Source organism: Arvicanthis niloticus, chromosome 3 (assembly GCF_011762505.2).
Source record: "Arvicanthis niloticus isolate mArvNil1 chromosome 3, mArvNil1.pat.X, whole genome shotgun sequence".
In the NCBI taxonomy this organism is placed as follows: Eukaryota; Metazoa; Chordata; class Mammalia; order Rodentia; family Muridae; genus Arvicanthis; species Arvicanthis niloticus.
In genome coordinates this window covers 99,668,488-99,812,666 of record NC_047660.1, presented here as the reverse complement: position 1 = coordinate 99,812,666, position 144,179 = coordinate 99,668,488, and the positions used below count along the sequence as shown (strand labels likewise).

The following is a 144,179-nucleotide window of genomic DNA, read 5'->3' as shown; positions in this document are numbered from 1 at the left end:
CAGATTACACTGCCTCCTTTGTCAGGGTTTCAGTCACTGTGCTCAGTGGTCAAAAATGATTGTAAAATGTGAAGTTGAAAGTTCAAGGAATAAGCAAATCACAAGTTCTTTGCTGCTCTTAGCAGTGGTATGAATTATAAACCCTTCCTGTCTGGAACATGACTTAGATTGTACTAGTGTATTCATGATGTATGTCTTATCTGATCTTTGGTTACTTGGAAGCTATCTGAGTTATTAGATCTACTGTCTCTCTCTACTGTGCTTGAGTTTGAGTGACATTTACATAAGAGCCCAACACTGCCTTTGGTAGTCATCTCATTTCTTGTTATTACACAGAATATATCATTTTACATCTTCACAAGGATGCTACACCAGGAGGCATACTGAGAGAAACCATACTCATATAACTTGTTTTAACTAGTCCATTTTATTGCTAGTTACAACTTCTTACTGTGCCTAAACATAAGTTAAATACCATAGATGTGTGTGTGTGTGTGTGTGTGTGTGTGTGTGTCTGTGTGTGTGTTTGTGTGTATACAAAACTGAATATGCTCAACACAGGGCTTTGTCATGTCACTGAAACATCTACTGAGGGTCCTAGAATACATTGTTGTGTGATAAGGGAATGTCAGCACATACTCTTGTTGCCCTTGGTAACATCTGCTTTCCCCTTTCAAATCCTCATTCTCACTTGTAAAGTTTTCTTCCTAAACTAATTGGCTCTGAGTCCTTCAGCCAAACTTAGTTCCTTTGTTGCTACCTTAGAATCTACTCTCTCAAACAATAAGCACTTTGAAGATTAGTCTAGAAGAACTGAGCAGACAGCCTTGGTGGGGGGAGACAAGCTCTCTGAGGCCTAGAAGAACCTTTAGTACTTTTCTCTGACTTTTTTTGTAATGTGAATATAATTTTAACATTTCAGTGATAAACAGCTTTAAGATGACTTGAGCAAGGTGAATTTAAAACTAGGGCTAATCTTATAAAAGAAATTTCAATCAAATGGGAATCTTTAGGCTCGTTCAACAATTGATGACCAGATATAGGAAAACACTATCTGTGTGAAAACCACACTGCACAGCCCTAAATGGCCTAAGGATAGTAGAATCTTCTGGAGGAACCAGGTCAATATGTATCACATACTGACCATTTATCAAACCCAGAAGACTCCTGCCATCAGATATATTTTTAAAACGTGATGCTAAGTGTTACCCCAATTTATTATTTAAAATAGGAAACATTTATGTCATAATATATTTGCAATGATTGTTAGTTGTCTTTGACAAATGGCCACTCAGACAAGCATTAAGCAAAGGCTAACCACTTCTCTTGACACCAAATGAACCCTTCTATCTGACTGATGAGTAAATCGTCCTCTCTCAAAGCAATGAGAACTCTTCATACAGTCATACATCAGGCAAGCTTCGCTCAGCTCTCCCTAGATTGCTGCACTATTTGGCATTTCCTTTCTCTGAAAATCTGAAAATGTGCTAGTTTTAAATTATGATAAGAAATATTTTCTAAACAAAGTAAGAGATTAAATGAGAAGAACAAAATTTGAAGGATGTTCCTGGTCTCTGAGTGATGGATGGTTTTAGCACTTTTCTGCTCCTTGATATGAGAAAACGTGTGACCACCAACAAGTACAACTGCCGCATCGGCGTGGACACAGCAATATTGGCTCACAGTTCTATTTGATTACAAATATAATCTAGAGGTGTTGATTCAACCTTTTGTGTGTCTGTGGGAGAAACACAATCCCTCCTGAGAGAAGCCAGGGTTTTCAGTGACATCAATGTTCAAACCCAAGCATTTTTGATTGGCATTTTGAGCACTTGAGGGACATTGTCTACCTCTCCTGCTTTGGTATCTTTAGACATTTATGACATTTGTAATTTCTATCTGGTGTGGATCTTGGGGGATCAAGTGAGTGATAGTCTCAACATACTCCTGAAATGACCGACAAATAGCACACGTTCCCAACGGCTCCTGCTGTGGGCCACAGCAGCCTATCATGAGACAGTCTACCCTGGCCAATTGTTTAACTCCTCCCCCAAAGAAATGAACCTATTGGCACCCAGCTCCTGCACACTCCTACCTGAAAATGTAACTGTGCTTAGAGACAGGACCCTTGGGGAAGTAAAGAAGTTAAATTGAGGTTTGAGAACAGACCCTAAACTAGTGTGATTGGTGACTTACCAAGAGAAATACACACAAGAAAAAGGCATGAGGCCTCAGGGAAATCAACTCTGTCCACACCCTGATCTTTCCTTTAGCTCTGCACTGCCTTGAGGAAATAAAATCCCATTGTCACCTGGTTCGGATTACTTCACTGTGGCAAGCCCAAAAATTAGTAGACTGTCCTAGATAAAAAGTAAATTTTAAAAAATCTCCAGGAACAGATAAGAGGACCATTCTCAAACACTGAACCCAAGGAAGCTGAAGAAAGCAGTCCCAGAAAGAGGAACAGAAAAGCCCAGCTGTCTTTTGATCAGGATCTGCATCTGAGATGTATTTGCAGGTGCAGTGCAAAAATGGAAGCAGACATTTGCACAGTGCTTTCCCAGAGTTCAGAGACAAATCACAGTTGAGGGATTTGAAAAAGGACTCAAGGGAGGGAAGGAAGAGGCCAGTGTAGAAAATGTCTCATCTATCTGCAGCAGCTGCTGCAGTCTCGGGAACACTGAACTATGAACCTGCAGGGCTAATCCTTCTGAGACCAAGCAACAATCTATGGTGGCAGAATAACGTTTCTCAGGCAGAGAGCAGTGAGCTGGTGTGTAGAGCCAAACATGGGCTGCTGAAAGGGTCTTACTGAGTTCCCAAGGTACCGCTAAAGATAGCGGGGGAGAGGGGGTGCCCCTTTCCGGAGAAGTGATGGGACTGGTATAGAGTAACAAGCCTTAAAATGTGGCAAAGAACAAGACCCATAGAGAAGCGTTTTATAACAAAGCATTCCTGACTCATGAAGAGGAAACAATGCTTTCAGATTCACAGCTGTTGTTGGGGTGGGAAGGTGCATGGCACTGGTGAAAACAGGGGATAGCAACAGGTCATGGGGGACAGAGGATCCTCAGCATCAGCTCCAAGCATGTCCTAGCTGGAAGGAGGGGCTCTATGGACACCTTTGTCTTCTGGTCAGTTCTCTTCCTGGAATGTGCTTCATGAAGATGTGTCTGAAGCTAAGAAGGGCTCCTGCATAGCTCAGGGCATGGCCAGTGGGGCTGACCAGCTGACCTCTTTCCCATGCTGCAACATAGCTTCGTTCATAAGCATTTTTAAAACCCCAGAGACTAGTGTACTACACAGGAGCTCTGTGCTGCCCACTCCCCTTGCTCTTTCTTCCTTCCCTCCATCCTTCCATCATAAGTGTCCACCTAGCATCATATAATAACATTTCTTGTTATAATAACCTCCTGTCTTCTGTGGTCAGTGAGTTTCAGTCTTCCAATCTTCGAAGCAAGCACCTAAAAATCAATTGGCTTTCAATTTTACATCAATGGCTTCTGAGGACATAGACAAAAACAAAACAAAACAAACAAACAACCATTAATGAGAAAGACATAATCACATGATCAAGTAAAAAGTAAAAGACAGGCTTATATTTCAAACTTTAAGCAATGCATTTTACTAAATTAAGAATGTCATGCTAGTAAGCAGCAAATCCCAAATAATTAAAAAACTTTAACACTTATGAATGACAAAGCAAGGTTTTAATAATAGCTCCCTAAAATAATTCTGAGTATATTCATGACCAAAAGAGCAGGAGAAGAGAGAGGCATCAGCACCATGAAAAAGATGAAACAATAACTTTTTAAACCCCTAAATTAACAAGCCTTTAGTTAGCATGATAATATATCAATAGTCTTCCCTTACTTTTGATAATTCATCATGGTTGTAAGATATCCCTATTTAGGCAGTCATGATGTCAGATATGCATCATGTGTGCACTTGAGCCTAGCCCATTTACATAGGGACATGCTATCTCATCTAAACATAAAACCCTTAAAGTTATTGTTTAAAATGGTGAAGGATAAAAGGAGGAATATTAAATATAATCATTGCAACTCTTCTACAAATCTAAAATTAGTTCAAAATAACAAAGAGATTTTTTAATATCTAGATTGGAATGATAATTGAAAGTAATCTTATCAATAGGTTGACAGCACAGGTTGCAAAGAAGGTCTATAAAACCCATCAAAATAAAAAAAAAAAAAGAACGTTAAGCAACTTTAAGAATCAAGATTAATGCACAAAATTATTTCTTCTAAATTAGTAATAAGAGTATTGAAGTACAACATATGTTTTGAGCAGCATCAAGCTGTAAAATAAAGATAAATTTGATAAATGATACAAACCATTGAAATCTACATTTATATCTTATCTGGATGGAACGTTTTCCATAGAGTAAATACACATCCTTTTTCTTTTACTCATTCTTTGACAGAGCACTCAGCCTGTGCCAGGAATTGTGCTGGGTCCTTGAGACACAGTGATTACCTCAGGCCTCAAGGTGCCTCATGTGTTGATTACAGATTTTTAGAAACAAATTTTTAGATTCATCTCAGGCGTTGAGTAACTGGCAATGTCCATAGAAAATAGCATATGGACTGACAATCCCACTTTCCTGAGCATTCTCGTGCTCCTCACCACCTTGCAGTTCAGAGAACCACTGTCTGCCTCCTTTTTGTTGATATTTAAAAATTAACGCAGAGAATAAGCTTCATAGAGGGATTTCTAGTTCATATTTTTGTCAATTCGCCTCTACTTCCTTCCCACATATCTTACCCAACTCCTACCAGCTCCTTTCCTGTCCTTGTTGACCTAGGCTCTTTTATGTCATATAGATTCTATCCCCCACTTTAGGCCTCTTTTGTCCTCCCATCATTCCCTTCGTGTGATTGTTTCTCACCTGTATATTGTTTTAAAATATTTTGTTCATGTTGGGGTTGAGTGAGCTATTTTAATATCTTGTTTTGTGAAACACTTATGCAATCTGGTTTAAGGTTCTTCCAAAAATACTTTGGTTCATCAATGCAAAGAATTAAGATCAAGAAGTAGAAACATTGAACTCTGAGAACGATGTGCTATTGCATCCCTAAATTCGCACATCTGTGGTTACCTGAGAAACATGTGCATATGGCCCATCAATACACTGTCATGGAGGAGGTATGAGCACACTGGTCCCCTCCCAGCCCTGAGGAATCACATGAGGTTAATTATTGCCAGGAGAACATTAGACATTTTCTTCAGTAGTGTAGCCACTGGTGAAGTGCCCCTTCACCACACACACACACATGCACACACACACACACACACATACACACAAACAAACATACACAAACATACATACATACATACACACACACACACACACACACACACATGTGCATTACTTTTTAAATATCAATGAAAAGGAGGCAGACAGTGGTTCTCTGAGCTGCAAGGGGCCTGGTGGTGAGGAACACGAGAATGTCTCGAACCCCCCACGCTTGGGCACCAAACTGTCGCGCTTACTGGAGCCTGATGTTGGACGCCAAACTGTTGCAGCCCGTACTGCCCGTTCCGGTCCGAGGGTCAGGGTCTAGCGAGAGAGAGAGTGGGGATAAAGGGGAAGAGACGCGAAGAATGGAGACAAGACAGAGATTCTGATCAAGTCTCGTTTATTGAAGGGAATTCTGAGCTATTTATAGGCTTTTGCCACGTGCCTTGTAGGCGCATGGATACCACGTGCCTTACAGGTGTTGATATGACGTAAGCCTTACAGGCATCTATAGCGTGGACAGCACGTGCACCGCAATGCCTTGCAGACGTGGATAGCACGTGTGCCTTACAGGCATGTATGGCGTAGATAGCACGTGGACAGCACGTGAACTGCAATACCTTGCAGGCGTGGCCACCACGTGCACCTTGCAGCTGGGGGCAGTAAGCAGCAACACAAAATATGTGGGATATCAGAGTGTGCTTCAGCTGTTGTAGGCTATTGAAAACCAAATCTTTCGTCAGGGTATATGGTTCCAGATGGCTGCAAAGTTGATCTAGCCGCTTTCTGCTAAAGTCGGCTCCCAACACGAGAATGCTTAGGAAAGTGGAATTGTCAGTCCATATGCTATTTTCTATGGACATTGCCAGTTACTGAACACCTGAGATGAATCCAAGAATTTGTTTTTAAAAATCTATAATCGACGCATGAGGCACCTTGAGGGCTGAGGCAATCACTGTGTCTCAAGGACCCAGCACAATTCCTGGCACAGGCTGAGTGCTCTGTCAAAGAATGAGTAAAAGAAAAATGATGTGTATTTACTCTATGGAAAACGTTCTATCCAGATAAGATATAAATGCAGTTAATACAGAGATGTGATGGATCAGTACAGTTAATATAGAGATGGACTGGACATTGGAATAGACAAATAAATCGACGTGTCTGGAACATGCAGATGTTTGCCACAGCTTGAATTATGTACTGTTGCATTTAAAGTCACCCCAAACTGGCAAACTTAAAACAACAGACATTTATTTTGTGTCACAAGTTTTACAGGTAAGGAATGTAAAAATAATGGTTCTTGCTAGATATTATAATCATGATGCCAGCTGTTATCATGGAAAGCCTGAGCTGGGGCTGAAGGACCCATTCCAAAATAACATGCCCACATGGATGTGAGCAATTACGGGTTTTGGCAGGAGGTCTTGGTACTTCTCACATGGACGCCTATAGAGAGCTTCATGCATCTTCATAGAATGACATTCACTTTGTCAAAAGTGAGTATTCCCAGAAAATAAGGTAGAGTTATGGGGACATTCGTGGCTAAGCCTTACAACTGAAATTCCATCACTTCCATGGTCGATTAACTGAAACCTAGAGCAGCCCTATTTTGTGCCAGAAAAAATCTGAGAAAACTACACAGCAGAAGCCAAAGTCATGGGCCCCATCCTGAAGTTTGTCTAGGGTACCATTCTTGAGGTTGTTGATGGCATTTGAAGTTGCATTATATACATATTCTTTGAACACTGTCAAACACCAGCCTATCATTATGATTTTGTACCCTGAGTTCACTCTAAATTACCTATGGATTCTTCTGATAATATAAAGCTAGAGGAGGTAAAATAGCTTTATCAGACGGGTTGTATCTCGTCTATGCCCTTCTTTCCTGGTCTCTAATGACTTGAGCTTGACAGCATATACCTGAAACTCTTTCAAAGACTGACCTTCATGTGCAGAAAGTTGTGTCTAGCAGATGTATGCAATGACTGATACGGAGCCCTGAAATCTTAGTTTACTTGGTTTCGAGGTAAAGAAAAATTATCTGTAACCTACTAAAGTTCCTTTCAGGGTCAGATTGACTCTAGCCAACACCAGACCACTGTATGTTGTGTGGCCTCCTCCTCTTCCCACATCTGCTTTCCAGATCTCCAGTGTCTTCTGTGATCTCCACTCTGCATTATCACTTGCATATGAATCCTATCTGGGTGTTTGGTTCTGGGCTATCTGACCAAAGACAAAGGAACCTTCTATAGTCACAGGAAAGGAAAGAATCATCTTCCTTTGTGTTTCAATTTCAGGCCTCCTGCTCTCTCAATGGAAAAAAAAAAGGCTGCAGCTGATCCAACCCTCTACATGACAATATGGCTTTCACAACTTAATACTCACAGTTCCTTTACAAATATAAAAATGAACCCCGTCAAATTTTCCTAAAACAAACAAATAAGCAAAACTGCCACCACCAACAACAAGACAAGAGTTTCTTATGTCATTTGGGCCTGAATTAGCTCACGTACCTAATATTAAATCAGTCTTTATTGCCAAAGGAATGACTTGATCTGGGTTACTGAGCCACAGGAAAACATGGGTAGCTGACGGACCTTATCTCAGAGTACTTCTGTCTGGGTGGCTTTTTGCACAGGACAGAAGCCTGGCTGTGAGAAGTAGGAGGGGACAGGTGCTAAGCAACAACAATGATGCCTGCTGTGCCTTGCAGCCTTAGTTTAGACACACAATGAAGGACCCAGAACCTCACTGCCAGACAGGCACTTGGATTTTCTTTCTTCAAAGTTCTACATCCTTAAAGTTACTCATGCCCATCATTCTTGCTGTGTTTCTTCATTTCAAAGGTCAAATTTCCCAGAGGGAAGTTCTGATTGTCACACCTTCAGTAGGATGGTCAGTCCTGGACCCCGAAAAACTGTAGGCTCAGCATCTCCTAATGATATCAGGCCTAGCTAGGGCTGCAAAGTTGTTGACGAGACGGCTCTCCTGAAAGACATAATTAGGTATGGCCTCTGTGAGACAACTGGGCCAGGACTCTATCATTAGCCTTCATTTAGAGTGGTAGTTTCAACACCAAAGTCTGGAGCTCAGGTTACCTAGCTTTCTCAATATCATTCAATATAAGAACAATTCTTAGCAAATTGAGAAAGGGGGTTGAAAAACATGTGTCCCTTGATCACAATTTCAATATTTTCCTCTTGTAACTGAACCAACCACCACCACCAGCATAATAATAAACAACATAGCCATCAGATCAACAATGTATGAGTCTCTACCACACAGGGTGTCCTTATGAACTATGGAATTCAGAAACATTCAATGAACTGTTCAGGTGAGCAGCCCAGGCATGGGGGATGAAGCCTCCTGTGGTAGTGCTGATGTTGTCTGACAGTGAATCACCACCCACAACCTTCAGAGTTCATCTACCTTCCGTGTGCCCAGTGGGCACTGAGTATCCCTTTTCCCCTCCCCTCTCCTTTCATGGCCTCTCCCTGTCTCTTCTCCCCTCCTGTCTTCTTATCTCCCCTCTCTTTGCCCTCCCTTCCCTCACTGATTTTCATGGTGACATTCTTAGAGATTTTCTCTTTGATTATTTTTTTTATAACAAAATTCACTAAAAAGATACCAGAAGAGTTTTCTAGAGAGTGTGTAAAGCTGACAGACTATAGCCTTAGAAGCATGCTTAATTGAGTTCCAAGGCTTTAAGAGAAATTGGCAATTGAACAACACTAACAAACACGAGAAGGGCCTTGGCTTTCCTGACAGCAAAATAAAATGAGGTGACACGGTTCTGTCCAAGGCAGAGCTTTCTGTATTTCTCATGCTGTGCTTGCAGTAATGGGCAAGCCTCCTATTCTTTGTTGCGCATGGCCTGTGACAGGGATGTCTGAGAATCAGCAGCCCTTCATTCTCGTCTTTGAGCTATAAAGTCTTTGCAGGCTAAAATGCCTGCCTCCAGCCTTCCTTTATTGTTACAAAAAATAACAGCATTTCAGAGATGCAGAGAAATTGTCCCTGCAAGCTGTGCTTAAAATCTCCAAGGCCCGTGTGATGTCCTCCATGATAGGATAAAGTGACCCTTGTACAGTCCATTTTAACCATTGCTGCACTGAAATCAGCCCTTCAGACTACATCCAATCTTTATGTTTCTTTCTTTTCTCTCTCTCTCTCTCTCCTTCCCTCTCCCTCCCCCCGTGTGGTCTGTCTTTCTTTTCTTCTTCTTTTCTTTCTTTCTGTTCCCAGAGATTGAATTTAATTCTGAATTAAGAGAAACCAAAGCTATTGTATGATTTTTTTCTTTAATAAGTCCCCATTTTCCTAACAATTCTGGTTTTTTTAATGTCTACAGTGGTGTCAAGGCCAATATCTACAAGGTAAGATGGGAGATTGATATGAGAATTGAAACAACATAGGTGTCACATATCTTTACTAGTAGCTTCTCATTTAATCATTCTTATTAGTAGAATGTTAGCTTTTCAATGTTAATGCTCAAAGCAAATTTTCTGTGTCGTGTGCTATCAGAAGTTATTTTTCATAATTAGTTACTATCCTCACAAATGCCTTGAAAACATTAATCTATAAAATTGTCCTCTTTGGATTATAGAGAAATACATGTTCTTACTGGAAACTTTTGGAAATAAAAAGAATTAGAGAGAAAAGCAAAACGTCTACTATCTTACCTACTAGAATCTGTGACTCTCAAATGTCGTGAGTATTATTGTTCTAATTATAATGTATTAAATGTATTAAATGTTCTAATTATAGAACTCTGTATATACATCACAGAGGTGATGCACATTGCAAACACATATGATCCTGTTTATAGGCTTAGCTTTACACTGTGAGCCATTTCCCAGGACATTGATGATAGATTTTAATAACCTAGCTACTATATATGGCACTTAGTGGATACATATGATATTATCAAAAATTATTTTGAGTGGTAATTGTCCCAATTTGCATCGGGGGAAGCTGAAGTTAGAAGAAACCAGTGGTGTGCTGACAGTTTATTCTTTTTTTCTTTTCTTTGAGAAAAGACGGGTTTAAAACCAAGAATTCACAGGCCCACATTGAGGCTGGATGCTCTTTTCTGTGTCCTTGGGCTTCTCTGAAGGTCACAGAGGCCTTCTGTAGCACCCTGGTATCTTGTCCCCTGTCTGAAGGTGCTATAGGTAGAAGTAAGATGCTTAGCTTGAAGCCCTTGAGATAATATGGCATAATACCCAGGCTTATACAGCTGGGTAACAGTTCATGGCAGGACAGTGTACAGCCCTTCAGAGAACTCGGGTGGCTTGGCCTTTGCTATTGATAATGGTTGACTGTTCACTAGGATGCCTGTTGCTTGTCCCTTCCCTTGATTTGTAGTGTATCCCAAATGACAGATGTAGGCAAAACCCTTGACTAAAGGGTCTCCCTTCAGATCCTCAAGCTAAAGCAGTCCAAGGCTCATTTATATGCAGCATTGCTAGGGGTAGCACTCCCTTGGCACCTAATCCTTAAAGGAATAGGAGTCTGTGGTGACCTTCGTATCACTACTGTGATAACTAACCGTAGACTGGTGGCTCAGCAAGCTTGCTTGTAACTATTCTACTTACTAGTTCCCATCTTTCTAGACAACCTATCATATGACAAACCTGATTCTAATTAGGCCCATTTTATTGATGTGGTAAACCTAGTCCGTTACTCTAGTTCCTGAGCAGTTAATACCTGTTTTTCTGCAGTTTCCTATTACATTACATTAAGAACAGATTCTGTGCTCAATGCCCTTGAATTGCTCTATCTTTCCAAGTCTGGCACAATAAGGAGCTATAACTACTTTAATAATTGGATAAATAAATTATAATATATTAAGTGAAAAACAAGTGAGAGTTATAGTGCTGAAAAGAAGTGTTAATATTTTTATAGTGACTTCAGTGGGTCAGTAATACAGTTTAAATACCAAGGGGTTTAAGCTTCTCTACTAAGAAACGATTAATAAAATATGAAAATAAAAGGTCACCATTTTAAAGGGTAACTGTATCTTTCCTTTCTGCATAGTTTCCCCCTGGCAGAATTTCCTATTTGAGCTAATTGGACAATACATGGAAATGCGCACAAAGAACTTCCTTCGAGGTAGACTATCTTTGATGTGTCTAGAGCACCGCCAAGCAACATGGCCATACTCTGAATGGAAGGCTGAAATTTCAGTCTCATTAAAACCAAGCATGAGCTATTTGCACATCCACTGTAAGGAAGAAAAGCAAGGAGGCAGCTTAATGGCAGTGGGAAATGGTCAGGGCAGGGTTATTTCAGAAGAAACCTCAGAGGAGTTCTCATTAGAGAGGGTCAACGTCCATTACAGACTAGGCTTTTATCAGAACTAGAGATGTTGTTCAAAGGATGCTCAAATAAATGGGGTGGGGGTGAGGTGTTCGGTCCCGAGGTGTTCATGCCCACAGTAGATGATTCAGCAACACATTTGCTGCTGCTGACTTTGGGAAACAGTTGGGACACTGAAACCGTTAGCCAAGGGGAAGAGGGGCTAATCCCTGGAATGCAATCACAGAGCGAAAGTGGCTATTAAGATGAAATGTAGTTCATGGACGGCAGGGGCTGTCACAATCACATACTGCAGGAGGGCATCCCTGCTGCACACAGAACTCAGTGGCAACCCCCAGACTCACTCAGCTCTGCTTTTCTTACTTTACCTTCAGAGAAAGTCAGAGAATTCCGTATTCCCCTCACTTCTCTCCGTGGCCCTGGTGTATCTTTCTTACTCAAAAACTGAAGATTGCTTCTTTCGTTCGGGCGCCAGCCCCTTATCTCCAGCTGCCAGCTGGGGCCTGGTATTTAGATGTCCTAGTACAGCTTCAAACTCATTGTGCCTTAAAGCAAGCTCTTGGGTTCTTGCCCAACAACAGTCCATATCTCCATGCATCCTTTACCTAGAAATTTTGTATTTGATTTGACTCCTTTTTAGCTCTTTATTCCCAAAGACTTGTTCACATCACCTTTCTTGCCCAGTGTAGGTTCCCACTGCTGAAGCACTAGGGCCATAATCACAGCCTTCTGCTTCCCTGCCCCCTCCTCCAGCCTTACTGTCCACTCTGCCCATCTTGACCCTGTAGTTTATTTGCTGCTTCAGGGTAACCTAATTATTCTCCCACAACACAGCCCAGTGAGTAGTTGAAGCGAGTGTGAATTGCTGAGACCCTTCTAAGTCGTAGGTGCACACAGAAACTCCAATTTTTCAAACTACAAAGGGCAGTGCAATGAGCTTAACCTGGGCTATAGGAGGATTTTTGGCAGTTAGATAAAAGTTGACATTCCTCAGGAACATGGGAAATTGGTTACTCTTTACCAAAGGAGCCGTTTCCCTTACCTATGGAAGAAGAGAATAAAGTGGTGCCAGACTCTTTCATTGTCACAAGTACTATTATACGTTCCAAAGTCCATGTTAACACTACATTCCTTACCACCTCCTCCCTTACCTAAACTCCTTCCAGCTTACAGGCTTCTCTTCCTACATCCACACATTCTCTTTATAACCCTGCTACTATTCTCAAAATTCTCTCTCTCTCTCTCTCTCTCTCTTGCTATTTTCTCATATCTAAAATAAAAATCTTCACTTAACCATACCATGGAGTAGTCATGTCATCAGTTTATACCACAGAATGTCCACAATTTGATGAGATTCTCTTCTTTTTATTCTAATGTGCAGACTTTTAATTTTGATGAGTGTCTAAAAATTTCTAATGTTTGAACTCACATATTTTTTCAGCATTTGACACAGATACACAGATTGATGGCTTTTGGAGATTCTTTTCACTGTTTGCTAACTGTGCCTTGTACAGTTTTAGACAAAAGTAGACAGTCTAGTTTCTACCTTCTAAATTAGTGCTCTCTTTGGCTGTTGTGTGTTTACTCTGGTATTGAGGGAAATTTAATGTTTTCACCAGGTTTTGGTTTTGGGAGGACCATCATCCCCCTACAACACTCAATCCACTAATGGACACATCACTGTTGCTTAACTAAAGTCCTATTCAGCTGGAAACAAAAAGAAACACTAATTTCAATTCTTGCATAAGAAAAAAATACTGCACATTGTTGAGACCTGGCTTGAAAACAATATCTCAATATTGTGTGTGGGGGGGGGGGGAGGACTTTGAATACCTCAACAGTGGTCTCCCAGTGAAGGTTGACCACTAAAATTGAATATGTAGAAGGGTTTTATTTTAAAACTCTAACTCCTAGTTCCAAACTGCTGCAGGTACAGGTATTGATCTGAGCACCCCAATTGTAGACGGAGCATCCTGGCACAACTTTTACAAGAGTTCAAGGAATTCTAATAAGTCCTTGTGTTAGCTGCATCGTTTTAAATGCAATCTTTTTCATGATCAGTATGTGGAAGACAGAAACCTAAGTCCCTTTCATATATTAGAGGTCTGATTTGCACAGGGACACTAAGTTCTATGGCAAAGAAGGTGTTTCTGAGCTGTTCACACTATGGGCAAAGATTATGTTCTCTATCTCCTATGGTTTATTTTGAGTCTCTGATGAAGAAGAATACAGTGCTAGTATTTGTGTCAGCTCTTTTTTCCCTGTTGGCTCTCATTGCCTCTAGGATTCTGAATGGTCACAATTTCCAATATCCATTGACCTCCCTTCTCAGAGCAAAGAAGTATCTTTAGGCCTAATTAAAAGCATCCTCAATCTTTTTAAGTAGATAAAGTTCAACACTAAATCAACAAGCAGGAAAGTTTTAAGTAGAAATTTATCAACATGAACAACCTCAAGTGACAGCCATTTGGAAGAAATCAACACACTGAGAATGAAGGAAGAAGAAATGCCTACTTTTTCAAAATACTTTTGAGGGGTTGGAACTCTCACTTCTCCTGAAAGGACAGTCACTCCTGTATGTACCCCCTTCCCACCTCCTGCTCAAAAAAGTTTGCATTCTGGCAAGAACATCTGGCTGCAGGATTAGTTCACTCAGCAATAAAGGCTCATGGACTTCTTTGAAGAACCTCATTTTTCTTCCTCCTCTTTATTGTGTGTTTAATATAAGGCATCATAAAAGGAACCCATGACATCCTTCTTAGAAATGGGAGAAGGCTCTTATTTCAGGCCTTCACTGGTTCTACTGGTAAATAATAACATACTCTGCCAGTGTCACTTGGGTATACTCTTTTTTTTCTTCATTTTTTTGAAAACTCTTCTTTCTTTTGAGATTATAATTGCACCATCATTTCTCCTTTCCCAGTTCTCCCTCCATATATATATATATATATATATATATATATATATATATATATATATATATATATATCTCCAAGTATAATTTGCTTACTCTGTATAATGTTACTTGTGTCTATATTTTCAGAGCTGACCATTTGATATTGCATTACCAATTTGTGTGGTCTCCCTGGGAAAAACTATTTTCCCATGTTGGTTTTTCTTAGGCACCAGTAGTTCATTGTATAGGGTTGGTGCCTAGTGGTCTTTCCCTCTTTAAGTTTGCCATCTCCACTCTTGTCCTTGTCTAGATCGTATTTAGACAGTCATGTTGATGTGACTTTGTGGATGTAGCTTCTAATGTTACTAGGAGACAGAATCTCACAGGAAACTTCATGATCCTCTGGTTCTTTTAATCTTTCTGCCCTTCTTCCACAGTATTCCCTGAGCCTAAGTTTGAAGAGGGTTTTGCAGATGTGTCTTCCATTGGGACTAAATTCCACAACTCTCCAGTTTGATTGGTTGTAGGATTTTTGCAATGGTTTCCATATGTTGTAAAGAGTTTTATTGAAGGATGAGGACTGCATTTATCTGTGGATATAAGGACACATATTTAGAAAGTAGTTAGTTGGGCTTCTGCTGGTTTAGTAAATTAGTTGCAGGTTCTCCTCCAGGATCCATGACTTCGTTTACCCTGGGTAGTTGGATAGATTTCTAGATCAGACACAATCTCCCTCATGTTGGACAGGTCTTAGATCTTCCTGAAGAGCCTTTAGTTACAAGCAACATATGTGTGCCTTTCCTGGTACATGCAGGGTTGTCATGCCATGCTGTTCATTGTTGTGGTTAATAGACATCTTAGCTTGGTAGGGATGTTGTTTGTCTCTTTCTATTTGAAGTTCTGGCACTATAAAAGCTAGTCCTCAAGGGGAGAAACTCAGGTCAGTTGAGGCCATGCATATGAAGTGTGTTGCATCTTCAGCAATAAGGACTTACCTATGTGGGCAACCAAGGGCAGTAACAAGTCTGTGGACAACAGTTCAAAGTTTCCCATCCCAGTGTTGATAGTTTTATCATATGGTCTTTGGCTCTTCAAGGGATAATTGTTTGCCTAGTTGAGGAAATTCCATTTGAACCATTTATACACAGATATATTTATGTGTATTACAGTATTTTGGGTAGGTAGCTAATAGCCCTTTCCTATGACTTTTTCAGACATCCTTATTGTTATTTTACCCTTGTCCTTCGTAGATACTTTCTCCACCCTTCCTAAACAGAGCTCCGTTTCCCATTTCCTGGTTCACATCCATTATCATTAAGCCTCACCCAATCAGTGGAACTTTAGAGTCTTGTTGCCTGATCATTTAAGATGTCCCATAGGAAGGAAATGGGGCACGCTCTATCTCAAATTGAAATTTCTAAAATCTGAGACTCACAAGCTATTTCTGGTTCTAGTTAGATAATTTGCTTCTAGTCATTTACGACATGATAGGAACTAGCTCACTAGCTGTTTTCTGCTCATGCCTATAGCTGTTCTTGTCATCTGAAGCAGGGAGCTAAGGTGACTAGAACCATTTCTTGAATATGGCAGTATGATGCAATGCCCATTGACCCTTCAGGAAAGGGCAGGGATTCTACTGCGATTGTTAAAAACTTCTGAGTGCATGGTGTCTTTAGCAATGCACCCCTATCTCTGTGGGGCAACTGAAGATAATAACAGTAGTTTTTAATTTGTGGGGAGTCTCTTGGACAACCTCTACCAATAACTGAAAAGAAGAGTTCCTATGCCTGGTGCTGAGCCATGTGGGGCCAAGAAAATTGTTTTCCCAGAAACACTGAGAAATGATCTAAGACTCCGACATTTGCTTGGCTCATAACTTACTTACCTCACTTAAATACTAACTACAAACAAGACTATTTGATAGTTCCTGGACTCTACAAACCTCCTCCCGGGTTCCTAGGTTTTTCTGGGCAAATTTTGAAAGTGTCATTATCCTTGTTCTTGAGTTTCTTTTAAAGAGTTTTCAACTGTGCAATACCATTAAGTATTGAGAACAAGATATAACATGGCTTTTCTTTCTTTAGTCTAGTTGCCATATTTACAGCCTTAATAAAGACAAAGTTTCAAAGTGTGACTTGTGTGCCCTGGAATTTTGAACCACTGTAAGCAGTTGAAATAGTCAGGGAGTCTGGGAGAATGTGGCCAGCCAAATCCAGAGAAGAAAAGTCATCACCTGTGGCATATCTGCTATACCACACCATCATCTCAGAGTCCTTGTTCATTCAGCTATCTAGCACAACCACTGCATTCTAAAGGGTCCACCAACAACTTCTCTCCTCCCAACACTGAGCACTTTTCTTCAGTCAGACCTCCATCTTTGTCACCAGGGCTATAACAGTTTCTCTCCTTCTGATACTTAGAAACCCAGTCTGCTTCTGTAAATTCTCATCTACAATATAGGCAGAAAGATGTTCCAAAGATGTAAACTCCTTTAAACCTTTTCAAGAATTTTCCTTCATCCTGGTGCCAATCGGCTGAAAGCACTTTTGTATACCCAGATAGAAGTCATAGGTATGCAATGAGAATCTCTTCAAGTGCCTAGACAACTTCTATATCTTTCAGTATATGATAGCAGCTGCAGGTGGCTGCCTCCAGTACTATAATCCTCATGAAGACTTCAGGTATTAGCATGCTTAGTTCTACAAATGGCCAAGCTTTTGTGAGGGCTTAGGTATAGAGATTTTCCAATGCTTAACAGCAGTCAGAATCAGAGCTCTTGTCCTACGGTGTCTGAGACCTTTGGTCCTTCAGGCTTGGTCACTCTCTGGGATTTTCTGGCCACCAGAGCTTGGATGATTTTTTTTCTCTGGATCACTACTGACCCAGCCATTTGCCCTCTCTTGTTATTCTTCTAATCTGCTGTTCTCTTCCTGCCAGAGACACCTGGGAACCCCTTGGCTAATATTTCCAGCTGTTGAGCAGCCAGCTGCCATCCTGCTTTCACAGTTTGGGCTTTTGACTTCATGGCTTTAGTCACCACTGGTGTACCACTGTCATCACTGGTGTTCCACAGCAACCACTGGTGTCCCACTGTCATCATTGCTGTTTCAGAGCTTCCACGGATACTCTACTGCCATCATTGGTACTCCATGGCCACCGCTAGTGCTCCATGACACCATTGTTGGTCCACTGTCATCATTGGTGCGCCACGCCACCACTGGTGCTCCACTGCAATCATTATGCACTGTTACAGTCAAGAAAAGACAATGTATAGTAAGACCTTTACTGACCCTACCATTGTGATACCAAGGGAGGCAACACAGAGAAGGTCTGCCATCCTATTCAACAAAGAAACTAACTCTCTGACTTATACAACTAGTTGCTCATGACAGCAAGCCAGGATACAAAGGAATGTCTGAAAATTTCCCGTGTTTGTCCCAATCGTACTCCTAACTCCTTAGTATTCTTCATAGCAGTCCCTCTACTAGATCACCAGGTATATTCTCCTCATTCGCCTTAGATGGAACTGCTTGCTGGGTTGTCTATTTCTTCAAGACTTAAAGATAGTAAAGTGAAGAGGACCAATGAGCTAACCCTGTCTGGGCAGTCTGACTTTCAGAAGCTGAAATTTCTGTAGTCTTCTGGAGTTCACTCAAAACGTTGTTTATGGTAGCTGCTGCTGACACAGGGTGTCCTCTAGTTGTTTGACCAACAGTCATTTTGCTCATGACAGCAAGCCAGGACATTAATATTCAGTTCAACAGTCAAACTAGAAACTCCAATTGTCCTCTATCCCAGTGCTATTGCTTATTTATAGAGAAGAGACAACAAAAGGAGTGCTTACAACAGAGCTTTGCAAACCTTGCCATTAGCACTGAGTGATTTTAAAAGTGATTAATATCTGTCCAGTGGCCCAGACATAGGTGCCTTTCCATATGTCTCAGTTTCACAATGACAATGGCATTTCCTGCAATGCCCCCAATAGCTGCATGCCTCCAGATCCCTCTCCATTCTTGAAGGTAAAGAGCTAGCTGCAGGTGGGATTTGTAAACACCACATTCCTGAAATCTCCTGTTTTCCACCATTAAGCTAAAGTCAGTTATCTCAGTTAAGAACCTGCAGCAGCCAAAATATCAAGCAAGAATTTATTAAAATGATGTGTTCTTACCTATTCATTATCTTACATTTATTCTAGGTAATAAGAGTTATTTTTCACAATAGGGAGAAATTTTTTATAAAGTATGTTGATTGATTAAACAAATGGTGAGTCCATTCAAAGAAAATGTGGACAGTACAGAAGTCACATATAGTGGCAGCCCATGCAGTGGGACATGCAGTGGCAGCATGTGCAGTGGTAGTGCATGCAGTGGCGGTTCATGCAGTGGTGGTGCATGCAGTGGTGGTGCATGCAGTGGCAGCACATGCAGTGACAGCTCATGCATGGAAGCACATCAGTGGAAGCACATACAGTGGCAGAGCATGCGGTGACAGTAGATGTAGTGGAAACGCATTCAGTGGCTACACATGCAGTGGCAGCACATGAGGTGCAGCACATGCAGTGGCAGCATATGTAGTGAGAGCACATACAGTGAAAGCACACACGGTGGCAGCACATGCAGTGGGAGTGTATACAGTGGCAGCAATGCAGTGGAAGTACACTCAGTGGCTACACATGCAGTGGATGCAAATGCAGTGGAGGTACATGCTGTAATCTCTGCTACTTGAGAGACTGAAGTGGGTGTATTAGAAATGTGTTGCCAACTTTGGTGACTAAGACACTGCCTCAAACTTAATTATGAAAGAGCTGAGGAGGTATCTCCAAGGTAGAGCACTTGTCAAGCATGTTAATGCACTGGATTCTCCTTTGTATCACAATATCAGCTTTGGCAAGAACTATGAAGCTGATTCTGACAAAGTTCTGTTAGGAACCTCCATTCCAAGGCATCAGTTTATACTATATGACACAGGACTTCAGGTCTCAAATTTGCTACACACGCCTTTTTTGTGATGGTTCTGATGAGTACTTCAGTCTCTCTCTGCAACTTGCCTCTTTGCGGGTATGCAGGACATGGGTCTCCCTTGTCTGGCAATCAATTCTGATTCTGTGTATTTCAGTTCAGTTTTCTTCTGCCAGAAAGCTTTCCTGGCATGCCTGCTCCTTACTTCAATTGACTGAGATCACTGGCTGGCTTTTCTGTGTTGATTTATTCTTCATCTGCCACAGCAGTGGTTCTCAACCTTCCTAATGCTGCAACCCTTTACTACAGGTACTCGTGTTATGGTGACCCTAAACCATAAAATTATTTTAGTTGCTACTTCATAATTATATGAGTAGTATGCTACTTCATAATCTTGTTAATGCTGTGAAACATAATGGAAATATTTGTTTCCCAGTGTCTTGGTGGTCTTAGGCAACCTCTGTGAAAATGTTTTTGGACCCTGACCAGGGGTGGTGACCCACACGTTGAAGACTAATATTCTACTGTCACAGATATCTTATAAAAGTACAATTTTAATGCATGAAGATTAGTCCCAAGGTGCCATGAGACTGAAAAAAGAGGGACAGATAAACCTGGGATTTCAAAGAGATCCAGTGAGGTATTTGCAAATTGGGTCATAAAAGGTGCATGCTTATGAGTTAGAGAAAAAGTGATGTCATCCTGGCTGAAATGTATCTAGCTCATCTTTAGCTGACATCATCGTTACACATGTCCTAGGAGCAAGGCTTCACCCACCACTGCAATGACTTTTATCTATTTATAGTTTGCTGAGAAACTACATGGGGGAACTGGCAGGAGTTACTTGGGGCTATCTTGGTGATTATGGCTCAAAGCAGTTCTAGTCACATCAAAGTGATCCCACATGTAGGTCATCTCCTGCCCTATCTCTATAGACCATTCAATCTAGTAGAGTTGAACCCCATGTAAGGGAACAGTTGCAATACAATATAGCAATCACAATGCCAGAGGCAGCAAAAGTTTACTGAGTATCTATTGTGCTCTTTCCTATACATAATTATCTTCATAGTGGCAATAGTATTTGAGAGGATGCTACAACTGCCTCAAGGCCACTGAACTAGCAGGGAGTAGTTAAAGAGAGGCAGTAAAGATGGCTACTTTTATAGCTATATATTGCAATGTTCAAGGCGCACTTAAATAAAAATGCACCTGAATGTCACCATCTTGAATATTTGACAACATGCTAACAGCAAGAGTTCTGGCTGGAGACCTTTCCTAAAGCAGAAGCCACCCACACTCTAGGTTTATCCCTTTCACTGCCAGGCTGGGACTGCAATCTTGGAAGCTCTGGTTGGTAGGATTTCCTGTCCTATGAAGCAACTGTTGTACTTGTAAAGACATTACAGCTTAGGATACAGACCAGTGCCTGGGAGCACTGTGCTGGTTGCCCTAGGCAGTATGCTAGTGGAAGGAAATTGCATTCCCCTCATATAGAAAATGACTTTCATTATCTCTCCTGCAGCTAACTGCAGTGGAATAGCACTGAGTTTCATTTGCATTATCTCATTTCTGAATATATACACACTGGGATGGTTAGCCTTTCCTTATAAAGTAAGGTATGCTTTCTTAGTCCTACTTTATAATTAAGAAAACTAGCGCTCACAGTGTCCAATGTCGCACGACTGCCTAAGGCTTGGAGTGGCAACTTGACTCTGAGTACTTGGCTCCAGAGTCAGTGCTTAGTCTCTGAAGTACCATACCTTCCAGTGCAGAAACCTCGGACTGTGAGAGTCAGAGCATGTGCCTTAGAGTCACCAGGTCCAGTCATAAACTCCTACCCCTCCAGTTCCAGTAATAACTTGGAGAGCTTTTCATCACGCTGAACTTCTCTGATGAGCTGGGATATGACATGAAACAGTGATGTACATGCTACAAGGTGCCATAGTGGAGACAGTTTATATTTCATTTTGCCATAAATAGGATTTACCCCTAAAAACTTCAAGGAGCAATCCCCTAGGTACCTGCCATGTGTTTCCTTCAGTTTCCATTCTCTCGTGAGTTTTGACTTTGGACCTCCCAAAGGGAGTGGCTGGGGAATGGGAGAAGGAAAGAAGATGAAAAATTGAAGCCAGTAGGGACAGACTTTTCCTTAACATTTCCACGTCTGTTTCTTTCTCCTCATACTTATCTAGATCCATTTCAGACCTGATTCTCAAGACTGTGGGCCCTGAAAGACAATCCGTGCTTCTACCAGCTGTTACCACAGCAGAATCTTAAACAGTGCTTGACACATAGATATTTGGCACATGGATGAATAAACTTGGAGACCATGTTGATCTACTAAATCTGTAAAAAGCAGTATATACCATCACATTTCTGTAGAGCAAGGACTGCATTCTGTATATTTTTATAGCTCCCCAAAATGCTAATAAAGATTCTATGTGTGTGACTTGGAAGAATGAATAAATAAACAACACTTTTCTAGAACTCCAGGCGAAAGTCCTCGCCTCTTCCCTGCTTAGACTCTGTGTCTAAAGCTTCACCCCCCACAGGCTCCATTGCTGTGGTTACTCATACTGAAAACTAGGATGACATTCCTGTCTTAGAAATACTCTAGTCTCCCACTGCTATTTTTAAAAGGGTCAAGTTCAATTGTGGGTATGGGTCCCTGTGAGAAACAGCAGGACTTTATTATTTGCATACTGTGGAATGATTCCAACATTTATGGTTCATTTCTTCCCTTTGTCTCTTCATCGAGTTTTCTACTCCCAAGCTAGATAATGTCCTGACATGTTCAGAAAAAAATAGCACTTAATCTGTAGGCAGATGTAGTGTCTAGTTTTTGCTCTCTCTCTCTCTCTCTCTCTCTCTCTCTCTCTCTCTCTCTCCCTCCCTCCCTCCCTCCCTCCCTCCCCCCAACTCAGAATTATACATTATACCCTGACCCTAATTATATCTAGTCAAAGTTGTGCAAAGCACTTGGAAGGGATGCAAGCAGAATTAATTTTATGTAGTCCTCTCTTTCATTTCCTTGGTATCTGTGTTAAGAAAATGAAAAGATAAGGAACAAAACCTATGCTGGACATTCTGAAGTCAGGTATGTCCCAGTAGGGAGGAGACCTTGACCAGGGCAGCTGTGAGATCCCTCTAAAGCAATAGCTTTTGACCCTACTCTGCAACTCTGTCTTGGCGTCTGTCTCTCTTTGTCTGTCTGACTGACTGTATGTGTGTCTGTCTGTGTGTCTGTCTGTCTGTCTGTCTGTCTGTTTGTCTCCATCCCTTCCTACTTTTTTACCCCAACGTTTTTCTCTCCTGTTCCCTCTCCTAATTCTTTCTGGGAAAGCCACCTTTTTACTGTGAACAGGCAAAAGTACTGAGAGGCAGAGCCTCCTGAAGTTCCATAAATGGCTACTGATCTTCTTCAGTGAAGCTTGGTGATGTCTCCATCCCCGAGCAGCATGATCACACAGCTTCTAATATCTGAGAGAGGTCATCAGCATGTCACTTTAACCTAGTAAGAGTTACGGCAATTTGTTACACAACAGCAGTTAACTAACATAGCTTGGTGCTCAGTGCAAGGCAGACGCCAACAGACCAGGGAAACACTCATTTGTCAGCTATGACTGCAGCATACTGGACGCATCCCTTACCTCTATGAGCCCCATGGTTTTCCAAAACTACAAACGTCACCTCTCCGTATCTGTCACAGCACAAGATGATCAAATTTGGACAGATGAACCTACACAGACTCCGCTTGGGGGGCTGCCTTGTATTTCAGTGCTCTGTCATTCAAGAATAGTCTATGGACTACCCAAGATTTTTCTAAGTATTAACAAAATGCCTTCTACCTACATCTAGAGTACAGATAGGAATCTACTGAGCATAGGGCAGACATTACGGACAAAAGTATGGAGATTCCTCAAAATTAAAAAATAAATGTTATGTGAGTTAAAAGTATAACTTCCAGAAGCTCAAGAAACACTATGATTGGGAAACAACTTACGTTTGGGTAAATGTAAAGCAGAGTTTGTTGTCATTAGCATTGTGTTGTTCCATGTGTCTTGAGAACTTTGTCACCTCATATCTGAAGGCATGTGCCATTCGCACACAGCTCTCTCATTTCCAAGCCTTCAGTCCCTTGTAGCAACTACTCTGTGCGCTCTTTCTATGGTTCAGCCTCTCTAGAGTCATTTCATCTGTGAGAAGAGAATACAGTTTTTGTTGTTCTATTCCTAGCGTGTTTCACTTAGGACCCTTTGCTCTCATATGATCCATGCTACAAATTCAAGTATAGCCCTTCTCAACGGGATTGAACAGCTCATGGCATGTGTATGCTTTTGCATACATGATGTGGGTATGTACACATGTCAAAAGCCATGTGGGACATTTCCTTATGTGGGCTGTCTGGGGTACATAGATCTGCCATGAACAGAGCAGTATGGATGTCATACCGACTTTTTCTTTCTGCTGGGTGTATGCTCACCAGTTGAATTACAAAGTAGGTCTATTTTTAGCTTTCAAAAAGTATTAAAATTTCTTTACATAATGACAGCATTGATTTACATTCTTCTAACAGTGTGCACGGCCTCCCTTTGCTCTGCATCCTCTCCAGTGCTTCTTATGCTTTTTCCTTTTAGCCATCCTAACTAAGATTTGGGACAGATCAGCATGGCTGTAATCTGCATTTCCTCGACAATTGAGAATGCTAGACATTTCTTCACAAATGTTGCTTTTTAAAATTTTGAACTATTTTGAGTCTTTTGCTTGCCTTTTGATCAGGCTTTTATTTTTGCTGTTGATTTATGTGTTGCTTGTATGATAAAGGTTTTAGCTGTCATCTGATAAATGACCTTTGAGTCTTTCCTCAAATCTCCAAGGCTGTCCTTGGATGTCTCTGGCTTTTCTTCTTTGTTTTTCTTATTTTTTTCTTTTTTTTAAATTGGTGTGGCAGTGTCTATCTCTATTTGCTTCTGCTGCTTGTGCTTTTGATGACTCTTTTCTGGTCCCACTAGAATTCTCACGTTCTCACTTTGTCACATAAGTATCAGTTACTCCATGTGTTGCCCGCACTGCTTCTCAAAGGTTGATCGTATGTTGCTTTAATGCAGATAATTTGTACATTGCCATCTTCAGGTACCACAGAATATGGTACTTTCGAGACATGCAGGAATTACCTGTTAAATAGAACAGTCTGTTTACAACTGAACTGAACAATAAAAATTGCTTTAAAATAGCTTATTGCAGTAGCAAGCACACATGGGCACCTATGCACACATTAACCCCCCCCCCACACACACACACACACACGAATACCTCAAACCTATAAGAAACTCACCAAAACTACAAGGTAGAAACAACACATAAAATTCTTCAAAAATTTGAAATCTGCATTTAAAATATATCTGTAGATAGACAAACAAATATCCAGTACCATGGATTAATGCCCCAAATGAGGTAAATAACAAGTCCCAGGAAACAGAAAGAAGTAGCCACAGGTGATGGACAGGTAAAGTAGGGAGTTCATGTGGCAGAAACTTTAGGAATGAGTGGAATTCAATTATATAAGAACCCTGTGCTGGATAGTTTTACATCAACTTTACACAAGCTAAAGTCAACTGAGAGGAAGAAATCTCAATTGAGAAAAATGTTTCACTAAGATCAGCTTATAGGCCGACATGTAAGGAATTTCCTTAATTAATGATTGATGAAAAAGGGTCCAGCCCACTGTGGGTACTGCTATCCATTGGCTGGTGGTCCTAATGCCATAAGAAAGCAGGCTGAACAAGCCTTGAAACGCAAGCCACTAAGCAGCATGACCTCTGCATCATCTCCTGCCTCCAGGTTTCTGCCCAGGTAGAGAAACTACCTTGGCTTCCCTCAACAGGCTGTCATTCCAGGATGTAAGCCACATATGCCTTTTCTTCTCTATATTACTTTGATCATGGTGTTTCATCACAGCAATACAAGCCTAAATAAGAAAAACCCAACATAGGAAAACAAATCGACTTCTAAAAGATTCATCATCACAGAGAAAAGCCTGGACTCATTTTCTTGTGTAGGGTCTTTGCTATTCAACTGTCCAGCTTGCACCTTCCAAGCTACACATCCCTGGAGCAAGCACTCCTCAGTGTTTCTATCATAGCATCATCTTTTCTGTTTTAGGCGCAGCAGTGACCCAGACTTACAGGAAGTTTGTGCCTCCATAGTGTGGGCAGGTGGCAATGAAAATCAACAGAGGTGATGAAGGGTAATGAGTAGCTGGCGTGGGCTACTGTGAAGAGAGGATTTGCACGTTTTCTCTGAGGAGGCATTGATGTTCTAAATTGATGGTAAGAAAACATTCATCCCATGGAAGAAAGAACACTGGGAGATGATAAGCAGGGGTGAATTTTGTCCTTCTTGAGGGATGCCAGTCAGCCATTGTGGCAGACGTGAGATGGATGGTGGATGCATCCAATGAATTCAAGGTGGTGCCTCCCCTGAATGCCTGGGATGGGGTTAAGGAAGGACCTTTATGTTCACAACACAAGTTTTATTTCAGCTAATGTTGGAAATTTTTTATTTTAGCTAATGATTAGAAAATGAACTGGAAATATAGGCAAAATTGTGAGAATAAAGGACTCTGGGAAGCTTTTGTATCTATCAGTGGACTGTACTGGGTCATGCATTCTTAATGGCAACCGGGATAATAGATGGAGTTGGGATGAACAAGATACCCTCACCTCAACCTAAACTACACATAATCCATGTTGAAGCTCAATTGCCTTCTGGAGACCCATCAGATACAGGTTCCCCAAAGATTTCCCACAGCACCCACTCAAATCTATCTTAATTCCTACCATCCCTTCCTGCTATACACTTCTAGCCATTGTGATGATTGGTATTAAAGTGGAGTTATCAATGCACACTGTCTCTCGGGGTAAAGGAGATGCAGCTGAGCATCTCTCTTGCTATTATTTTAGATGCAGAAGGCACTGAGTAAGAGTCACTTCCACTGAATTAAAGTAACTGAGATAACGAGTAGAGAGTTCCGGTTGTTCTGCTTGGAGAAGCTCTCCTAGCCTGATGCTGATCACAGTGATATTGATCCCAGCTACTGCTTAATAAACAGGTAGGTTGGATGCTGTGCTGACTACCATATGCACTCCAACCCCACAGTAGAGCTATGACGCAAGCTTTGCTGCTCTTACCGTTTAATCCTTCTTCAGCATCATTCAGAAGCTGGGAGCCACGAAAGCGTAAGTACACTGCATTGCTTATGACATTGCGTAAGGACTGTAAAACCCTGACTTTGTCCCTGTGATATCAACACATTAAGAAATCATCTGAGACTGGGAATAAGGTTTTATCTGCATAGTATAAAGCACTAGAATTCAGGAGGTGGTCCTACCTTCATCAGACCACACAAAATAAGAGATCTCACATACATGCATATTCAAAGACGTGCAACACTACTCTGATGTGAGCCACACCCACCCACAACTAATGCTGCAACTTTCTGACAGACAGCACAGGAACTCACAGGATGCAACCACCCTGAGACATATTTCTATAAACATACCCAAGTCTTCTTCAGGGAAAAGTGCCTGATAGTACACTTCTTTTAGTTTCTTGGCCATTCAACATGTGTTACAATCATGATCCTTTTTAACTCATGTTTCTTTTTTTTTTTTTTTCTGTTTGGTATTAACTTGATCCAACTAGGCTGCTGTGACAAAGCAAAAATATGGTAACTCATAAAGAAGACAATTTATTTTTCATAGTTCTGAAAGATTAAGCTACCTGCAGTTTCAACATTTTGTGAGGACTTCCTTCCTCATTGGCAGCCATTATGTCTTTGCAACATCACAGTGTCTTACCCTTGTGGTCTAATTATCTCCTGATGACTATGACCCCCAGTGTCATCACCTCAGGGGTCATAGTTTCAGCCTGTGACTATTGAACATTCACATTTAGTTCATCACAGCTATTGATGGGGTTTGGGATTGATTTTTCTTTCATAAGTCTTTATTTTGTCAGAATGTTCTGCCCTTTTATAGCAGAGCTCACAGTAGTCGATTGGTTGGTTGGAGAGTGTGGGGCATAGATTTTTTTTTAATCATTAGTGGGTTGGTGGTGTCACAAAAATGGCTGAGAGTTATTGGAATGAATCTGTGGGGGAAAGGAAAGAATTGAGTACAGGGCCTAACACATGGACACAGCACCTACAAAGGCAAAGAACCGCAGAGAGGAACAAGTGAGCCAAGTGAGAAGAAGAATTTAGAAACCACAGAAGAGGGAAGTTTCTAGAAAAGGAGTGTGGTTATAAATAGTAAAGTTCAGGTGTATCTGGCCAAGGAGTAAAAAATAGCTGCAGGCATCTGCTATTTGGTTATTCGTCTTTCTGTTAAAAGTTCAACTAGATGAGAAGACCCTTTAACTAGACAAAAAGAAGATATCAGAATCACCTCACATTAAACTCAAGGATACAGAACTATAGAAGTATTTTATTCAAACTTGAGGTAAACTGAGATTGGAGGCAAGGTGAAGGGAGAAGACTGCCCTGGGAATCCTGAGCTGTCTCCTTCAGATCCAGAACTTCTCAGTGTTTTTTTTTTTTATTATTATTAATCATTTTATTCATTTACATATCACATGGTATCCCACTTCCTGGTTACCCTTTCACAAAGCCCCTATCCCATTCTCCCTCTACCCCCTCACCTTTGCCTCTCTGAAGGTGCTTCTCTACCCACTCACCTACTCCCGCCTCACTGCTGCAGCATCCCCGTTCGCTGGGGCATCAAGCCTCCACAGGACCAAGAGCCTCCCTTCCCACTGATGTCAGGTAAGGCCATCCTGTGCTACATATGTATCTAGAGACATGCATCCCTCCATATATACTCTTTGGTTGTTGGTTTTGGCTCTGGAAGCTCTGGGTGGTCTGGTTGGTTGATATTGTTCTTCCTATGGGGTTCCAATCTCCTTCAACAACTTCAGTCCTTCCTCTATCTCTTCCATCAGGGTCTCTGGGCTCAGTCTTATGCTTGGCTGTGAGTATCTGCATCTATATTGGTCAGGTGCTGGTAGAACCTCTCAGGGGACAGCTATAACAAGCTCCTGTCAGCAAGCACTTCTTAGCGTCAGCAATCCTGTCAGGATTTGGTGTCTGCAGACAGGATAAATCTCTAGAAGGGGCGGTCTCTGGATGGCCTTTCCTTCAGTGTCTCCTCCATTTTTTTTTTTTGTCCCTGTCTTTCCTTTGGACAGGCACATTTCTGGGTTAACATTTTGAGATACCATAGTCTTAAGCATGTCTTGATACCATTCTCTAGAATTCATTCTTGCATTAGAATTCATCAACTGCCTAAATTCTACATCTAGCCAGAAGATTTATTGCTTTGCCATTTTTCCAAATGATTACTTGGCATACCTAATGGTATACCCATTTTTTGTGTAAGCCAAGCTATTTAGACCACAATGCCAAAATAAAACTTCATTTATTTGGCAACAATGTCCTCTAACTTCTGGCAAAGTGCTGGGTTACAAGCACTGTTACAACAGAGATAACTGCTAGTGAAGGAGGTAGACACAGAAATGAAGATCCTAAATTGTACTATTGATAAACTATTAACTGAAAACCAAATCTTGCCTGTTGCCTATTTTTGTGAATGAGATTTTATTGCAGTGTAGCTATGTCAGTGTCTATGGTGACTTCTGAATCATAATGGGAGATTTTTAGCAGAGATCTCATTGTGCAAAATGCCTGACATATTTCCCATCTGTGTGGGCCTGTAGGGAAAAGGTCATCCAACATCTTTTCCAGAGGAAAAAGAATGCAGAGCCTGGCAATAAAGATGCCCACCACAGGTCTAGAATGAAGACAGGATTTCTATGCTTGGTCATGAGCTCCTCATATTAGGATTAAGACCAAGATCACTTATTCAGAAACTTTCAAGAAGATGAGAGAATTCAGAGTAATACGCACCTCTACATAAGAGACAGAAGATTCATTTTATAGCATATATAGTATTTGCTATTTCAGAAAAATCTTCACACAATTAATGGTAGGAATAATACTGAGATTTCGTGTGGTTTTGTAAATTTATTCCATGTTTTCCTGGGTCTTGATTTGAACTGTCCATAATATGAATTGAAAGACAGAGGCAACACCTTCCCCTCTATGATCAGTGTCTCTGAGGTTGTAGTTCAGCACAGGAAGAATTCCGGGTCCAGTTGTGGAAAGAAGACACCAGCCAGGGGCTAATGACTCAGAAGACTGGGATGCTTCTCTGTGTGTCTTTCTCTTTCCAAATTACAGTTGTCTATGTCACACCTCACAAAGCTATTATCTTTTCCTATAGACCATTTTTGTGTGAATGTCAAACCATCGTTTATTGTTACTTTTGGTAAGCAGGCCTTCTCAAAAAGTATTCTCAGCTATGCATTGAGAGCAATGGCATCTGTCCAGTAGGGAACTCACAGAATGATCTTACCACAGTGTCACATAGTTAAGCATTCTGAAAAGTCTTAAATACCTAATATAATTACCTTACAGAATCTATGAAAAACATTGGCATGTTTTCCAGTTAGCAGGAGATATATATGTGTGTGTGTGTGTGTGTGTGTGTGTGTGTGTGTGTGTGTGTGTGTAAGCTTGAATTTAAGTTGTACAATATGGTCTTATGTTATTCTCTCTGAGAGACTGGACACCATGATCTTATGTCTATAACACAGTCCTTTCTAATCAGTAGAAACAAAGATAAGAGATTAAAATCACCAATGTCCCCTCCTAGGAAGTGCCAGCATTAACTAGTCAAAACAGTAGAGCAGCCCTCTGAGAGAATATCTTGCCATTCTACAGAAAAGAAGATCAAAAATTAGGATAACTGAATGTGGTCAAGATATAACTATGGAAGCCCTTTGCAATCACCAGAAAGACCTTTAGCTTTTCATCCAAGACGAGCTGAACTTCCATTAGATATTTTCCAATGTAAGGGCAGAACAGGTACACAGAGCACTGAAATCTACTGAATAGAGCCATGGGATTCTGTTAAATACACTACAATGCAGAGAACAGCTAAAAAAAAATTCAGCCTCAAATGTGAATACGCTGAGGTTGAAAAATATGGTGCAAGATCATATTTCTTCAGAGACATAAATAAAAAGTAAGTGGAAAAATATATAAATGCAAATAAGATTTCTGAGGGATTTGCTGAAATGGCTTCATTTAATTATTATTCAAAGTTGGTAATAAAACGATGTCTTCTCATCTTTAGATCAGATGTTTTACCATCTTGCTTGAACCCTTCCTCTGTTCCCTGAGACTTGTTAAAATACTTCTTTGTAAAGCACTCAGAGCTTTCAAGGAGAAGGTGTTACTCGAGATTGCAAATGCTCTGTACACATTGTCTTGTAGTATAAGAACTTCCTCAAAACAAACTCAGGATGCAGCCATGATGTTCAAGGCACTGTGAATAACGTTGTGCCATGTAGCAAACCTTTGCGAGAGTGATTGCGGTGTTAAAAATGGCTATAACTGCGACCCATGAGTCTCTGAGATTAGTAAGCCAGAGGAAATACCACTGGTGCCATGCCCAAGTCTCCCTCACCTGTGTGTGGGGGGGGGAGGGGGACATCATCACACCTCTGTTGGTAAATATAGACTGCTGCAGCCTCTGGCTATTGTAGAACAGTATATGGAATAAAAGCTTATCGCCAGTGATGTCATGGTCCTTGTATTTAAGTTCCATCTACAAGGTAGATCCAGAGAGGAAGAGGAGGATCAGGGACAGTCAGTCAAGACTCAAGAAAGTGTAGAAAGAGGTGACATCATGTTCTTCCTGGTGATCAAAGGAGTGCGGTAACCATTTGATTGATATGTACTTCTACCTGGTAGGAGAAATTTGTCTCTTTGGCCTGAAGGCAGACGCCCAGGCAAGTAAGGTACTGTCAGACTCCAAGGGTGTATCACAGTTAATGGGAAGAAATTTTCTCTACTTCAGCATTCCTGGTCAGTTTACTCACTTAATATAGTCAGTACAAAACAGTCATTTCATTTGTGTCCCTTTATCAGACCATTAATTGTGTCTTACATGAATAAAAATAATTGGAGATGTCTCCTTTTGTACTCGATTCAGAGAGAACCTGGGAAATATCTTTAGTTATTGGTCATGTTCAGGCCACAAAGATAGATGTGAGTCCTTTTAAAGTATAATTTTGTAATCAGTCTTTAGTGACTTCAGAATGTTATTGGGAGACTAGATTTTAAGTCTATAGTCATCAAGTTAAAGGGGGATTTGGGTTTTCTACGTGGTCTGAAAATACTCCACACTTCCACACTTCAGAGGTAATGGGTTTGAATGTGAACCTAGCCAATCTCATCCCCATGCTGGAGGATGTTCTTCGTAATAACAAAAAGGAGCAAACAAAAGCCCTGTCCCCTCAATACTTCCTTTTTAATAAACATATTATGCCATGAAATCAGGTATTCATACAGGGGAGGAAAAATGAGAATATTCCTCTGGACAATGAGGAGGAGTTTTCTTAAGACACAGTTTAGTTTAGTAAACTGATGATGTTTCTTGGATGATGTCAATATCTAGGTGAGATGGAAATAAAGTGAAGGAGTAAGTCACAGATGCTCACTGAAGAGCTTTCAAGTTAAAATCAACAAGCTCCATGTTCTGGAATTTGAAACATGAGTGATTAGCAGGTCCTGGCCACCCAGGGCAGTGAATGGAACACAGAGAGCACACAGAGTAGAAAGTATTTTCTGCCCCTTGACTCGGGTTCAGAAATAGCTTAGGTTAACCATCTTTACAATATTTCAGCTGCAGAAAAACTGTCCCCTTGTCTCCAGATACTCAGTACCCACAGCATGGCACTGCATAAATGTCCCTCACATGTCCTTTGATCGTTGGCCTCTGATGTTAGTTCCACTGAACAACTAAGACAGGAATTAAGTTGATTGGGACCGAGAAGAAGAACATAGACTGTGTGGGTACTGAGGTAGAAATAGAGAAGCCCAGACTGTAGTTTGGTTGGTGGTACTCTCTCCTGCAGTGCATGAAGCCCCGACTTTGATCTCGAGCATCACTTAAATCAGGAATGGCAGCACAATATACAGATTCTAAAACTCAGGCCTGGAAGCAGGAGAATCAGAAGCCCAAGGTCACCCTCTGCTAGATAGGAAGTTTGAGACAAGCTTAAAATACAAAAGCTCTGGAGAAGTGGCTGGGGAGTGGAGATATTAATGCAATGGTTGATGCTAAGAAGGGATGGGGGATGGGCTGGTGAGAACTAAGTGAGGTTGGCAGCAGCTGGGTTGGGATTACAGATTAAAAGTGGAACTGTAAACACCTGCTGACATTGGAAAGGAATTGTTGAGAGGGGAGATGATAGTGAAAGGTCTCCTGTTTTTACTGTTCTTGATTTTGTTCATAAGAATATGCTAGACTAACACAGGAGCAAGTTTATCTTTGTCTTGTGTGCCTTGACAAAGGGTGCATTGATGAGAAAGAATGTATGTACCTGTCTGTTTTTGCACTTAAAAGTGGCACCATGGAGCTGAGTGTCACTTTGTGTATGGCAGGAATTTGTTTGACACTACCTTCAACCAGGCAGGGAGAGGGAGGGGGGGAGGGGGAGGGAGAGAGGGGGAGGGGGAGGGGGAAGGGGAGGGGGAGGGGGAGAGGGGGAGGGAGAGGGGGAGAGGGGGAGGGGGAGGGAGAGAGGGAGGGGGAGAGGGGGAGGGAGAGGGAGAGGGAGAGGGAGAGAGGGAGAGGGAGAGAGGGAGAGGGAGAGGGAGAGAGGGAGAGAGGGAGAGGGAGAGGGAGAGAGAGAGAGGGAGAGGGAGAGGGAGAGAGGGAGAGGGAGAGAGGGGGAGGGAAACTCTCTTCCTACTTTAACAATGAAAATGGCCTCTAGTCATTATCTGGTGATTCCTGGGGGATAAAACTGCCCCCAGCCAAGAGTTATTGCTCTGAATCAAAGTGTCTACAGTAGATGTGTTGGCTAATTTTACATCAAGGAATTTTACCTTACCCAAGGTAGAGCTGTTTGGGTAGAGGTACCTCAACTGAGAAAATGCCTAGATCAGATTGGCCTGTGGGCTAGCCTGTAGTGCATTTTCCTGATTAATAATGGATGTAGGCGGGACAAGAACACTGAGGACAGTGCTACCTCTGGACAGAGGGTCCTGGGTAGTATGAGAAAGGCTTAATAAGCCATGAAGCACAAGCCAGTAAACATCATTTCTCCTTGTTTTTGGCTTCCATTCCTGCATAGATGTCATACAGTGATGGGCTATTACAAGACAAAATAAACCTTTTCCTCCCTAAATTGGTTTTGGTCATGATATTTTATCACAGAAAAAGAAAACTCTAACAAAAACAGTGGCCTTGGTGCTACCTGTAAGTATGTAAAGTTGGGAAAACCACGGAACCTCTCAGAATTCCATGGGTCCTTGGGTCATGAATATAAGATTGAGTCTTGAGTCTTGATCGTGAATATCAGATTCTGTTAACCCAAGTTCGAAACTATAACTCAATTTTCCAAGGCCATCTTTATGGACAATTCACTTCTACTGAATTTCAAATAGCTAGTAATTTCAAAACACCCCATTAACATAAAGTTAGTTTTTCTTCTACCAATGCAAAACAATAACCCTAAAATTATAAGACTGAATTCTCCCAATCTTGACAACAATTTGAATAGACAATGTGCTACCAGATTCTCTGAGACTCCAAGTGAACTAACTCTTGTGCTTTTCTGTTTTCAAAGGGCAGCTGGGGATGCATGGCTCCCACTGTATATGCATAGGTTGTCTGAGGGCCTTTGTTGTTGTTGTTGTTGGGCAATACGGCTCCATAGGTAGGCTTTCAGTTGACATCAGGAAGTTGTTGGCACTGCTGGGGATGGTGTCACCATACCACATCTGTTCCTCTATACATTAGAGCTGTGACACACAGAGGTCCCTTCGTCACACCAGTGACAGGCAGATCTGGTAGCCAGCTTCTCTAAATGAACTCACATAGTTTCCAAGCAACTTTAAAGCCATTTCTTCTTGATCCTTGCATGGTCTTCTTATTCACCCCTAACATGATGTCAAGGCTCTTCAGAGACATATGTTCTGAGGCTGCCATAATGTATCTTCACACATTCCAGGAATGGAGTCTGGACTGAAGCCTTGTACTCTTGTCTCAAGATGAGTTTTACCACCACAGAGTCTGGACATAAGATATCAAAGATGTGGGCCAATAAATAGTTACAAGCAAACTATTATAGCATATTTAGAAAATAAAGGAAAAGATAGTAAACCAAATGAAATTGCATACATTGGTGTACATGTTACAAGATGACTAATCTCTCTCTCTCTCTCTCTCTCTCTCTCTCTCTCTCTCTCTCTCTCTCCTCTCTTTCTCCCTCCCAACCATGTGTGTGTGGAGGAGGGGTATGTCCCCTCTATTTGAACGACTTATATTAAATGCAGGGATCTGACTTTATTGCATCTTTAGATGCTTTTTATTAAACAAAAATGTTAAAACAATTTTCTATATTTATCCTTGCACTCTAGATTCTGTAGGCCTGGCTCAGGCCAGCACCTTTTAAGGAAGGCAGAGTCAGTTAGAATGAACCTTCCACTTTGGGGTTTTCCTGAATTCTATGAGACTAAGAATTTCCTTCCTGGTCTTATTCAGCAAACAGTGTTTAATGCTAAATCTTGAATTGATTTATGGCATTGATTACTTTCAATTAAGCATTTTATATACAGAGTAGTCCCCAGAGGGCTAGACCTGGTGGCTTTGACAGAAGCGACCTTGAAATAACTTTCATTACTCTACTGTCAAACAAGCAATTGAGCCTTAGGAAGACAGCAGCTCTGTGAAGCCCTGGAAAGAAGACCCCAAGTCCATCAAGCATACTGGGCCAGAGAGAACTCTTCCTGTAAAGGTGGTTTTACAAGAAAATAGAATATATTTGTAGCCCAAAACAGGCAAGACATAGCATACTTTAGAATCCTTTGTGCCTAGTTACTAGAAACTCTAACTTTTTCATTGGCCAAAGTAATGGCAAAAGTTTTCATGTTTGTTGTTTTAGTCAACAAACATTTAAATGTTTAATTTTAAGTAATTTAAGTTTTTATGAAGTTTAATGATAGGTAAATATGGGCATACAGCAGTAGACAGTTGATGGTGCCTCTCCTTCAGACATTCATGCAGTAGTGTGGGCCAACCCCATGGTTAGTTTCTATGGTGATATGCATATACTGTACTATAAGAGACAACATTAAGTATGATTTGTGTTAGAGAGGGTGGTCAGATACTATGGCCACATATAATAATTAATAATATACAGAAAACACACATAATAATTAATAATAATAATAATAAGTTTTTTAAACACTGTTTATCATAGATGAGTTCTTAATGTCCTCATCATCTTGATTCCTCTATAGATATCTTCTATCCACCCCAAGTTTACAGCCAAAGATGTCTAGCCAGCAAACATAAAGGAGATATACCTTGTTCAAACTCTATATTGCGATTTTCCCACAACCTCCCTGACGAGATCTTAGCTCCACCAAGCACTCTCACATTCAATACAATTTTCTTTAAGTGGCTTCACCAATCTTATATTCCATTCTTCCCCAATAAAATCTACAGTCACATTTTTGAATATTTAAGAGAATCAGGAACATTTTTCTACAATCTGTGGATACAATTTGCACGTTTAAAGATTTCTCTCAATATCTCTCCAACTCATGAGTCCAGGATTCCCCAGCCTCATATGCAACAACTACATTTCCAGTCCAGTTCGCCTGATAGATAGTTCATCAATAGTGTCTTTAAATTGGTTTCTACACAGATGAGAGTTTTCCTGGCTTATTGACTTTTCAATATGTATAATTTTTGTTAGTAGGATTTCTACCCACTTTCTCATTGCCTTTATCATTCTGACTGCTTCATCAAGTAAATTATTCACTTTCTCGTCTTCTAAATCTCAATATGAACCCTTTAGTGAAAACTACAAGTGCACACATATTAATATGCTTTAGTACTTCATAAATACCCTTTTCATTTTCTTTTCGAGGCATTTTTTTTGAGCATCTATGTCTTAATTAGGGTTTTACTGCTGTGAACAGACACCATGGCCAAGGCAACTCTTATAAGAACAAAATTTTATTGGGGCTGGCTTACAGGTTCAGAGGTTCAGTCCATTAAAATCAAGGTTGGGAGTATGGCAGTATCCAAGCAGGCATGATACAGGAGGAGCTGAGAGTTCTACATTATCATCTGAAGGCCACTAGCAAAAGACTGGCTTTCAGGCAGCTAGGATGAGAGTCTTAAAACCCATGTCCACAGTGACACACTTCTTTCAACAAGGCCGTACCTCCTAATAGTGCCACTCCCTGGGCCAAGCATATTCAAACCGCCATAATCTGTTTTGGTTATTGGGAGATGGAACTGCACCACATGGTCAATAGTTTCAGATAATTATATTCAAGACTACCATGAAAACTCTATCTAGTCTCATGATTGCTATGTTAGAAGTATATAGATGGAATATTGACTATACAGAAAATCTTAGAGGTATGAAAACAAACTCACGTTCAGGAACCTAACTGAAAAGGGTGTTGGTAGGAAATGCCTAAAGGGCGTGAGGATGTTGCCTGGGTGAGGAGCTTCATCCAGCAAGTATTCCCGAGAGGCACTACTGTGAACATATGAGTTTGACTAGACCGCAGAAGGAAGAAAAGCAAGGAATGAAGCCAGTGGAATAGGCCGGTGCAGTTGTAATTCAACTTGTTGACTTATTAATAAAGTTAAATTTTTATCGTGCGCCATTGAATAATTTTGTACAAAGTGTGCCAGTCAGGTTGCAGGCTTGAAGCTGCTATGCACAGAATGGGTGTGGAAGGCAAAAGAAGAGGCAGGGATTGGGGAGGGGCCTCTTATGGTAATGAGATGATAATGTTCAACTAAGGAAGGATAGTGTTCTCAATCAGAAGCAGTGTGGGAGGGGAGAAGATTGGTATGCTGTGGATCCAAAACGAGTTAATCTGGGTTCTAGTTGAGGGCGTGGATTGAAGGGAAGAGCATAGAGAGAAAGAAAACTGGCTCTTCTAGTATCCTTGTGAGAAGGCCCTTCTTTCTCAAGTGCTTCCTTGGCTCCTAACATTACAGAGTATGGGCCAGCCCTACTCAATAACCTGCATCACAGAACTCCATCTCCTTCTGACCAAGCCAGCCAGCTGCTTCCCTCATTTAACCAGTGCGGAATAAGGACAGTGGCCCACAGAAGCAGCATATTGTCCACATGTGACTTGTGTTTTTTTCCTCTTGAAATATGATCTCAAATTTTATTGTACAGCTGTCAGTAGGCCATGCTGCGTTGCTAGCAACTCCCTGAAAATAGAATGAAGGCAATTACCTCGGGAAAGATTAATGTGGAGTATGATTGGACTTATGTAATACTCAGCCTCCAGGTACTGGGGAAGCCTTGAGGAAGTCTCACCATAGCTGTGTGGGTATCACATGGTGTGGGTACACCTTGCTGGAGAGGGTGTCTGGGTGGGAGTCTCCTCATGCAGCATAACACACAGGCCCACACTGGAAAGGGGGTCTTCCATGGAGTCTTCTAACATAACATACCAGCAGGCCCACACTGAAAAGGTACCTGTATAGGTGTCTTAACACAGCATATCACATGGGCCATACTAGAGGGCGTACCTGTGTGGGTCCTGACACAACACACCATCCAAGCCTATGCTGGAGAGCTTGTCTGTGTAGGAGTTTTCTGACACAGCATACCACTCAGGCCCACACTGAAGTGGGTATCTGTGTGGGTGTTTGACAGAAACTACCATCCAAGCCTATGCTGGAGGAATATCTGTGTGGGAATATCCTGACAGAACATACTATCCAGGCAGGGATGAAGGAGGTAGTCACGTGGGTATCCTCACAGAGTGCACCACTCAGGCTCACACTGGAGAAAGTGTCTGTGTGGAAAAATCCTAAGATACAACACTACTGAGGCCCATGTTGGTCAGGCATCTTGACACAGCACTCCACTCAGGACCATGCTGAATGGGTTGGTTATCTCTGTGAATCTTTTGACAGAAGACACTACCAGGCCCACAGTGGAGGTGATGTCTGTGTGGGAGTTTCCTGGTAGAACATACCAGGCTTGTATCTATGTAGGTATCCTGACAGTACATCACTATGGTTCATGTTTTTGGGTCCCTCACTGTAGCCCTCTGTTTATATGCTTGCTAACTCTCTTGGAGGAAACCGATCGCAGAACAAGGGCTGATGTCCCAGCAATAAGCTATGGAAATAAGACTTCATTAGCCAACAAGACATAGGACACGGACTAGTAAACTATGTTGTTGTCTTTTGTCAGCTTCTGGTCCACAAACCTAAAGAGAGGTTTGTATTTGAAGATCACCAGACCTGTTTGGGGGAATACCTACCCTAAAGGAGCTTTGGAGGCAATGGCACAATTCTTTGTTCTCCAGCAGAGAAAGCTAAAGTCTGGGAAATCCCATGGCTTCCCTAGGGATTCTTCTGTCCTTTAAGTTTAGATAAAAGACTGAAACCCCAGCCTGTAATGTAGGGAGGGCTCTTCCCTCATGTCCTTGGGTTCTTACAATGAAATGTGATTGGCCAGAAAGTACCCTTGTCAGATCCTTCAAACACCCCCAGTGGGTGGAGAAAACATTAGTACAAAAGAAGGAAATCAACCCCATAATTAACTACTGAACTGACTCCAGACCAAGTAGCAGGAATATTGTGCTGGCTTCCCTAAGCATGGCAGAGGGAGGAAGGGCAGCCTGCCTCAGCCAGTCACAGCTCACACACAGGCATAGAGCAAGAGTGGTATGTCTGCAGTGCCTTCCTGAAGATGCAAACATCATTGATAGGATGCAGAAGTAACAAGAATAAATTACTGCTGATGAGGACCTCTTCAGCGTCTTTCTTTGATGTCACTCTGCTTCCTTCATTTCTTTCCTTGAAAATCTTTGGCATTCTAACTGGGTTGGTTCGTTCTACTAAATGGTCAGAATAAAGATAATAATTCATCACTGAAACTCCAAAAAGTTCTTGTAGGCCCAAGTCTCCACGTGAAGAATAACAATGAGACATGATGGATCAGGGAGCCCTAAGAAAGAAATCAGATGTCAGGATACTGAGTTGCTTCTAGCCTATACTCCTAGACCCATATATAGCTTGAGAGGGAGAGAATGTGGCGATAGTACACTCTTCATATGTCCTAATGTTAACTTCGCCATCACATGAATATAACCACCCACCATATCTTTGCTTAAATGAAACTCATACGCACATGTTTCTGTGACTTTTAGTATACCCACAGATCACTACAGGTGACACTCTTGCTGATCTTCAAACACAGCCATCTCTTCAAGAGGAACCTTAGCCTAAAGCCTAGCCCCAAGCAACCACAAATTTACGTGTGGCTTTGAGGATCTCCCTGTTATAGTGATGGAGTCATACATTATGTAGTCTTGGTGAAGTAGTTTCTTTCATAGACAGTAATGCTTTCAAGGTTCATTCGTGGGCTTCATATTTTAAAATACATTTCTGTTTAATAGACATATGTAGTTGGGGGCATAGTATGATAGAACACATCTATATGATATGAGATGTGCAATCAGGGTAACTAGCACACATTGCATCCTAATCATGTATCATTTCTTGGTGTAGAAAACATGATCACTGCTTTGGGTTGCCCCCAGAACTAAAAGGTAAGATCCTATAGATGAAGACATACATACCTTAGTTGCAAGTACAAAGAATCCATGCTGGAATTGAGCTAAAAGCTTCCTCCAGAATTGTTATATGGATAGTGGGGAAATTAACTGATTTCTAACCAGATCCTGAGACCTGCTCTTTGGAAAGAAGTGTATACAAGATCTGACAGATCTAGGGGGAAAAAAGCCCATGACTGGGGAATCAAAAGCCTACTACATTTGTATTGCTGAAAGAACTTGTCATCAAACTGCTTTTTAAATACCAGTGTTTATAACCATAGATTAGTCTTATCATCAGCCTTAGCCATAGAAGCTTCTCTTTGTAGTGAATGCAATTACTATGAAGTCTCGTGACTAGTCAAAGTGATGAGCACAAGTGACTATTGAGTAGTCAGACATAAACAAAATACCCAGATCATTCTTCCTAACTTCAGAGAATGTCATAGAAGAGTGGATGGCAAAACATGTAAGAGCTGAGTGATAGAGAAAAGAGAATGGTGAAACACTGTATTATCAGAATGATATGGCATTCATAGACAATGGTTGTATGAATATTCACTCATAGATTGGAGGGACTTTTTAGGCCCCACTTCATTCAGGATAACTAATAGCAGTTGAAGACTGTTGGAAGTCTGTAGAAAGTCATCTGTAACCACTAGTGAGCTATGCATGCTACAGCAGATAGGATCATGCCTACACAAGTAGCCCTGATTAAAAAAAAAAAAAAAAAAAAAAAGGTCACAAAGCAAAGCAAAACAAAATGACATAAAATAAATACAGACTTGTTTGGGAGGGTTGGTAGGTGTGAGAGGAGAATAAGACAGTGAGGGTTAGTAAATATAACCAGAATGCACTATATACATGCAAGACATTCTTAAAGAATAAACTAATTAAAATAAATGAAATAGTTTTAAATGTTCTAGTCATATAAAATCCCAAATAGGAGATGATTCAAAGGCTTAGAAGCAGAAATAGCTGAATAAATGAATGAATGAATTAAAAACTCAGAGGCTTTAATTCAGAGAAAAGTTATGTTAATGATGGCAGAGGATGCTAAAAAATGAAAGTGCACAGATCCTTCAGAGACTTACAAGTCAAAATGGAGAGGCCACTAAACAATCAGAGTCTAATTAAATTCTAGGAGAAGATCATTTTTATCATGAATAAAATAGAGCCATTTACTTTTTTAAACATCCTCTCTTTCAGACAATTTGAAATAGTAAATTAATTTGAGTCCTCCATCTGTCCAAACAACATTCTCCTGCACAGATATATTTGGTCTTTCTCCCAGTTGGCCAGTATTTGGGTAGTTTCTACCTTTTCACCATTATGGGTCATGTGGACCAAATTTTGACAGAGATAAAATATCTTCCTTGTAGTATATTTGAGCCTTATTAAAAAAAAAATGTGATCTGTGATTGTTGAGGTAAGCTGACTTGTCTGTTCATTCACTAAGACATTCTTAGGAGGGAAGTCCAGCCCACTGAACCTGGGGCACTCTGAACCTTATACCCTATTTACTAGCTAGTTACCAAAGGCAGGAATCAAATTCATCAATATTGGCCTCTTCTATAAAAACACATGGCAATCCGACCCTTTCCATTGGGGATCAAGAGTAAGAGGACCAGAGAGATGCTCAGGTTGTCTCAGAAGTAGATTGTTGGGATAAGGTTGTGGATTTGAGTGGTTTGATAAGTTCTTAGCTGGACAGTAAGACAGAAAGGAAGAAAGCTAGTTACTTTTATGGATGATGAGGGATCACTATCCAGAACAGATTTCTGTCCTTTGGTGAAATACATTAAGGAGACTGTAGTACAATGCAGAGAAAAAAACATTTTGGAGACATTTAAGTTCAAATCATGATCACAGCAAAAAGAACATGGGTGCCCGAGAGCAAAGCATCTGCTATATGAGAACAAGCCCTCTTGGATCCATAGATGCCAGGCCACAACCGAAGGGCTGATAAGAAGCTGAATGAGGCTTTGAGGATGCTTCAGTGCAGTAGTAACTGGTTTATGGAATGAGTTAGCAGAAGTAGTTTTCATTATTTCCAATGGGAGTGAGAGGGAAGAACAAGCAGACATGTTAATTCTCTAAATAAAAACACATTAAACTTGCAAAATGCTCTTCCAGTTGTCACAGTATAGGGACAAGTGACCCAGGTCTCTCCCTTCAGGAAGGCTTCATTCAGTCCAGCACCTGCCCTGCTCCTGGATTTCACATTCAAGGTCCAGATTTTATCTCTAGAAGCTGAAGTTCCATTTCCATTGTTTAATGAGCTGTTGACTTCAGGAGAGAAAAGCCCCCTACCAAAGCAACTGTGCAGATGCCCTGTTGAAACTTTAAACAGACTTTCTTTGGGAGGAATTTCTTAAATCATTCCTCAGTGCTGTGTTAGTGGGAATCCTTTGGTGCTGGGTGACAGAAACCAAAATTTGAACAACTTTGAGAAGAAAGGTGAATTTCTTTAAACAAGAAGATGAATTTAAAAAAAAATATGAAGGAGATTCAGAAAAATGTTTCCAATGGCTGCGAGCAGGGCAGAAGGCCGCCCAGAGAGCACTGCCTCTGACATTATTCCAGTGTGACAGCTTTAAGACTCATCCTGGAGATGGCAAACAAGCATGTATATGTCATGGAGGGTTTGCATGTGGCAGATTCAACTGCCATAGGCTCACCCGAATCTTAAAGTTAACTCTTCAAAATTTTCCAGAAAATCAATGAGACAAATATCTCTATTAGACTGTGTGGGTAGGGAACAAAATGACAGTTTATAGCCAGGGCACTTCATTCTCCCATAGGTATTCATACTGCCTAATAAGGCAGAAACCTAGGTTGCTGATGTCATGGTCACGTTTTTGATAGGAAACTCGCATAAATGGAAGTTTTAAACACTGAAGAAGTGGGCAAACAATAGAGATAGAAGAGACCACACCGTATTCAGTCCACAGAAGGTATCCCTAAGAGAGATGAGCTAGCAATACATTAATGTGTATTGTATAATGTGTTGAGTATATTCAAAAAAAGACATTAATAGAGGATTACTTGCCATTTATATGCCAGGAAAGTAATAATACTGTCTTTATTGCACATGTTAGTGTTCTTGAGTGCTTTTAAAGTACCTTGGAACTTCAAAATATTTCCCAGTTTCAGAGAATTAATTAGCTTCCCTATGGAGTAGCTCAGAAATGATGTTGCTGTTTTGGAGATGGGAAAGGCAAGGGGTTTGAATTATTCATCTTTTAAATAAGTTTGCAGTGAGCATATACTCTCTGCATGGACCTAACCTGCAAGTCATGAGGAGGTGAGCTGACTGGCATAAAGCAAGAGGTATTTATGAGATGACAGGGTGCAAACTAAACTCAGAAGCCCTGAAAACCATGCAAAGGAATTCAGTCTTTACCATTTAAAATTATTATTAAAATCAAATATATAATATTAATATGTTTAACTTACTAGCTCTCCAAATTCTTACAAAATTAGCCCCATACTTAGAAAAAAAGTTGACTCACTTGTCAATATCATTCAAATAATCAGGCTGTTCTCTTGTTTGTATGCTGATACTTTCTGGATTAAAATGTATGGCATTATATAAAGACTGAATATGTCTGTACCATTGGCATTCTGGAACCATTATTTCAGAACTGTTCATCAGGAATTCATTATTAAGGAAAAGTCTGATTTTCATTTGGGCCTCCTTCTGCATATGAACCAAACCACTGGCCATGAGAAATACACAGAACCCCTGGCAAAATTTAAGTATGGGATAACCATCAGGCCCCCAGCTCCTATAGAGCTCAAGGCTAAGTACAGGCCAGGCTTCCTTTGAGTAAGTGTAAGCCCAGTGGAGAGTATGCTCTATAGGGGTCAGCTTGCTGAAATTCCAGTTTTAGCCTGCTTTGCAGTGGCTTGCTTTTACCTGGAATACCTTGAGAAAATGTTTTGTGAGAGCAACATCTTCATATCTTGATTTAAAAAAAAATTCTATAGATAACAGGGCTTCGGGCACCAATCTGAATTTGAGAACTGCAGCCCCACTTAAGAAGAAGGCATGTTTTAAAATTGGGAGAGCAGGACTGAACTGAAGGAATCTCTTCTATGTGCAAATGTTCCTGTGACATACTGACTGTGAAACGATTCCCTCCATTTCTAAAGGAAGTTAAACGGAAAACATCAATAAATCCCATTTACCTGTATATCTTGGTAACATTTCTTTTATGTGCAGACAACTTTTACAAACGATCCACTTCTGAAGCCAAAGGGCCAGGAAGGTGACATGAAGGTCAGAGAGTCTCATGAACCTTTAATGCTAAGTTCCTTCTCTGATTTACTAATTAAATTACAGGCAGGGCTTCCAAGAAGCCACCTTTCTCTGGTTTCGTTTTAATTGGATGTCAGCACAAGCAGAGGAAACAACCAATCAGCGTCTCATATTAAAGAACATATTCTGCTGAGCTGGACTTGATTTCTGGTTGCTACAAAACAAATCTAAGTTTATATCAGAGGTGACAAACCCCATGGCCTGTCATTTATCTTTTTTTATAGCATGGGTGATACCAACAGTCAGCAAGCCATGTTGACAACTTGATGAACCAACCAAACCAGAAAGTCATCGTAAAGGTTATCTGAGCCACAGTCAGACATTTTTCTCTTTAAGTTTAACCAAATTTAGGCATCATGGACATTACTGAGAGGTGAGCGCTCCGCAAATGCTATTTCATTTAAAACACAGCACCAACTAAAGATTCAATGTAGGACCTCGTAGTCAACAGTCGGGAAGGCCTGGATGGGAGCCAGCTCTGTGTGATGTTGATTGTGAGCTCCATTATGTCCTGGGCTTCTGGAACTCTTCAGCTAAACTGACCCCCATCACCCGCGATGACAGTCATCTCTAACAGTTCAGTATGTGATATTTATTGCATATTCCTCATCTTGGACTCTCCTCCAATCTTCCATTGCTTGTATAGCCGTCTAGTGAGCATCTCTGCAGATAAATTTTGTGTACGTTCTCAATTTTTTCCTGACTTGTGAGAAGTAGAATCATTGGCACAGTATCACAGACAAATTTTATACTTCCAATGAGAATGCCAAGTTTTCCTTTGAATAATTAGACCAAATTACCTACCTGCTATTCATGCATATTTATTTCTAGGTCTTAAAATTCTCAGTTTAAAAGCGTTAAAAAGTGACAATAACTCAAATCCATACTAATCAAATCATATTGTGAAATATTAGAAATGCAAGTCATAGAATATAAAGGTCTATAATGTGGAGCCGATCAACACAGCTCTGTGGGTTCAGTAGTTTACATTTTTGTAACGTGGCCAGACCCAACATACCTCCAAAGCTGCATAAAACAGCATCATTGCAAATGGGGGGGGATGTTACAAGTTTTAACATGCTTGATATGGGTCACCAAATGATAGACTTTCTTGTGGAACCCCATGTGGAATGGGTTTGCTTTAGCTGCTAGCTGCAGTGTGCCTGGCTCTAGCCTGCTGCATGAGCTCACCAGCATGGCTTTCTGGCCTGTGAGAGGTCAGCAGGGAAGTAGATGAACCAGGAGCAAAGAGAAAGGAGATAGCTATGTATTGTCAGCAAACAGGCCTGTGAAAAATTACTGTGTAGCCCATTCCTCCATAATCTAGAGGTTCCATCACAAGAGTCCCCTATGCCAGGGATACTGGAATTCACTACTCAAGATGGAGATGATCTTTGAATAGATAAGCATTCCTTGTATCCAATGAACTCAGTAGATACAAGCTCTGTTTAACGCTTGGTGGGGTCTCCCAGGAGAATGAAATGACAAAATCTATCACTATGTCAGTCCTAGAACAGATGGGAGACGAAAGTTGGCAATAACAGAGAAGGAGAAAAAAAGGAATCCGGCCTGGGGTGGAGTCGAGAGTGAATATTTGGAAAGACTGTGGTGTTTGTTGAGGCTGGAAAGGCAAGTTGCTCAATCCTAAATTGGTTTCTGATGCTAATCTTATAAATAATTAAAGTCATGAAATAAGAATATTACCGAAACCAGTAATTCTGTCTCTGTCTCCCTTTAACACACACCACACACACACACACAAACATACACACTTTAAGGCACTATTTCTACTGCACATTCAAAGCCATCCCTGGGGAAGACAGGGAATCCTGGAGAAGCAGGAGAAGCTTGTGACCAAGAATTAGGGAGTACACCCCATTGCCTAAATGCTAAGCATACAGCGTACACTCATCTGAAAATCTGACAATGGAACCTTGGGTTGGGATATGGAGTCCTGACTCCTGTCTCATCCTTCAAAACAGTCTAGCACAGTACTTGGCACCCATTAAAGTCATGTGTTGAGTTAATTTTAAATGTTTGCTTTTTCCCTGTTGACAGCAACAGACCTAGGCTAAACAGTTCCCTCTGGTCTCAGTAGTCGGGGAAACGGGAAACAGCAGAAAGAATGGGGTCATAGCAACACGTCCTGGAACTGGGCAAGAGGATGCAAGAGCAGAGGAGGAGGCTCTGCTTCTTGAGCAAAGGCGGAATGAAGCCCCTCCCCTCCTCATTCAGGACCTCTAGTTACAAGGCGAGAGCAGTGCCAGCTAGGTGATAGCCAGCTCTGCCAGTCACGTTCATTCGCTCTAGCTGGTCGAGTCCCAGAAGCCTCGCCCCTCCTCCATCCCCAGTCCAGGTTTGGAGGCGAGTCCCCTCTAGTGCCTGAGCCGCCTGCTTGTTTGCGAGTGGCTTTCTACCTCCCTCGCATTTTTGTCTCCTCCTCCAGCGAGGCTCCGGCGCCCCGCACAGGGTCTGCAGCGGCCGCCGCATCAGTGAAAGCCAAGTCGTGCCCCACACGGCAGCCCGGGGCCGCACCCTCGCTCGGTGGCTGCGCGCAAAGACGCCAGCCGCGCCACGCACCGCCTGCGTCCTGCGCCCCGGCCACAGCGCATCCACGCCGCCGCGGCGGTCGCTCCGGAGCGGAGCCCGGCCGGCGGGCCGGGTCAGGGTGGGTAGCCCAGTTTGCAGTCGGCTGGAGCTTGCGGCCGCTGCAGCCCTAGCAGCGCGCACACCCCTAGGCATACGCACCAAACGCCTCCTCCCTGCGCCACGAGGATGGAGCAGCCATCCCAACCCAGGACTGGCGCAAGGTAAGGTGCAGCCGCCTGTTGCTTTACGCAGAGCGCGGGATCAGCTCCCAGTCAGGGTGCTTAGGCCATCTCTCTGGGAAGCAGAGAACGGTCACCGCAGTTCTGAGCCGTGTCGGTCCAAACCTCCCGGTCTCTTTGACACAGATCTTTGGAGTGACACTGCCTGGAGAAGGAAAGTCGACCCTTTTCGCTCTTTTACAACCAGATGCCTTGCAGCAGTCTGCAAACTTTTGTGACCCTCCCTGCGTGATTCTCACCTGGTGCGGTGTCTATTCAGTTCTCCGTGCGCCCTTCCCCCAGCTCCCCTAGCCTTAACGCATCTGCCCATTTCTCTCACTGTGTTCTTGCAGTTCGACTTTTTGCTCCCTGCAGCTCCGGATCCAGAGGCAAGGGCTTGGGATCTAGTAGTGCTTCTCTTGCCTGTCGCAGCTGGGTAGGGGCAGAGAGGGCTAACCAGGAGAGGTGGGACTTAATGCCACGCAGGGTCTTCATCAAGAGCGGTGAGGGTCAAACTGCTCGAGCCTGCCACCCCCAAGTCTATAATAAAAATCCTCGGAGTGGCTTTCGGTTATGATTAGGTGCCATGGGAAATGCAAGTGTTGATCTGGGTGGGTGAAGTAAGTGGTTCTGGGAGGAAAAGATCCCTCTTGAGGATGCGGGAGGCAGTGGAGGATGAGATCTGCCCAAGGGTGAGGGGGGCGGAAAGGCTCTGTTAATATAGGCGAAGGGACACCTCAACGTTGCTGCTGAAGAGAATTTGGAAAAGAGATTAAAGTCTGTTGGGGGTGGGGACGCTGGCCTGGGTGTGTAAATACAGGGGGAGGGGCTAGGTACCTGGGAGGTCCGGAGGTGGGAAGCAGCCCTAGGGTATTTCGGAAGGCTTGCTGCTTCTGCCTAGGGTAGAAAGAGCTCCCTCCCCAGGAACAAACAAACCTCTCGGTTATATTCTGAATGCGTTGGCATCTTGGGCGGTAACTGAATGTTCAGATCACGGACCGAGGACACTATCCCTGGCTCCAAGAGAACCACAGCCCCTCTCCTTTCAGGCACTCGCTTGCTTCTACATCCCTTCATCTCCACCACCGGGTCGGTAGAACTACGCCTACCTTCTCTGACAGCACTCGGGAGTCAAGGATGTCTCCACGTTCCAGAATGGGAAGGGGACTCTTGGACTGATCCCTAGGGGTATTTGTGTGGGAAACTAAGGGGAATCCCCAGCTGTCAGCAGATAGACTGGGGTCTCAAGAATCCAGAGAAGAATCCAGGGCGGAGGCTGCTCTGGGAGACACCTTCTCCTGGATGCTTCAAGGTTTGCACCTGGGCGGAGCAAAGAAGGGAGTGGGGGAGCTCTTAGCTGGGTTAGGAAAGATCCTTAGCTTAAAGCTGGAGGATGTGTGGAGAGATGCAGAAGAAGGGGGTGTGCACAGCTCCTCCAGTGAGGGAAGACCTAGCTTCTCAACCTGGTATCTGGAATCAGGTGGGTCTATCCACTTTCCAACCCCTCAGATATATCGTCCTGGTTGTTTCTGATGGTTTGGTGGCTGCAGAGATCCGCCTCTACTCCCCAGCCATCTGGCCTTCAAGACCACTTGTGGGAAGAGGCCTAGTGTGCACATTGTAAAGAAAGGGTGCCCTCTCTTTTGTTCTAAACCCCTTCCCTCTTCCCTGGTGGGGAACACATAACCATGTGTGGGAAAGGAGGCATACAGCCCTCTTCACCCCATCTCCAGGGACACTTTTGATTGAGAGTCATGTCTTTCTCTAGTCCCTACCTAGCCCAGTGGGGAAGCATTTGGAGACTGTGCTGGTATTGGGCTGCGGACAGATCCCAGATTCTCCTTGCATGAACTTCTCATATTCTGGCTTTTAAGAGAACAGTCTTCCCTAGGTTGCCCTGTGATTGCCTCCCCTATTCTGTTTTATCTGGGGGAAAAACAGAATTGGAGTTACTTGGTTTGGCTATTTGGTCAGAGCATTCTAGAAGAGAGGTGGATTATCAGGGCCCTTGTGGGAATTCTGTCATGGTCACTCCCATACCCAGGCATACCTGGGGCAGCTAGCTCGCTGCTTCAGAACAGAGACCTGTGCAGCCTTGGGACCAAGAATGGGGATTCCCTCCACAAGAGCTTCTGATGCATTTCTGGGGCACAAACAGTGGCCACACCTTCCCCAGGCAGACCTTGCTAGTGACAGCACGCAGCCTCTTCTGATATACCTGGATATCTGAGGTAGGACCCCAGACTCTCTGCCAGGTTTCTGAAAGCGTCTCACCTGGATTTCTGCTCTCCTCCTTTTTGAAGAAATAGGGTAGAACTCATGAGGATTTGAGAGAAGGCTTCAAAGCCTCTCTGAGTGGCTTGGGCCAGTGGTTGAACCTTGTAGGGGAGACTGGAGTGATAGCAATGCCTCCTAACCTTGGTCCGGTTGTTTCTGCATGCAGGCCCAGATGTTATTGTGGGTATTGTATGTGCTTGCGTTACTTTTAATTTACACGATAGCCGTGAAAGCTAGTGAAGTGCTCTTATGTGATTGTCTAAGTGGGAACAAAAAAATCATTGAGAAACAGTTTGGTCTTTTTCACCCAGCCAGTACATAGTAGGGCTGGTCTTCCTGGGAGAAAACTGTGTGCCCCAAACTCACAAGCAGATTTTGTAGTAAAAGCTGTCCACAGGGGAGAGGTGAATGAATAAGGCCCCTTCTGCTTTAGTCTAAGCCCAGGGGCACATGCCAGTAGAATCTAGGGTGTGGGGACTGATGTTGTTTCCAGAGTCAGAGTCTCTAGGAGTGTACAGGAAAGAAACCAGCTGCTGTTGTTAAGCATTTCCTTTCAACCTGTTAGCAGATTTTTCTCTTTTCTTTTTTTTTTCTTTTCTTTCTTTTTTTTTTTCTTTTAATTCATGGAAAGACAGAGCTGGCGATCTGATGTGTGATCTGCTTTGTGCTCAAAAGGCACTTGGGGTAGAAAGAGTATGACACAGGAAAATTCTTTCTGGAGGATAGATGAGAACATAGCACTGACTGGGAAGGCAAAGCACTCACTGCCCCTCCTGAAGAGGCCCATTGGAGCTGAGTGCCACCAAGCAATGAGGTGGCAGATAAGCACTGTGAGAACCATTGCCAGTGACGCCTGGGTTCACTGAACTTTGATTATACACACAAATACGAGCTTATTTCTGATGTTATTCAACATCTTAAAAATACTGAAGGAAAATGACTTTCCTTTAAAAAAAAAAAAAAGCCTTGCTTATTTTTCCATAAAAATCCCTTTAATCAGCATTACCTGACTAAGTAGCCAGGGAGGGGCAACTCACCACAAACCTGGCTCTTTGGGGATACAAATGCAGTAGACTATTTTTAAGTCTTCAAAGCAACAAAAATTAACCAGGCAAAACTTTAATGATTCTAAGTAAGATTAAATGGATTATCAGCCATTTCTGAAAGATCTTATCAAACTGAAATAGTTTTGTTTTATCCTGCTCACAATCATTTGCAGAAGTTGAGAGAATGCAGAATATAAAAAGAAAGGCCTTATTTACTCAGCCCAATGCACTGGTGCATTTCTCCCTGGTATCTACTGCACTAGACCTCCGCCTGGCTGACGGAACTCTAAGCTTGGTGATGAGCCTAGGGCTCAAATACTTCCCCACTCACTGAGCTCCTTCTACAAAGAGTACTTCCCAGTCACTAGGGATTCTGCAGTCCTCTAAGAAGTTTTGTGGGGTAGGATTCTGGGTGTTAGCGATAGTTCATCTATTTGCTCTGAGTTTATAGTTCCAGAATGACATCCTCTTGAAGACAAAGTAAGAAAAAAAAATCCAACTGTAGAGTGGCAAAAGCCCACCTCTCAGTCCCAGCAGGATGGCAGTGATCACAAGTGAACTTGGACACCTTGTGGCTCTTATAGCATCCCCAGTTTGGTTTCCCTCACCCTGTGGTCTATAACCCATCTCCTTATTCAATGGGCACCTATGTGGTTTGCTATCAAGTGGGACACAGGATGCTGTCACAATTCTCCAAGCACATTTAAATCCTATAAGCAGTATTTGTTTATGTTCTATACAATGTGGTTATATATTATTTTCATTTTAGGTTGATATTTAAAAATAAGTAATTAAATTCCAGAGCATCCAACTTCTATTTTTAATAGCAAGAGAAGTCAAAACGATTCTAAAGCTGAGTGGTGGTGGCATACTTCAAGGCAGAGGCAGGTGAATCTCTGAGTTCAAGGCCAGCCAGGTCTATAAAGGAAGCTCCGGAACAGCCAGGGCTACAAAGAGAAAACTTGTCTAAAAGAAAAAAAAAGAAAAGAAGAAAGAAAAAGATTAGAGAATTCCATAAGTGAAACAAATAAAACAATATGAAAAGATCAAAATAGAACCAACAAACCTTTTTCCTCATAAATTCTGTCGTAAACCATTGTATTCTATCTTAAGAATATTCACATTTGAGTTCTCTATGTGACTAAAGGTTAGCACCCTATTTTATCTGTATATTGTGACTCTAAACATTGCTTTGAGCATGCTGAATGGATCAGGATTTTAGATTAGGAGATGTCATCAACTTTCGAGTACTCCATCCAATCTTAGCTCTTGATGGATCTCAGTTCACTATATGACAAGGCCATTTCCTGTGACAGTGAAGTCTGGAGTCTTTTCTTGAGCCATGTGACAGGTCTCATTTCCTGTGAGCGAGAAGTCTGGAGTCTTCTCCTGAGTCAGTGGTATTTCCCCAAAGTGTCAGATTAATAGAAACACCCTCACAATTCTTCATGAACAAAAGAATAAGCCCTAGAAATAGAACTAGTGTCATAAGAATGGATTTTCGTCTTAGAGGGATAAGCAGATTAGGAAAGGTTACAACATTTATCATTTCATTCCAAGCTAAACTTTTAAACTATATTTTATATTGACACTTACCCCTTGCAAATATCACTACACCTCTAGACAGTTTTTAAAAAGTGTTTTAGTGTCTTTTATTGGGAAAGAAATAAAAAACAAATATTATTAAAATGTTTCTCAAACTATTTCCAATACTATGGAGCAAACTTGATAGTGCACTGTGTCCAAATAGAGGCTAGCATCCTGTTATTCTTTCTTTTCAGCTTATTCCCTCCCTCCCTCCCTCCCTCCCTCCCTTCTTCCCTCCCTCCCTCCATTTCTCCCTCAGCTCCCTCTTTCCTGCCCTGCCTTTCTTCCTTAGGTTACCGATAGGATAGGTTTTCTCAACGCTGTGTTACTGGGAGAAACTTTCACAAGACATGTCTGTAGGCAAGGGCAAGGCAGCAGAACACTGCACTAGCTGTTTATCTAAAGCCAACATTGTGAGGCTTCTCCCAGGCTCTCACTCAGGTTTCTAACCTCACTTCTGACTTAGAGGACCAGGCCTGACCCCAGGGTTCCCTGCCTACAGTGACCAAACAATGTGCTTGGCTGGGAATTTGAGCAGGAGGATGGTCCTGGTCAGGCCTCAGGGATGTCCTATATCAGGCCATTGGTGAGGATTAACCAGCAGGATGGTTTCCACTCATCTCAGAAATTAAGCTTTCATTGTCTTGTTAGGAGTAGTGTCCAGACATTTATTGGGATGGCCTATCTGTTCTTCCAACTGTGTCTCAGAAATACCTCCCATCAGCAGTCAGGAAAAATGAATATTGTTCCTAAATGGAGTAATGGAGTCTGTCTGTGATCAAAGCTTCTGCTGCACACCCTATGGAGGGTGGTAAGAGGCCAACAGTTGCAGGAAAGCTAGGTGAGAGGCAAGAGCAGGAGAGAAGGCAGGTTGGAGAGAAATGGAAAGAGGGGTACAGGCAACTGAAAATAGGCAAAAGAAGGGAGTCTCAGAACAAGAGGGTGGCATCTAGTATCAACCTCCAAACCCAAGACAAAGGGAAAAAAGGAGACAAAAGGAGTGGGGTGTGTGTGTGTGTGTGTGTGTGTATGTGTGTGTGTCCAGAAATGGTGATGAACATTACAGAAAAGTGAGCTAAGGAGCTCCCAAGTGTCTACATTCTCTCAGAGGGCCATGTCTATTTGTCACATGCCAGAACAACTCATTACTGCCCCTCCCCTGTTTCCAGCCCAGGCTTCTTACTGCCATTTGTGCCATAGTGCCCTTGACAGATCAGATGAAGCTGTGGGGCCCTGGGATAATATGTTTCAATGTATTGTATATGTGTAAGATTACATATGAGATTCCCTTTCAGTCGTCATTCCTCTCCTTTGTGGTTCCTATGGAATATGTGCATTAATATAATGTCAGCGGTTGGACTATATGCTGCCATTTCTAGGTAGCAGCGAGTGTAGTTGGTGCTGAGGCAACCCCACTGTGGTGTGAACACGCCTTACCTGTGTTGGGGACAGGACTCTGGCTCAGCTAATTCCCATGGGCTCTGAGTTGGCATGAGAATGGAATGTTACATTATGGTGGAAAGTTAACAAACAAAAATTGTGACTTCTGTGTGTTAAAATTCATGGACTGGCCACAGGGGTTTTGTTGGTGGATGTCTTGCAAATCTATGTCCACCTAAGAAAATTGGACCAGGGTGACCACTGTGTTTGTGGGGAATCCTTGGAAAATGAAGACTGTGCTTGTTTCTCTAAGCTGTATCATGTATTAGTTGAGGTGAAGTTTAGTGAGTTGTGATAGAGAGGCCTCGGAGCTGATTTAGCTAGCAAACCGTTCTCCTTAGACCAATTTTCACTTCTCTACACCAAGGAATTGCTTTTTCTTTTTTATTCATAGGCATTAAGAATGTTGAAAAATGAAGAAGACCGTTATCCAAAAAGATGTCCCATATCAGGGCCACTGCTTGGCTGTGGGACACTGTACTAAGGACTGAGATTAAAGAGCTTTCTGGGAGCAGCTGCCCCCAAGTCAGCTGTGGTCATGCTGGGATGTGCACTGGCTGCACTTTGGCTCCCAGCATCAGCCCTTTTGGATAGAATCCCCATGGCCTTGGCCAGTATGACTTGAAGTGAGATTATACTGCTTCTTAGCAGTCTTAACTTCCTCTCTGACATGTTTCCCTTGCAGCAAAACTGTCAGTGGCTTTGAAAAGCTCGATTCCAGTCCCTAACCACATTCTATCAGGAAACTTCCAGAATGTAAGCAGGTGGTTAGAGGCCCATGGGAAAAGTCCAGGTTCTGAAGAACTCTCAAGCTAGGGCATGGACAGTAGACTGTAGTCATGGTGTGTTTCCTAAACAGATGGCTCTCATCATCTTGCACTGGGGACAATGACTGAATGTTCTACTCCTGAGATGCATAGTTTTGTTTGTTCTGGCTGGTGAAACAGAACCTGCTTAGTAGAAAAGCAAGTTATCCAAGGAAACCTTTGGCTTAGAGAGCAGTGGCAACATCTCAGAAAACAAGATAGTCTTCATGGGTATGTAGGTTCATTTTTTTTTTTTATCACATGCAAAGGAACAGGAAGGGGAAGGGTATGATGTGTGATAGGTCACCACTCCTTGCAAAGTACCTATGCAGGCAAGAGGTATGGGAGACAAGGGGTTCCTGAAATTGGACTGTGTGAGAACACATCTTGTGCCCAACTCTTTTACTCTCTACAAAACCCATTAGATTAGATCTGGTTGTACATAGGAGGGTTTCCTGTCTAGGATGGCTTCACAGTCCTTCACCGGATGTTCCCTGTTTCTTTACCTGTCATGGTCCTTGGCATGCTGTAAGTACCTCTAGGCCAGGACTTGTCTGTACAGACAGTTGTTCCCATTCTCTCCAGCTCCTTGGTTGTATTTTAATGTCAATGGGGTGAATATTTAGAGTATAAAGGAGACACTTCCTGGGAATCTAGTCATGAGATTTTTCTGAAAACACCATAACCCTGCTCCACTTCAACCATCTCACTCTCAGAGGTTTGCTGTTCTTTACATGCCCTCCTTCCTCCTTGTTGTCACAAGGTGGAACTTTGCTTTACCTACACATATGGCCGTCCATCTAGAGCTAACCAGACCAAGTACCCCTTTTGTCACTTAACAGCCAACTGAGTGACCGGGACATCTTCCTTCTTTGGTATGCCACAGTTTTCTATAAAATAGTTATAAAAATAGGCAATTGAGAAACTTGAGAGAATTATGCATATAATGTGATTTCTACAGTGTATAGCACCTGCTAAATAACACTTAAAACATTGTTATTGACATCAAATAAAGTACGGTATTGATAGCTGATTGTGTACTCAGCACTGAACATTACCTGTGTAAAGAGTTTAATGGGGCTGGAGAGGTGGCTTCTTCAAGGTGATTAAGAGCATTTGTTACACTTGACCTGGGTTCAGTTCTTAGCATTCACATTATAGCTCAAAACTATCCATAACTTTTGTTCTAGGGGATCCTTTACCGTATTCAGGACCCCATGGGTACTGCATGTGTGTAACACACACACACACACACACACACACACAGACACACACACACACCTGTAAGCATGAAATAAAAACAAAGATAAACAGATGAAACAAGCACAAGAAAATGTTCTAGAGCGCTGAACAAAGTTTGTTGACAATTCCAGGGTTATCAAAATTGACTTCCTAGAACCTGAGGCAGCTAGGCTGTTTCCAAAAGATGACCATAGGTGCCCATCCAGCAGTAAAGACAGATGGGGAAACACATTAGCAGAGGCAAGCGGGGAGCAGATGAAAGCCAAAGCCGGTGAGAATTTTGTTCTAGAGCCTGTGGTTCTAGAGAAGGAAGATTTAATCTGCTTGGGGCTCTGAGGCTCCAGGAAGAAAGCCTCCTGTTGTCTGTTGACTGCACCCAGCCAAGGAGAGGCTTCAGCTTTTCCAAGCACAATCAGAAACCAAGGCTGTGTGTGTGGTCCTCAGTGCAGTGGGTGGACTCAGTCAGCTAAAGTGAACACGAAAACCTGCATGGCAGTACATGACTGTAATTTCCAGCATTTGGGAAGCTAGAAGGATCTTGAGTTTAAGGATGGCTTGGGCTAAGCAGTGAGACCTTTTGTTAGTGCAAGCAATACAAATACAAGAGAGAAAACACAGTCAGGCTGTATTTAGACTCCTCCCACAGAGGGGAAGCTAGTTCTAAACCTGTTTAAAGGTGCAACTGAAAATTCCTCCTTTTGTATGTGATTCTGTCAGTATTTGGCAGCACAGGTGAGTCCTGTAAGCTCTGAGCATTGCTTTTCTGCCAAATGCTTACCATATTTCTTGCCCTCTGTTCCTTACTATGAGAAGTCTTTGCAAGTCTTTGTCAAGCCTGTGCAAATCAGACAAGTGTTGGTATAATCCACAGGTCCCTGTGTGCTGTGACAGCCTCAGACCCAGGATGTACTCAAAAGAGCTCATCCATTCCAGGAGTTCCAAATTCCTGCAAATGCCTCCTAAATTTCAACAGTGAATGGGGGAAGAGATTCATAGGTGTGTTTCCTGATTCCTTCTGTGCACAACACTCCACAGAATCTGACTTTGCATGTTGGAAGTCTTTGTGTTAGAGATACAACCAAGAGTCTCTGATTGATTGTGCTGCAGGCATGTGACAGTTGCCTCTGAGCCCCTTTGAGAGTTCAGCCAGCACCTTCCAGGAGGTGAGAGAGAAGCTCCTTTCTGTTCAGGACTCATTTACACCAAGTGTCAGTCAGGGTGATGTCAGCCTGCATTTGGCTTTGTCATTCCTCGATCTTGATCTGTTTCCATCCCAGTCTGGTTTTGATCATGCAAGATTTCAAGATGATTAAACCCTGCAAAAGCCTAGTTATTTCTGGTTGAGGTACTGAGCTCAGTAGCTACTGCCTTTGACATTGTCAGGAGACAGATACCCGTACCCCATCCATCATCGCTTGATTCATGTCACATCACTAGGTTAAAAGAAATCCATGACTGTGGGTTTGTGAGAAATCCAGGTTTATTATACCATCAGCCATGCTGATGTCTGGTTCCTGTTATCCTTATTTGTTTATGTGTTGCCCAAGTCAACTTGGTCACAGGCAGTTTCAAAGAATCAGGTAAGTCTTGAAACAGGGATACCTGACTAACAAGAGCTCCATTGTCAAATGTTTTAACCCCATTGCTTCAGGAGCTGACCTGAGCCTCACCCCTAGACACCCAAAGACTAAGCTATCTGGATCCTAAGGATAGAAGTATCCTTTGTCTTTGTAGATCTTCCTCAGCTGCCCTTATGACCATTGTAAAGTGCTGGTACCCAGGGGAGCTGAGGCATTCCTCTTCTGAGTAGGTACATAAAACACATGACACATTGCCTCCTCAGTATTGGTGATATTGAATGTGTTGGGCATAGAGACAGAATAGCAAATTCTGTATTATACATGTAGAATAATTCAAGTCTCTGGTGTAGTGGTATTTGGAGATTGAACCTTTGAGAAATGGGTAGGATCATAGGAGGTCATGAAGGTGACTCTTGAAATGGGACTGCTTTCCCATCAGAAGAGATGCCAAAAGGTTGCTTCCTCTCTCCCATGTAAGGAAAACCATGTGAAGACACAAGAAAAAGACATTTACTACCATCCAACCAAAGCTTTTGGAATACTCAGTGCTTGTTGCACTTTCTCCAGAAAGATAAGAGAAAAATCCTGTTGTTGAAGCCACCTGGCTCACTATTACCCTAAAAGGAAGTCACTACAGGCCAACTTTGGTACTCACCTGACTGTAGATGAGTAAGAAGCTATATACAGTCTGAACTATAGTAGATCTTCAGTAGCTCTGTACTAATTGAATGTGTGAACCGTAGTGAAGAGAATAAAACATATTCATCCCACTTGGATAGTTTAGAGTCAATTCATTCAGTGTTAAAGAATTTCTGTAATAGTAAGTTGAAATAAAGATAAATTGGATTTTCTTATGGATGTACACACACACACACACACACACACACACACACACACACACACCACACCCCAAGATGTTAATGAGCTCTGCTTTTCTTACTGGCTCACCCCATGGAGCCATAATGATAGTAAAATAAATGCAGCCAGCATGCTTTCCTATTTACCCAGCATGCAGCGAGCAACCGCGTCTAAGCATTAGCAATTTCATCAAGGTCTCCTGGAACTAATTCTTATCAAAAGAGAGCTTTCCAGTGTGTATGTTGGGTTGCCAAATCCTGGTCTTCTTGAGCTTACAGAAATAAAAATATCTGATCCCTCTTTTCACAAAGACATAGAACCCTGGTATCAGCAGGGCCTGTCCAGGTACAGTAGTCGGGCTGCCACAGCAAATGGGATTGTCTGATAAAATGATAGCTGTAGAATTCTCTCTTGCTATACAAAATGACTCAGAAACTATAGGGAATTCATTCCATGGGCTAGCTGCTTGAGAGAAGAGACATGGTTTTCTCAAGGTCTGCTTCCTCTTTAATCAATTTGGGTTCAACTGAGTTCAGAACTGTGGGTGTGTAGTTAAAGGAGTCTGACATGCTTAGGTAACAGCATTCCTGTTGTACAATAGAGAAACATATAGAAAATATTAAATAGTAGGTTAAATATCTCTTTTTTTCTCTCCCTCTCCCCCTCCCCCTCCCCCTCCCCCTCCCCCTCCCCTTCCCCCTGTCCCTCTCCCTGTCCCTCTATCTGTCTTGGAGCTAAAATAGGAAAAAAAATTCTAAAATCCACAGTGCTGGTTTTAGTCAGGGCTGTTTCTTTCTATTGGACAATAGTGTTCTGCTATACAGGTCTCCAACATACGCGTCTATCTCTTGAATCTGTCTCTACAGTGCAAGCTTCACTTTGCTGACTGCCGGGATGGCACTACAGAGCTGATTTCAGTAGCTGAGGAAAGTCATTTTAGTTACATCGGGGAAGGTGAATTCATTTTTCTTGCTGAAGGTAGAAGAGTCACTTGTTTGCTGGGAAAACCTTCCTGATTTATTGAGCTACTAGGAAATTGGTGTTAGCTTCCCACCCTCTAACACCTCCCAGTCCACATCAGCTTCAGAACATCTTCTAATAAGACTTCTTTTTAAACGCCCAGTTCCTTTCTTCTTTTTCTGCTGTACAGATAGTCATGATAAACTTCATTCCAGCAGTTTAAGCAGAGTAGAAAGCGTCAGCATGACTCGGACTAGGGTCAGGTGGAGTAGTAGACTGTATAGAGTGTAAGTGTGTGTGTGTGTGTGTGTGTGTGTGTGTGTGTGTGTGTGTGTGTGTGTGTGTTACACGGAGCACCTATGTAACCCAGACTGATCTCTAACTCATAGTGCTCCCTCCCAGCCTCCCAAGTGGCAAAGCTACTAATACAAAGTGTGAATACTGGACCGTGCCAGGAAACTCGGTAAGACTGAGTGGGTCTGCCGGGCGGTGGTGGCCCACGCCTTTAATCCCAGCACTTGGGAGGCAGAGGCAGGCAGATTTCTGAGTTCGAGGCCAGCCTGGTCTACAGAGTGAGTTCCAGGACAGCCAGGACTACACAGAGAAACCCTGTCTCAAAAAACCAAAAAAAAAAAAGATTGAGTGGGTCCAGAGTCCCTGGCACCCAGGCACCCACCTTAGATAGTAGGCTATTCTCTGCTCCCTACCAGATTCCTGGCCTGGAACACATGCTACACTTCCTACATAGGAAATGTGACCTAAGGACACGTAGTACAGAACTGAGTTCTCCATGCTAATGAAGTATCTAGAGGCCCTGATGGTCTAGCCAATAAGCTTCTCTTCTCAGACATTCCTCACTGCAAAAGGTATTTAATCTCTGGTTCACCCTGAGAAGGTGGTATGCACCCATTGTCTGTGATGAACAACCAATAACCAGTTTGGAACCAAAGAGTATCTCTTTCATCGAGAACTGCCATGGGAAGAAGCATGTAGAAGGCCTTTGACTACCGAGCTTCACCATCTAAGCCTCCTGCAGAAGGCTGCTTTGCACCCCCAGACAACCACTGCCAAGCTAAGGACAATCACCAGTGAGCTAAGCTGGAGTTCCCGTTTCCCAGCCCCAGGCTCATCATCTTCCTCAGCTCTGTTGAAGAAGGGCCCCCAACTCTGTTGTTCCCAACTCTCCATGACCCAGTGGTGCCTGGATGTCGAGGAGTTTGGGAAGCCACTCCCCTTCCCCCCCCCCGGGCCTCCCCCCTTTGTCCTGGGCTCTTCATCACAGGCTTTGGACTCCCAACCCCCATCACCTCCTCCTCTGTTCTCCACTCCTCTGTGTGGTTTCCCAGCAGCGACTGGATTCTGGAGAATCAGGAAACCCCAGCTTTGGCCTCCTATATCTTAGACTGTGTTCTCCCACCCCCTGAGCAATGTCTTCACGCTTCCCTAAAGCTCATCACCCGACAGAGGTGGTGCAGGGTAAACACAGTCAAGTAGTCCACGTTTGTCTGCCCAGCACCCCAGCAATAAGGCTTTTACAAACAACAAACCCACAGCAAAGCATCCTGAGCATTATAGAAGACTATGCTATTGCCCAATGTGTTATCAATAATTAAACAATTACCTTAATTACCACCCCTCAGTAGTTTTATTAGCCATTAGGTAGATGAGTTTGCCTGGGCTTGACTATTTGTCTTTGTACATATCATAATTCAAAGGACAATTAATGAAGAATTAAAAACTCTGATTTGAGTTTTCTAATTTTGTTTTAGTTACTGTATCCATCTGTTCTGTGAATGTAGATCAGATGTACATAGGAAAGACACATGCCTCCTGTGTCTAAATGGCTTCCATTTTGCTTCTCTAGGTAGTCTGGGTTCAGGGATCAGGAAGGATCAACCAAATGGTGTTAAAGATATACTATTTTAAGACTGCAGGAACTATATTGTCCTATGCAAAGGGAAATTGTGACTTTTACTGATGACTTCAAGGGAACCTGTAGTGGTGATGTAATCTGTGGCATGTCTTTAGCATGAAAGAAAATGCCCAATTCCAGTTAGAGGTCAATGGGGAAAATTTCAGCAAATATCTGAGATGATTGCCAACCATCACTGACTCCATGCAGGTAAGACCTGTACACAGATTCTATAGTAGCATCTATGCTTGTTACTTTTTCAAAATTTACACACCATAATTCATCCTAAAAGTGTTAGCTCATTATCGGTCCTGTTGGGAACTTTATTTATTCAGAACAATGTTAGGTTATCTTTAACAACAATAGTGAAATGTTTCAAATATCCTCAGCACTGTTTTCTGCTCTTTTTTTTTTTTTTTTTTTTTTTTTTTTTTTTTTTTTTTTTTTTATGGTATTGGAAAGTGAAACTCATGGTTTTGCACATGCTAGGCCATTATTGTGCTGAGAAGCACCTACCCACCAATAGCTATTCTTCAGCTTCTTTGGAGTAAGGGTGGTGTTTGGAGTATTCCAATACTATTTGTGATGAGGATGTTGAATATGAAAGTGACCAGGATACTAAAGTAGGAAATGAAGCTTTCAGACTCTTTTCCAAATGACTCATACACTGATTCAGGCTTCTCTATGATAGGCAGGGCCAGGTGGACAAAGTCTATCTAGGATTTCTTTCACAGAATGGTATCTGTGAAGTCAGCTGATAGATGCCCCAGAGTGACTCCTGTAGAGAAGGACGCTCGTTGCCCTCTACCGTTATGGTCTACTAATTTTTCAAAATGCTTAGTAATAACATTGAATGCTCATACATTTGTATGTTTTTGTTTTACAAGACAAGGTCTCTCTGTGTAGCCCAAGCTGGCCTTAACCTCATGATCACCCTATCTCAGCCTCCTAAGAGCTAGGTTTACAAATATGTGCCATCGTGCCCAGTCTTCAATACCCACATTCCATAGGGTCTTGAATAGTGTTGAATTGCTTAACAGAAATTCATTATCACTAAACATTTGCATAATTTAAAATTTTCTTAGTTAGGATTTCTTTTGCTCTGATGAACCCTGTAACCCATTAGCCACTTGGAGAAGAAAGGGTTTATTTCAGCTTACATGTCCTGATCACAGTCTGTCAAGAAGGGAAGTCAGGGGAGGAGCTCAAGGCTTAAGCCTAGAAACAGCTACTGAGGAGGTGAGGGAGCAGTGCTGCTTACTGGCTTGTGCCTCATGCCTTGTTCAGCCTGCTTTTGTATATAATTCAGTACAACCTGTTCAGAATTGCGCTACTTACAACGTTCTGGACCCTCCAACATCAACTATTATTTAAGAAAATGCTCAGCAAACTTACATATAGGCATCTGAACACCATCTTCTGAGTTGAGAGTCCCTTTGTCTCAAATTCTCTATCTTGTCTAAAGTTGACAAAAACTACATAGTACAACACACTAAGCCAGCAAGAAAAATATATAATTACTTTTAATAATATATTTATCACAATACATTAAAATAATTTAACAAATAACCAAATTAAACTTTATTTATTCACATGAAGTCTCTAAGAGGTAGTCTGCACTTTTTACTTTACACAAAACTCTAAAGGCTCTAAATTTTCATTAGAAATATTTGGCTTCTTTTCATATCTCATAAAATATATGGGTTATATGTATGGTATATAATCATATTGTACCCTTGATTTTTAAACATTTTCCAATAATGGAAAAATATTTTTTAATTTAATTCAATCACAGTTACATAAAATTAAGCATTCTTTCTTTATTCACACTAGCCACGTTCTAAGTGATTAGTAGTCCAACGTGGCCAACAGACAGCAGAGCTCTGTGACCTATGTGGGAACTGTTGGGGAAGGTCCATAGGCACAGTGTGAGTGCTAGTGTTTCAGAATCAGGGCATAGTTTTCCTGGTTCTTACCCACTCTCTGAATTTACTTTTGAATCTTCTTGTGAGTCAAGTACTTTCATTATCTCTCTTTTATATAACCCCTGAAGAGCCTTTCCTTATGATTATTCATAATTTGCATCCTGGGTACCCAGTTCTCTCTGCTTCATGGCAGAAAACTCAAGAATGAGTTTAGGTAGAGATAGATCAAGGAAGAAAATTCATGATTCTTCTCCTGTTATGAAGAAAAAAAAATCATTTTCCTTCTGTGAGTTGCCCTAAAGAGCTCATACTTCAGACACCTTGGATTCTGAAGATATGTGCTAGAGATAAAACCCAAGTTTTTATGTTCTCTCTGCAGCCTAAATTCTTCCTTAAAGCTATCTAGATCTTCATTTAGAAACTGCCTTTAAGCACCACCCTCTTGCAGTTCTTATGGCAGTGCCTCTCAAGAAGTGTTCTGAAGATCTTGTTCATGATTTGCCCCAATCCAGCTAGATATGAATGCTGCAAGTGCCTCGTTTTGAGCAAATTCCCTCAGTAATTCTTATACCTAACCACCTCAAAGTCGATTGCTTTATGTACATTCTCAACTTGGAAAGATGAGTTTTGTGTGTTGGCATTGTTCTGGGGAAGGGCTTCATCATTTTACACAGGCTAGCCTCCATTAAAAAATCCTCCTGCCTCAACTTTCTAAAAGATGACAGAGCTGGAATTACATATGTGTACCATCATGTCTGGCCTGGATTTACCAGCCTTAGTTTCATTTTCATCTTCTCTCTCCATTCCTTGAATGTGCTTCTTTCTGAAGGACCCACAGTATGGTGTTTACTATACTTCTCTGTTCAGGTCATCTAACTGTGGTACTGGGGTACCAACATATGGCTTATGGGATGTTTTCATGCACACAAAACAGAGAAGCCTGTGGAAAGGTAAGTCTATAAGATCACTGTAGATGGAGAGCCACTTGGGCATGCTGTGTGCCTTGGGAATATGAAGAAGATGTGAGTCATATCCAGTTGGGTTAGAAGTTGGGGGAAAAAAAGCACAAATGGCTGAAAGGGCCCTGGGTTTGTTCAGAAAAAGATGCATTTGGTGTTCTGCCAAACATAGATCTGAGAAAGAACACTAGAGACTTGAGACAAATTAAGGTCTGAGCAGAGAAGCAGAGCCTTGTGAATGATAGGGAACAATGTAATAATTGCTGAGTCAGATACTTCACGTCCGTGGGAGATACACAGAGTGCAAAGGCCTAGCAGGGGATAGCTTAGGGCTCAAGGGCAAGATCAGGGATCGTGAATGAACAGCAAGAGGCTCATGGACAGCGTAGCCTGTGATGGGTGATGGGCCCAAAATTATTCTAGACTAGTTGGGATCAGAGAGTACGTCAGAGGATTCAGAGGGAGAAGCCAAGGATGTTGGGAACCTGAGAATGAGAACTAAATCCTGCTTTTTTGGCAGCCCAGGTGACAAGAAGAAACCCGAGATCTTTGCCTCAGAGTTGTGTACACTGACTCAGACACTGAGGCTGCAGACCTAGGAGGATCTGGGAGAACCAGAGGAACACTTCTGTGCTCACTGAACAAAAAGCTATGAAAGGAGTGGCAGTATGTGTCCCACGGAGAGTGCCTTCCTAGTGAAACACTTCCAAGACTCAGGCAGACTTATCTTACCCATGGTCCATGCGCTAAAGTCAACTGAAGAGTCACCATTCCACGTGTCTTGGTCAATGCAGAGTCAGCTTCCATGGGCGGATCAACACATAACCACTCATCACATACTCAGATGAACACACTCTCACTGATCCATATATCAAGGCCAACACCATATAGAGCCACCCATCCTTGCAACTGTCTCAGTACAATGCAGGGCCCTGCTGTTCTCCTAGAGCCATGGACTCGATGTAGCAAAAAAGAGCATGAGAATCTTGGGGAGAGAAATAAGGTGGTGACCTAGGTGTTGTTCCCAGTAATGCACTGTACTCAGGGCCTTGACAAATACCACTGCTATGAATGGTTTGGAATAGAGGAATAACTTGATTAATTAAGTATTCTGTTTAAAATTATTCTGTTACTTGTATAAGTAGGGATTCCCTCAGTTTTTTTATATTAGAAACTGAAAAATTAGACTTTTATAAAGTAGAGGTCCCCAAGAGTCTTGGTTTATGTGGATAGCCATGGTAAACATAATAATAATTAATACTCAGAAATGTTTGTTAATTTGCTAAAAATAACAATAAAAATTATTATTAAATTCACTTCAAAAGAACTAATATTTTTCAAAAAAAAATACTGTGTCAAGGAGCTGGACATGGCTATGTACATTTTACTCCTGCCTGATGTAACAAAGAATGGCTGGAGACTCATATGCTTCTGCATTCACCATGTTTTTAAAGATTTATTTATGTTATGTGTCTGTATATGGCTATGTGCACAAATGTGCATGTGCCTGCAGAAGTCAGGGTCATAGTTGGAGCTGGACTTATAGGCAGATATAAGCCACCTGACATGGGTGCCAGGAATTTAACTATGGTCCTCTGCAAGAGGTTCTGAACCCCTCAGCCATCTCTCCAGCCCCACGTGTTCACCATGCTGTCACATCAATGTGAGAAAGCTTTCAGGACTCTCTACTGAATAATTGTAAGAAAACAGGCATGGAAAAAATGAAGGCATATACCATGGCATACTAGCAGGGAAGGAGAAAGAGATGGATAGAAGTTAGCAACTCACAGGACCCACAGTGGGTCTTGTGGTAAATCTCCAACCCCAATAAGCCCGTGCAAGGAAACACAACTCAATTAAATCAATACAAGCTGTGCACCTAAGATTGGGCAGATCTACCACTACACTATTATATTCCCCATCTATAAAATCTGTTGTAACTTGTTGTTTCTCTAGGTTTCATTTGTTCCATCTTACTTCCACCTTCTCTTCTGTTTTCCTCTCTTTCCTTCCTCTCTTCATCCCCTCCTTCTTTCTCTCCCTCTCTCTCTAAAACTTTCAGCTCCACCTTTCCCTTTCACTGCCCAATCACCGGCTCTAGCCTTTATTTTAAAAATCTAAAATGGGGAGAAGGTTTACATGAGGTCACCCGAGTATGTGATTCAGTCCTCACCAGAGGACTAAATTAATACAAATACTAATACAAATATCAATACAAATATTATACAAATATTAATTAATTAATTAATTAATAAAACTATTAATACAAATAGCACCAGGGCAATCCACAACAAATGGGAAACAGGGAAATGTCTCTGAGATGTCCTGTCCAGTAAGCAGCAGGGTGTCTGCCAGCTATGGGTATAGAAATGGGGACACTGCCATCATTCCCAAGCCAAGCAGATGTCCTGCTGATGAGGATGAGGTTGAGCTGAGGTAGGAAGGGAACAATGTCTGGTCTCTAAGCAGTGAGCACTTTTTATCTTGATCTCCCGCTTGCTAGAGTCACAGTGACCAGTTTCTGGGAGCAGTCAAGTCACCTAGCAGCTGTTAAATCTTGGTCAACGTACCCATGATAACTAGAGAGTGGATAAAACAACAGGAAATCTGGGACAGGTCTGAAAAGTGATCACTGGTAGACACAGGGATACCATTTCTATCACAGTTTGCCTTAGAAGCATTTCCTTGAGACTTTTCAATCTTAGCTTGATTAGAAAATGAATAAGACCACCATCATATCAGGGCAATGTAGACAACAGTTGTGTTTCTTAGAAGTTCTGGTCTTTTTGTTGAGATGCAGTACTCTTAGGCCTGAAAATCTAGCACCTTTTTTGTCCATACATCTTATTTTACTTTTTACATGTATTTTGGAGGGGGAGAACAAGGGGAGGGATATGTATGTAGCATGGTGGCATGTGGACCACAGAGGGAAACCTATAAGAATTGATGTTTTCTTTCCACCATGTGGGTTCTAGGAATGACCTCAAATCCTCAGGCCTACCAGCAGGGACCTCTCATTCACCGAGTCATCTCACCAGCTCCAGTGTTCATACTTCAAGGATGGCCATTTTGCCCGCTAAGTAAGCATAGACTCTGATTCATACCTGTTCATACACATCACCTAAGGAATGTGATGTGTATCACATCTTCCTTTCCGTGTGTGTCCCTAGCATACAACTGTGCTGTTTGAAGGGCTTTCATAGGAGTACACTTTTGTGCATATTTATAAGTACTTTCATAATCATAAAAATACAGAAAGTATTGCAAAATCCGTCATGTTAACCTTATTTTCTTGGCTAATAATATAAGAGAATGGAGTTTTGGAAACAGAGCTCATCACCAATAGTACATGTGGAAAGTGACACAGTAAAGACCCAGTGCTTGTGTGAAGTAATTGACGTGGGGAAAGCACTAAGTTAACTGTGTTGATGAGGCTTTTGTTCTGCGGAGTTCAGAAGAGACCACTTTACCGGGTGACATCTGACACCTGACAAGCCTGTGTAATCTTCATTGGTTTGATAACTTATTCTAAAATGTCCTTTTGGGAGCCTGACTTACTTCACACTTACTTCTGATTGATTGTTTTGGGTACTTAGAATGTTAGACTTTCACCTGGATATAATTAGAGGAAACAAGAAGGCAAATTAAAATGAAAAGAACTTATGTAAAACAACAGGCCCTGGATTTTACAAAGATGACAGCATCACAAAGTACATGAAAAAAAAAAAAAAAAAAAAACAGGGCTGGACTAATTCAAATGAAAGGAGACTGAAAAGACACAAGCACAGAATCAGCATGTGATCCTTCATGGTGCTCATATGAAGATAAAGGGCCAAGAGGCCCACTTTACAAGTCTTAAGGAGATTTGAGAATTGAGTTGCTTACCAGAAAACAGGAAAGTTATAAATGTTAGTCTTCATTATTGTAATAATATCATTATAGATCATATTTACAGCTTCAGTGCTTCATGCTGGAAGTACAAAGCACATCTATGTACCCAACTAAAATTCCAATAGTGTGGTCAAGGTATATGTAGCCACACTGTTTCTCAAACATATTGTGCCCATCTATAGGTACATGGGTAAATAATGCACACATGTAGATCCACAGACACATGTATATAGGCATAGATACAGTCATAGACATACACACACATAATGACATATGTGCATTTATAATCCACACAAAATGCATACAGACATGCATGCTTAAGTATATATCCAGATACATACATACAAACATACATATATAAATATATACATGCACCACACTTAGAAGACAGAATGTGATAGGATATGAAGACCTAATTTAGAGCTTTTTCCATCATTGCAATCTTTCTTCAGACTTAAGACATTTAAAAAGAAAGTGAAAACTATCAGATCATTCTGAGTTTGGAATGTCTTAGACATAAATCCAAAAGTCTAAAAACAGTATAGAGCAAGGAGCAGGTGTCGAGATGCATAAAGTAAAATGAGCCACCAGAAGAACATGTCTCTACCATTCCAAGACCTGCCAAGGCTTTAGCTAACTACTCCACAGACAAGATCTCACTACAAAGCGGACTCTGGTCTCTGTAGCTGAGGAGAGTTTTGACTGTTTCAGTTTCAGTGGGTAATGACATTGCTTGTTACCACTAATCAAAGGATGACAACACCACAACTCAGACTTTGCTGTTGTCTGTGCAGGTTTGTGAATTTGCTATTCCTTCTGTGAGTCTTTAGAATGGTCACCGTGCACAAGTCTTGTTCTCAGTGCTGGGGTGAGGCAGTTCATATTCAACCTGTAGTAGTCTGCATTTTTGAGTTTGAGCGAGAAAAGGTAGCTGGACACATCAGTAAGTAGATGGGAGACTTCAAACACGTCTAAGAATTTTAAAGAAAACAAAACAGTGAAGATCAGACCAAGCCTGTCTTCTGAGGAAACCCCCAGCCTTTGAGGAAGCCAGTCTTTGAGAGCCTCTTATTTTCATGCCATTTTTCTAACTGAGGTCACCTTAATGCTAAAACCCCACCTCATCTATACCTCCCTGTTCTGCTGGATCTACCCAGATCTGTGTTTCGGGCCTGTGTCATGTGATCACGGGTTCTCTTTTCCTCTGACAGATGCATGAGCTGTCCTTGCTCTTTAGCACTTGCAGCACAGACCTGCATGTCTCCAAAGATGCTGATCCCAGACCCACCAGGAATCCCATCTCATACTGATGAGAAGAAGAAAGAGTTAGAGCCCCCTGGAACAAGCTCCAGGAAGCCATGTCAGTCCTCAGCACTGCCACCCTGGCATGCCTCTGAATTGCTAGCTGCTTTTGCTAATTCGATGTGACAGGTTTCTAAAGCAATTTCAGTTTGTGTCCAAGCAGGCTGGGGGAAAACAGACACTCCATTCTCCTTGTGATGCTCATCAGATCCATTTGGACTCCTTTCCTGGAGACATTAGATATGTTTTATCTTTTCTTCAGTCACTTTTCCAGTTTCTTCCAGTAATTATATTCTATCTGCAGTGCTCGTGTTTCCCCCCAGAGTGTGGTGGAGCCTGTGATCGGACTCTAGCCAAGAGGCCACCAAGGACAAAGAACAGAAACAATACCTCTTTGTAGTGAAGAGAATTCCAGCTTTTAAATCCAGGCATAATGCTTGTTCCTTGTGTGGGGTTTGGGGAGGAGTCACAGCGTCTCTCTCGTCCCATGTCCCTTGCTTCTAGCTGGGTGAATTGTGCTGGCTCCAGATGACAAGGCTTGGAAGAAGCAGCATGCAGTATCATAGGATAGGCTTGACTGTCAGGCCAAGAGCCTGGCTGAAGGCCTGACCCACAGCAGCCCTTGTACACATGAGTTGACACCCTCCTCCTCCATCATGATTCCTTGTCCTCGACTGTCCCTTCCCACCAGCCTCCCCTCCCCTGCAGCAGTCTGTGCAGAGAGCTTGTACCATCTCTCCTCCGCTGTACAGCTCCTGAACCCATGCCTCCTCCTTGCTCACTATGCCCCTGTCTCTGATGGACCACCCCACCTTGCTGTTCAATTCTCTGAGATTTTAGCTCAGAAGTCACTACAACAACAGCACCACCCCACAGCTCTTAAGTCGTTAGCACTTTTCCCTGGTGGATTTTCCTCATAGCCCCTATGATAATCTGTGTTTGTCTTTTTTTTCCTCAACCCTGAGTCCCATCAGAGTAAAGGCCTTGTGCCGCCCACACCCCACTATACTAAACACATATACTAAACACATATACTAAATGCTCAGTAAAAATCTTACTTAGACTCTGTTAGAAATAGGACAGCCCACATGCACACTGTTGGAATCAAATAGCACAAGGTTTATGTGAGCACTTTGAAAATGTTAAACACCATAAACATTGCACTTTATTATCCTCTGTCCCATTGCCCTAAAGAACCCTCTTCCTTTGCTCCAGCCTCAAGTATTCCTTCTGTATTCTTGTAGTATTGTGTGTCACTGTAGAGATGTGATGTTTCTGACATTCTGAGTGATCCTGGTGTGGGAAATTTCAAGCAGGAGAAGCTTAGAACCTACTACTTAGCCAGTAGCTCAGGGACACTAGTTCCAGTCCCGTAGAATACACAGCATTTAAACAGTGTCCAAAGCTATGTAGAGACTTTGTTCAGAGTTAAGCCATGACATACAGGATAAGTGCACCGAGACTGGCTTCAGGAAAATGACATCATATTGCAGAACTGAGAAGCTCAGAGGCTTGCACAGTGGCATCTTGGTGGCTTTGGTTTATTGTACTTCTGCAAGACAATGGTGCTGTAATGAATGGCACTTGATGGTGAACACATCTAGCTTTTGGAGGGCCTATGTAATTTTCTTCATCTGCTTACCTTTGTGGAAAGTTTTCAACTTTTCCTATTTATAACCTTTTCATCCTTCAATCAATATGGAGAGTGTGTTGGCTCTGAAAGAGGCTTGATTTAAATTGTGGAGGAAGAGATAGGGGGTTTCAGAAATCTCAATTCATTATTCATGATGTTTAGAAAGAGGTGGATTTTTAGATGTGTGAAACTACCCTGGTGGAAACTGAATTAGGCAGAGAGCGCTGATGTCAGGTGTTGGGAAGCCTTTGTTCCCTGACACCTTGTAGATAAGGTACTGATGTTGCCAGCCCACCCCCTCTGCCTCCATTTTCAGAAGGACTGAAAAGCGGTTCTCTCATTTCAGAAGTGAACATACCCAGCTTAAGAAAATGGAATCAAGCTTTGAATCTGGAGAAAGTACTTTGAACTCTAAAACTGTGTTCTCTACGTTTTCTGAAACTAAGACTCTGCTTTTCTGCTCTTCTTGAGAGAACCAGCATCCTACCAACATAGACAGGATATAGGGTATCTTTGTGACTACCCCAGGGAGGCACCCTCCTGAGCATGCTCTCATCCACTGTGAAAGTGCGTAGAGCCCAAATACTCTTAGTCATAATATTCTTACCAAAGCATTTTTTTTTTTTTAGTTTTAATTTGTCTTTAAATGTGCAACACCAAGTTTGTCCTGCAAACTATGCCTTTGGATAGAGCAACCCAGGACAGAGATAATGAATAACCTGGATGTCTCAGATTACAAGAGCATGCATTGCTCCATTAAAGCACCTTCCGGATAAAATGGAGATGTTTTGTGGGAAAGCAGTACGTTTCTTGAGAAGAACACTATTGGAGTCACAGATAGAGGACAGCCATAAAATATCCTTTTCCCAGAGGATGGATTAACACACAGTTCTCAGGAATGTTTCTGATGGAAGCCACTTATATAATCATGAAAAATAATCAGAAGGAGAGGCCAGGATTCAGGTTGTCCCAGGCACTGCTTTTGTTCTGTATCATCTGATGCAATGCTGGGCTGTTGCAGATGGAAAAATCATCTCCCAGAATCTTAGACTGGCCTGAGCAATTCTTTCCCTTGTGTGTAGATTCGGGAAGGTTCTGTTGCTCTCATGGAGAAACCAACATTTGCTTTCTGATGTTCACAGCAATGCCTTCCCCTTCCAGATTTCTTCTGTGTGCTGTTTCCTGGGGAGGCTTTAACTCAGAATCTTTTAACAAGCTACATGAATGAACTGAAGAGAACACTCCTAGATGCCAACCGAGTGCCTATTTTTACCGGACTCTTCTTATTATATTTCTCAAAATAAAAATAGATGCATGCTCTGGAGTTACAGTTTTGTGACAGGAGACCTTGATGGACATGCCTTTTTGTCACATGGGAAAACAAGCTTCCACTGATAGGCTTCTCATCATTCATGTCAGCATTCAAAACTGTTTCTTCATGGCCCCCCCACTTGCCTCACCCCTCCCATTACCATCAGACCCATTTTCTGAAGATGCCACTTTAATTCAATTGCCTCTTTGTTTAGAGTTAGGTAGCTCAACTATCTGTGATGCCCCAAGCCTGAACGTGGTATGACTTCTGTGTTCATGGTGGCCATGATCAGCATGATGGCTTTATTTTATGATGCTTTCCTTGTGCTTCCCTCATCCTCTGGTGTGGTCTCTGCTCAGAACATTCTCCTGTCTTGGCCCTCAAGTATCCCATACTATTCCATCATTTTGTGGCCTGGGTTAGCAGCTAGTATAAGAGTTTCTGTTAATGGTGTCTGGTGACAGTAATCCCCTGCCTTTTAATTCACTTCAGCGATATTTTCTGCCTTATTAAGTAGTTCATATATTGGTGTTTTCTATTTCAATGTTGGTTTAAAAGTAACCACACGTCTAAGATGATGTGTCACACTCCATGCATCTCCCTCATCATCCAGCTAATCACTGGGCTCTGAGCTCTGAGGGTCACGTAACATACTATAGCTGCTCTGATCTTCAACATCTGCAACAGTGTGTGGCTTGAAGTCAGTGCTCAGTCAGTATGATATGAGCGAAGCAACTGAGGGGGGCAGAGAAAGGCCACTAGGTCCTGAAGAGACCTGGGGTTAAACTGGAGTGGGGAGCATGCAGTGAGCTTCCTATGGGCTACAATATCACCCCTGTGGGCCACAAGGCAAAGATCCTAAAGGGGGGGGGGGGGCGTCCATTTATCTATATCATTTATCTATTGATAGACCAGGAATTTTATTCAACCACGAGAAAGAATGAAACCGTGATCATTATGTTAAGTGAAATAGGCCATAGTTAGACAAATACCATAGTTTCTCTCATATAGTGTGTGTGTGTGTGTGTGTGTGTGTGTGTGTGTATTCATGTTAGCTGTGTGTATGTAGGCCATGGACATAATAAAAGGAACCGTCTTGACTAGGTTTTTGTTGCTGGGATTAAAGCATAACCAGGAAAGTGTTTGTTTTAGCTTACATGCTATTGTCCATCATTAGAGGAAATCAGGAAAACAAAGTTTAAAGTAGGGGAGGGCCTAGAAGTGCGTAGGAACACTGCTCGTTGCGTTACTCTCACTAGCTCGTTCAGCCTGCTTTTTATTTTAATTTTTAAATCTAACTTCAGATCACCTGCCCATGGGGAGGTGTGACCTGTAGTGGGATTGGCCCTCCCACATTAATCATTTGACAAGAAATTGCCAGGCCATACCTGTTACAGGCCAGTCTGACGCAGACAAGTTCCTAATTAGGGTTCCCTCTTCTCAGGTGACAAGTTGACAAAAATTAGCCATCATAGGCATCTTAAGAGATGATGCAAAAACCTTAACAGTGGGGAGGAGAAAAACATGGGTACTGGAACACAGGGGATGTAAAAGCAGAGAGGGGAACAGCAAGAGAGGAGCTGCAGGGAAGGAGAGAGGTGTGGGGGAGGGGAGACAAAACGCTAATATTTAACTACAGTTAGAACGTTTGGTTTGTACTCTGTTAATGCCATGCTACCATGCTAGAAGGTACTTCGGTCCTATTACCAACAAGTACCAGAGGATGAGGATTGAACCCAGATCTGGCTTCAGAGCCCAGTTTCACTATCACAGGCTTTTAGTATACGGCCTCCTGCCATGCTGTACTGGATGGAGGAGGTAAGTGAGGTAAGCAGAGCCAGGGTTGCTGGGAAAGTGTGCCATCAATCCTGCAGTACCTCCTGGACTATGAGAAGAAAACAGCCAGCTGAGGTACCAGAGGCCCAGAGAAAGCTGCATGTGTATCCTTGGAACCCCAGTATATGGCCAGAGGCTCTGTCCCAGCTGAGGCTGGCAGGAGAGCCCCACCCTTTGTGACAGTCTCTCCTTTTCTCACAGTCTCTGCTTTGGCACCTGTTTCTGGCATCATATGCTTCTGAGAAACGTTAGGTATCACCTCATAGCTGTGAAGTTGGGTGGGAGACAGAAGCCAAGGAATGGCACCCTGGAGCTGGGAAGGAAAAATGCAGGCTGAGGAGAGGTGGGAGAGCTTAAGTAGGTGGAGGAGAGGTGGGAGGGCAGCAGCAGCTGCCTTGTCTGGGAGGTAATGCTTACAGCGGGAACACAAGGGAACCCCTCAGTCTGCACAGCCAGCTCTACCTACAGGACAAGATAGCCATCTTTCTGTGTTCAGGTGTTAAGTGAAACCTGGCAAAGGTTTCCAGTGTTAGGATCCTGTCTTGCTCTTACACCCCCAAACCTACTTTACATTTAAAAACAAACAAACAAGAAAACACAGATGTTTCAAGGATTACAGTTATTTTTTAAAATACATGGCAGCACTGAAAAGAATAAGCAAAGTGCCCTGTTAAAGATATGTTCACTTTTTTTTTTTTTTTCATTTGAGGATCTTCTCTGTGCTATTCCTGAACACATCCCTGCACATTTTCACCATGGCAGAAGCCCAGAGCTCTCTTGATGTGCTAGAATCACTTTCCAGAAGGGATTTTCAAATACGGTACGCATCACTACCTGGGACAAGGCTAAGGGGTAGGAATGGTGGCACCCTGGGCAACCCTACACATAGCAGAGATGGCCCCCACACCCAAGATGGAGTGTGTGCACTGAAAAGACAATGAATGAGCAGCCATGGGAAATGCTCGAGATCAGAGGATAACAACACCCCAAAGATGACAAAATACCATATAGACAGAGCTGTGCAACCAGCAAAGTCGGAAAAGGGAGAAAAGGAAGATTCAAGTGATAATTAGTGCAAAGACATGGCTTCACTCTCCCTGACCATCAGCCTAGATGCCTGTCGTAGCCAGGGCTTAATTCTGAATAGTTTTTCCCTCAATCTAGAATTCCTGTCATTTTCTCCCAGACTGATGTATAAAGGCCAGGAAAGAAAGACTGGATACACACATGAGTTCAGGTGGTACAGAAACTGGCCTGTCATTAATAACGGTTTAGAAGCAGCTGACATGTCAATTCTCACAGACCTGAGCCTCAGGGAGGCAGATAGAGGACCATAACACAAACATTTGTAAAGTACCACAAAGGAAGAAGGCACAGCACAAAAGGCCAACAGTGTCCTCAACACCACAGTAAGATAACCTGAAGTTCTTAGACCCCTTGGCTGTGATGTCTGTTTCATGGCCTGAAGATTTCTCTGATACCAGCTCAAAGCCAGGTTCTAGGTAATTAACCAAAAACTATCTATTGCAAAGAGCTAACTGTACCCATCCTGTGCTGAGGTATGTAAAGCTACAAAGAGATGCCACATTGAAGTCACCACATTTAGTTTCTAAAGAGATGACTCATATTATATGGGCAGCGGAGAGAATGCTTATGCATATAGTGTCCATACCTGGTGGCACCAGATGGCTCTATTTTTTTCCATGACTAATTAACAACCTAAAATAGTCTGCATGATACATTTCCTAGATGTGGAGAGCAGTCCAGAGCCTGGCAGAATTTCTGGGATGTTCTTCTGTTCCTAGGCTGTTTCTAATAACCTGAACAATAATAGAATGGAACAATGATTTAAAATCACTCCAAGATTGCGCGTCCTTGAACAATACCGGGATGGATTTATGAAGTATCCTGAAGTGGATACCCCTGTATTTCCCAGCTGCTGTGTCATCTGAAGCAAGTCAAACAAGCAGAGGCTGACCACAATAGCAAGGGCTGAGGGAGGAGTCTGGTGTGGATAGCAAAGGCACTCACACTTTGTTCAAAGATTTAACAAATCTATGTTCCAAGCTACAAGCCATACAAATTAAGTCAGAATTTCCAAGCAGGGAATATGGCATTGGTGGTTTAAAATTTTTCAAGGTCGTTCAAATGCTTGGTTACAAATAAGGTGTGGTAGAGCAGACCTTGATGAGAGATGCCAGTATGTCACAGATGCACTGTGTAGAAAAGAGGACTAGCAAAGAGCAGCAGGGAGCAAGCTGGACTCTGTAGGCAGAAAAAAACAGTCGATGCAAAAGAGATGAGAAGAGAGGTGCAAAGCTCTTTGTAACTAGCCTGGGGGGCTGAGGAAGAGCAGACTGAATATCAGAAGGCAGCAGGATGCCTCCTACGGTCCTGGAATACCCAGACACTCAGCTCTCAAGGGCCCTTTCCTAGGGCATCTGCACAAGAAAGGAACAGTTGTTTGCTTGATGCTGATAGTAAACAATCCCAGGAAGAAAGCAGAAAAGTGTAAGTACCTTAACTTGAGCCCTTACATTGCCATCTCCTGGGACTCTGTGTAGCCTTCCTTGGTACATTTCTTTAAGTGGACATTTTCTAACTTGAGTCATGTTGCTATCTCCAAAGGTTTGTCTAGTGTTCCCGGGATATTTCTTTAAACGGGCTAGCTGATTTTTACATAAATGTATCTATGTAAAGCTCCCTGTCTGCATGTCCATCTTTCTGTCTACTAAGTATCTCCTTAGTAATTTTGAAAACAATACCAGGGTGAAACAAGCCAGGGTGGTTTTTTCTTGCATAATTGCTATTCATCCTGAGTCTGAGGTGCTGTCCTTGTGTGGAAAATGGAAGTCAGTAAATGATGTTGCTACAACACACCACCCATCAGGATAGGCCCCCAGGGTGAAGAACAGGGGACAGCAATGGCAGCTCACAGGCAGGTATGGTGAGGGCCCTGTCAGTTCCCTGAGTGGGGACGATGGGCATTTTGTTGGAGTTGCCCTGAGAATGTGAGCAGAGTTGGCCTCCTGTCAACTTGAATGCTAACATAAATGCCGGAGGTGTGATTGCAGAACCTGACAAAAATCACAACAGCCCATCTCTAAAATGCTTTCAGATGGAGCCACCTCTTTTTATTCTGGTTACAGAAAAGGGCAGCCCCTCTTGGTTTGATAAAGTGTATTTGCTTTGAATGTAAATGAACCTAACTTGTACCTTGCAGATGAAGAGCCCATGACTTAGAGAGGCTGGGGGAGTGGCCAACGTTTGTGTAACTAATTCACAATGGAGCTGAACCTCAGACTGAGCTTTGTTTGACTGTAAAGGCCTCATCTCCTTTTATACCTCCTCCACAGTACTGTGCCTGGCTGCTCATTTCCCCGGATGATTTTAGCTCAATGATTTATGAGTGCCTTAAAGAATCACTGCAGGGATGGAATTGATAGTGTCTGTAAAGCAAAGCTAGAGGCATATTGCTCCTGCTGCTGCTGCTGCTGCTGCTCCTGTCCCAAAGAGGTGACATGAGGACTGGGCATGCATTGTAGCTAAGAGTTTAATGACAAGTTGGTCCAAACATGGAGTGGCTCAATACAGTATAAGCGTTGGTGAAATGATTATCTGAGCATGTTTGAGGCAGGTGATGGAGTGGGGATTATTGCAGATGACTTTACTCTGCTTGGGAAGGGAGGGTTTATTTTGGCTTATAGTTCCAAGAGATATAGTGATGGCAGAGAAAGAACAATGTAGGAGCAGGAGGTAGTCACGTCGCAACTACAGTTAAGAAATAGAGGGATGGGTGTTTGTGCTAAACACACTTCCCCCTTTCTATCTAATCTGGGACTCTAGACATGGGATGATACTGTCTACAATCAGTTAACCTAATCTACCTATTTCTTCTTAGATAAGCCCAGAAACACGTTGCTCTGGTGATTCTAAATCCCCTCAAGGCACCAAATTGAGATTACCTATCACTGTATTTTAGGAAATCAGCTGACTGCAAGTTAGCTGTCATCAGTACATGGCCTCTGAGATTGCTATTGCTTCCATCCTAGACATCCCACTGATGGAGATACCCAGAGGACCAGGCCAGGGGACTCCCAGGAACCAAGTCTCAGAAGAAGCATTGACAACTACTCCTTGAATTATCATTTCATTGGCCAGAATTCAGTCACGTCAACCACTATTTATAGGGCAGGACAAAAGAAAAGAAATGAAGGAAAGAAAACAAAATAGATTCTTGAAAGCATCCCTACCAGAGAAGTAAAAGAAAAGCACCGTGTGTAGAAACCTGAAGATGAAATATCAGACTCTAATTACAAGAGGCACTTTGCCAGTTTGTCCATCTGAAATCACAATCAAGAGAGCCTGTTGCTTTCTATTCCAGAGTAATATAAGATCAAAATTGAAGTGAAACGGTGCTTTGCATGGTAAAGCAACCAAGCGCTTAGTATGCCAAACACGTACTCTGAGACCAGGAGAAGGAACCTAAGCTTAGGTTCTAACTTATACCATTGTGTAGCTGTGTAAATCAGCTCACTCATCCAAGCACTGAGAGCTGAACGGCTTTTAGTTTAAGAACAAAGGTGTTGGTGGTACCTTCGTCATGGGGTCTGGTGTGTAAGAAACCACGGCCTGTGAGAAACAATGACAACTAAGAGATGTCAAAGAGGTATCCATGTCACTGCTCCATCTGTAGGTCAATTAAGTTCACTGTGTATACATGGTCTCTGGCTGCCAGCAGGGTGTGGTGGCTTCAGAGCAGTAAAGCTTCACTCCCCTGGCATGGAGGGGCATTTCTGGCCCCTTCAGTGTATCTCTCCTTCAGGTGAGGCTTAGCCTCAGCTGTCTCATTCCACCTCCATATTTGCTAAGTCACTTCTCTGAGTTGATGGTATTAGTCATTTAAACAGACTTGTTCCTGCTTCACGCCTTGCGGAGCTCCAGAATTAGAGCAATTCATTAAACTATCTCCCTTTGTTCTTTTTCCTTTGGCTAGAATCACTTGGTGCTTTTCAGTTTCTAGCCAGGCAGGGCCCACATGGCCTTTGAGGTTGCCTTCTGATCTGCTAATTAGAGAATGGTTGCCTGGCCTTCCTTTCTGTATGTTGCTGGGCTGGTACAGCTGTGAATTGACAGGCATATAGTGGAGCAGAATGACACCCATATTCTAGTTGTTTCCGGTGCATGTGCCTTCTCAAGCTTTAGTAAGTAGATAATAAGAGAGATTAGAGAAAATCAGGAGGAGACTTGCTACATTGATTATACACTCTCCTATGTTGCACCTGGGGCCAATCAGATCAAGATAATCTTGATTATCTCCTGATTAACCAACTGACCAAGTGTCATCATTTGCAAGATTAACTCAATAAAGCACAATTCACAATCAAAGCAGCTGCATAGAGGTAATTGTGTGGGTTTCAAGCTTTCATGTGCACAGAACTCACCTGAGATTTTAAAAGGGAGGCATTGGCAACTCCACCCAGGTTCCTGGGGCTGCTGGTAGTCCAGCCTCTCATATCCTGTGTTTCAGGGAGCTCCTGAGGCAGGTCCCAATCTTACAAATCACTTATCTTTATACAAAACACTTTCAGATAATATATGTCTGTGAAAAATAACCAGGCTGCACTCACAAGAATAATCAAAAGTTGCAATCAGGAAAGAACATTTTGTTTTTCCAGTCTACAGTATTTTCACTAAGTGCTTCCTATAGGTCATTGGGAGGAAACGTACCTTAAGTAGTCTCATATCCAAGACTGTATCTGCCCTGACCTTGGAAAGGTGGAATAGGAAGGAGCAGAAAGAAGCTTTCCCTCCTGTGGTGGTAGAGACATAACTCTAGCAAATGGCTGAGCACAGAATGGTCAGCTGTGGAATGAGCATGCATGCCAACCCACAGACTTAGGAACTGAACTAGGGATGGGTGCTTGCCTCCTTTATGAGAGTTTTGTGGTGTTTGAGAGACTTTCTCTTTGGCAGTGATAGGAAGCAAACCTAGGGCCCTCCCCCTGCTAGGCAAATGCTCCACCATGGAGTCACAACCCAGTGACTTACTTAGTTATTATATTTATTTTAAGACAGAGTCTCACAAAGTTGCTCAGTCTAGCTTTGAACTCATTTTGTAGCCCAGGCTGGTTTTGAATGTATGATCTCCCTGTTCCAGCTTCTCAAGCAGTTAGGATTATGTGCCTAGGCCACATTGCACAAACATTTCTGCTAATACGACATGTACTATCTTGCTGTTTGCCAACATTCCCACCAATGATCGTTCCTTTAGGTGCTCACAGAAATCATACAATGCAGATCCATTTGTGGTCTCCTCTGCAGATGAAAAAATGTAATTGCACAGAGGCTAAATACATTCTCCAGATCACCTGTTTTCGGGGATCAAGTCAGCAGGCTATCTCCCTCTGTCATCTGATGCATCTTCCCTGCTCTGACATAGAGAACTCTCATATTCACCCACATACAATTTTTAAGGGATCCTTCCAGGAGCCTTTGCCTTTACTAAATCCTTCAGTCTTCGTTTACCAACTGAGAAATGAGTTTGCAGTGCTTTGAAAACCTTTCAAGATTGTTGAGGAGTTGAAATAACACAGTCCATGAGAAATTCTATAAATAACATACAGAGAAAGTCTGGGACCAAGACAGAAGTCCATGCCTAATACACCGGATTAGTGCTGAGACAATTTGAATAGCAATGTCTAAGTATCTAATGAATGCTGTGTTAGTCTCTATTTCCAAGTTTTTGTGACATTTTCAGGGAGAATTATTTTAACCTGGAATCTTATTTAAATGATCAAACCAAACAAAACCTGTTTGAATTTGTTTTGTTTAGATCTGAAGATAGGATGTTTCACAGAGGCTTAACTCCAATAAAAGATTCATCATCTGGTTTTCTCCATTCATGTATCATGAAGGAGTACTTCCTCTACTTTGCTCTGGGAAGTATTTTCTCATCTGTGTTGAAATGAATCTCCACATTGCCTGTATTTAGATCATAGGTGTTTCGTGATGAAAGTCATTTCACCCTAGCATTTCACACTCAAATTTAGACCCCGATGCTGCTGTTTGTCTCATCCCCACAAGTGTTCTTTCTGCAAAGGCTCTCACATTTGTAAGCGTGTTGGGCTTGTAGATTCACACACTCCCTCCACCCCCTCTGAATTTTAGCAGAAGATGAGATACAGATTTCCTCACCATTGAATACTCTGTCTAGTGGAAGAACTTAGGAGCCTGTGGCTGGGTGTGGTGGCACCCAACTGTGATCCCAGCACGTGAAAGGTAGGAGCAATCAAGAACTAAAGGTCATTCTCAGCTAAATAATGAGTGTGAGGATTTCAAATCACTCTCAGCTACTTGAGACACTGTATAACCCCAACCCCACCCCAACCCCTAATCCCATCAAGATCTCCCTTCTCCAAGCAGCTTTCAATGGCCAAGATTTCCTCAATAAGAGATGAGATGGGACATAGGACCACCTTCTCTCTCTTTGCTGGTAGATTCCACATGCTTAGCACATCTCCCACACCATATACATACACATTTGGGCATCTCTAACTGGACTTGAGTTATAAAAATAAACAATGGCATAAGGTTGGGGGGAGGGGAACTATTGGGAGAAAGTTAGTAGGACTGCAGGGGGAAATAGGGGATAAATATAATCATGTTTCACTGGATACATATATGATCTCAAGAATAAAGAAAAACAATACAGTAAAAATGCAAAACTAAGCTGAAGAATTGAAGTCATAGAGCCTAACAACAAGAGAATGATCTCTTTTTCTCTGTCAGAAAGTCACTTTTAAACTAAGCCTTTGCTCTGTTTCATTTGATTTAAATAGATCACAATTTGTTTCCTTTGAACCACAGACCACCATAATTCTTAAGTAAATGTTACTGTAAGGTATTACTAGATCTCTTAAGTAAATTATCTTATTTAAAACAGAGCACAATTGGAATGGATTTTTGCATGCAACTCAGTAACATTTAAAAACAATGATTTAGGGAGGGGGGTGCCAGTTGATGGCACCATCATTTTCTGTACTTGACTTCCATAACAGCGTTGCTCACTTAGCCTTTTGAAGTGGCCTCTGTCAGACAGAGTGGTGAAAATGTACACTGTGTCTTCCAAAGCATGGACGACTCCTCTGGAATTGTTATAGAAAAAAAGTTAAATAAAGAAGGAGGGTCTGTGAGTTTTGGATTTCGAGGTGCTTTTGTGTAGAACATAGAGACAGCAATAGGAGGCATGGACTTCAGGGGGGGAGCACCCTGGTCAAGGATTCCTGTGTCTGACCTCAGCAGTGTGGAAATCGGTGGACTCCTTTCCTTTCTCAATCCTCTACATACAAACTGTATCATTTAGGGAGCTTTTGCTGGAGAATCAAAGAATGGCACATAGAACATATCCTTGAAACAACAGAAACTGTCAATGTAAGAATTAACTTTCAGGAAAAAAAGTTTTACCTTTGATTTACCATTAATCCACACAGCGCTAAAAACACTCCATCAATTGTCTTTAGAAAATGAAACAATTTGAAAACATTCGAAACAGATTATTAGTGTCTTTCAAACCAGTGAATAGAAATAACCTAAGAGGTGTGTGTCATTGACTAAAATCTCCACACACACACACACACACACACACACACACACACGTAACAAGGGTCTTGCTCACAGGAAGTATTCGTGGTGTGGACCTAAGTGGTTCTTCTCTTAAGGCCATTTTTGCACCGAGCTTGTAAATATCACCCCTGTAATCATAACACTTAGGAAGGCAGAGCCTGGGCTATAAAATGAAGTTCTGTCTCAGAATAATAAGCGTGTGCCGGTTTTTATTATCAGCGGGGATCTGCGGGCAGTCTAAGTACCCAGGCCCTCCCCAAAACTCACTTTAGTTTTCAGCTCCATCCTGTTATTACAGCACGATTATTTATAGTAAATTGGAAAAATGCTAATTGGTAAGATGTGGGCGTACCATCCAACCTCCCATGCTCCACATCTGTGAGTTCCATGCCTTTGGCTCTTCTATCATTGGTCTTGATCACCATGCAAAGGTAATTTATGTCCTCCTTTTCACATTTGAAGCATCCCCGTAATGGTCGCATGATCTCACTTCCAGTGAATCATGGCAGGCAGCCTAACCAGCCTCAGCTCAAAGCATTTCTGTCCTTCAGTTCTTCACTATGCAGGTGATGCAGCCATAACTGTCTGTGCACAGAGTGTCAGGCACTTATGGTGACAGGCCCATGCTTCAAGAGACAGCAAACCTATAATATTGCTTGAGCCACCATACCGTTAATACCACTGTCCTTGATTTCTGATGCATATTTCATGATCTTATTTGATTATGTCAGCTCAAGTTCAATGACCAGCCTGGACTCTATTACAAGCTTTTAAAGTCTGGAATTTCAGGAAACCCATAATGGCTCAAATGGACTGTACTTACTCAGAAAACCTGAAAGATGGCTGTATTCTCAGAATCCTTTAGAAACTTCAGGAAAATCTGAGGATAGAGGATCCTAATTTTTTTTTTCCAGGAATGTGGTTGACCTTAACATATATCCTTAGTGTTCACTTATCTGTTCCAAAATTCAGTCTTATCAGCCTCACCATTAAAGAAATATGAATTTTAGACCTTTTAGTGAAAGTTGCCTTCATCTTTCTCTAATTGGGTCATTTTTATTTCTAGCTATTAATGTTAGCCTGCTCTGTCACTTTTTCCTGTACACCTTTATAGACAATTACCTTCATTTACTGTCCTTAGATGTGGCCATGGCCCATTTGTGCCCCAAATTCAGAAATTTGAACACTTTAATACAAAGTCCTTGTTTGCTAACTTCATCTGGTCTGTTATCCATGGAAGTAAAATGGTTGCTGGAGTTTATAATGAGCATCTGTTTCTACTACTCTCTCCCATCGTGTTCCCCCACTCACCCAGTAGGTGCTTCTCACTCCTGATATACTTGGTAGTTTCCAGTTCAAACTCTGAAATCTCTACCAAAGAGATCTTACCCTACCTAGTTCACACGGTTTGTCCATGCTCCTTTTCTGTCTACCACAGTGATAGACAGACAATAGATGATAGATGGATACATAGTTGATGGATAACTTATGTATGGAAATAACAGAAATACACATGGACACATTATACATACATATACATACACATACATATACATATGCTTATTTATACATTGTCTTAGGGTTTTACTACTGTGAAAAGACACCATGGCCAAGACAACTCTTATAAAGATAACATTTAATTGGGGCTGGCTTATAGGTTCAGAGGTTCAGTCCATTATCATCAAGATGGGAAGCATGACAGCATCCAGACAGGCAGGGTGTAGGAGGAGCTGAGGGTTCTACATCTTGTTCCAAAGGCAAACAGGAGAAGACTGGCTTCCATCTAGGACAAAGGTATTAAAGCCCACACCCACAGTGACATACCCACTCCAAAAAGGCCACAAGGCCACAAGGCCACAAGGCCATACCTCCTAAGAGTGCCATTCCCTCAGCTAAGCATATATACTTATATATATACATATACATACACATACATACATGCACACGCAGACATATACGTACTTAGAGACAGAGATAGAGAAGGATGGAGGGAGAGGAAGAGAAAGAGGGATAATGGATGGATAGATAAGTGGAAGTTAACAGGTAGATACTAGATGAATACAACTAAAGGGACATGGCTAGATGACAGAGAGAGATAGAAAAATAGATGATAAATAGACTGAGGATGGCACATGTTGGGTACATGTGCATATGTCTATTTTCACACTACTTGCTCCTTTCTTTCTACTGTTTGAATGAATGTCTTGTTCTCTTGGGAGGAAAGTGGATGTTTTGGTTCTGGTAGTCTCCTGATTCCAGTCATAGCCTCCTCATCTCACTGACCCAGCTGCTTCTTTGGCAGACAAAGAAACCTTTCTTCTCACTGACCCAGCTGCCTCTTTGGCCGACAAAGTAACCTTTCTTCAGAGTAATGAGCAAACAAAAGGAAGGCCCGGTGCTTAGCTCCATTGCTCTTCTGAAAGCTTAGCAATTGCTGAATCTTCACTGGTTGTCACTTCTCTCATCTAGAGTTCTAAACCTAGGAAGTTAAACGGGGCAGGAGGATGGCAGCAAGGAAGAGTGCGCATCTTCTGTGTTGGCTCAATTCTTTGGCTGAAGAGATTAAATGCTTGGCAGAAGGGCTGCTGGGTAGCTGTGCTAGTTGGACCTTGCTGTCTTGTCTCAGTGTATCAAGCTCAGACGATCAGAGTGTACTGGGTTGCACTTGCAGCCATCTGAGGAGGAAAGGCATCAGATAAAACCTGGGATCGCTCATTTCCCACCAGCTTCTGGCTTTGGTTGAGTTCTGCTTTTAAGAAATGCGAACATTTCAGAATATTATTTCTGAGCCAGAGGTAATGTTTGTCATGTTTGCTGCGACTGAACAGTGAAGTTGGTACTATTTGCCTTGCCAATTGTGTTTTCACCAACCTCTCCCAACATAAATACATTTTAATTTTAATGTTTGTCCTTTTGGTAAACATTTGCATCTCTAGGTCTCTTATAACTTAGAATTTTATCACTTGGCTTAAGCAGTAGTGAAAAAAATTCAGGAAGGTTTAAGTTAAAATAATTATACATGAGCTGTGATTAACTGAAAGGACTTGTGTATTAATCGCGCCTAGGGATTTTGTTGATTGAGTATTCCACATTAGTGCTAATTGGAGCTCTGTGCGACTTGCAGCATGGATGAGGTTTTCCATGGACATTTTAATTTTAGGATATCACTGTTTAGTTTTCTAAAGTGGGACAGCGATTCTCAGCGTGCCCATTTTAGTCCTTGCCCTAAAATGGCAAAATGGAAATGTTAGTGACTGAGCACCGTTCAGTCTAGAGCCTGGATTCGCCTTCCCTCCTGCCTCTCTGGTATTCAGGCCAATATTCCGTCAATACTTTAGCACCGTGCTTCATTCTGTGACTTGAGTGAATAGCTAAGGTTCTTGGGAGGAAAGTGGACACTTTTATGCTGAAGATTCTCTTGGTTCTTGCTGGTTTCACTACTCCTTGAGGTTCCTGCTCCTCTCAGTCAGATAGTATGGTGTCCAGTTGGGACCATCACCGTACCTACTACCTGACTTCTCTGTTGATAGCCTCTACTCTAGTTATCAAACTAAGAGACTTCCTTCATTATTTTTCTCTCTTCCTGTCACTCCTGCCTTCTTCTGCATGATGTTGTGGATGGTCTAAGGACTTCACACATCAGAGCCTGTTGAATAAGCTGTACTCCTAGCCCCTGATTGGTGACGGAGGTGAGGCAATGGCATTGGTTTAGCTTGAAGAACAGAGGTTTGTATCTATAAGATTCAGGCTGGACTCAATCTCTGGGTCCTTCTACCTCTGTCGTGTCTCAAGTACTAAGATTACAAGCATGCACCATAGCATCCAGCACAGAGGGGTTTCCTAAGAGCAAAGTCAGTCAGATAGGCTATGTTGAAAACATGTCGGTGTATATCCACTGCACAAGGTAGGAAGCATCTTTATTAGAAGTACAGAGCTTTTCATATACTGTGGATTTTCAGCTTCTTCGTCTGCCTTCTTCCACTGGAACCTGATATCATATCAAAGCCAAACCCATCCTGGGTCTCCTCTGTTCCCCACTCCCATACCATATGTTCTAGTTTATGTTTCTTGTTGCTAATGATAAAAAAATGACCCAAAAGCTACTTGGGTAAGGAAATTGTTTATTTAGCTACAGGTTATAGTTCAGCATCAAAAGAAGCCAAGGCTCTAAGTTTGCGTCTAAATTTTCTGTTGCTAACAAACACTAAACAACATATTCCATTGACATCAAATTCCTCCTGGGTTTTCTCTGTTTCTTACTCCCATATTTTAGGGTGTTTGTTTGTTTGTTTGTTTTGGGGTTTTTTGTTTTCTTGTTTTTGACTTTATTGGTTATTTTATTTTATAATTTTTATTGGTTATTTTATTTATTTACATTTGAGATGTTAACCCCTTTCCCCATTCCCCCTCGAAAACCCCTGATTCCATCCCCCCCTCCTCCTTTGCTTTTGTACCATTTTAATTACATGCAAGTATTAAGGTCAGTTCTAGGTTGTGGAACTAGCAATACAATAGATGCAAATAGTCAAGGAAAAAGCAAGACAATAAACACAAATAGTGAAAAGAGCAAGCAAGGCATTATACCCAATTACATGAACACTCCCATGATCACTGTTTCTAAGGGCTTATCAGGATGACCAAAATATCTAAGCCTATTTCCCTACCCTAGCCCAAAGTCATTTTTTTTCTTTTGTATTGGATATTTTATTTATTTACATTTCAGATGTCATCCCTTTTCCCCATTTTCCCCTTGCTAGAACCCCCTATCCCACCCCTTCCTCCTTTTTGCTTTTATAACATTTTAATTACATGCATAAAGACTACATAAAGACTACTTCTTTGTTCTAGTCTAAGATTTAGATTCCTGCCTGAAATCACTTCTTTGTTCTAGCCTAACCATAGTTTAAGTTTTTTTTTTTTTTTTTGGTCTTTCGAGACAGGGTTTCTCTGTGTAGTCCTGGCTGTCCTGGAACTCACTTTGTAGACCAGGCTGGCCTCGAACTCAGAAATCCACCTGCCTCTGCCTCCCAAGTGCTGGGATTAAAGGCATGCGCCACCACCACCCGGCATAGTTTAAGTTTTTGCTGGCATATTTTGTTTGCGTTTTATATACTGACTAACCTCCATCCATACTTAGCACTTAGCTTGACCTATACCTCTTCCTAGAAATTAGGGCACATGCTTTCATACCACTATTGAGAATTTCAAGCCAGTTCACATGCCTTCCCATCACTGTGTCCAATCCTAGCTGTGATTTTGCCCAGGGCACAGGGGGTCCTCTTGACCATCCTGTTCTCAGCCTCTCCTACAGTGCTGGGTGTCTAGCAGCCATTAATAGTAGAATGGCAGATTACCAGCAAATTTACAATGAAGGAAATATTTTTAGCATAGTCTTCAAGAAGAACACCCTGAGCTGAAGATATGTATGAGATGTCATGTCTGGGAAGTGGTCCTGTGAGCTGGAAATGACATAAGGACTGAGGCAAAGATAAGGAAACCCAGTAGAGGGGTGGCACTAAGGCTCACAGAAGGCAATTTTGACTCATCTTTTCAGAGAATGTTGGCTCTATTTTAGAGGCCACCTTTGGCAGCCTGCTGTGGGAGCCAGCTGGGGTATTAATATTCTCAGATCCATCAGCACTGGTACAAGGATGCCTTACCCCTCAGTGTGTACCACCAGTCAAGTGTCTTTCACATGTGCATGTCTTCAGGTCTCAAAGTCCAGTGGATATTGGACATAAAAGCCACAAATAACATCAGACTATTGGACACTCTTCTAGATCCATTCTGTGACAAACACCATGACCAGAAGCAAGTTTAGAGAAGACTGTATTTACTTTAGTTTATAGGTTATGAGTACAACTCTGAGGGAAATCAGGACAAGAACTCAAAGGCAGAAGGAAAGAGTTTATTTGACTACAGGTTACATGGAGGAGCATGGAGAAGCACTTCATGTAAGAGTGTTACATGGAAGAACACCTCTTGTTGGCTTTCTCACAGCCCTGTTTATAGCTAGATCTTTTATATGGCTCAAAACCACCTGTCTAGGGAGTGCGGCCCCACACAAGGGTAAGCCCTTTTACCTCAAATAGCAATCAAGACAACCCCAAAGAAACACAATCCCAGGCTAGTGTAATTAGAAATTCTTCAATTACGACTACATTTTTAGAGTCCCATGTTATGTCCAGTTGATAGTTAAAGTTAATTAAGACAGCCCTCCCATCCCCAGAGAGTCAAAGAGATCCAGAACAGAGTTTGCGAGATTATATTGCTAACAAATTTGCTACTGATGTTAATGTTGCTATCTGTGGCTTATTCCCTTTGAAGGTGTGATTTAAGGAGAAAGGCCATGTGAGGACCACTCTGTGATAAATAAATACCTGGATGTGGGTAGCTAGGGGTGAAATCACACCAGAATGGCCTGTATCTAGATATAATCACGGTGGTAGGAAGAGTATAACAGCATTTGTCAGTCCTGTTTTCTATTACATGGCTAGATCCCAGTTTGAAGGACTAGCTTATCTCCAGCTACAAACAGTTTCTAAATCAAACTTCACTTTGTAGAGATTGAAATCACATACACCAAAGCATTCCTTCTTATCATTCTTGCTCTCTTCCAACCTTCCTCTCTCAGTTCTGCTAAGAATATTTCCCGGTGGCTCTGTTGCTTTGTCTTGTGGGTATGTTTTTCTTGCCAACTGACACCTCCTGTGTTCTCTTCTATTGTAATCTACTAAAACAAACTTCAAAATGTTACTGTCTCAGAAAGGAGTTGAATTTAGTATTGACAAGTATAGAGAGGAGGGTTGAAGCATAAAAATATACAGTGAAAAATTAGCAGACACTAAAATTCACTGAAGAAGTGGAATAAAAAAATTAGTTTGTTGATTTACAAAGTGCTGTTTGCAAAGAAAAGAGATAAACCACCTGACAGTTTTGGGGATATAGTCAGTCCTGAAGCATTTTAGAATAAATAAATATGATTTAAATATACATAAAAGAGGCATTTCTCTTTTATTTTTTAAAAGACAGTTTTTTTTTTCCTGTGCTGCCAGCTGTATGAAAGTGGCCCTCGTGCCCCTAGGGGCATCCTACAGTCACCAAAGTAACTCATGTACTAGAAAATCTGTCTGACTCAGTGCCTGGACATAAACATGGGTAAGCAAAAGCTTAGTGCAGTGATTAAGTCTGACATCACACTGGAGCATTTTCAAATGTCATAAATCATTCAAAACTCATGAAAAAGCTTTTTACTTACTCCTTGCTTCTTAATTCAACGTTAACACACAGAGAGCTCCTCAGAAGCGAATATGTGTAATGCTTGGGAAGGAGAACCATGGAGAATCTAAGGGCTCTGTCCTGAGCCACCAGTGGCTTGGAGGAACAGAAGCACCACGTGGACCCTGCATTTGTTAAATTTAGAAGAAAACAGCTAAACTACTCCTAGGAAGAAAACAGAGCAACTGAAGAATAGCTGAACACCAACCAATAGACAGTTGGTGGTGGAGGGAAAGGGGGCTTAGAAACATCTATTCCAATTTATGCCCATTCATTATAGAGGAATGGATTCCTTCTTACTGAGATATAAGTACACATACATAAAAGGGCTTCTCTAGAAGAATAAAAAGTTGGAGGGATGTAGAAAGTTCTGTTTGAAAAAAAGGCTATTGCCATTCACCTGATCCCCACTATTGGATCAAAGCTCCCTTCCTCACATATCTAACAATCCTCCCCACAATCTGACAGTACATATTACACCCTCCCCTTTTATTACAATTCACTTAGCTGTACAATGATGTTGGGAAGATGGAGCCAAGAGCTTTTTGGTTTCCCTGTCCATCCCCCGTGGCTCATGGCACACTGTAGTCAGGTTGCTTGCCACAGTTTAGACTTCAGTGCTAGCTGATTACCATCAGCTGAACACCACATACTATTCAGTGGGCCAGGTCCCCACCCATGTGGCTTTCTTTTCTGGGATTCTGCCACATTCGTGCTTACACGTCCCCAACCCTGTCTCCACATCTTCTGATCTGTCAACATCACTGGTATCATGATGTGAACAGGTTTCGGGAATGCTAGCCAGATATTCTGTAGAGCAGACATTGCTGTTTTAAAAGTAATATAACAACTTTAGTATTTTCACCAAAAATTGGAGTTGGGCTGAAAAGAGAGACAGTGCATATTCGCCATTTCTGCTAACACGGTTAAACATAAGAAGTCACTGTTACATAGTAAAAGTCTAGTCTCTCTGAATTCTGGAAAATTATGTCTCGATGACTTTTTTCACTGTTGGTGAAGATTCATTGTTGAGAAAACCACTCCTATTTACAATGGTTTGCCCAAGCCTATGGCCTTTCATCCCTGATGAAAGATGAGATGTAATACAGGTGGAACCTTCAAAATGGATTACTGAGGATCACTAATATTTGGGAGACATGGACTAGATTGCTATGTGAGGTTTAGTAAGGGTTCTAATGAAGTATCCTGCTAAAATCTCTGGCAGTTTCCTAAGGTCTACATGTCCCTTAAGATTGGCTGGCTGCAGCTAGAAAGTTGGAAAAAAATCTTCCCTGCAAAGTCCAAGCAGGCACTGTTGAGGCTTTACAGAGTGGACATAAGAGTTACAGAAATGGTTGAAGGACCTGGGCCTTTCAATCCCTCCATTCTACCATGCCTAAAGTATGGCCCTCATCATCCTTATGACCTAGAGAAGCTGCTGAAACTCTAGTCATCACCTCTGTATTCCATGAACTAGATAGAACAAGAGAAAAAAAAATGCCGTTTATTTTATGAAAAAAAAAAAAAATTCCTGCAAGTGCAACCTATTTTTTTCTTCTCTTTCATAGGCCATACCTCTGTTTTAGGGCACTTCTGAGTTGAAAGGGAGCTGCATAGCATGATGGACAATGTTGATGCTGATGTTCCTGGCAGCAGTCGAGTATCAGACAGATGGAGACAGTGTGCACTCTGGCAGTGTTGTTCAACAACTCCTTAAGCATACAGGCAGAGATTAGTGGATTATAGAAAACGTTCAGGGCTCCATCAATTTTGACTTATTTGAAACTATCTTTCAGTTTTGCATAAGCTATGCTCTACACATAACAATGAGCACATGTTTATATCACAGTTAAGTATTTTGAATAACAGTTTTTTGTTAATCTATGTTATGAGTTCATGTAGTATTAAGCTGTTTTTTTTTTTTCTTGAAATAAATGAGCTATATGAGAACTTGAGAACCTTCTTCTATAGGGTGTGTTCTGAGGAATGGACTTTTCCAATAGGTCATAATGATAAGGTCTATAATGGCCAAGGTAGAGCAAAGAAAGCTACTAAAGGAGTAGGTGGGAGCCATAAAACTAGGGATGCTGGCAGGCAGGTATAGAAAGCTCTGAGATCTGGAAGTCACTAGGTGGCTCAACACGGAAGACATCAAAGAACGTCTGCATTGGAAATACTGGTACCCTGGCTAGTGTGAAGGGACATGTATAAAACAAAGAAACATCTTACATTGGACCTTCTTCAAGGTTGACTAGAACTTAGTGGTTTGGAGTGGTTAAAATAGTGCAGGCCAAGAGCCTAATGCCAATTCTTCTTGGAGTATATTTAGCCCACTAAGCTCTTCCTTGCTCACTTCTAGGTCTGGCTAACTTCCTTATGACTATTCTGTGGACCTTTGGGGGTGCATTATCAGACCACTAACTTAATCAGTACTGAAGAATATAATCAGCATCTGAGGCCTACAGCAAAGGTTTCTCTGCTTTGCTCTAACTTACGTACCTGATGTTCCCAACAATGTATTTGAAAAGTGTCTCAATGTATGTTTTTTTTATGTTCTGTTACTATTAAAACTTTATTGAATGCTTACTACATTAGAAAACGGGGTTTGGACTAACACTAACAATTTTTTTTTCCCAGACGATGATCACTCATATTTAGCACTGGAGTAAATAATCCCTTCCTCCCTTGATGGTGAAGGATGTGTTCTGAATCAACATCTAAAACTTATCTTTTATGTGGTTTCATTTATATGAATGCACACTTAGTCTCCATCAGTCCACAGGAAAAGGTCTACAGGAAGTCATGGAAACATTTAACAAGAGCTTAGAAGTTTAAGTTTACAGAAAACTAGGATTTTCTAATCCAGGGGCGTTGAGGTTCTCCATTAATCCTTTTGTGATTTGTTTTCTTTTTAAAATGGATAAATTATAATCATAGAAAATTTGGGTAACACAAAAAACAAATAACCAACCCAAAATGTTATAGCCAGTGGCAAACAGTTGCTGTCTTGATGTGTGATTTTTTTTTTTTTATTCTTTGCCAGCACACAAGTACTGAAAACATATTCAGTATGACATTCTTAAGTTCCTTCTGAAACTCTATTTGTTGTAGGTTGTCTACTGTGAGAAGAACGGTTTTTGTCCCTTCCAGCAGTTGAACTATCCTAAAGAGTTGTGGTCCCACAGAGGTCCCCAAATCTACATGCACACTAGACTTTATCTACTTAGTGACTGTACCAGTGTGTCCCACACATAGTCAACATCAGGTAGACATACAGATCTGTTTGTGTTGTTATTAGTAAGTGTAAATTCATTAAAAAAGAAAGTCATGAATGTTGTGTAGCTTACACCACTGGTTGTTTTTCTTTCAACTGATGAACATTGAATGAATTCAACCACTCATGTTATGATAGACATGAAGATCCACTGGGAAACTAAAGATTCTTCATGTTTGCAAAAAAAAAAAAAAAAAAAAAAAAAAAATTAAAAAAAGCTGACGGGAGACTGGTTGACTGATGGAGGATTGGCTTTTCCATGTGTCTTCATCTTCGTTACTGTTCTGTTGCTGGGAAGGGACACTATGACCAAGGCAGCTTATAAAAGAAAGCATTGAATTTGCTTACGGTACCAGAGGGTTAGTTCATGATTATCATGGCGGAAAGCATGGCAGCAGACAGGCAACTGTGGCACTGGGGCAGCAGCTGAAAACTTACATCCTGGTCCACAGGCAGGAGGCAGATAAAAAAAAAAGTGAGACTGGGATGGCTTGGGCTTTTGAAACCTTCAAGTCTGCCCCCAATAGCACACCACCTTCAATAAGGCCATACTACCTGATCTTTTCTATAGAGTTTAACCAGCTGGGGACCAAGTGGTCAAACATATGAGGTCATGGGAACCATTCTCACTCAAACCATCACCCCATGTCCTCCTTGTGATGTACCAGCTTCTTAGAGGAGACCTGGTTTCCTTGGGCTTTCCTCTCTAACTCCTTTACTGAGGGGGAGTAAAGGATCCCATCCTGTCATGGGATGCGCTTTCTTTCACAGTTGGGTTAACAAACCTGAACTGGAATCATTATACCAGGACATAAAGATTCTTTGGCTTTATGATCGTTTCTATGATAAGATGATGAGTATGTATTTTTATCCCCAGCATGGCACTGAGAACCACATAGCTGAATCCTAGTATTCCTAATCTCTTTATTCTTCTTCTTTGAGATTTATTCTCTTGATTAAAAATCTGTTGTGTTAAAGGACCGGCCAGCAACTGAGAAAATAAGAGACTTCCAGTCTACCATTAAAAATCAAACTATTTCACACTTCATTGCTTCTTCCCATAGTTGAATCTTTCTCAATGGTCATATAGTAAAAGATGACTTCTTTTCCATAATTGGGTGTGTGAGGGAAGCCTGTTCCACAGTGATCATTTCAGGTTATTTTGATTTGATTTAGTTTAGCTGGGTTAAGTTCTAATCTATTGGGAAGAACTATCATATTGCTTCCCAATCTCAATCTCACTTCCTTGAGCTTGATAAAATATTCCTCCTCTATCCATTTTACTAACAATTTTAAGCTTTGTTTTTATTTTAAGCATATAGATATTTTGTCCATGTATATGTGCATGCAAACTGCAGAATCAGGCATTGGATCATCTGGAAGGAGAAATGAAATCAGAGGGTTGTCAGGCTCTTCGTGGGTGCTGGGGATGCAACCCAGGTTCTCCAAAAGGGCACCTGCTTTATTTTCATGTTATTTGAATTACTGTCCCTTGTGTTTTCTTTATCAGATTGAGTTTAGAGCCAAAATCTTTGTTGTTTCTCTCCTCTGATCCATTCATTTTTTATCCTGTTTGCTCTGCTAGTGAATTTGGACTTTGATCCCAGAAAATGCTTGGGGTCACTTAGGAAAAGCTGTATGTGTCCCGTTGGGTGCCTATATGTGAAGAAACTGCCTAGATGTGAAGAAAAATCATTTCATCTCTTTGCCTTTCAATCACAAGGTTGCCCACAAGGGACAGGCAGCTGGGCTCTCATCAGTGCACAAGGAGTAGGCAGGGCCCTGAACAATGTACTTGATCGTTCACACCTGTGGCTTCCATGCACGCAGTGTGTGCTAGGAGGATGGGCCCTGCAGTGCAAAGTACAGTGTGTTGTGGCTTCAAGGACATAACTTTTTCTTCATCATTCTGCTTACATACTACCAAATTCCCTGATTTCTATGTTTTAATCCAATAGAGCAAATGATATTCCCAGATTATTGATAAGACCATGCAACATAACATTTGTTATAAAAATATTAGGAATTGTTACCATGTTTAGGGTTTAATTGACCATCTAAATGCAAAAGCCATTTTTCCCTTACAATTTAGTGGGGAATTAAGTCAGAGATGCATCTGGGTTTTGTTGAATGACCTCTTGTGTGTCACTGTCATCAAGGTAGAGAGACAATCTTAGGACTCTCCAGTGAGAGGCAGCATGCATCTGCAGGCTGGGAGAGAGAGGGGGTGGGCAGCATGCATCTGCAGGCTGGGAGAGGGAGAGGCAGCATGTGTCTGCATGCTAGGACAGGAGAGGCAGCATGCATCTTCAGGCTGGGACAGGGAGAGGCAGCTTGCTTCTGCAGGCTGGGACAGGGAGACATATCATGCATCTGCAGGGTCGGACAGGGAGAGGCAGCAAGGCTCATGGCATGCTCTGAGTAAGAGCAGCACACAGTGAGAGCTCAGTAACCATCAATGGTTTTATTGTTACATGCAAAGAGCTTCCAGTGAGCATCTTGGCACCTAGTTATTTGAGTCACTGTGTGCTCCCACATAGATATGCCATTTGTATAATGCTGTGTTCAACACTGGGAGAGATGGACATAGCTCATTTCCTTATATGTCCTACAAAATTATTTTTTTTTACAGATGGAGTGGGCAGGTCTAGACTCATTTCTCAGATTAAGATGTTGAAGCTCACAGGTGACACATACTCAGGGGTATTCAGTAGATCTTACATGAGGCTTCACTCTGTACACTCTCAGATCAGTCCTAAAGTTCATCCTTTTACATCTGAAACCCGACATTGACCTCCTTCTTCAGCAGCAAGCTACCAGAAAGACTAACAGTAAAAATGCTACATGTTTTAACGTGCCATCTATTTAGTCTGAAGAACTTAAAAATCCAGATAATTTATCAGGGACTCATTGACAAGCTCATTTTTAATCCCCTCATAAATAGTGATCTGTGTGTCCTACTTCCTCCAGATTCCTGCTTCAATTAGATGAGGCACACTGTTGTCCACCATTGATCTAAACAAATACATGTTTGTTGCAGTGAAGCAAGCCAGCTCTTCTTTATCTGGGTTTAAACTCACAGGAGGAATCATCTTTAAATATCAAACACACACACACACACACATATATATTGCATAAAATACATGTTATATTATGAATGACTATTGACTATGTATTTACTTATACATATATATGTGTGTGCTAAGACACATATATCCTAAGGCAATGTTAAGAGAATCCTTTAAGATTAGCCTTTAAAGGGCTAGAGAGATGGCTCAGTGATTAAGAGCACTGACTGCTCTTCCAGAGGTCCTGAGTTCAATTCCCAGCAACCACATGGTGGCTCACAACCATCTGTAATGGGTTCTGATGCCCTCTTCTCGTGTGTCTGAAGACAGCAACAGTGTACTCACATATATAGAATAAATAAATCTAAACATATATCTCAAAAAAAGATTAGCATTAAAAGCAAGGAATAGTGAAATATACCTGTAGTCCTGGCAGTGACCAGGCTAAGCCTCCTCATTAATTTAGAATCATTAAATTTGAAGCCAGTCTGGACAAAAACAAATAAAAGAACAACAAATATTAAAACTGAGTAAATTTTTTGCAGATAAAATAATTCTGAAGAGAATATTTATTTGTGTAGCATGCATGAGTAGCATGCATGTGGATGCACACCTGTGGTGGCCGGAGATTAGCATTGAATGTCTCCCTCAAGTGTTCTCCACCTTATTGTTTAGACAGAACCTGTATCTCATCATTTTGGCTAGCTATCAATCCCTGAGACACACATGTGTCTCTATGGCCAGCTTTTTATATGAATGCTGGAGAACTGAACTCAGGCTCCCATATTTACACATTATGTTGTCTACCCAGATCAAGAAGAGCTTTTTCAAAAGGTAAATAGTCAGAGGTAAAGGTCAAATAGGAGGAGTAGGGAGGGAGATCAGTCTTTTAATGATATAAGATGTAGGTCCCTGTGGACTGCAGGGAGTGCTGGCATCTTCTGTAGTGGGGTGACAAGCTGTTTGTGACAGGTTGGCCTAAATTTTTCCCAATTTAATCTCAGAGGCTATATCAGTTCTTTACTGCTTTAAAATAGCTGAGATATGAGCACTTCTAGTAATTTTAAAATAATTAATTGTAAATTATCGAAAGCAGCAGACCCCTCAGTTTGCTGACAGCAGTGTGTGAACCATCCAATTTGAAAAGGAACATTTCTCTATCTATTTCTCTATACTTTCTAGCAGATTGTATTCAAACCTTGTTCCCAGCCAGTACACTGGCAGTACCATTTTTTGTTATAAAATACAAAAATATCAAATTTATTATAGGCCATTTTAGTCATGTCTCCAAATTTATTGCTAAAACCAGAGTAACTGTCCAAATAATTGCTTAAGATTTGGGGAAATAATATGTTTGATTGTTTCTCCTGTCTTGAAAAGAATTTCTAGTAAAATGTATGTAATTTTTTGGAACATTCATACACAACTGTATAACACACCCTTTGGGGCAGGGGGCACATTTTGGGGTACAACAGACCTTTCAGCATTCTGCCAGAGCTGCTGTACGTGATGGCCCAAGGATGCCAGGTAGTGAGCTAGGCTTTCTTACTATTTAGAAGTTCATCCTCACCCCTTGTTAGTCCCTGCTCACAGCATCTGGGACTCAAAACCCGGCTTTGGCAAATATCAGCACTGCTCTGTGAGGCTACTCTCAGGGATTACCATCACATGATCCAAATAGAGCTCTGTTGTCTAGGCAAGTAATCATGGTTGGCACAAATGTCAAATAAAAAAAATCAAAGTTTTCAGGCTTTTTTATTACTATTTTCCTACAAATTGCATTCTTTTTCTTAGTCGAAAATGGAGTTTTTCCATACAATATATTCTGATTACAGTTGCTCCTCCCCCAGTTCATCCCAGATCCTTTCTGGTTACCCATCTATCCAAATCCACACCCTGTCATTTTCTCTCTCATTAGAATACACATGGGTACCGATAACTAATAATAATATTAATATAAATATAATAAAACAAACTCAGAAAAAACAAACAGGGAAAAGGAGCCAAAACGGTGTAAAAACCACATATTTGCACAAACAGAAAACCTATAAAAACAAAATATATAATCATAGTATATAAGCAAAAGACCTGTAAGAAAAAGAATTGCCCAGACAAAACACTGAGACAAAAAAACAAAAACAAAAAAAACAAAACAAAACAAAAAAAGCCCTTCAAAAATACCATTAATTTTTTGTTGGCCTTCTGCTACTACCTATGTGACCTAAATTTAAATGTTGTTCATATACCTAGTGAAACTCAATTGGAAATACTAATTTGTCCTTTGTGGATGGTTATCAACTGAAGGGGGTCAGAGATGGTAGGGGATGGAGACTTTGCTTCTCAGTGCTGGAACCCTGAGTAGGTTAGACCTGTGCAGGCCCTGTGCATTCTGACACAACGCCAAACTTGCTGTGTCTAGAAACACTGCTTACGTGGCATCCTCCATCCCTGCTGGGCCTTACAGTCTTTCTGCCTCCTCTTCTGCAGAGTTCCCTGAGCCTTGGAGGGAGGGATTTGACGGAATACCCCATCTCTGACTGAGTATTCTGGTGTCTTTCAATTTCTGCACATTGTCCAGCACAGGATCACTGGGAGTCATGTTACTGCTACATTCCTTTATAACATGTATTTAGGTCTCTTAGGTTTCTTGCTTACCTTGGCTCAGGTTCTTGGCCACCAGGACAGGGTTAGACTTGGGTTTCATCTCATTGACTGGGCCTTAATTCTAATCCAATAGCGGTTGGTTGCTCTCACAATTTCTGTGTCACTATTACACCAGTATATCTTGCAAGCAGGTCACCATTTTAAATTGAAGAGTTGGTATCTGGGTTGGTGTTTACCTTTCTCCTCTGATAGTATGCAGAGAACCTTCCAGTGCCATGAACTTCATTTAGTCAGTGGAAGTAAAGGTTCTCTGTGTTCAGTGAGTCATGTAGGTGTTGTTCCCAGCAATAGAGCCTTACCATCAGTAACCTAGGCAACAGCCTGGCTTGTTTGGGTGTTTCCGTGGCCAACAATTCAAACAACTTTCTGAAAAGTAGCAAGGTGCAATTGCTGGACACCTTCTCCATTTCACTCTTCTGATTTTCTTGTTCATGAAATTGAATCCTAGGTTGTGGACCACACTGGGAATGTATGTAATGTATGTAGGCTGCCTGAGGCCTACTTCTGTCCCTTATCCTAGTGCATATTACAAATAATGAATTGATAATCAAGTAAAGAACAGATTAATAAACAGGTTGTACAGTAATGATAAAGGTTTTGCATTGAGCCAGCTTGTAATTTGATGGGAGTTCCGAAAGCCATAGGCATTCTCTGCCTTCCAGGGGAAGAATTCGGGTTAGTCAGGGAATTAGAGATGGAGCCTCAGAAATGGGTTCAGATATCATCACCACCTATAGTTAATCAGTAGAGACCATCCCTCTGCAGTCTGTGGGAAGTCGCAGCATCTCCAATCTGACAGATGAATTATAATATTTGATAAATATTTTTGTCATATTGATGTGGGACAAAAGCAAAACATGGATATAAAAATATGAAAATGAAATGAATGCACTGAAGTAAAAATAAGGTTTTGACTAAAGTAGCTATGCCCAAATAAAGAAAACTATGGGAATTATGCAAATGACTAAGGGCTGGCTCTGATCACATTTTCTTATAAAAATGACTGAAGGATGCCCTTTAAATCTTCTACATGATGCATTTCAGAGCAACCTTTCTGAAAGAATCGAAGCATTATATCTGTTATCACAGGTGTTGTTACTATTAAAATACAGATTCTACGTGGAAGCAGGGCCTGCAGTCTTCCTTCCTCTTCACACTTAGTGCAGTAAATATCTATCATGAATAATGTAGACAATTGTATGGATTTAGAAATACCTATAAGAAATCACAGCCTAAAAATCCCACAAGGTCCTCAACTTCCTAGAGCTTCTCAAGAATGACTCTCAAGAATGGGTCTATTCTTGTTCCTTCTCTGTCTTCCCTAATTCATAAACTGTTCCTCCAGTGTCTCCCTTCTCAGTCAACAGTTTCCCTGACAGTGTGCTGCCCTAGTTCCCTCTTCCTGGATGTTTTCCAAATGGAAGGTGCTTAAATATGTTGAAAAACAGAGAGATGTTTCACTGTGTTCTCCCTATGTTGGGTCCTAAAACTGAACCATCAAAATTTTCACGGAGGCACACAACCAGAAAGGACAATAAATCTCCAGACAGTACCTAGTTTGGACCTTTATCTGTGCAGCATAGTATCATTTCCCACCCCCCCTCCCCCGGTTATTCTGACTTCATTTTTACTGCATAAGTCTAGATGTCTGTACTAAAAACTCAGAGTTGACGGCTAATAGTCTTTCTCCTAAAGCAATAAAATCAAAACATTGAGACATGGCAGGACATAGTCTATGGTTCTTAATTTATAAAAAAAAGTATATATTTTTTTTAAAATTGAACTTGTTTATTTGTGTGTATATACATGAATGTGCTGCAGCCTAAGTGTGGAGGTCACAGGACAACAGCCCACTTTTGCATGAGTCCTAGGGTTCAAACTCTGATTGTCAGCCTTGAGCTGCAAATAGTGTGTGTGTGTGTGTGTGTGTGTGTGTGTGTGTGTGTGTGTGTGTTTTGGGGATTGAATCTTAGGCAGATGCTCTAACCTGGACCACACTGCTAGCCTATGTCTGTGGCTCTAAAACTGGGTCTGCATGTCAATGTCTGGAATCCCTTTAAGAGACACCTCTAGCTGGTGAGCTGGGTCAGGCTTGTGACATCAGCCCTGGTCCCAGCAGTGACTTTCAGTGCCACAATTCCCTGCCTAGAGCTCTCCTTCCCTTCAACCAGACACACAGTCTGCCAGCTACCCACGGTCTCCCTGGAGCTCCAGAAAGAGGGCGGGAAATCCGCTGGTGGCATGGAAACAATTAATTCTCAACTTCTTCAGTTTGCTCAGAATATTCCAAGCTGTGTGAAGAAGCCCCAGCAAGTGTTATTTCCATTTTTGCTAAATGGTGTGAAACTGGAGGTTTGACAATGTTATTGATAAAAAGGGAGATTAACTGGTATAACTGCTTTCTTTACATTGTTGAACACACATGCAATTGAACATATGTATGTACACATACTTGGATGTCAGGCTTTTATAAGTTATGTAATTGCATACAAAATCATAGTAATGGAGTATTACTCTAGCTTTTTTGTTTTTTCAAATGTAAGGTGGTGATAGAAGATGCTTTGATGCTTCTTCTTCATGGAAAACCAGCTGTTATTTTAAATTACTTTCTATTCTTTATGATGAAACATGTCCCTGATTTCATGAAATAATAGTGGCCTTTGGCAATGTATAATGTGGCTCTGTTCTTGCTTTATTCTGTTTTAAACATTTTGAGCTCAGGACAAAGAGTCCAACAGTGTGCTTTTGAAGATACGAGTCCAAAATTTTACTGATCATACTTACTGGAGGGCAGTGGACCCTGGAAGTGGTTAGACTTCAAAGCCACTATATAATGCAAATAATGCAGAAGTTTGGTGAGGTTTCCCTGCTAAGGAGAAATGGCAGTAGATCAAGGGTCATACGTTTGCCTCTGGGTCAGAGAGCAAGATTTTCTGAGTTAGTGCCATCAGGAGAATCACAGAGATCACTCATCAGTGCTCTCCAGTGCCCCGTGGAGATGACAGCCATACTGCTTTCCTCAGGGGAATGCTGAGCTGTCAGGGAAAATAATGTACATTAAGTATTTGAAAACCACAACACTACAGAGCAATACACAAGAGCATGCGGGGGTCATGCTTGCCTTTAGTAAGGGTGGGGTGGAAAATAGGTGATATGGAAAATATTTCACCCCTAGGGCTGCTATGAGCTATACACACAGCACTACTGACCTCGAGGGGAGCCCACTCGGTAGCCACTGTTCTGGTCAAGCAGTTGCCTGTCGTCGAATTAGCATGGCTATCAGGGTGCAGGTCCTCCCACCTCTATCCTACCCCAGGCTAGAGGATGACTGTGAAAAAGAGGGCACAGCAGACTAGCAGTGGTCAAGCAATTGGGGGAATGCCAGGAGCAGCCTCATTCCAATGCTACACAAAGAGATAGGAGATAATGCCCAAATTCCAGAGGACTGTTTCATAGGCCATCTTCTCATTCATGGCAGAAACTGAACTGCTGATAGAATTGGTGGCCAAACAAAGATTTTTATGAGTGATCATAGATTCATAGAAAAATCCAAGCCTCCTTCCTGGAAAAATTTGCAACCATCTGGCAGAGAGAGCATTCTTGATCCCGAGGAATCAGAATCTGCTTCCCGAGGACCATGTCCATTCAAGATTAACACCAGAGAGCAGGGGCTTCCCAGAGTCACAGAAGAAGGCACTTCTAGAGGATAGGAAGCACACTACCATGGGCCATGAAATTATAGAAGCATATGACCAGACATCAAATAGCCTTTGAAGGTTGTGCAGTTCCCAATTTATATTCTGTCGGAGGTAAGGACAAAAGCCTGAGAGATCAAAGAGGAAATAAAGGCTTTCTGGAAGGAAGAGTTAGGGTTTCTTCCTAGCAGAAAAATAAAATATTGAGGAGAAAGTGAAAATTTATATGGAGAAGTCAGATCATCAATACTGAGTGGACTCTTTTCCTACCCAGGGTGCTATCCTACAATAAGCATGGCAGCAATAAAATGATTCACCAGTCACAGCAGAGGCTATTTTGCTTTGGGTACCCATGGTTGATATTACTGGAGCCTTTCCTTTACTTACTCAGTCTTCCAGACATTGGAAAAAGATGGCGCAGAGTCCTTGGACAGGGGAACTCTGTCAAAAACCACTCTTTATGTGCAGGTAAGGCAGTGATGGAGAACTCGTGGCATTGCCTAAGATCCAGAACAGGCTTCTCAGTAAGAAAAGGAAAGGAAGTGAGTTACTTAGCACCTCCCATAGGGCCCTTGAAGTGGACTCTCCACACCTCTCTTTGCTGTCATCTTCCCACTGTGGACGACCACGTACTTCTTATGCTTTCCTGAAAATGGAGATGACTTACAGCATTGGTACCCTCTGTGGCTTTTTCCCAGAGCACTGTTCCATCCATCCTTCTGAGACCTTCATACCATTCAACTCTCTACCCCTGTGTATGACCTTCGACACTGCTAGGAAAGTTCCTATCTGAAGCACCTGTTACTCTTTGACACATTACTCTCTCACATCAAGGCATGTGTGTACAGAGCTTCCTGAGGGCAGATACGCGGTCCTTGAGACTACCAGCTCTATTGAGAACAGTGCCTAGGAAATAATAGATCATGAGAAAATATTTGCTGAAGGAGCAGTTGAGTGACTGAGAAGGGGAAAGTTCATAACTAAGTTGGATTCCAGGACCATGGTGCCTGCTGGTCACTCACTTCGTTTCCCCTTCAGCCACCAAAAGAAGTCTACCATGAGTCTGGTGGGCGGGAGCCTGTGAGTCTGCATTTCTAAGACCCTCAAAGGTTCCAGGTGCCTGCACTGCTGCTTAGCAGGTTAGGGAGCACAGGAGTTAGTAAGCATGCCAGGATAGAGGAATAAGTCCCAGCCTTCTGCTTCTTCCCCTCCTAAGTCTCTGCTGCATCTTGTGGCCTCATCAATGAAAGAACAATAAGGAAAGTGCCTGATGAGTTTCAGGATGAGTCAGAACTCACCCAGGGTTACTTCTCATTTCCTCTTAAGCTTAATTTGAAGCTAAGTTGTTAAGGTAACAGTGGAGGGAGCTGTAAGATATCAGTCAACTTCTAGGTATCTGGGAAAGCTGAGATTTGCATATTTTGAATAAACTTATTTTTAAAAAATAAGTCTTATCCCAGGCTTTGTTTTACATCTCAAAAGGTAAAAAGGTCTGTCCTGGACACTTCCCCCAATGTATACCACACAATTCCAACTTCTTTGTGACTGTTTTTAAAGATAGTGCCAAAGAAAGGGCTGGCGAGGTAGCTAAGTACTTACAGACACTTGTCATCAAGCTTAGTGACTTGAGTCTGAGCCTAGGGACCCACATAAAGGAAAAAATGGCTTCCCAAAACTATTCTCTGACCTCCAAATGTGTGCCATGGCAGGTGTGCACAGGTGGACACACACACACACACACACACACACACAAGAGCTAAAAGAACTTAGGAGCTTTCTATTCACGTAACTTCATAATGGAATTTAATATCAACCCATCCAGATGAGACCATGTGAATGGATACCTAGAGGACAGGAAGATATACCATGTGACTAAAATAAGCCTGAGACTGTGACAGGGCATGTCACCATCACTTTAGCCACAGGCATCCATCTCTGCAGTGTTGAGAAATTAGATAGAATGTTCACCTGAGCAAACATCAGAGACTGCATTCATCCATCCAACTCCATTCGTTGATATTTGGAACCCACTATGTGCCAGACGCTAAGAAGCATGGGTGCAGAATAGCTAAGAAGCATGGGTCCAGAGAGGCTACTCTGCACAGCAGTGACTAGACTCTAGTAACCTTCTTCTCAGGAGGGCCACTGTCTTGGATGATCTGTTTATAAATTGCCACCCTGTTAGTTCACACAATTGGGAAACTTCTTAAGTATTTCAAAGCTCTGGAGATAGAGAAATCCCCGTGTTAGGTGGTGGTAAGTAATTGCTTTCTATACCCTTACTAATGTCTTTGTCAGAAAAAGAAAGTACCTTTTCTGTATTTCATTTATAAAGAGCAGCACACTGAAAGAGACATGAGAGACCATGCAGTCTTGCTTTCATTTTATAATTTGCAAAATATTAGAGGCATTAGGTCATCTGCCCAGAATCACAGCAACCAGCAGACTGTTCGGGAGTGATCTGGGAGATCACTCTCTCTGCCCATGACCCCTTGTTGTCACTAGTATTTAGAAGTTAGTTGTCAAATAATAGGCCACATTTCCCTTGTGTAATGTGTAGTCACTGCTGTGCAGATTGACCTCTATGGTGTTTATTCTGCATCCATCCTTCTTAGCACCTGGCACATAATGGGCTCCAAATATCAATGACTAGAGTTGGCTGAATGAGTGGAGCCACTTATGTTTGCTCAGATGAACATTCTACCTCATGGAGATTTTCTCTACTCTGCAGAGATGTATGCCTGTGGCTAAGTGACAGTGACATGCCCTGTCACCATCTCAGGTGCCTCAGTTCTACATTAGTCACATAGTGCCTGTCCTCTAGGTCTCCATTCACATAGTCTTGTCTTTACCCAACCTCATACTCAATTGGACAACATCATTTTGGGGGCCATTATCTAAAATCCCTTTTTTTAAAAGCAGTAAGATTGTCTGCCAGCGTATCTCCTATGCCAGTCACCTGAAAGAGAAGCAAATCACAGCCCTAAGGATTTAGGACCCACATAGTAGGTTAGCATGCTCCTGACAGAACCCAGAATGCAAACCAGTACTTTATCTTTCCACTCTGAGTTACAACCATACAGTGGGCAGCTTTATGCTATTGTGTCTGGCTGTATTCAGGAAACAAGAGCTGCCCTGAGGATGTGTTGATCCTGGCTCTTTTTTGTTCTCTGAGAGGATGGTCTTCTTTGCAAGAGTATCAAAATTTCCAGGTAACATGGGCCTCTTTTCTGGCTTACCTGGCCTGGATCCACTGTCCTGAGTACTCAACCTATGGCAAACAGAAAGTATGATGATTGTGGACCTCAAGGAAGGGACAACTACTACCCAGAATTCCATGTAAAATGGCTGAGCAACAGAGAGAAAATAACTTGCTGGAAATTGCACTGGTGTTAACCAGAACTTGCAGGCCCACAAAGTCAATTTTTTTTTTTTATAGAAGAAATGTCAAATATGATTGATAATTAAACCTATTTTATTGGTTTTTTTAAAACCAAGAGAGGGAAACACAAACCTCTACTATTAACTGAAATTAATCTTCAGAAAATTTCACAAGGATAAGCATCTCCTGGTTCCTGCCCTAGCCAGCATTTTACTACTTCTGTGAACCAAAGATAATTACTTTTGCTTATTTTCTCAAAGCCCCTGGCATTAATTTCCTCATTGAAAATATTCATTGAGGAAGAAAACATTAAGTACAAAATTCAAGTCTCTCTGTGTGCTTGGGAGTCCTGCCAAGTTCTGCGTTTGAGCCGCATGTGTCTATGTACCCAGGAAGGAACCTTTACTTTAGCTTCACAAGTCCACTGGAAGAAGTCTGCTGGGTCTCCCTTGTCTCCAGTCTGTGCCAAGTCAGGAACTGGGAATTCCTTGATGGATCCTTGAAATGTGACTTTACAGCTTGCTCATTTTCCCACCATGAAAAGGTAGTTGTAAGATTCTTGTGTGATCCAGTAAGTCTCTCTGGTGCACTTGCCAAGCATGTAGTTCTCCTCTGGAACATACAGCTAATACACAGCTGGCCTCCACAGCTTCCTCCACAATGCAGAAGCCATGAGTAATGTGGAGGAACTGATTGGCTTGTTGAATTCTTAGGAAAAAACTATAACTAGCTCTTCCCTCTGGATTGTCAATGTTTTATTTTTTTAATAAAAATTAAATCATGGTATTGCCTACCTCATAATGGGGAATCTGTTTTGACACATCCTCAAACACAGATTTATGAGTATTTTAAAGAACCACCCTTGCCTACATGTGGCTTTCTTCCCAATTTTGTTGTTAGCCACTGGATTTTGTCTTTAAAGCTAAAAATTAAAGGTGATATTGGACAGAAAAGAAGAAACACGACCGTTTGTTTTCTCTAATATGTATTTGGTCACTTATATACTAAAAAAAAATGGATGTGCTGGCCTGTTTTGTATCAAATTGACACACTCTGCATCATCAGAAAGGAGGGAACCTCAACTGAGAAAATGTCTCAATAAGATCCAGCTGTAGGGCATTTTCTTGGTTAGTAATTGATGGCGGAGAACCCAGTCCTTGGTTGGTGTCCTGAGTTTTAGGGGAAAGCAAGCTGAACAAGCTACAGGAAGCAAACTCTGTGGCCTGTGTATCATCTCCTGCCTCTAGTTTTCTGCCCTGTTTGAGTTTCTATCTTGACTTACTTCAATGATGGACTAAGATATGGAAGTTTAAGCCACATAAACCCTTTCCTCCACAACTTGCTTACAGTCATGGTGTCTTGTCATAGCAACAGAAACCCTAACCAGGACAATGGTTCCTGAGGGAGTGAGAAAGGCAAGAAGGGAGGGAGGTGAGCCCATTCTTTTCCAATTGAGGTGTACTTAATTGTTTTTAATTTATCTTTTGTGGTTATGAAAGTCTTTTTAACTAGCTATGATGTCAGTTTTGTTGGAACACACTGTATCTCATTAACAAACTAATGTGAGTATAGATTTTGTAAGGGAAATGTTATATTGACTGTGTAGTTGTAACAGGACAATTGATTGGAAAACTAAGACTAAATTGCATTTCTTTTAATGGCATCATAGCAGCGACATGTGAAACCACTCCTTCTCCCAGCTTCCTGGGCATACCTGTTGTGTCTCCTTTGCAAGAGGTAACAGTGCATACTGATTAGGAATCCTAGCTCTTGAACTGGAAGATCAAGACAAAGCTTTGCAACTGATGTCAGAAGGCTTTTCTCAGCCTTAATTTCCTCAGCTACTGAAAGGGCTGAGGGTAATGGTTTAGATTTTTGTGGTGACTCTGAAGGTACAACAGGTAGATGTGTCAGCACAGAACACAAAGTCCCGAATAATGCTCTGTCAACATCAGCCATAATAGTTACAATAGTTCTTCTTAATGCTGTGTTAGCTTTAGTGCCAATGATTGTCTGGTAGGAGAAGCACCAGATGGTTGATGGACTTGGTATAAATAAAAGTGTTTATGAAATGAATGAAGGTTCTTGAATGTTTAAATAAAGTCAGTTGTTTAATAAGTCAGTTATGGAGTAGGTTTGCTACATTAGTGGTTAACTAGATCCATTCTACACTATAGCCAAGAAAAATCTGACACAGCATTATCCCAGTCCTTTGTCTTGCCCAAGTTGATTCTTTTGTGTTCCTTTTGCTTTCTGACACCTTGCTTAGCCCCCCTGCGTATAGCCAGCACCTCATTACCACTACTCTGTCTTGGCAAATGCTCAGGTTCACTGAAATCCCCATCCCATCCCATCCCATCCCATCCCATCCCATCCCATGCACATATGCACATCACAGTGTCTCCTGTGAAAAGGTCTCTGGTACTTCCTACCACTTCTCCTGGTTACAAAAAAAAAAATATTTCCATTTTCTTTTTTCTTCATGAGAAGAACTATTTCTTTTCATCCAGAAAGTCCTGTGATAGACTAAGGCACCATTTTCTAGCCAAATGCTATTGGAAAGACAGTTGCCACTTGGACAAACAGGAAGCAATATTTGAAGATGGCTGTCCTTCACCATGACACGGCACTGCCAATGTAAGTGCCCTTGTCTTCAGAGCCTCATTTGGTGATGCTGTACCTCAGATGAGGGTCCCTTCCTTGCCTCTCATTGATCATCACACACTGCAGCACTGTGGTATCAGAGCACTGGCTTTCTTCTACCTTTGTTAGCTTTGTGTTTCCTGTTTCACTTTTTCAGTATATTTACACAAAACATTGCAAGTACTGGGACACTGGTGCCATATCTGTCTACACAAGAAAGTGTGGCATAGAAGACTGACAGGCAGAAGCAATCCCAGCTTCATTTATTTATGTCTGTAGCCCTGGCAGCATAATTTGAAGATTTGTTTTGTCTTTTTCTTTTTTTTTCTAAGACAGTTCTCATTATGCAGCTCAAACTGTCCTGGAAATCATGAATCCGCAGGTACCACTTCATCAGACTTCGAGAACTTTTGTTTTCTAGACATAATTAGGGCAAGCTGTGACTTCCAGGATACTATTTTGGATGGGGAGACGGGAGAAGTCATAGCAGAAAGGCAAAGGTAGGAAAGTATTTAGCGTTTGCTTTGTTTTGTTTTGTGTTGAGCTGTGTGTCTGCCTTAGGGAAGTGGCCTGCACCCTATCTTCAAAAATCAAGTGAAGGGAAGCACATGTGTGATGGATATGGCTCACTTCAGGATGGCATTTCAACAGCATGGCTTCTGATCTGTTGAGCACTCTGTCATGAGGGCTTTCCAGATACTGACAAACCTTACATCCTGCAACTGCACTATGATGATCTAGACCCATCAGTCAGGCCTAAGCCCCTTCATGGTCATTAAAACTGTGTGTAGGGTCTTAGAGAATGCATATACAGTATAGCCACCAAGATTTCTGAACACATGAGATTTTCAGTGTTTCAGTCCAACATGGAGTAGGAGGGTTATGGATGAGTAAACTTACAGTGTTTAAGGATGGCTGGCATCCCTGTAAAGAAGTGAATCTAATCCAAGACTCCAATCCTGAAATCCTTCCTACTAAAATCACGGCCACCCCACCATCCTGTCCATCCCACTGGCCATCTGTCTCTTCAGGTCCAAGATAACAGCCTAATCTGATTTCCACTGCACACTGTTCTTTTGCCTGCTGGGCCAAAGCTGTGCTGTGACATGCCAGCAGATTCTTTCAGGAATAAGCCTCTGTTCTCACTTCAGTGCATTTTGTCTGGTGAATCTTGGTGTGAGGCAGAGTCTGACCCTCAGTCCACAGATCATTCCTCTCAATATTTTCTTGGTTCCTTCCAGCTGACTGCTCTGCCATGGATCCATCTCATTTCTGTTGGTGAATCAGCCAATTTAGATGATTTGCTCAAGTTATTCACTCACGACCATGGCTGGCTGAACAATTTCTTGGAAGCGTCCCCTGTCTTGAAAACAAAGTTGAGAACATTTTAGGTCTGTCTGCAAAGACTTTTTAGTTACTAAGAGTGGCCAAGCAGATTATATGGAGCAGCTGTACCAAGCTGGTTCTCAGGAAATCAAGTCAGTTTTAACCTATGGGGCATCAAAGGACCACACATCATTGGGAATCTGGAAGGTGGGAGGATAGTGTCACACCCCTGACTGCTAATGTGATGCATGTCACCAAGTCTCTTCTGTCTCTTGTTGGCACTGTCTGGTTTACTGTTTCCATATCTGGAAGTCTGGGTGAAAAGTCCCTCTCTTGGCAGTCCGTTTTATGTACCTGTAACAGCATTACCAAATGGCTTATTATGAACAGAGATTTCCTTCAAGAATCCCTGAAGGTTGAGAAGTCCAAGACTCTAGTGTCTGCTGAGGGCTGTTAGTGCTCTACCATTAGATGGCAGGAGACTTCCTTGCTCCAGAGCCCCTCATCTTCAGCTGCTACAATGGCATTGCACTTTTAATAATGATTTTTCAGATGACAGACAGTGAAGCCACAGCTTTCACTCTAGAAACATCCAGGTTCAGAATGAGCTCATTTCTCACGCTGTTTTCCAGACAGCTCCCCTGGGGGCGGTTTTGCTCCTCTGTCCCCACACACTTGAGGATCTTTTAAAATCTCTAATTCACCTCTCTTGGCCTTGACTCTTCTTGTTTCCTGCAGTGGGTGCTCCACCCACATTGCTTTCTAAAGTGATGTCCACCTCAGTAGCTTGTGACATGAACAGAGCCTGGCATGGCTCTGAGTCTCTGTCCCTTTATTTGCAGAAGAAGGTTACGGGCTTGTAACAGTGAAAGTAGATTTTACAGTGCAGTGGCAATAATGAGCTCCAAATTGCAGTTTCTTTGGAGAGAACTTCATTTGTCATTTGTGTAATTTCCCAGCATGGAGACCTGCACTTCTCAGTGACACCCTGACTTAGAAAGACTGGGGAAAGTATGTGTGAATGTGAAGGAGGGTTTAAAGCTCACATAGTTATGGTCAGAGCTCATTAGCCCAGGGGGTTACATGATTATACCAAGAAGAGTGGAGAGGGACGATTATCCAGTGTTCTAGGAGAATTGTACTGAATGGTGCTTTGCTCTCTTTAAAGGAGTATGGTGATGGTAGGACACCATCCATGTGGGCGATGCTCTCAGGATCCTTCTTTTCAAGAGCTGGAACACAGAGTGCATCAAGTCAAATGTACCTCTGTTGTATTTCAATGCACCTTACTCCATATACTATTTTAAGCCATCCCTCTCTCTTCTTAGGCATATCAATTGATGGAAATTTTCTACAAACTAATTCAGAAAGGTATTGTGTTCACAAATTTTTTTTTTTCTTTTGAATCTGGATCCAAACAGGATGCCATTCAAGTGATACAGTGGCATAGAATGCTCAGACATAGTATGTTCAATGGGGCAAGTCAGCTTCTCAGTTACAATGGCTTTCTCTGGTGGCAAGCACTTACTAAATGTGTATTACCAATAACTGCCCGAGAGAATATCATGTTCTTAGGCTTAGCCAAAATGAACAGTTACCTGCTCACTGACAGAATGGGGTCTCCCTAGATCATACCCATGCCCTTACCTCTCCTTTCCCCATTACTCTGGCCTACTATAGGTTCCATTTTACATGAACGATGTATCTGTTGCTTCTTAGTGGCCTAGCTTCTTAGCATAATTTGGCTTTGCTTCTTTTATTACTAGAAGCTCAAAATGCTTCCTCAGGTCCCTTCTCCATCACTCCTAGCCTTCTTCTGTCCTGATTTCATCCCCTTCCAACCTTGCATGTCTCTTTTTGATGTGTAGCAGAGTCTCTTTTTTGGCAAATACCAATTTTATATAATAAATATAATATAAATCTTGAACTAAGAAGAACTCATGAGCTGAATTCATTGAAGTATGGTGCACAAATAAACAATTGCTTGTTTAGAGTATAGACCATCTGAATTATTTTCATGCAGGAAGTTTACTGGGGAGTACCCTGAAAACTGACACTTGAGGTGGATAGGACTGAAGAGAGGGAGACAGTGACTTTGATGCAGCCACATGACCCAGCCCAATTCATAACATCTCAAGATTTAGAATAGTCCATCAGGGCTGAAATGGCCAGGCCTTGTTCCTTTTGATTGTCATTCTTTGGTTGTGGCTATTTCTGGAGTCTCAATGAAGCCAACAGGACAGAACTATCTGTTTTCAGCCCTTCCAGTGTTGTCAAGCTCTGATTGCAGGGGTACCCAACTATGCAAGTGATACCCTACATTGGCCACCAGGAAAGAGCAAGCAAGAAAATACTGACCAATCTATCTTTGCTTCACACACCAAGCCTGAAGAAAAGAAAATGGTTTTGTCTTCCCCAGGTTGTGTTCCCCAGCACCCCACATGTATCAGTGACAGTACAGTGGTTTAAAATCTTACTGCATCTTCTCTTGCTTTCCAACATTGTAATGATTTAACACGGTCTTGCTTGCTTCTACCTTCCAGGTCCTTGGTCTGGTCGTTATGGACACTTCACTATCTTCTTGCTGCTGTGATAACCAAGGCGCTGTGTGCATTTTCTTCTCCTCTAGTATTGATGAGATTGTGTGCATCCAAACATGGGTTCTTTTAATAAGATTCCAGTGGCTGTTCTTTGTGGCATGCTGCGCATAGCATAATACCCCCTTCCTTCTTTGAAAAAGCTTTGGGGGAGAGAGAGAGAAAGCTCCCTCTTTCTTCTTCCATCCTACAGATCATTTCCATACAGCCCACTCAAGATTGCCTGGCAGCACAGGAGACGGATGGGAATAACACAGAGACTAGAAACCACAGCAGCACTGACTGCAGCCTCCTCCCTGTGTGTACTGGGAGCTGAGCAGCTTACCAGTGGCTGAATTGACTCATCTCATCACTCTTCATTTCCTCAGCCTTCCCTTTGGTATTTGTGATAATGTCTGGGGAAAATGGCTAGGGACCACCAAAGAGATAGATGGGAAAGGGTGAGGTAATCCACAGTTGAAATAGTCAAAAAACTGGTCCTGACACTACTTCCCCATGCAGCCTTATCTCATCCATCCCTGGTTACTGAGCAGAGCAGTCACACAAGCAGACAGCTTCTCTGCAGCCGCCACAAAGATCCTTAGCAACTTCTTTCTTGCTTTGTTTCTGTAAAGATATCTCATTGAAGCTTTCTCTGTAGCCATTTCAAAAAAGACTCACTTGGGTGTTGCTGTTATCCCTGTAAGGATGACATGGATGTTCTAAGACTGGGAGACAAGATAGTGCGGTGTGGATGGATATAATCAGTGTATGTTGTATGTATGGATGAAGCTTCCTCATGCATATTTAACATGTGATAATGAACATTTAAATCATTGAATATTAATAATAGTGAGATGAATGTCCTAGTTAGCTTCAGCTGCATATTTGACATAGCTTAGAGTCAGGTGAGAGAGTCTCAGTTGGGGGAAGTTCTAGGTCAGAATTTGTTTTGATGATCAGTATAGAGGACTCAGCCCAATGTAGGCAGTGCCATTCTTAGCAGGTGTTCCTGGGCCTTATAAGGAAGCTAGCTGAGCATGGTCTTGAGAATAAGTCAGAGTGAGCCAGAATATAGCATTCATCCATGGTCCTTCCTTTCTGGTTCCTGCCTTGAGTTCCTGGTTGGACATCTCTTAATGATGAATTGTGACTTGGCAGTGTAAGCCAAATAAGCCTTTCCCTCCTCTAAAGTGCTTTTGGTCATGATGTTTGTCACAACAATAGAATGAATCTAAGACAATGAATGTTCAAAAATATGCCCATATCTTCCAACCATCATAACATTTCCCCTTTCCTGGCCAGCCAAGAAAGATCCACTGGAGATGGGAGCAGGCACACATTTTAAATAGAAGACCACAAAAAAATAATACTGCTCCTTGTGCTGGGGAAAAGCTCATCCTTGGAATGAATGACGTGCCAGCACCAGCAGAAGGCAATGGCTGTCCCCAGCTCACCCCCATAATCACTGCCTGGAGTATGCTTTCCAGCTCCTGTGTGCTTCTGGCAGTGGAGCTGCAAGCGTGGTTTCTAGCTGCCACTCGTGCTAGTATGTTGTGAACTGATTCTTCTGCTTGGCAAGTACCAGCTCTCCATGTGACCAGAGCCCTAGTTTTCCTGTCACAGGCAAGTGCCAAATACTTTAGTTTGCAGGGAGATGCTGACCCCAGGGGACCTAGCAGCTGGGCACAGGAACCCTGTAGTTGTAGTTGCTCCACATGCCCAGGGTCCATGATGCAACATAAAGATGCAGATACAATTTCTCTGCAAATACAATGAAAGAGAAAACAATCCCTTTATAGGTCCATCTCTCCTTGCCATTCACTCCCTGTGAGCATTTTGCCTTCACATTTCAAGTGTGTATTCCTGAAACTTGTAGGCAAGGCCCTAGAAAAGGGTTGAGGACAGTGTATATGGACACCAGAGACAGTCCTGACAGACATGTTGAACAGTAGTCACACTGATATCACCTGGCTTCCTGCTGAGCACTGGAATCTTGAGTGGCTTCTAATGTGGCCAGATGTCCACTTTAACAGACTCCATTTTCCAGCGACTTGGGTCTTCTGTTTCTATTTGGAATCTAAGTTTATGAGGAACTTCTCTCAATTGGTGTTTCTCTGTTCCTCCCTTCCTTACTTGTTTCTGAGCACACAGCTCAGAGGAGGCAAAAGTCAGCCTTGGGTAACATCGAAAACCAGCTCTTCCCATGAGCGTTTGAGGTTCAGGAGATGTTCTGCCCCATTTTCAGCAACTTGATCCTTCATTGAGCAGCTTGACTTGAGCATGTGCTGTGCCATCAGCCCGTGGCAGTCCTGGGGATACCCACAGCTGTGATCTTCAGATGCTCTGCTATCTGGACCATGCATGGATGTCTTGTTCTACTCTCTCCAAACCTCCCATCTATGACTATAGAAATTGTACTCAAAACACTGAAAGAAAAAGAGGTGCTCAGTGGGCTGGGCTCCTCAGCCCTGTGTTTGTAATGAGGGAATCAGGGAGACCATGCGAAGGCACATTTTTCTGGTTCTCACAAGCTGTGACTCAGGGTAAAATTAAGATATCTGTCCAAACCCATGTGCGGGCTGACTGTATATAAAAATTGGCCTTGTAAAGTAACTGTTGGCATTCTGCATCTTTATGTTGACTGAACATTTATGAGCCAATTACTAGGTGAGGTGATGGAGAGGCAAAGGAATCTGTTCTGGAGGAGCAGAGAAGCCAGCAGCTAGGAAACTACATTCCAGAACAAGATGGTGTAAATGCCCATCTTGCCAGATACCACCCTTCATGAACTAGACCCTGCCTCCTCCATTTCCTTGTAGACTAGGCTCTCTGTTTTTGTTTTAAACATGTTTGCATGGGGGATGGCTCTCAATTAGTAACTCTCTCTTTTCCTTCTTCCATCATTCCACAAGCAATGAAATTCAGAACAGGGTGTCAAAAGGACTGTTCTGTTAGGTCTGCAAAGAAGACAGAGGACAGCTTACTGCTTATTGAAGACAATTAAAGGAACTCGGAAAGTTTTATTTGGTGTGTTGTTGACAAAGCTCAGTCCCATGGTGGCTGTTAATTTTTCCGGGTACTTCCCAGAGGAGAATCCTGCCAAGCCAGGGCCGTGTGTTTCCTAGTACAGTTTTCAGGCTCTACACAGGACACAAAAGACAGTAATCTCAGATAACATTGCCTTGTTGGATTTGGTGGATTTCTTTCTAGTGAATGACTGCTTTGGGTGGGAAAATAGTATATGATTAACTGAGAAAAATAAAGGTGTTGCATGGAGAGAAAGAGTATTCTAAACTAAATCCAAGCCACTGACCTAAACACTGACTGCTTTGTGGGTCCACTGCAATCATAAGTAAGCAGATGCAGCCGTCTGGGACCCACCCTTCAGAACCAAAAGCCCACTGACAGCACCCGGGCTGTAAGAATGCCTTGTCTGAGGCTATTAGTCAAATGGTTTACACTCTGGAGTCTCTTTGAAGACGTCAGCTTCTTTGGAATTATGTATTATAAGATGGAAACCTATGAGATTAGCTTTGACCTCCTATGATCCTGCATGCAATCATGGAGAAGGTGGCGTTTTAAAATGCACTTGCTTAACAAAATGAAAATGAGCATGGAATCAAAGAGTCCTTACTGGGATACTGGTGACAGTTTGGTGCCAGGTGCTTCTGCTGGCAGATCTGAGGTTGTCAGTTCAATGTGATGAGAAGTGGCTCTAGGAAGGACAACTGTCCAGCTAACAGGGATGCTTTGGGTATGATATGGTCCTGGACTCGTCTGGTTTTCCTTTTTACTCACCACTCATGTAACTCGCCTCCATGCCAGGCCCTCACCCACTTCCCTGATTCTCTCCAGATTTGTGAGTCCCTGGTTAGGAACAGCAGGTGGTGTATAGACAAGCTGAGAAGTGGGAGTTCCCTACACATCCCCAATTGGGGTCAGGAACAAGTTTCCGTCTCAGTATATCATTTTGGGTGATTCAGGAAGAATCTGAGAAAGGCCACAGTTCTAGATAAGGCTCATGGAAAGGAAATGACAGAAGTTCAATAGGGAGAGCACTGCATATATTTTCAGTGTAGTGGAGACAGAGCTCTGGTTAGTGCCAGATGGGACTTCATGGTAACAGAGTGTACTGAATTAATAAATCGTTATTTATGGCACTTGTGTACCATAGTATCACCAAGACATGATGTTTAAGTTCCCACTGAATCTCTATAACCTTTGCTTCCTTTGACATTTGTCTGTTTTCTGGATGATTCTGGGAGAGAGAAACATAGGCTCTGTTTTCTAAGATCACACTGGAAACAAAACCAGCTCAACAAAGGCACATAATTCAGATTCATTGTCTACACACTAGAGTGAGGCTCGTTTCAGGTGTCTTACCTAAATAATCTTGCTTTATCCTTATAAAAGGTCAAAGCAGTAAGGGCTTCTGGGGCTCTGTGTTGACACACAGGGGATCCAAGGTAAGTACAGTGAAAGATCTGGAGTTTAGACTCAGTCTGACTTCCAAATCCCTGCTCTCAGCTCCAGGCCCACACAAGGTGTATGTTTCCATATCCCCCATTGTTCTAGACATCAGGGAAACATGAGCAAACAGTATTTCAATTTGTTATTCAAGTCTGACCTTCAGATTGCATGAATATCTTTCATCTATGTGTCAGGTTTTCTGGATGGCTCAGAGGTTACCATAACAACCCAGAATATCATTGACTGTGATGGTCAGCAAATAGCATTAAGTAATTTGTTTTCTAATGACAGTGAAACTGCTGATGTCCTTCAGCATGGAGCAATGACAGAACTTGTGAATATGAGCCCTCTGTCACATTTTGTTACAGAGCTTAGTTGTTGATGTTAATTAAACAAGTACCAGTCAGGTATGGGCTAAGGACCAAAGATACCAAGCTATTTAATTGGTAAAAATCATGTCTCTATTTTCTACACAATAAAGTATCTGCAAGGTACTCGTCATTGTTCACAGGAGTGGTAGCTTGGTTCTCCAAGTCTCATTGGTTTACTCAGAGTGGTCAGCTAAAGATTAAATGATTGCCTTTGACAAACCAGTGTGTATTTCCACGTCTAGCCAGGTAGATTCAAGACTCTACCTCTGGATAAGAAGAGACCTAAGGCCACGTAAAAAGCATGGGTATTACAGTAGGAGGAATATGAATTAGAAATGAGTGTTTCTCAACTCATTTCACAGATTGAAATGCTGAGGTGAACTGTTAAATAGGACACCCTAAAAATCACAAAACTATTAACTAGCACAGTAGTCTAAATCACTAATAATTGCTGTTATTGGACAACACAGTTAGACATGAACCCATTCTAACTCCACTGCTCTCTTTTTGACTTTATCATACTTTGTTGGCTGATTAGTTGGTGGAATAATATATGATGCTGAGTGCTAAGTAAGCATCCTGAGCTATGTGCACAGCTCTATTTTTATCTTGTAATTTGAGAGTCTCTAACTTTCTCAGGCTGGCTTTGTACTTGTTTATAGCCTGGGATAACCTTAAATTTGTGACCTTCCTGCCTCAGCATCCAGGAGTAACTAAGATTACAGGCCTGCATTCATATGTCTATCAGGCCCAGATAAAGCACCATGGCCATTGCTTTGTTCTGTTTGAATAGGGTTTGTAGCCCAGGGTCACGTCAAAATCAGAATGTAGGCAAGGAGAGCCTTGAACTCCTCTTCTACCCAAACATTAGGGTTTTAAGTGCACAATGAAAGTGATGTACAAAGATGAGACAGTAGTGAAGCATAAAATTCAAATGACTCTGAAAGTTACTTGTCCTGTCTTCCTGTTGCTATTGCTGTGGTTTCCTTTTGTGCTGTTTTATGTTTGTTTTCCTTCTGTAGCCGTTCCCTGTACAAGACCTCCAGTCTTTATCAGGGTGGTTCTTTCATCTCAATTGGACCCAGGTCATGAGTTTGTCCAACATGAGTCTCATGTCAAAAGGAGATACAAACCTTTCCCTTTATGTATAAGAAAATAATTGAAATTCTCCAAGAAAAGTATTTGATATTTTTTGGTCATAACTACTGCAATTTAAGACAGAAAATCATCTTTACTGACCAACAGCTTCTGAAAATATATTTTCCTTGAATTTAGTTCAATATCCTGGGAACTATGACAGCACTAATGTTATTGATATTTTGGTTTCTCCTTGATATATTGGATTGATACTAAAACATCAGAAGTATGGAAGTATATGACTTTCTAAACCCCGGGACACTGTTCCTTGTGAAGTTGAGATTTAAATCCCATGTATAGACCTTGGTTTGTCTCAACCTGATGCTTTCCCTCCCAAGTCAATGACTATTATCAATTTAATATAAACTAGATATGGGACAGGGTTAAGAAGGATAACATGTTTTTAGAAAGGAACAATCAGTCATGAACACAGAGCTAAATCTGAATCCAGTGTAAGGTAGGGCTTTGTAAAGATGACCTTCAAGCAATCTGCAAGCTGGTGAGACTTGGAGTGCTGAATTTATGGAGGTTATATTTGAAAAGTTTCCAGCACTCTCAGTGCTGTAAATGTATAAGCACATGCTGAGGGTAATAACAGAGAAGCAGAGAGAAGCCAAGGTGGATGGTTCCCACTTAATCTCAGAAACGTATGGCATGCTTTATAATAATTATGGATATTAGTCAAGATAGGAAAATATCTTTACCCTGTGCCCTGAACCCACAGCAGGAAAAGTTTTCGGCTGAAAACCAGAAGAGTCTTGGACTCTTTATGTATTTTTCCAGTGAATTCACGGACAAGAGGAACTCTGAAATCCTTTGAGGGGCATTGTGACCATTAGATCATATAGAAAGGCAACAAAATGTTTAGAAGAGTCATTTATTTTTGCCTAGTATCTCAAGAGTTCACTTAGAAATGTGTTTTAGTTGGGGTCTCTGTTGCTGTCCTGAAACTGTGATTAATAGCAAGTTGGGAAGGAAAGGGTTTATTTGGCTTACAAGTCTTCATCTTACTCCATCAATGAAGGAAACTCAAACAAGGCAGGAACCTGAAGACAGGAGCTGAAGCAGAGGCCATGGAGGGGACACTGCTTATTGGCTTGCTTATCATGGCTCGATCTTTCTTTCATATAGATCTACTTTCATATAGAACCCAGGACTATGAGCCCTGCAATGGCATCACTCAAAATGGGCTGGGCCCTCCCCATCAGTTAACTAATTGATATGAAATCAACTAATTAAAAAAATACCCTACAGATGGATCTTATGAAGGCATTTTTCTTCATCTGAGGCTCTGCTCACTCCTCTCTGATGACTGTACCTTGTATCAAGTAGATATAGGACCAGCCAGCACAAGATGCATTCTGTATAGGTTTTAAGCAGGAAAAAAGCTGTAATACAGCTAACTGGAATGGGTACAAGTGGGTCTCATGCCACTATGATGTCAGGGTGGACTATGGGACCTTGCAAGAGAAGTTGAGGCCATGGAGTCTCAGTTTTACCAGACTTTGTCAGAAGATCCTTGGAGAGCTAATTTAGCATTAAAATTCAGCATTTTTTTTAAAAAAAAACAGACTCTCACTACTAGAAGTGGGAAGGAAAGAGAAGTGCAAAGGAAGTGATTTTGAGAACTCTCCTAGGGCCATCTAGAATCCAGATCTGTCCTGGAGATATCTAAAGCTAGAGTTCGGTCCTGGGACAACATCTTGGGCCCAGGTGCTGTCCTGAAAACATCTGGAGTCTAAATTCTTATCTGGGAACACCTTCATTCCAGGTTTTATCCGGAGGCCATCAAAGATCCTTGGGGATATCTGAGATCCAGATTCTGTCAGGGGAAATTAGGTTCCCAATTTTTTTTTCTTCCTGACTTCTGTGGTCCAGGTTTTGATCTGGGGGATTCAGGGGGTCCGAGTTCTGTGCTGAGAGTGTCTGTGATCCAAGGTCCTGGGTCATATTTGTTGTTTGACTTCTGTTCTCAGAGCCTTCTCTCCTCTTAGATTGCCACCATTTTTACAACACACAGAAGTTTGTGTTGCGAGAAACTGCATCTAGGCTGGTGTTCCCATTTTAGTGGAGTTAGATGAGAAGGAAACAGGAACTTGATTATCAGTAGTAAAGTGTGCGACAGTGTTGTGCTTCACTAAGGCTAAAAGCTGGACTTAGGATTCTGCTTCTGACCCTGAGCAGGCGTACCACAAACAGGTTGAAGCCACTGAAGCCTTCGTTTGTTCTGCTCACCAATGTCTCAGCTGCTCCTTGAATGTTGTGAGGATATTTGTGCATCCTTGAGAAAATACAGTTCCTCCTTCTTTCCCAGCATCCCCTTAATCTTTTTTTCTTTGACTGTTCCCAGTCTCTGGATGAGAACGCCATTCAGCCCCGTAGCTTCATGATTAGATTAAGGAAAGATTATCATTTTAAGTAACAAACTTAATTTAAACCAAAGTAACACATTTATTCCAGAAGATTAATCATAACATTGAATCGTATATTCAATTTTCCCCTACATTCTTTTGTTTCAGGCTAAAAGAGAAAGCGGTAGTTGTTTTCTCCTCTCTGTCCTGTCCACTCTACTCCCAAGAAGTCAGGTGGGGTATCAGCTTCCCTTGGAAGTACAAATAGATGGGAAGATTCATGGTCACTTGACCTGATGATTTTGTCTAAGACTCTTCCATGACACAGTCCCCGTCTATGATTCCATTATTCTAGGGCTGTATCAATTCCACGTCTAAATCTAAGAGACTCCTTGGTTAGCATTCAGCATTCTCCCTTATTTTCTTGTTAGTGGTAATTTCACGTTGGAAACTATATACGATCTATGCTGGTTCGGAGGATATCTTTGCCTTCAGTGACCATATTTGATCCATAGGAGCCAGTTTACACCCTGAAGAGCAGCTTACTCAACCTCCAAATACCATGAAGATGGCCTTCAAACAACACAATGTCCAGCTTTGATTCTAGATGACTCTCTTCCACCCCACTCCAAAGGTCATGCCATAAACCCCCCTTTGAGGAGATGATGAGAAAGTGTCTTTGGACTTTACCTATGTTAGAAGATGTTAGACTACAATAGCATATTCCAGTCAGGCACCATATGGTAACTTAACTCCTTATTTGGAGATTCTACTTCTATTTTACCAGAACCCTGGTCAGAACTGCACTTTTACCACACTATTAAATCGGTGCATCTCTAAACAATTGCCAGGTATGTGATAAAGGTGAAACATTAGCTGAGTGTGATGAAATGAGAACAGATCCAAATTCCTTTCAATCATTTTTATACAAATGTGGCTAATATACTGAGTATCCACTGGGATCATGATGTAGTCTAGTAACTGCGATAGGTAAGCAGCCATAACGGATAGCAGAATGTGATAACGAGTGGCTGTTGGGATACTGCAGGAGAGCCTTCGGTCTCAGGGAGGATTGGTGCCTTTTGTGGAAGGAACTCTCCCAGCTGTCATTATTGATGGGCTCTTGGCTAGTCCTCAGGCCACATCTTCATTACTGGTTTTGAAATCAGGGAGGCAGCGCCACCCTGTAGAGATCTTCAGCTGCGAGAGTTTCTGGTAGCTTCTTTCTCTGTAGGCATGTACTATTAGTTGACTATGCAGTGGTCTATGATTGCAAAACTCAGGTTTTTGTCTGGGTAATGAGTGTAGCAGCTGGTGATGGGAAAAGGAGGCTGTTAGGAGCAGAAAGGAATCATTATGGCTTCTTATTAATGGGATAGCCTGGATTGAGCCACTTTAACCTGGCATGGGGATAGTAAGAGCAAGGAAAATCTGAGTAGAGGCCTCTCAGGATGATGACATTTGCTCTGTTTCAGAAAAAGGTGGTCATGTGGCCGAGGGGAAAAACACAGTGGAAATGCAATTCAAGGCAATGATAAAGGTCTGGGTACAGGTGACATCACAGAAAGAACTAGTGATTTGTGATAGATCTGGGCGGTCGCTGGGTGAAGCTGAAGGCTGAAAATAACTATTTTACATTCAGATTCTTCAGGCGATGCTCTCATCGAAACTTCCTGTGGTGTGTGTGGTTGTGAATGGGATGAAAATAAAATATATAGGAGGACTCATTAATGAAAATGCTCTGTAAATATATCCCAGTAATGCAAAAAAAAAAAAAAAAAGAAAGAAAAAGAAAAAAGAAAGAAAGAAAGAAAGAAAGAAAGAAAGAAAGAGAAAAAAGAAAAACCAAATAAATAAAAAAAGGGCCCTGAAGCAATTCATTCATCAACTAAGTAAGCAATGGACAGTTTTTCCTCTGGCACCCTCTCGGCCCCACTGTTTGCTTCAAGTTACTATTTCTTTTGGAAACTGCCTGTGCCTGTGTAAGCACTGTAAATGTATGCTTCATTTGCATATTCACCCCTTTTACAAACATTGCACATATGTGTGATTCCACTGTAAGGATCTTCTTTACTAAGTTACTTTTGAGGGTGATCCTTTGCTATCATTATGTCAACTTAACTTGTCTCTAAATTTGGGGTATGCATAGAAAAAGTGTATGTACTGCTCTGTCCACTCGAGGGGCTGAGAGAACATATTGCTCTTTTCAGGAATGTTGACATTAAATGTTCTTCCTACTTTTAAAAAGATGTTTCAACTTAAATTTATTTTCCTGGTATTGATATATATCCTATGGTTTAAATGGCTATATATATGTGTGTATATACATACATATATATATGTATGTATGTTTTATATGCACATATATTCATATATATCTGAATGTCATGTGTGTATATATACATATATTATATATACTATATATGCATATATATGTATATATAGTATACATATATATTATACATATATATATGCTCTTTCTGATGCATAAAAAATTATCAATGTCTATAATTATGAGATATTTCCCTCAGTGTTTTGATCTAGATTCTGAGTTTAGAGTTTTCTTGCCATTTTTTTGCCTTTTAAACAAATCCTCCTGAGTAGTAGCTGATACATTCAGAATGCAGTTAGTACATCTGTCTTTTCTGCAATGATCCATTCTGTGGCCCACAGGGTTACTAATAACTGGCTTAGGACCTCTAAATACTCCTGACTATCCCTTAATCACAAAAAGAAAGAAACAGAGAACAAGACATGGACTGTCATTTAGCTGCTGAGTGAACTGTCTCTGTCTGCTAGGTAGAATTAGTTTCTATCATTCTGGAAAGAGTGTTTGATGGCCACCACTGAACCCCAGCTTTCATTTTGTAGCTCAGAGGTGTATGTGGCTAGAAAATGTGAGCAATGCATGAGTCTTGGGGATAAAGTGATCCTCTTTTAGGTGCAGGTCACACCTACACACTACATTTGGAAATATCATGGCTTCATGTGTGACATGGGAGGGGAGAAGTGAATAGAGATAATAGAGTCCAGTGAATTGGGGGCTGCAGAGGAGGAGTTTTGAGTTAGGAAAGGTGCTTTTGGACTTGTCCTGTACTGTTAGTGAGTTCAGCTCTATAGTCTGGGGACAGCTGGTGACTGATATTGCTGGCTCTGCTGTCCCTCTGTGACAGCAGCCCTTCCCTTATGAACTTTCATTTCAATGGCAGTCTGGTACCCTTGTCTCCAGCACTGCAGCTTATTTTCCTGTTGGCTTTGTATGTAAAGCTGATTCAAAACAGACTGGAGGTGTGGTCCTGTTCCTATGCTCCTGTTAACATTGTTCTTTGGGGGTGATAACCAATTAGAGGATATCTTCCTCTTTCTTGGAGCATTGTCTGTTCACCAGTTTTTGTCCATTTGTACAGTACATTAGGGCCAGGCCATGCTGCCAATCACTCTGACGTAGTTAAAATCAGCATCCCAGCCCTTCCAGCCCCCTTGTGAGAATGATCTGACCTTGATTGCATATTTGTGCTGTGCTAGGAATCTCCGGAACAGTATGCTAGTCTATTTGTTCTGGTGACGTAGCAGACGTTGACTTAAAATCCAAGATCACCGTCTCAAAAGAATTTGTATTTAGTGGAGGCTCATTTCCTGGTGCAACGGTGGCACTCGGTGTGCGTCCTAGTGTAATGCAGAGACAAGCATTTCTCTAGTCGTGCTTACACAGGTGCTAATGCTGCGCACAAGGGACCACTTTTCTACAGACATATTGATGTTACCCTTGTGCTCGCATTAGATTCCAACACATGAGTCATCAGAGTCCATAAGTTTTCAGGCTCTTCACATCCTGAATCTCCTGTCGCTATATCCCAGACAGGGGTAATAAAGCAAGTCACAGTAGCTGAGCCATTCAGCCAATCTCAAAAGGCTTTCTTCTTCAGCTTTTAAATATCACAGTTAGAAAATGAGACACATATTTGGAGCCATCATCTCTGAAAGAACGAGGTGCTCTGGGTTAGTTTTCCTAGCAGATGTTCCATCCGTGGATAGTTCATTAGGAGACAAAAGATCCCATCTCGAGATGGACTGCAGTCTTCTGCGGCATCCTCAGTGTGTTTCAGAATCATTTCTTATGTGTGACCATCAATATTGGAATAGTGATTCTAGAGAAACCATTACAAAGTCTAGAGGAGTCTACTGAGAAAAGATCCATTCTTCCATCTCCTTAGGGATCTATAGACTCAGCATTTCCAAGGTTTGCCACATTAGCATGTGGAACAAGTAGACATTTAATGAGCTGTTTTTTTAAGTTAAAAATCGCCTTGCTTCACTCACTGGCAGTATTTATACCTTCCCACATGCCAGCCACTATGTAGACGGTGGGCATAAACCCAGGAAGGGTGATAGTAACTGTAGCTGACAAGTCCTATGCTCTTACTGCCGATCGATTAACTCATATAATTCTCAAATCAACTTCATAATTAAGTGCCTTTGTAATAGTGAATCAAATATGACAAAGGAGTGATATTGAAAGAGATCGAATAAGGCTGACAAAGACTAAAGCTGGACCACACTGTGCTTGTACACAATTTACTGTTATTCCCACACAAGACAGACACAGGTCCATATCCTCAGGAAACTTATACACTGAACTAGGGAATACATCTACTCAGAAAGCAACCAACTTAAAAAAAAAAAAACTCAAAGTATAAAGGCCCTGCCGAGTTTGCCACCTTTCCATTAATCTGTATTTGAGACACTGGGTTGATGGAAGTCACTTGGTTGATGTGGACTTTCTCTCATTTCACCAAACAAACTCCTTTAACTTTTTCCCTCCTGTCATCCTTAGTCTGTAAGTCTGCCACCTTCTGTTTTGTCTGCATGCCCCTCCCTTCCTGTTCTTTTAGTCTCTTTCCCATACTAGAGACTAACAGACATCACAGTGTAGTATCAAAGGTGTACATGGGAGGGAGAGAAGGATTCCTGGCCACAAATGAAACCGGGTATTGAAAGAGGGATTGGTGCATCTGAGTAGCCTTCCTTTATGTTTTCTGGTGTTTGATGGATTCAAGGAGAGCAGGAATTGCTTACTGCCCAGTGTGTCTGGGCTCCTTCCTCCTTGCTTTCTGGCACTGCAGGCCTGCAGGAACCCAAAAGCACATCCACACCATTCTGCTGTTGCTAATCGAATTTTCCCATGATTAACAACTCAGTTCATTATGCTTCCAGATCACATTAATCATCTTTTCTGGGAGTTTGGTAACATTTGGAGTCATTTCCCTACAAATTTATCCATCTGGGATCTTTATAAAAGATATGTTCACACGAAGTCATTTGCTGCTCTCTGCTGAGAGTGGAGGTACCTATTGTTCCCTGAATCCTGAAAGGAAACTTCTGAAGTCAGGTGTGGCTTCTTCACCATTCAGGGGCCCCTCAGTTGAGTTCCACGAGGTTTCTAACAAGGAGCAAGACCCAGAGCATAGAGGTTCTGGTTGCAACATAATAGTGGTGAGAAGTTCAAAGGCTGTGCTCTGCGGAGCTTGCCTGTACTCCTAGAGCAGATGGGAGTGGAGGAAGCTGTGGGGGCAGTGGAGATGGATGAGTCAGAGCCAAGGTCCTGGCAGGATTCCTAGCTTTACTCCTACAAGCTATTTGACCTTAAACAAGTCACATAATCTCACTAAGATCCATTCACACCTCTGTAAACTACTATCATGTGGTAGTTCTATATGCTGACTTTTATTCTCTCCTCTGCTCTCTGCTGTTGAGGAAACTATATAATAATATTAGTACCACTTAATTTTGCAAGTCCCACACCTCTTTTCAAAACTAACAGTGTATGTGTGTGTGTATGTGTGTGTGTACATATAAAATATATAATGCATACGTATAAGAAAGAAAATCATCCATTGGGTAATTTCCATGGCTGTTACTAACAATAAAATGTTTATATGTGTGTTTATGCACACACAGTATATAATACTATATATAAACATATATGGCACATATGTGCAAACGCATATGTGTGTGAGTATACATATATGACCGTGTGTGTACGTGTATGTGCATTTGCAAAAGAATAAATAGCCTATTGTGGATGTCCTAGAAACCAGTATTTCTTAATTATTTTCTTTTATATAAAAAGCCTTACAGCCATGTGCCCTGTTTGAATCAGGCTGAAGGTGTGTTGTTTAGGAAACAGACAGAGAATCCTTTGGGATACACTGTAAACGTCCTTCCAGGCACAGTGTAGTCTTGGAAGCTTGGGAAGTAAGCAATTCCTGTGGAGGCTTTTGTTGCTTTGCCTCCAGCAATATTGTGCAGTGAAGCTCAGAGACACTGTCCACTTAAGTCAGATGTTTCTTTAGAGACAATATTCTACACTGAGTATCTTCTGATAGCCCATGACAGTCATTTCTGTCTGTGGTCATTAGCCTTGAAATACGGGTATCAGTTCTCATTCCTGCCCACGAGCAGGACTAAATTGCATAATGTCTCTGGTACTGTAGGAAGCATAAAAGTCACAATTAAATTTTATTGCCTCAAAGGGTAGAGGAGTAGAAGAGATGGTAGAAGTTTGTTCCAATTCTGCCCAGGCTAAAACCAAGGTGGGGGATGTGGAAAGGTTGATCTCTATGAGTCCTCTCCCCAGCCTTGGGGATTTCAGGAGGAGATTCCCATTACACAGGAAATCCCTAATGGCCTTGATGGAAATTACCTGCCTACCTCACCTTCCTGCTCCTACATTAGGCAGACACCTGAGGGCACTTTTTAATTGCCATGTACCTCCCCTCACGGAAGAGCTAATTGCTTCTGCTTCCCTTTCCTTTAGGTTCTCAAGCAAGAACAGGAATAATGAAGAAGGCTGTGTGCTAGCTGCCTCCTTTTGAACCACCCAGGAAGGAAATCCAGCCTGGGTGCGGTCAGAGGCAGAACCCTTGCAACACTTGGAGTGAATGAGGAATGGACTCGTGATTATGCAGAGGTTCCAGGATGAATCTGGTCGACCTGTGGCTGTCCCGCTCCCTCTCCATGTGTCTCCTCCTCCAAAGCTTTGTCCTGATGATACTGTGTTTTCATTCTGCCAGTATGTGTCCCAAGGGCTGCCTTTGCTCTTCCTCTGGAGGGTTAAATGTCACCTGTAGCAATGCAAATCTCAAGGAAATACCCAAAGATCTCCCTCCTGAAACGGTTTTGCTGTATCTGGACTCCAATCAGATCACATCCATTCCCAATGAGATTTTTAAGGACCTCCATCAACTGAGAGTTCTCAACTTGTCCAAAAACGGCATCGAGTTTATTGATGAGCATGCATTTAAAGGAGTAGCAGAAACCCTGCAGACCCTGGACTTGTCTGACAACAGGATTCAAAGTGTGCACAAAAATGCCTTCAATAATCTGAAGGCCCGGGCTAGGATTGCCAACAACCCGTGGCATTGTGACTGTACTCTCCAGCAAGTTCTGAGGAGCATGGCATCCAATCATGAGACAGCACACAATGTAATTTGCAAGACTTCAGTGTTGGATGAGCACGCTGGGAGGCCGTTCCTCAATGCTGCCGATGATGCTGACCTTTGTAACCTCCCTAAAAAGACTACTGACTATGCCATGCTCGTCACCATGTTTGGCTGGTTCACCATGGTGATCTCTTATGTGGTGTACTATGTGAGGCAGAATCAGGAGGATGCCCGGAGACACCTCGAATACTTGAAATCCCTGCCAAGCAGACAAAAGAAGGCGGATGAACCTGATGACATTAGCACTGTGGTATAGCAACCACACTGGCTGGCACTGGGAAGGGAGCTTCTGGTTGTAGTAAAATAAGTGGTTCAGTTCTCCCTTCATCGTACACATTTAAAACTTTGTATTTTAGTTTCTTTGGAATCATGCCACTGTTGAACTTTTCACAAATAATACAACACTAATAATTTTAGTTTAGATGATCCCCTCATTAATTGTGACCCCTGGTTCCTGAGTAACAAACTCTCTGAACATTAGTTAGACCCATCTCACTATTTAATAATGAAATTTATTTTTTTAATTTAAAACTGAATAAAAGCTTAACTTTGAACCATGGAAAACAGTGTGCCTTTTTTGGTTAAGACACAATGTAGTTAGTTCACTAGTTTTAAAGTGGAAGAGACAGTCCTGCAACTCTAAAAGACTATTGCATTGAAAGGTGTGTCATTAGACCCTGTGGCAGCCTAGGGAACCAGAGCTGAATTATTGACCAGTTAAGCATCTGCCAGACTTTAGCTAGCCAAGATGCTCATACAGATGTGTTTCGCAAAGACTTGGTGTGTTAGGATGCCTGCTGACAAGCATCTGCTTTTCAAAATGGGTAGGTCTAGCAATAAAAGACAAAATGTGTTTCTACTCTGCTGGACGCAATGAGAAAGTAAAAAATGGATGAATGTGATTGCCTTTTGATGAGAAGGTGTGTGTGGTGAATACAGAAATAGCTACACTAGTGAAGGTGGCAAGCAGTTCTGTGGATGCAACGTGTGGGGATGGTGATAACACTAATGTCCCTCACCTCTCACCACCAGAGGAGAAAGTGACCCCTGGCCTGTGCATATAAAACAGAGGTTCAGCTACCAGCCAGGTGGAGAGCTTAGAGCTTGAATTTGAACCAGGTCTTTTCTGAATAGAGGTCTTTCATTGATCGTTCTTCCAAGTCGCTTTACAAATGCACAGTTTACATGATTAAAATGCCCAACGTGAAGTTGAATGAGTTTTGTTACTGTATATTCCTGCGCATCTGCCACACAAAGGAGATATTGTGATGCAACTATGGTCAGAAATACCTGAAGCACATTTAGCTTCTGGAGTGGTGAGTGATGGCTTGCTTGCTTGCTTGCTTGATTGATTGATTGATTGTTTTAGGATGAATGTGTCAAGTAAGCATGAAGGATCAAAGCCAGGGGTGCATAGAGACAAAGGTGGGGAACCATTCTCAGTGAAAGAATCTAGCTAGGTAGAGAGTGAGATACAACTCCCAACCCTATGGTGACTTTAGACTGAAGAATGTCATAATCTGTTATCCCATACTACTTCTGGAACACTCACTCTGCACTAATAGTTCTCTAAGTTATCTTAATTAATGCTTCTGAGACTCTGAGATACGTTTATGTAATAGACCCAGAACCCTGGCACTTTTAGGAAACATTTGAAAATTATTTACTTCTACACTTAATGTATATGCTGACACTCAGGTCCTGCCATTCTGCTTCAGGCTCTACTATACAAGGTGGCACATTGGTTTACAAAATTCCTATGTGACAGTTCCATTGAAAACCAGAGGGAAATTTCTCTTTATAAGGTCCCGCTAGGAAAGAGGTTAGAGTAACCCAGTGAGGCACGGGGCCCTGTCTAACCTACACAATACTGTCTTCAGGATGTCAAAACTCACAGTTCCACACCCAGTAACCCCTGGAGGGCTGACTATAGCCATAGTATGTTGAAAGGCCTGCTGAAGACATCAACAAGACACTCTTCAGTGCTCACACCCTCTTTAGCCATCCCAAGAAGTATTAGTCTAGAAAAAACACAAAAATAACTCTCAGATGTGAGACCTGGGTTATTGGCCTAGAACTACTGTATCCAGGGAAACTGAAGTCAGATGGCCTGCATTGCCTTTGGTTTGAAGGGAGGAACCAGCCAGAGGAGTTAGAGCCGTACTGAGGAGACAGCGCCGCCTGGAGGACAATACTATAATACACTGTAAGTACTAATGGGAAAGAGGCAATAAAGGTTTAGTTCTACAGTCTTTCGAAAATTAAACAAAGTATGATGTGTTTGTCTACATGTATAAGTCACATTCATTTTGGAAAATCTTCCAGAGGTGAATTAAATAATCTATTCCAGGTCATTCCTTCCAAAATCATCTTCATGTTCTTAGTAAAGCTTTTTTTTCTCACGGCCAATTCATTAGTCCAATAAATGTTCTCATAAAGGGAATGTCTCTGAGGACTTGGTGAGAAGAGTCACATACTATCCTTGATCCAATGCAAAACAGTTAAATACACACGCACTTAGTCTGCAATTCCTCATGTAGAATTGAGAGATGTGCCTCAGGTTAGCAGGAACTCCCCTCCCTGAGTTTGCTATGTAGATTGTCAGGTTACAGTGTCTTCAGTACTCCAAAAAGGCAAGCATTAATTTAGGTGTTCATGAATTGAATAGAGGATTATTAGGTAATAAAAAATCAAATAAAAACAACTAAAGTAATAGATTAGCATGTTTATTTGTGACAGAACAGAAGGGAAATGACCTCATTGCCATACAAATGTCCACCCACTAGGCTGTTTACAGAGGTAATGGGTAGAAGACTTACGACCCCAGAGGCTGCAGTCTTGACCTTAGATCTATGTCTCATTCCCTACCTCTCTGCAAGAGTTCCTGTTTACAGTGAATCACAGGAAGACTTTCAAAATTCACTTCCATATTATTGTCCTAGGCACCGAGCATCTGAAGTTCTAATACATTATACAGTAATATTTAAAGTACTTTTTTTCAGACTGTGATTTCTCTCAACCTCCACCTTTTAAATAAAAAAAAAAAATGCCCCTGGAATTTTAATCTAATCTTTGACAATGTGCTTATCTCTGAAGCAAAGCAAATCATAAAACATGCCAACTCAACTAGAACACATTTAAAAGTGATAAAAAAAAAAACTTACATAATGGAAGATAGACCTTCCAGTACCACTTGGACAAATTGTAATCACTGCTGTACAGTCCACAGGGTGAGCACAGTTCTTTTTTATGTCTGTCTCTGGGTCCTCACAGTAATTCTTGCTCTGATATCACCAAGCATTCAGCAGTCTGGGGTGTTGTGCATTTTTCTTATTGATGTGTCCTTTAGACAGTCAGTCTTTCAGCTCACTGGCAGAGAACGGAATGGAAGATTCTGCCAATCACTGCCCAGTTTCTGAAGGCAGATCTTTCCTACAGTGTTGGGGTTGAGAGTCCTAGGAAGAGTGTCATTTGCCCACTTCACAGGTGCAGAAATTGAAAACCTTGAAACTTTGGGGATTCACATGTGTCTCTAAGTTTCCTGTAGATCACTAACTGCCTTCCTGGTAAGTTCTATTCTTAGCCATCAAAAACAAGTCATGAGCATAACATAACAATACACATAGAGAAAATATAACTGGGTACTAGCAAATTTCTTTGAAGATTCCTATTTCATGGCTATCCAAAGACTACCCACAATTCTAAAAATGCAATTGTTCTTTCAAGATCAGGTGCCAGGATCTGCTTGCTCTTATGAGTAGGCCCTGAATAACATGGTTAAAAGTGTGCATGACCTGGTCTCCCAAATGGAAAAGTAATGCTAGTACTGTGTCCCAGAAAGAGAAAAGGGAGTCTCATTTATTTCCTTGAACAAAACCACAAGAAATCAAGCTCAGTCAATCTGGCAAGACTTTAGTGATGCCGTCTCCATTTCCAGGGCACTTGTTCACATAGTTTCATGAAGTAGAGTCTCTGATTCATTCAGTTGACTAGTTCTGTCCCAGCAAATGGAAATAAGAATTATGCTGGTTAGTTTTGGTTAGTTTGGGTTTTAATTTTGTTTGTTTGTTTGGATTTTTTTTTTTTGATTTTGCCAACCTGACATAAACTAGGGTCATCTGAGAGTAAGTCTTGTGAAAGTGCTGCCTGCAGGAAGATTCTAGGGAGAAACTGAGAAATGCCATTAGCTTGACCTGTAAACAATCTTTGGAGAAACCTTTTGATGAATGATTGATGCTACTGTGGGCAGTGCCATCCCTGGGAAGGTGGTCCTGGGTTGTATAAGAAGTTGAGCTGGTCAAGCTCTAAGGACTAAGCCAATAAGTAGCACTTTTTCATGGCTTCTGCTACAGCTCCTACTTCTAGGTTGCTGCTTGAATTCCTGCCCTGACTTATTTTTGTGACAGAATATGGCTTGGGATTGGTCAGTCTTTAAACTCTTTCTTCCTCAAGATCTTTCTGTTCATGTTGTTTTGATGAACAGCAATAAAAATAAACAATAAAAAGCAAACTAATACAGGAGCAAGCTCAACTCCCACATGTCTGTAAATCTATGTGATGAAATAGAACCCAGGAAAGAAAGATCCATGCGCTGCAGCTCACATTGGCCCACAGCTACATGATGATCTGGAATGCACTCAAAGACCTAGCCAAGGTCTACCATGTTTTTCTTTTAGCTCAAGAAAATGATTTTTTGAGTCTTTCAAGTCTACAAAATAGACAGAGAGTTCCAATGTAATGTTTTGATAATATATTGATGGAACTTCTTCAGCATCAAAGAAACCAGCAATTGTTGCAAATAACTTAAATCTCTCTTGCCCACCCTTCTCTCTCTCTCTCTCTCTCTCTCTCTCTCTCTCTCTCTCTCTCTCTCTGCGTGTGTATGTGTGTGTCTATGTCTCTCTGTCTCTCTCCTCCTCCCTCCCCTTTCATTCTCTTTCCTCCCTTTCTCCCTCTGTATTTCTCTTCCTCCTCCTCCTTTTTCCCTCTCCTCCTTCCTTCCTCTCTTCCTTTCTACCTTCATATTTATATTACACTACTGAGTTTCAAAAGCCAGGAAAAGGATCTGTGAGGCCCCAGAGAACAATCAGTTCAAACAGCAATTCTGCTGTGGGATGCTCTAACTTTGAGATTGGGATTTCTAAGAAAAGTCATAATTGTTTTTTCTACAGCTGTCCCCAAGTTCAGTGCTAGCAGTGAGTTAATCAAGTTTATGATGTATGTCCCTTTCAAGTCTGGTAGTGTTCTGCAACTGACTAGTAAACAGAAAAAAAAGTCAATGTATCCATTTTGTTCTTATACATATGCAGACACTGAATGAAAGCCAGTCTCCAGATCTTACCCAAGAAGCTGCCTTGAGCAGCACACTGTAGCTTTCCCTGGGGTTGAAGCCAAACTCTTATTCTCTCTTAAGCATATTTCTTAAGCATCTACAAAACAGAGGACAACCAGAAACCTGGCTGCTGACTAAGCTATTACTAAGCTGTCTTTTGAACTAATGCCATTGATTGTCAGAAATACAGTAGTGCCTAGGGGTCAGATGGGTTCACTCACAGATTCCTTGTAATCATCTGCATTCTCTCTCTGGAAAAACATAGCAAAGATCCCGGTCTTCTGTCACAGCCTTTCATTCCACAGACAGCCTTGCCTGTTAACAGACGGTCTGAGGAATCAGCTACTATCACTAAACAGAATGTAAAATAGAAAGAAAGATGATCTCAGGAAAGTGCTGCCTGTAGGAAAGTTCTAGAGAGACAAATCAGATTGATATTTCCACCACTTTGCTATCAACAAGACTTCAAGCTTAAATATGGACAGAGGAATACATGGATATATACATAAAGACAACTGACTCAATGTATTCTCTATAAGATATTCCTTGTGCCTACTGCAAAGTTTTGTTTCTTTTGTTCTTAGTTCTTACATTTACTACCAAGTATATTGTATATATGTTGGGGGAAGGGCAGTATCTTCAAACACCAGGGCACACAAGATAATGATCTGCTTGAGTCAAGAAGGAAATCCACTTCAACACAATTCAATGGCTAGTGATGGTTCAAACTTCAAAAGTCTGACACTGAGCAGAGAATTTTAGGCATATTTAAGTCTAAATTTGATCAAAGTGTCCCCATAATAATTAACTCAGTTCTGTGTGCACAGTAAAATGTTATGTATAACTACATTGAAACTCTTTGTAACCTCTTCCCTAGAGATGGCTTCTATAGATTGACTGTATGTGGCATCTTAAGGGTCTAAGAGAAGAGCTAATGTGGTCTTGGTCAGATAGATAGTACAAAGGTTACCAGGTTATTGACCACCTCTGCTTCCAGCCTGCAGAATAGAAAACAGGTTATGCATCTCTTTTTTTGAAGAGACAACCCTACATGTTTAATATTTTTGGTTTCAATAGTGTTTGTCTATGAGAACAAGGACCTCTATCTCCCCCAACAGTATATAGTACTCCGTGGCCCATTTTAGAGATGAGTAAAATAAGAGTCAGAAAACATCCCAGGGAGATCAGGAGGGAGCATGCAATGTTGGAATCTGGCCAGCTGTGTGCAAATAGCTTTGCTCTATCAATGTCATAGCACCTACTTAAGGCATTTCTAGTTTTATTAATTCTCACATTGTAACCTATACTAAACAATAGTGACAGTTTTAAAAAGATATTTTTAACTCTAAGCTATGAAAGTGATAACCCTGCATTCCCAGGTTATTTCTAAGATATCACGAGAGCCAGAATCAATATATTGCTTGGCCACAGCCAGACCAGTCTCCACTGAGGACATTTCCTTGTGTGGTAAGCAAATGCCAGCGGCACCCTCCGGATGCTTGGGTGTTTTCTCTGGCAACTGCAGCACATATTGCTTCTCACAGAGTGGGATGCCGGGGCACACTTACTCTCTAATAACACTTCCCCCTGATAATAACTGAGCTGACTGTGTCTAATTTACTGTGTGTACATTACTGGTCTAAGTAAACAAACCACTCAAACTTGTTGCATAACTTCAAAAGTATATTGTATATTTATTCTCCGCCTTTAAATTTTTCCCCGGATTTAAGGACTGTCCCAAACTCCTTTCAGCATTTTACATTGTGTGAATTCTGATTTCCTGTCAGTTAGTTACCACATTTATTTTCATGTCACAAACATGTTTGAGAGCCAATCCTGAAACCATTGCAGAGTCATCTGAATTCAGGGTCAAACGTAACTCCCAACCACCTAAGGCACTGTGCCTCCTCTGTCTCCCATGCCTTCTTGCTGTCTGCCTACCTTCGTAGGAGACAAGTGACAGACACAGAGACTGAGAGCTATACAAGGAACTCCAGGTAAAACGGAGAAAGTTTCTCTGACAGTATAGCACAAGCTGTGTTCTCATGCATATGAGGTACAAGTGGATGACTGAAGAGGCCCCAGGCAAGAAGAACAGAGATCTGTCCTTGTGGGTGACTGTCAGGAGGAGCTCAGATTTCTCTTTATTCCGCAGTGGCAGAGGGTGTGGCTTTGTTTGTAACATGCAACTGCATGTAAGTTACTTTATTGTTTTGTTTTTGTATAGCTGCTGCTGTATATTGTGGGGTGAATTGTGACTCTCAAGAGTTATTGATGGCAGCCTGGACAGTAGCAGGTCATGTGACTGTATTGAGAAACAGGGTCTTGGAGTCATCGATTAAGGGAAATGGGGCCTTTGACCTGACCATTGCCTTCACAGGTAACCAGGAATCCAGAGGGAAGAAGTGGCAATCTACAAGGAGAATCAGAGACCTTGCAGGCTGGAGCTGTCACCACCTTGCTCTCAGACCCTCTGTCCCCAGAACCTTGAGAAGGGAATGACTATTACTTCACACACACTGTGTTATCATGTAAGGCTGACCCAGCAATCTGTGTAGCTGATCACTAGTCATGGAGCGTTTGGAAGGTTTCATTGCAACAATCTAGAAACATAGTAGAAAATGTAATTGACCTCTCCATGCCTTCAACACCACATCTGGCTGTCTGTGTCATCCTCAGCTTTCAGGAGCATCTTTGGTTTTTGAAATAAATCTACCTACCCCTGACTTCTGAACCGGATTTATGCTTGAGAAGTGAGCATAGTATATCCATGCAGATATATTGACAGATAAAGAGATAAAATGATAAATGATCAGACTTGCTAGCTAGCTAAAGGGGAGAATGGTGTGATCACTAGAAGAACACTCTAATCATCTGCATGCCCTGTATTTATTCACACCGTATTATTACTATATTCTCTGTTCCAGATTCATTGAGAATTTTCCTCAAGGCTCAAAGATCCTAATAACCAACCAGAATATTACTCCTAATAGTAGAGCATTTGAAATAAAGAAAGGGCATTTTCAGTTCTGTTTCAGCCATTCCCAGCTTAGACTAGCTCTGTTTGTAGGTGCAAGATCTTCCTTTTGAGAAGTGGTTCTAAAAGTTCTCACCAGGCCTGCACATGAGGATCTTTTCTCCTTCCCCTCAAAGAGCAAGAAAAGCCTCATCATTAGGACTAGCTTCTGTGTGGCCAGAGATGCACTTAGGATCTGCTAGGGAAGTCTCAGCAGCCATCCACATCAAACAACAGAAGTCATAGACACCAGGATCTCTCAGAGAGGGACCCAGTCATCATGCCACATGGTCTATACTATGGCAGCACACTAGATGTAGTGATGAATTTGCCTCTGAATGAATAAAGCAAAATGATAATAAGATTGGTGTTTAAAAATCTGAGGATAGAGTTGGAGACATGGCTGAGTGGTTTCCAGGATTTTTAGCTTTTGCAGAGGATCTGAGTTCAATTCACAGCGCTCTGGTGGCTCTCATCTACCTGTAACTCCAGCTCCAGAGAGATGTAACAGCTCTGGCCTTTGCAGGCAGTTACCTTCACATATGTTTACCACCTGCACAGACACACATACATGCACATAACTGAAGATAAACAGTAATGATCTTTTTTTAAGTTGAAAGTATAACAAGTGTGCGCTGCACGAGAGAATCATGAGTTCAAGATCAGCCTGGACTATAATATGGTAAGTTGGAGGCCAGCTTCCTTGAACGGTGTAACAAACCCCCTCTCAATAAAACAATATTAACAAAAGACTAGGGCCATAGAATCTTCTAGAATAAGAAAAAATGGTAATATGGAATGTAATAAGAAAATAGAAGTCTTCCTAACTGTTTCCTAACTGGAAATAACTGTTTTTACTACTTCATAATGTATACATTTATAAAATGTCACATAAGAGAATACATTACGAATGTGTTCAGATAGATTAAACTTACTTATATTTTCCACTTTTCAAAAAATTTAAAAAATGTTTTGACTGCCACATAAAAACTATATGTATTTATGGGTCCCAGAGTAGTGTTTGTATGAGTACACAGTGTGAGTTCAAATAAGAATAAATGTGCCTGTCTCCTCGAACTCTGAACATCTCTTTATGTTGAAACCTTCCAAATCCTATCTTCCCACTTTTGAAACACTCCATTGCCACTTGCATGGCCACTTGGTCGCTCGCTGAGCAGCAGTACTTGAGGTGGCCTTCTTAAATGAAAGCTAGGTGGGGTTTTGTTGTTGTTGTTTTATGGTTGAGTAGCATTCCAGTGTGACAAATTGTCCTTACCTCTCCTTCAGTTGATAACACTAAGTTTATTTTGTTTCTTGCTCATTGTGAATAATGTGGCTACAGAGTCCATACCAGACTTATTGATCATATAACCGTTTTTCTAAAAAGATACATGGATGAATACTCACTGTGAAAAATGGATTTAATAATGACATTTTTACTTAAGTATCTCATGCATATGACCATGTTCATGATCCATCACCCTCCTCCCCCTTCCCCTTCCCGTTCTGCTAGTTCCTTTTCATTACCAAACAACTTCCTTTCTATTTTCTTGTGTTCTGTATGCACATGCCTATGTGTAACCTACATATCACACTTGAGAGAAAGCTTCCTGGGTCTCACTTCTGTTACTAACAACTAACATGGTCCTGTTTGGCTTCCTTATCTTGAATTCTTAGAAACAACATCTTTCCATAATATTTGAGGGTTTTTGTTTTGTTTTGTTTTTTTCAGAGTTCCAACCTGGGATGAGTGTACGCCCAGCTTCTGTTTTCTAAAACCTCCCTTACAACACACCTAAAAGTGAGGCCCTGGCCTAGAGAGCCAGGTACTTGCTGTTCTAATCTTAAGTGAGAAGAGCCACCAGTGGCCTACGCTGGGGATAAACTACAGAAGTGTCTGAGTGCTGCCCAAAGGCACTGTGAGTCAGCAGTCTATTCCTCCTTCTCGCTGTCATTTTAGATGTTATTGCTTTGATGTGCTCTGCCCCTTAAGTTTAACACTTATGAAGCTGATGGTGAAAGCACATGGAAGTAATGAGCCTTCATAAACCCAGCGTAATTATGCTGCTGAGCTCACCCTGACATAATCAAGATTAGATCTGCGTCAAACTGAACCATAGACTAAATGGTCTGAAACCTCTAGTGAACACCTGAAACTGATGGAGCTAGTTTTAGCAGAAGACTTCATTTAATGATAGGTTTAATTGTAACTGCTTGTCCATTCGCCGAAAACTGACTGAGCTCATGTTTAGTAGTTGGCTAAACTTCCTGATCAATCCTTAACTAATAGATGCCACAGTCTAGAATCTGTATCTTTCTATTTTTTTCCCACATGCCCACACACTCAAGGGGACAACACCGGGTAACCGCAAGTTAATCCAGGCTCTTTGTTCAGGAAGAGGGGTTGGAATGCTCGATCTCATGTCATTCAGGGAAAGACAGAAGCAACAGATATCCTTTCCAAAGCTACTTGGGTATTACAAAAATGCTGTAGTCTAAAGGATTAATGTCTGGTTTTCAAAATAAGGTGGAATGCATTGGTCTTATGATTCAATATGATAAAATGCTCTTCAGGACTTCACTGTGTTACATAAATTAACACATAATACAAAACAATAAAAATGATCATCTCTATGTGTCTGCCACCAGGCTATCCCTCAATACATCAACATTTTGACATTCATACTATACTAATCCATCACCTGAAGGTTGAATAAAGCAAAATACAGGGAAGAGATTCAACTCACTTAAGATTCCAGCTTCTTCAAGTGGTAGAGCACAGGCCTAGGTTCATCTGGATGGAGATGCCACATCAACCAGCTCCATGCCCTGGTTGCCTGGAGAACACAGGTAACATGTGACACAATAAAACTATTAGCACTTGGATCAATTCACTAAAACTTGAAATAGTCATATGTACCTTTATTGATCTCTATACCTTATATGCCTACTGTCTCGTCAAGGTTCTCCATGTTCATAAGACAGAACAGGAACCATAACTGCAGTCACCTGTTGCATGGTGCAACCTGCTTCTTCTTGGATCAATGTCACAAAACCTCAGGACTGTCCTGACTGCAGCCACTTCTATCACAAGGAAAAGCAGCCAGTGGGTATTTAATGAGTTAATAGATGTCAGTGTGCAACAGATTTAGTTGTGTATATTTAACCAAGCTGCCATAAATAAATACAAACACTTGTTCATCAGAATAATAGACTGAATATTTAGATAACTGCAGGCATTTCTGACTTTCACCCTATTTTGGTTCACTGCCAGTACTGAGTGTCTGCCAACCACTTCAGGTAGGTAGTTTAGCTAGGTATAGTGGCACACACTTTTAATCCCAGCACTTGGGAGGCAAAGGCAGCCTGATCTCTGTGAGTTTGAGGTTAGTGTGTTCTACCTGGAGAGTTCCAGGATAGCCAAAGCTACATAGAGAAATCTTGTCTCTAAAACAAAACAAAACAAAACAAAACAAAATGTTGATAGTTATAGTCAAGGAAAAATAGTTACTTGAGACATTAAATGAAAACGTAACCCATTATGAACTGGACCCCCATATTTTTATTAGAAATATATATGCAATTACAATACAAAAATAATGGATGGTATCATTATATTTCATATTTGTACATAATGCACTTTCTTTTTAATGACTGAATTGCTGCTAGAACAGTTTTAGGGCTTTTTATTTATAGGATTTTGAATTTGCAACCTTTTCAAAATTAAATTATGGAATAATTTGAGGTTTATAATTGGCTAACATAGTCCTCTGTGGGGGTCTCTGCAGATATCAAGGCAGACAGGGATCTGCAGAAGTGAAAATAAAAACTTGATTCAGATTCACCTTATCAACCTGTATCAAACTTTGAGGAGTCTGATGTTAGGTGGTTTGCTGCCAGTATATTTGAACAGAATATAATTGGGAAAAAGGTTTCCGGGTATAATACAATTATGGGTACACAGGAAGCATAGTTACATTGAAATGCAGCTCAGAACATGCCATTTCTTCCAAGAACATGGATTCTATAGATAAGCTACCTGTACTACCTTAGAGGTTTAAGGAAGAATCTTGCCTGGTCTCATAATACAGAGAGCATAGAGGCTATTTGGGTTACCATTCACCTCTGGTCCTGATTGTGGGTACTTGGGGGAACCCCTGGCTATACAGGTAATGTAAGTGGTTGTAGGAGCTTGATATGGCCTTGCCCAACAGGTAATGCAGATTACCAGGCTATTACTAACTTCCAGAAACAAACCAACCAACCAATAAACAGGTTTTTATGTCCTTCCTTTTGGAAGGACAATTGTAGGTGCTTACTATTCCTAGTTTCATTGGAGATCCATCAGCACAAAGACCTTTATGCTCCCAAGAGTCCCCATTCCTTTTCTTTGCCCAAGTAGGTTCTTTTTACTGTATGTAACTCCAAACCAAGTGTTACCTTCCAGTAAGTAATTGTATCTCATTAATCTGCTCTAATCTTGGAGAATTTATTCATATTTCTGTTGTTGTTGTTATGACCTTGAGCCATGATGAGGAGTGGGCAGATGTTTTGTAGAATGTACTTCAATTTGGATTTTTCTAAGAATTTTTCCATGATTAATTTAGAACTGTACAATTTCTGGTAAGGGACACATAGAGGCAGGAGACTTTCGTCAAACTCAGGACACAGGGGATACTCCTCTATGATAACTCACTCGACATGACTTATGATGATGATATTAACTCACATTTATCCATAGAGAGTTGGGCCAATTTGTCCCCTGTGAAGTTATAAGTTCCTTTCCATTCTCTGTTCATTGGAAACAAATCACCAGCTTCAGTCCACACCTAAGAGGAGGGAAGCTGAGGAAGAGGGTATCTGCACCTTGTCTGGAATTCAGCAAAGACTCACGTATCCTCCCTGCTATGTTTATCCAAGCATTTATGTATGCTGTTATGGGCTCCTGGACGTACTTCATTTGACCTGCACTATTTAACAGTCACTGTTACTTTGTTCCTTTAATTGCTTGGTTAGACCATAATGTACTCATAATGATAGTTCTACCTACTCTTCCTTCCTCCCTAATTCATTTTCTGTGCTTTGCTTTTATGTCAACAAGATTTTTGAGTTGCAAACAAAATGATGGCTTTCATTATAATGTTTTCATATACATATATCATTGTATTGCCCTCAATTTGTCCTCTTTTGTTCACACTCGCACATCCTCCTGCCCCCTTATTTATATTCTGTATATAGGACAAAGTTTGCAAAACTTGTCTTTATTTTCCCCACATTACTCACCCTTATTCCAACCTTTCCACTACTCCAGAGTACCTATGGACACGTGCACACGTGCACACACACACTCACACATAATTTTAAGTGCAATTCTTATCCTTGTAAGCCTGTTTATTTTGCATATGTGTGTGTGTGTGTGTGTGTGTGTGTGTGTGTGTATGATTTACCTATTCATTTATTGAGGCCTCTAAGATTTTCTTGAGAGACTAGGAGTTAGGAAGACTCCCTGGTAGGCAGACAGGGAGATGGGCCATGACTAAGTAATGAGAGTGTTGTAATTCTAAAAAGATACACTTCTTTCTTGCTCTCCTGACCTGAGACAAAAAGCCTTGCAGCTTAAAACAAGGCCTTGTCTGCTTTGGTCTTCCACTAGTAGGGCCCTGCTGATGGACTGGCTCAGCAATTTCAAGACCTGCTCAGGACGACACACAGCAGTTTCATCTCACTCAACCACCCTAGCTTTCTTCAACTGATCAGCCCTAAGTTAGGGGAAGCAGGCTCTTCAGAGGCTCTAACCCCCAGCACCTGAGAAGAGGATGGATTGTCCAGTTGAGTCCCCCCCCCCCCCCGTCTCTGCTTCACAGAGGGTCTTTGCTCTGTGTGTCTGCTGCATGTGTGTGTTTTCTCATCCCCAATAAACACCTTCCTTCAGCTGCTGATTGTGTTTGTGGTACAAGAGACTTCTCTGCTGCTTGTTGAGTTTTGTAATTTTTTTTCTGTATTTTAACTCTTTAGCTGGCAAAGGAAACGGATCCAATCAAGATGCCCTCGACTGAGCCAGTTTCTTATCTTGGCTATTATAAATAATACAGCATAAGATATGGACATGCAACCATCTCTATAGTGAGCTGGCTTGAAATTCTTTAATTCAGGAAAGGTATAGTGAGATAGTATCGAAGTTTCGTTTTTGGAGATAGTATCGAAGTTTCGTTTTTGTGAGAATGCCCCTTGCTAATTTCAGAATGAGATAAAATAATTTACATTTCTGCATTCCTATGTATAAGGGCTCTATTACCTCACATCGTCAGCAGAATTTGTTGTTCTTCTCTTCTTATTTGGTGACAGCCATTCTGAATGAGGTGAGATGGAATCTCACCATGATTTTAATTTAGATTTCCTTAATGGTTAACGATGGTGAACAGGTGTTTCATGTATTTACTGCTTTTTTTTTCCCTTCCTTTAAAAAACTCTTTGCCTAGTTTGATGTCTTGGTTTGGCTGTTTAAATCTATAAGTTTTTTTAATTTACTGTAAATAGTAATCTATCAGATGACTAGCTAGGAAAGATCTTCCATTCTGCAAGCTATCTCTTCACTCTGCTAATATTTTCTGTATGTAAGCTGCATAAAGTCATGGGATATCACTTGTCAATCAATGCTAGAAATCTCTATTCTACTGAAATTTTTTGAAGTGACCTTCTTTCACTTATATTTCAAAGTGTCCTGCCTACGTTTTTCTAGCAGTTTCAAAATTCCTGTCTAGCATTGTGATATTTGATCTCTTTTAAATTATTTTTTTAGGAAACATAAGAGATATGGATCTACTTCTGTCCTTTCACATGTAGAAATCCCCTATTCCTAGCAGCATCTGTCAGAGAAGCTCCTGTTGCGGGTAATATTTAAAATTCAGTGCCCGGTCCAGGCTATTCCCAGACAGTCGCCATTTTCCCGTGGCTCCGGCTCTGGACCACAGCTTTGGCTATCTAGAAACACTGGCTCTGGCACCCACGAGATGCCAGCATGGAGTATGGCTCTGCCAGTCCCTAACGCTGTCTCCACAAAGCTCGACTGAACCCCATGCAATACCTGCCATGCCCGCGGCACACGGTAGAATGAAGACTCTTAGAGCTTAAGGTTATCGAATTGGTTCATATATTTGGAAATGTTCAATTAACAAGATGCCCACACAATTAGAATTGTAAACCCAATTACCTAACCTTGATATTAATAACTACCTCTGCTAGAGACACTTGGACATCTGCCGCCATCTTCTCTCCTCCTCCTCTCTCTCCTCTCCTCCTTTCTCTCCTCTTCCTTCTCCTTCCAACTCTTCAGTCCTCCTTCATTAGCTCCTACCAGTTTATCGAGCTTTATTGCAATTGAAGCGGGGGAAATATCCTGCTACAAGCTCCATTCCTATCAGTGTATGTATTTGACACCTTAATCAAAATTAAGTGACTATAGATCCACAGATTTTATTTCTGGATGCTCCCTTCCATTCCACTGGTCTCCGTGTCTGCTTTATGCCAGTAACATGTTGTTTTCCATATTTGGGTTGTACAATCTACCTTGAAATCAGGGACTGTG

General features: G+C 41.7%; 1 protein-coding gene and 1 long non-coding RNA gene across 5 annotated transcripts; one reads left to right on the top strand and one right to left on the bottom strand.

Moving 5' to 3' along the window:
- Nucleotides 1-36,576: 36,576 nt before the first annotated feature.
- On the bottom strand, nucleotides 36,577-46,636 carry LOC143441783 (uncharacterized). The gene is made up of 2 exons (XR_013109460.1): nucleotides 40,212-46,636; nucleotides 36,577-39,577 (listed from the first exon to the last, which is right to left on the bottom strand). It is a non-coding gene; the product is annotated as an uncharacterized LOC143441783 (long non-coding RNA).
- A 544-nt stretch (nucleotides 46,637-47,180) lies between these two features.
- On the top strand, nucleotides 47,181-128,800 carry Lrrc3b (leucine rich repeat containing 3B). 4 transcript variants are annotated; one of them, XM_034498225.2, is made up of 2 exons: nucleotides 47,181-47,318; nucleotides 127,562-128,800. In XM_034498225.2, exon 2 carries the CDS (start codon nucleotides 127,723-127,725, stop codon nucleotides 128,500-128,502), a length of 780 nt encoding a protein of 259 aa, XP_034354116.1. In that variant the 5' UTR covers nucleotides 47,181-47,318; nucleotides 127,562-127,722; the 3' UTR covers nucleotides 128,503-128,800. The 4 variants fall into 4 exon arrangements, with proteins under 4 accessions (XP_034354116.1, XP_076787703.1, XP_076787704.1 ...); XM_076931588.1 differs by lacking the exon at nucleotides 47,181-47,318 and adding an exon at nucleotides 48,259-48,627; XM_076931589.1 differs by lacking the exon at nucleotides 47,181-47,318 and adding an exon at nucleotides 48,647-48,795.
- The last annotated feature ends 15,379 nt before the right edge of the window (nucleotides 128,801-144,179 follow it).

What these genes read in the sequence shown, in the direction of transcription:
- Lrrc3b (XM_034498225.2), top strand. Translation starts at nt 127,723, where the DNA reads ATGAATCTGGTCGACCTGTGGCTGTCCCGCTCCCTCTCCATGTGTCTC.